At 35.8% G+C, this 144,179-nt stretch overlaps 2 long non-coding RNA genes across 4 annotated transcripts in view; both read left to right on the forward strand.

The window, feature by feature from the left end:
* LOC137855281 (uncharacterized) overlaps window positions 1–2,740 on the forward strand; it is a 10,505-nt gene extending 7,765 nt beyond the window's left edge. Inside the window, exon 3 of one of the 2 annotated variants that reach the window (XR_011095668.1) lies at window positions 2,640–2,740. This is a non-coding gene — a long non-coding RNA (uncharacterized lncRNA). Of the gene's footprint in view, window positions 1–962; window positions 1,107–2,639 lie in introns of those variants that run through there. The other variant, XR_011095669.1, reaches the window with a different exon arrangement.
* Window positions 2,741–49,738: 46,998 nt separating this feature from the next.
* Window positions 49,739–96,842, forward strand: LOC137855211 (uncharacterized). 2 transcript variants are annotated; one of them, XR_011095599.1, is made up of 3 exons: window positions 49,739–49,989; window positions 94,541–94,705; window positions 95,098–96,842. It is a non-coding gene; the product is annotated as an uncharacterized lncRNA (long non-coding RNA). The 2 variants fall into 2 exon arrangements; XR_011095598.1 differs by lacking the exon at window positions 49,739–49,989 and adding an exon at window positions 73,675–74,577.
* The last annotated feature ends 47,337 nt before the right edge of the window (window positions 96,843–144,179 follow it).

The following is a 144,179-nucleotide window of genomic DNA, read 5'->3' on the forward strand; positions in this document are numbered from 1 at the left end:
TTCTACGATATTCATTGAAAATGTCCCTCAGTTTGCAATGACAGTTTTGAGAAGGATGGGTTGAGTGGGAGTTTACAGTAAGAAATGACTGGTGTACATATGAAGCAATGAAATCAAGTATAGTAGGATGACTTGCTGTCTGATCTCTGTACCTGGTTTTGCTCTCAGTGTACAGGTTAGCTCTCTCATGCCAATCTAATGTCCTAACAACAGTAGCAGTATTTAGAACTGCTGCAATTAGTCCTTCTTGTGTGTTCACAGTCCAAAACCTGACCAGCTGCAGGTAGAAATACTAATGCCAGTTACCGCTCAGGGGTATAATTATCTAGATTTAAGCCTGGATGCAATTTTTCAGCAAGGGCACAGGTTTTTATACTTGTCATTTTCTGAATTAGAATATGTTCTGACAAAGTTAGTATAATCTGTGAAATATCAAGCTGGGAAGTGACAAATTGTGGACAAAACCCATGCAACTTGCTTTAAAACAAGGTATAATACTATATAACCAACTGACTGAGCTTAATGATTGCTTTTCTGTCTGTCAGCACTGAGAAAGTTCTTTACAGCTTTAGGTAAAAAAGGAATGCTGTACTCCTTTCTGGAGTTTTAAACCTTTGTTTTCATGTATTTTACCTTTTACCCAGCAATTAATAGACTAGAATAGTCCAATTTTAAGATGACATCTGGCCAATGTTTCTCTCTGATTACATGTTCCAGAAAGGAAATTTGAAATTGCAGGTAACAAATTGCATCAAAACAGCTGGAGTAAGCATGGCTGACATAGGCAATACAATACCCAATGTCTTGGTTTAAAACTGGGAGGACTGTGCTGTTTTGCACTGCATAAGACAAAAACCATAAGGAGTTCCAGCTGGGCATTCTCATAGAGGGACATGAAAGGATCTGGCGGTCAGAAACAGTGTGAAAGCGCAGTGAAAATCTTTGTGTTTCTGTTTATCTAGAGGCAAGTACTTTTGAAGAAACCTGTGAGTATCTGAGTGGCTCTGAAGTCTATCAGCAACTGCACTGCTAACTATACAGATATAGCATACACAAAAATCCAGATTCCATTGATCTAAAACTCCCATTGATCTAAATGGCATGAATTCACCAGCAATGGAAAAGGCACTAAGGGGCAGACCCTCTGCCAAGGTATTTAGACACTATGTAAAGTAACACAAGACAAGAAGCCATCTTTCCCCCTTGAGAAGTAGTCAATCCTGGTGAAGCAGGTTGGATTCCTGGATCTCATGCTGGAGCTGACTGGGGATGTTGGTTGGGAAGATCCTCCTCAGAGAAGTGGGTGCAGGTGTGCTAATGGTGTGGTTTGTGGGGTCCCCTGGTGCATGCCCTTTCTGCAGTGAGAGGAAGATCCCAGTCACACATGCTCTGTACGTACAGACAGACATACCTCTGCAGACACCCTCAGGGGCAATGGGTGTTGTCAGGATCGCTCTGCCTCTGGTCCCCGTCTGCACCCTTTTAACTCATTTTCAGTTTTGTAACCCCCAAATTCTGTCATATGTTCCATTGATACCCCCCAGACTTTTTTGTTTTCCCTCTCTTTCTGTTTCTTGTAGCCCTTTCCTTTTCAGTAGGGCTGACTGGGCTAGTGCCCTCAAAGGGAAAAGGAGAGAAGAAGTGCAATTTCATTTAAATCTTATGAATATAGGCATCTGAGACCCAGATCAAAGCTGTTTTTCTTTATTTTTTCTTCAGACATAATACCGAAGAGAGAGAGGCAGATTATACCAATAAGTACCAATTTTACATGCAAAATTTATTTTCAGAATTACAGTATTCTTTTAAAAATACGCCTGAAATTTGTAGCAATGTCCATGAGATCACAAACAACTAAATCTGAGCATTCTACATTAAAACAGAGACCTCCATTCCTTTTTATTTTAAATGTTGGAATACAGCTTTTTATTAACTTGAAGGTACTTTGATAACTCAGAGGAAGAGTAAGGCTCAAGAAACAGCAGTCTTATTTGAGATTCCCAAACAGCAAAGAACATGCCTGTGGAAATATACAGCTGCTTGCATGAAACACAAGAAGGAAGCCCCAAGTGTAGAAGCCCTGCCTACCAGTGCCTGCTGTGCGGCTGGCAGCAGGAAGCAATGAGGCCAGGTTTTCAATCACTTCATGGTAGACAGAGTTAGGTACAGGAACTAGGGCTTCACTAGTCAAGGAAATGCAGATATTCTCTGCAGGGAAGGTCACAACATAGCTAGGAGAGTAAGAAAATAATAGAGACAACATAACAGAAAGCAAAGCGATCATTCCAACATACAGAAATAAAATAAGCTTGAGAAAGATGGTCATTTTGAGCAAGTTCCTCAGAACTTGCCTTGTCTAAGTTTCACAGAAAATCAGTGTTATATAACCAATTAAGATTTGTTTCTGTTCCTACATCGACTGTAATAAATCCTGTGTAAATATTAGGTTTCTGTATTATTGACAAGAACTGTCAAGGATTCTGAGAAAGGAGATCAGCAGTAAATATGACTTCAAAATAATAATTTGAAGTGATTACATCTGAGATACTTCTCATATAGCAGAATGCATAAGCAAACATTGCCAAGTTAGTCATTATATCTCCTCTCTGTGTCAAAATATTTTCTCTCCTTTCTTTCAGGATAATTCCTTTCAGAAATATTTATTTCCTGGAGATTGGAGGTGAAACCCTGGCCCCACTGACACTAGTGACAAAGTAATTGATGGCTTCAAAGGGTCCAAAATATTTTAAGTATCATCCTGATCAACATCAAGATTTCAAAAATTAAAACCATTTAATACTGACATTTGACTGAATGGTTTTTATTCTATTATTACAAGCCCAAACTGCTATTTTGTCTGACATAGATGTAGTATAGCCAGTGGCACTGTTTAATTTCAGCATTCCCATATAGCCTAGACTTTGTCGCTCTCGCACTCCGCACAAGTAAAGGGGACTGTGTGGAACAGATGGCACCGCCTGGACCACAGTTCAGAGTATGTCCTGATTTGTGATAGAGTTAAAATTCTGAAGGTTATTCCTGAGTAGTTAAAATCCTTACTGAGAGGAAAATCACCTGATGTTCTCCAAGCCTTAGAGTTGTCTCTGGAAAGAGTGATGGTCTGCAATCAACTGTAATAAAAGAGTGGAGGAACACTGAGTCAAAATCTATTGATTAATGTAACTCATTGTTTTTCAAAAACAAATGATCCAGCTGTATAACCTGCTAGAAAATAGATAATGTAATTTAGAGCTTTTTCTTCCTACTAGAACAACTTTTTAGGAGATCATAAATGAAATTACATGCTTTCAGAGGCACTAAAAATCATGTTTTGTCTTTTACAAGAGGTTGGGACTCTAACATTGGCTGTGCAGTTAATTTATGGGATGGATTTTCATGAAAACATCCCTGTTGTGTAAAACCTTTGAACTTACAGGACATAATTTGATAAAACATTTTTGATTCTAACACCGATACTTTATACTTTCTTATTTCTTTTTTTTTTTTTCAGATTGTTCTTCTCTATATACATCTCTACTTTAATAATACACGTCTGCTTTCATTTCCTACAGGACTTTATAGGCAACAGAATATAAAAACTGCCATATTGGGTCAAACTGAAGATCAGTGTCTTTCACTGATTAGACGAGTGGTCTTTCATTGACAGTGACCATTATTGGATACTTAGAGTTTAAAAAGCCAAAGGATAAAATGTCTTTCCTAGGTTTTCTCTCATTGTCTGTCAAACAAATAGAACTTCTGCAGCCCATACTGGACCAAAAGCATTATGTTTACTAGCTGTTGATGGCCCTGGAATTTCTCCAGTCCTTTCTGGAAATCACTAACTTTCAGCTTTCACAGCATTGTGTGGTGCAGTCCCACAGTTTAATAATGCTGTAATAATTGTAGAAAGTGCCTATAATTAATTGTTATAGTGTATTGTTACATTGTTATAATTATATACATTGTTAATTGTTATTACTAAGTGTTATATTTAATATCCTATAAACTGTCATAATAATTTCCTATTCGCCCTCTGTGTACGATTAATGACTCAAAGACTGGAGTAATATGTATTGCTGTTGTAACTATTTCTTCCTTATAAAACAGTTTTCCAAGGCATCATAAGTCTTCCTTTCTTCAGAAAATCTTTTTCCAAGCTGAAAAATCTTAGTTTGCTTAGTCTTTTCTCATATAGAAAGCCTCCAATCCCCTGGAAGTTTTTTTGCCATTCGTTTCTGCTATGGGATAACTAAAACCTTATATATTGTTCAAGGAATGAATAGACTCTGTATTTACATGGTGCTATAGTTTTGTTTTCTTTGTTTACTTTTTTTTTTTTTTTTTTTTGACTACTGCTAACTATAGTGGTTACAAACTGTAGTTCAGAAAGCCATCCACAGTGACTCCAGGATATCTTTCTTGAGTTGTAGCTTATTCAGAGACCATTCTGTTACAGGCACACTTAGGATTTTCTCCCCATGAACAATTCTTTTCACTTATCGTCAAGTCATTTGATTTGCCATGATCTGTCTATTCATTCAAAATCTTCAGATCTGATTCTTTGCAGTTTTAAATTTAACTGTAATGAGTAATTTTATGTCTAACATCTATGTTACCTTATTACTCATCCTTTTTTTTTTCCCCATACTGTTTATTTCATATTCATATCCATATTGAACAGCTGTGGTGGTGTACTCTCCTGGGCCACCCCTGACCTGGGCCACCCCTGATGTAACCCTTCACCCATAGCCCTGCATGGATGATAACCATCAGGCAAACATGAAGAATACGTCTGGTCATGATAATTGAACCAGGCTCCAAGTTGATTTGGGGGAGATAGATCCAAGGGCTATAGAAACATGTACCAACCATATATATATATATATATATATGACTGGAATGTAAATATGACTAATAGTCAATCATCTTACCCCATAAACAGGGAACATCCCACAGCCCATTGAGCTCTCCTGTACTGCAGGCTGTGTGCCAGTGTGCCAGGATCTTCTTGAAGAGAGAGATGACTCAAGGTTACTCCTTGAGGTTGAGAGATTCCTTACCTCTGACAGATACTGGGTAAGTGACTAATAGCTAGCTTGTTGAAACTTTGCAAGTGATTTGCTAAGCATGCTGAAGCTTTGTAGTCTTAGCTGAGTGATAGAAAGGATTGATTGTGCATATAATCCTTTAGGCATAAATCATTAAATCTGGGATTGGGATAGGATCCAGTTGTATCTTGACTCTTTGGAGTTTGGATGACAAAAGAGACTTCATTTTGAACCTTGTAACTCAATGTGAGGGTCTCTCTGATGCTTTTAGTCTGACCCTGTCCCCTATACAGTATATAATCAAGTGACCTTGACATCACGGATCTTGTTAATGTCACGTTTACCATTAGAGCTTTGTTAAATCATCATCTTATTCATGATTAAGCTTTGCTAAATCACTGTTTTCATCAATAAATATATTGCTGCTTCTCTTTTCTGAGTGAAGTTCATAATTCTTTCAGCGACAGCAATGTGCAACCCCAGCATAGATCTCTGTGCACTCTGTTGGTAACATCAATCAAAAATGTAGTAAATTCTGGTTATTGAGAAGCTGGAATGAACACAGGTCACCCACAACATCAAATCAATAGGCTTCTGGGAAAAAGTGGGATATGATCTTCCTCAGTTTGGTGAACACAATCTTTTCTCATTTGCTATTTTTACAAATAGAAGAAAAGAAAACACCTGTAGTGGGTTTATGTGGCAAGGTTTTGGTGGTGGGAGGCTGCATGGGGTAGTCTCTGCAAGAAAAACCTAGAAGCTACCCCATGTTAGATAAGGGATAGTTTCATCTGGTTGCAAAGGGACCTGCCACTACCCAGAGCCAAGCCAGTGAGCAATGTTGTTTGTGCCTCTGTGAGAGCAGATTTAAGAAAGGGAAAATACTGCTGTGCAACAGCAGCTGGGAGAGAGGAGTGAGAACCAGCCCTGCAGCCCCCAAGGTCAGTGCAGAAGGAGGGCAGGAGGTGCTCCAGGCACGCAGCAGCAGTTCCCCTGTGGCCTGTGGAGAGGCCCCTGGTGGAGCAGGCTGTCCCCCTGCAGCCCATGGGTCACACATGGAGCAGATCTCCACGCTGCAGCCCCTGGAGAGGAGCCCATGCAGGAGCAGGAGGTCTGGGGGGAGCTGCTGCCCACCCGTGGGGGACCTGTGCTGGAGCAGTTTGCTCCTGGGGGATGGACCCTGTGGTATGGACCCTGTGGGAGCAATTCTTGAAGAGCTACTGCCCATGGGAAACCCACACAGGCTCAGTTTGGGAAAGATGGCATCCCGTGGGAGGGACTGTATGTGGAGAAGGGGTAGAGAGTGACCGTGAAGCAGTGACAGAGATGAAGTGCCAGGGACTGATTGCAGCCCCCATTCCCTTGTGCTGCTTGGGGAGAGGAGGTGGAAAAGGGTGGATAGAGGGAGGGAGGAGGGGGAAGGTGTTTTCAGTTATTTTATTTGTTTCTCACTTCTCTACCTAGTTAGTAATAGGTAATAAATTTCTCTAATCTCCCTGTGCTGAGTTTGCTTTGCCCATGATAGTGACTGGTGAGTGATCTCCCTGTCCTTACCTCAGCCCTTGAGACCTTTTCACTGTATTTTCTCCCCCTTTCCCTTTGTGAATTAAGTTATCCATATGGTTTTCTTTGTTTTCCTTTGCCAAACCCAGGAAGCTGTTTATCACCTAGCTGTAATTTTAAAACCTATTTTGAGGATTTTTTTTTTTTTAACTGGAACTTCCTGGCAGAAATATTCCAGGCATTTTACAGTTATATCTCTATCAGTGATAGATGAGAAGACAATTACTGCCATAAAAATATCTCTCTGCCTGTCCTTAATATCAGACATGGGAGTCAGGGAAGAGCTAGTCAGAAAAAAAAAATAATTGGATCACCAATTCTCCAATATTCTTTCTGAGATAACTGTGGCTTGGATAATCAGGAAACAGCTGCTTCTTGACTCAAAATGCTTGGTACTTTGGGCCTGTGAGCTCAGAGGAAAAAATAAAGATGCTGTGATTTCTAGGACTTTTGCTACAGTTAGTCTGGAAATATAACACTGAAAGGAAAATAGAATTTCATGATGAAGCTTCATATATTGGCAAACTATATGCAATAAAGCATTCATTTTTTTAAACTTTGCCTTGTCCATAAATTGTCATGTTAGTATTTATTTAGAGGAACAGATGTTACTGTTTTAGGAAGAATGTGAATTATTCTTTCCTGGAGCACTTCAGTGAAGATCTGATAGTATTCTGTGGGTTTGAAAAATGTATCCACAAACCTTTTCCACAACTAGTGCTCAGCTTTAGAAAAGTCTGGAAAAGCTGTATGTGTAATTTTATTAATTCTAGTTTTGTTTTTGCTTTCTGCATGGAATAAGCACAAACCCTACTCATTTATTTAAAAATCAATATCATATAGAGAACAAATTGCTTTTATGTCTTACTTTACGGTGTTATGGCTCACACTGTATTATTGCAGTAAATGCAGAAATGTTAGCACTGTTTAAATCAAAAGTGAGCATTATAAGTTGTTTACAGACAGCAAGCTCAGCAAACAAAAGTAGCATTATGGAAAAGAAAAACACATTAATAAAGTACTTTGTCATTTAATCATTCTCTGCAGTTTGTTCAAAATTAGATTTAAAGCTGTTGGCTAATAGGTGGACAATGCTTTTTTTCCATACACGATTTTAAATAATGTGTATTCTGCTTTTCTTATTTAAAAGCTGTTATCTGTCAATACATCTAGAAACACTGATTATGGCTAGTTCTCATTAAAAATAATAATACCCATCTATTCAAGATTGTTCCTTACACTTATTATGGTTTACATAATTGTTTTTTAGTTTTTCCAAGTCAGTGACCACAGAAAGTTTTCCAGGCTTTGCAAGAGTAATGGCTAGCACAGTCTAGCTCTGTAAATGTGACATACTAATAAGCAAACGTATTTATATTACATCCCACCAACAAATCATAAGGAATTAGATTACATTGCAAGTAAAGGGTAGCCTGTAGATTTAACGCTCCAACACCATGCAGGATTTAGTGGACAGAGGCCATCGCTGATTCTCACTTGCTGTGAGAGGGGTGGAAGCTATTGAAGGAAGGTGACCTTTTTCTGTGTATTGACTGCACCTGTCTTATGCTGTGATGTGTGGATTCAACCCCCTCAAGGGCTGCTTTCTTTGGCATGCTGAGATCTGCCTGAAAAAGATGCAAAGATTTTCCTTTCACTTCAACATCCACCTAGAACATATGCTTTAGGCGTTGATTATCAAGGAGAAAAGCTCACATTCTCTTCAGCTGACTGATGTCTTTCCTTCCCCATTAGCACTGCTGAGCACAACCAACGCACAGTAGGCTCCAAGGCTCCCCTCCTCTGTCTGTAGCCCAGCTGGATCCAGTCCTGGCCCAGGGCTTGCCGTATGAGTAAAATGACTGCTGCAATTACAACTCAGTTGCAGAGCAGGGCAACTGATTAACTGTAACTTTTACAACCACAGTCCAGCTGAAGTGGGGGCAGCACTGGTCCAGCTGCACTTGTGATGCAATCTTATGTGGGTATGGTTATAACAGCTTCAGAACTCCACACAAGCATTACAACTTGTGAACTGCACATGCTCCCATAAAGTTAAACCCTTAAAGTTAAACCCATAAAGTTAAACCCTTCTGGAGAATTTACCAGAAGCACTTCCAGTCATCAGACTTTTATAAAACCTGTTATTTATCATGTTTAACACAACTTGTAAAAATAAAGTCTTACTGCAGTTTTGAGGATTAGTGAAAAAGTTTGGGATTCACGAAGCATCGTAATAGAGTTAAGTGTTCAGCTATCACAGACTCATACAGTTATCTTAAAAAAAACACTTGTGATTGTTTAATATTCTTTTATGTTCATTTATTTTATAATATCTAAACAAATAATGAAAGACATTTGATTCAACTATATTATCACCATGCCTCAATGTACTTAAGCAGATGCATAATCTTAGCATGAGACTAGTTCCTTTCACTTTAAAGGGACCACATGTGTGCTTAGATTTAAGGACATTTAAGCATTTTGTTGTGCAGGGGTGTAATATTTCAAGAAAATCATCAGCTTCTGTATATCAAATAAATGTTACGATACCATATAACTAAATGAAGGATGAATCACATAAAAAAAAAATTTGATGAATTGAACAATTTCTGTCTTAATAAAAGCAGAGGTAATATATATTGAACCTTCTTTGATGGCTTCCAAATCATCTTAGAGAAGAGCTAGCTTCACCCTCATTTCCTAGATGGAGAAGCTGAGGTCTAATGGAAAGCTGTGGTCTGCATGTAGCTGCCCAGAAGCCAGTGACCAAGTCTGGAACTCACCGAGCCTCATTTTATGACGTTCTACCCTTGAGTAACCACTGGTCCGCATGCGGTTTAGCATAAAACCATCTGTCTAATAGCATTTCTTATTTTACAGAATTTTCCATTGGTTCTTCTTGCTCAGGTTTGCTTTTTTGATAATGGACTGGAGTAAATTTGATGCCTCATGTGGTTCTGTTCCCTTCCATATGTTATGTTTCCTGATAACAAGACTGTTATTCTTCTGCCAGTTGGCATGAGTAAATAATTATAGTGGCTTATAATGGGAAGCACACAAAGATATTTTGCCTTAATTTAGGCAAAAAAAAATCAGTATAAAAAAAAAAAAGTGTATCACTGGATTATGGATTTCTTGTTACAAGACATTTTAAAAAATATGTTCAGTTATCTGGAGGTGTCATTTCATGCTCCCAGGTAAAACTTTGTCTAGGGGATCTTTATGGACATTGACAAAATTATTTACAATTTGGCTTAGATATTTCTGCAATGACACTGACAACTTGTAGTTGAAGTAAAACACCTATGAGTGTATAACAGGAAGCCCAGTTATTCCCTTAGGAGGTAATTTTTCTTGTTATGGCTAAGGTAGAATTAGAATGCTGTAAGATTTAAATGTTGTGTATTAGACTGTGCAAAAAATGATACAAACACCATTGGACAAAAAAGAAAGTGACACCTCATGAGAAAAAGAAGGGAACCAAGATCAGAGAAGAGGGAGAGAGTGACAATGAGGGAGAAAAAATGTGTAACAGAGCATAAATTTTGTAGCCCATCAGTGACAGTATGCGGCTTGAAGTAGAACTTAGCTGAATTAGATCTTAAAGATCATGTTATCTTTAGTGAGATGCCATTTTGAATATTTCATTAAGTAATTGATATTGACATTTTGGTAAGTAATTAATGCTGACTTTCATATAGAATGGTTTAAGTATTAGGATTTTATTCTGACAGATTGGATGACATATTTATGAAATGTTAAATCTGCTTTTAATTCCTCTCAATTGGTCTATCAGAAAAAATATGCATTTCACAGAAACTGGGAGCAGGCATGCACTCTATTTTATATTTCTTAATCTCATACAATTCAGTTATAGATTGATAAAAGAATTGTCAGAGAAGTGACTGTACTGGGAAGGTATCTTGTTGAAGGCAATTGTACCGCATGTGTTTAAGCTGCGTTGTAGTGGACTGCTTCTTGCTGAAAAATAAGAACAGACAGAAACAATTTTTAATGGTGCAGAATAGTTTTAAAAAGAGTGTGAACTGATAATTTCCTCCTATTCAGAATTGTAACCTAGCTCTTCAAGGCAATGTTCCTTACTGAAGAAATACTTCTGACTGCATGAGTAGAAGCATGAGAGGGGTACAGCATCACTTGTAGTAAGTCATGAGAAATTAAGAGGGAGAAATGACTGTTTTCCAAGGTCCCAATCCAGCAAAATATGGACATAAATAATCAGCACTAAGCAATTCCTTTTATTGTATTTGTAGCTAGTGCAGCCCTTCAGACTTTGCACGAGGCTGTGATGCGAATGAAATATAAGCATGCATTCAGAATAATTTATTAAGCTCTAAATATTTAGTATTGCTAATTCCAGATTAAAAAAAAAGAAAGTATTCAGACTATAAATATGACTTTTGTCACTCAAGATCTCCTCGCCTCATAAAGACAAATATATATATATATATATATATATAAATAAATAAAAATTCAAGTTTGTCTCATTTGCATTTACCCTTACAGCCTTGAACATCTTTTCTCACAGCCCCTCTCAAGCTTTATTCCCAAAGATGCTATTGGACTGGAAACACTAAAGCAGCTCCTAGTGTCAAAGAGCTGCATGCAGTGTTTTCTAAAGTGGCACATCTGTTTTCAGAGATATGGATGCAGGGGCAAAAGGCAGTCAAAACTTGCTGACCTCATGGCTGGCTCCTTACATCTATTTTTAAGTTGAGCCTGAGGTTGCTGTATACTCACAGCAGATTTTAGAAAGCCAATTGTTTTGTGTCAATCTATAGAGTAATTATATAGGTTGCTAGTTTAAGCAAGAAATAAAGTTTGTAGGTTATACTTTTCTTTCCTGTTGAGGCCTAAAAATCATTTCCAACTTTGATAATCCTATTCTTTGCAGCACTTGTTCTAGCATTTAATTGAACTGTGGACTTTTTAAACCTCAGGCACCTCCTTCCTGAACTTTGTAAATTGCTGTTATTAGCCCAGATACCTTTCCTTATTTCCTGCAATATAATTGCCAGAACAGCCTTATCTTGCTCTTATGTGATCATTTCAAAATCATCCGATGTGCCTTGAGTCAAAGAGAATGTGAGATTTTACTTCAGTGAAACAGGTCATTCGGTCTATTTGCAAGACTGGCAGGCTCCCAAGACTTCCTATTTTTTCACTTGGGAAGTACTACCTCCAAGAAAGATGTAACCTGGTGACATAGCATTCCAGAGTAAGATAGCATTGCTGTTGGGAAGAAAAAGTAATTCTCCTTGAAATGAGGTCAGTAGTCCCTTCCCCTGTATCTCCACTATATCTCCATATATTTTTTTTTTTTTTTGTATCATTTAAGCTCCTGTTTAAATCAGAGGAGACGAGGGAGATAAGGTAAAGGGGTTAAATTCAATGATATTCTATATACTCCCTCTCCATGGCACTACACATGCTAAGGCCTCCTGTGAGTAGAGAAGGCTTGATGTCCCTTCGGTATGCCTGGTCTGCAGGGTAAAAATCTCCAGTGAGACCCTTTCTGGAGCAGCCCCACTAACACGTCTGTTCTTTATTACTGGTAGAACATGGACATCAGGTGACTTAATATGACATTATGTGGAAGAAAAGATGTGCATTCTTTCCTCTCTATGTCAGTGGTTGAAATCTGTGATTATCGTAAATTTAATCTCCCACCTGTAAAATGTGGATAAAGCCCCTCAAGATAATGACCCTAACCCAGTATTGAGAAGATGAATTTGTGATATATAAAGTGGCTGCCACAGAATCACAGACTGGCTGGGGCTGGAAGGGACCTCTTGAGATCATCTGATCCAAAACCACTGCTGAAGCAGGGTCAGAAGATGCAAGAGATTTTGTTAGTGATGAGACAATCCTGTAAAAATCTCCAAGATTAAAAGTGTATATTCTCTGTCATATTAAAAGTAAATAACTAACTCTTTTGTATCATAATTTTATTTTTATATTTTAAGATGACGCTTCTAAAGAGAACCCCTTTTTACCTAGGTCAGTAAAAATAATGACAACCTTCTGAAAGAATTCAGCAGTGTAGTAGGAATTTCCATCTTTTATCTTTTATCCTTTGCTACCTATTCCTTTGTAGATATCAAAAGAGATATCTTTGCTTGCTTTATTTTTTTATTTTTTTAATTTTTTTTTAATTTTTGGTCAGACTGTTTTTCTTATGATTTTCACCAAAGTTGTAATAAGTAATACTTTTCAGTCCTTTAAATTTCTGTCTCATCATGAAAATAACATTGTGAGTAGCAAGTAAACTACCTGTATTACAATATTCAATATAGCAATTTTCAGACTTATTTAATTACATTTCATCAAGTGAATCTTTATCTACTGAGCAAAAAATATTGTTTGCCTCTTCTGGTATTTATTGAATTCAACCTGTGTCTCGTGGTTTATGCTTATTCTGTTTTCTGTGTGGAAAAGGGAGGGTTCATGCCTGCACATTGTTATAATGTAAATAATAACTCATATGAAAGCTTCAGGTATTTCTCTTATGAAAAGGCCAGAAAGTTTTCTCAAAACAACAGCAACAACAAAAAACAAGAGCGGAGAGAAATAATTACATTATTTTTTATTATTTGTACACCTTTAAAAAACAGTTTATTTCAAAATCTGAATGTTGTTAAATAATAAGTGCTACTACATGCCATGTTAGGGATTTCAGGAGCTCCTGAAAATGCTTTCAAAATTTCTTGAGTAAGAGGCAAAAATATTAACAAAATATCTGGGCTGAGAATAGCATTCAAACTGTTGCTGTACCAGTAGCATTTGCTACAACAGACCTAACTGGGTTATTCTTAAGCTTCCACCATGAAAGCACGCTTAGCATTTTTAAAATACTTCTCCTTGGTTGGTGAGGCAGTTTTGTAAGAAAGTGCTGTGGAAATCTAAGGCAGAGAAGAATCTTTTAAATCATCAGAGCTTGAACATAAGTAATGCAAGGAGGCTTTAAACTGTCTCACAGACAAATGATACTTCCTGCTGAGCTGACCCATTCTATGACACAATTTAAACGGATTTTTTTTCCTGTTTGTGATCTCTTATTTGTTCTATTACACTTCAAAGCTGTGTTCTATAATTTCAGACAGCACCAGCAACTTTCATCTTCAAGACCTTCCATGCTTTACTTAATTAAGTGATGTACAGGTTTTAAGATCTGGAGTTTGGACATAAAGGATTGTATTAACTGACATAGAGCTGATCTGATCCAAGGTGCCATGTGATGTTATTCTTATTTTGATCTCAAACAACAATCTGCCCTCTAACAACCAAATAAAGATGACTTTTTCCTAATTCTAATCACATACATGTATTCTAATTCTAATCCTAATCACACACAAGTAATTTCTTGTTATGAAGCAGTTATTTTATAGTAATTTTCTTGTATATAGTTTGAATATCCAAAAAATGTACTCTGAACACACAATACATTATCTATTTGTTATCAGAGCCTATATAGAATATGTATACTATAGATAGAGCCTATAGATACTATGTATATAAGGAAGAATACTACCATCATGAAGACATTTATATATATATATATATATAAAATATTTTAGACATTTGTCAACTTTCAAACAAAAACAGGAACATGCTTGTTTGAAGAACAGACATTGTAAATGCCAACATCTGCTTTAAATGTGTGTTTGTTTTTTTTAAATCCATTTCAGAAGCCAAGACCATCCAGATGCCCCCTTTAAGAGCTTCCTTCCCATCACCTTTCAAAGAGTATTCTTCACAGAAAGTTATATGTAGGCAGGAGATAATGTGATGTAGTATATTTAGTCCAAAATGACTTAAAAATAGTGTATGATACATATATAAACCTCTTGTAGAGAATTTTTATCTTTGTGCATCTGTTTATTGCATATCCACTATTGACAGTCTTTTTAAGAAGGTAAGAAGAGTAGCATTTCATCTTAGCAATAACTTTCAGAAACTATCTGCCTGAATCTGTTGATTTGACACACAGCAAATGTTAACAGCAAAGGGAGAGAAAAGCTAATATCTACCACAGTCTGTATGCCAGCAGAAAGTTGTGTAGTCTCAATTTGTGTGTCACCACTGAAAGGATTCCTCTGGTACTTGGCTCTGAAATGTTAACCTTGAGGGTAACATGTTAGACAAGCTTGTGAGCGTATTCAAAAGATGGTTTTCAAAATCTGTCTTCATGGTTCAGAAGATCATTTTAAAGCAATAGTGCTAATGCTACTCAAAAATAGAAGTTCTTATTCAGTGGGATATTAAAAATCTCTTCACACTAATTTTTTTGTCATGCGTATGGCTGAAATGTAAGGAAAATGCTGAATTCAGAAAAACAGTGATTAAAAAATGTTAAAATACATCTATGCATTTAGCTGCAACCCACAAATGAAGACTATTTATATTCCACTGTTAAGGAGATTTATTTTCACTTGTCAAAAATCATCGGAACAATATATTCAGCAGTCTTTGATGTGAAACTGAATCTCTTCGTGTTGTCTCATAGGAGTTGTGGATCAAGTGGCTCACTGTGTGGGCCAGCTTTCTCAGCTGGTCTGCCTGTAAGTCTTCACTGAATAAAATCTGCTCACCCTGGGTATAAAATGCAGCAGAAAGCATTGACATAAACTTGCTTCCCTCAATGTGACCTCTTGTATAACCTGAGCAGAGGGATGCCTCATTTCTGGATTCTGATTGTGCTTAGGTATGGAAAATTTACTTAATTTCTCATTCTTATCTAGACCAGGTTATTAATTAATTAATTTATTCATTTAGAAGCACAGCTGCTAAAATTTGGGGCACTTTGAAATTTCAGGGTATGCATCTAGTTCTGTCTGCATATGATCCTGAGATTCTCGTATGGGCCACCAAGTAATTACTTGCCTAACCCTGCAAGGTTAGCCATTTTCAGAAGAAAGACTTCAGAATCTTGAGTCATGGAAGTAATTTGGAGGCATCATTAATTCTCTTTATTTCTTCATTATTTCATCCTTCACATTGGTCAGGAATGACTGACAGTGGCAGAGGATTATTGGAAAGATTGGTTAATATTCATACAATGTTTGGAATGTATAATAAATAGATTTGCTAGGCTTTGTTTAGGCAGCAGATGGAATGATCAGGTACATTCATTTAAGCTGCTCGTCTAGAGATTACTAAGTGTAATATTTTATATGCTGACATTTATGTAGGGATAGAAACATATATGGAAGAAATAGAGCTGCCTATTCTGATGGAAACCTATTTATTCACCTCTTGTAAAAAAAAAAAATAATAGAAGACAGAAGGATGCTAGTGCTGAGGAAACAATTGTCAGACAGTTCTGGAAGTCTAATGGAAGCTAAAATCAATCAGCTAAAAAATATTCATTATAAGTTACATTCAATCCAGCATCTGTGCCTGTAGAAACTGGTGTAGGCTTTGGGAGAAGTTGTTGGGCTGTCACTAGCAACTCTTGTGACCCTAATCTTACTGGAAGACTAATCTCCAGAGGGTAGAGCAGCTTGCTCAAGAGGTAGAAAGGAATTCAGTTTTTAAACAGGGTGTTAAAAGTCAAGTTCAACAGGATTTTTTATGTGTATATGCATGCATGTATATAGGATAGGAAAGGAAAAATTTCTTTCAGTATATAGTGAAAGGAAAATGATTAATGATTTAGGATTCTTTTCATACTGCAGTAAAAATTAATTAAAGATGCGCTGCCTTTAGGCAATTTTATGCTTACAGTGATAAATGTGGAAATGCGCTGCATTTTGCAGAATAAAAACCATTGTCTTTACAACACACAGAAATGAATTGTATCCACATCAAGTTTTATGTAAACACTCTGAAATTCAATTGGTAAGGGTTCAGCTGAATGTCTGTCTATGATTAAAGAACAGCAGTACTGGTGGTGGCATCTTCAATAGCAATTACATTTTCTCACTTAAGAAAGAAGTGGAAAAAAAAGATTTTTGTCAACTGTGGACATAAGGGCAAGTGAGAGGGAGAAGAAGGATCAACAAATACTTTCAGTAGCTAAATGTATTACAATTATGATGAATGTATGGCAAGGTATTTTTTTGTTTATTAAACTTAATGTCTTAGATGTGAGTTCTGAATCTATTACCACAAATAGGCACCCAATTCATTCCCCTTTCAGGTCTTATAAAATGAAGCTACCAAAGTAATCTTCCTTTTTATTGACACAGAGACATAATTCCTTTTCTGCAAATCCCTCCAGTGGCTGTCTCTCTATTATTGCATTAAATAAAACCTCTAGTTACCAGTTTCAAGCTCCAACATAACTTTGAATATAACTGTAGCTTTCCTTTTCTCCATTGCTTTCTCCTTCTTCCCTTCCTGTAGTTGCATCTCAGGGGTGCCAGGAGAATTTCTGGTCATTCCTGCTGGTCACCCACCTCCTGCACAGCAGCTGCAGGAAGTTGTCCTAGGACCTGCCTGGGACAGCTCTTATCTTCCCCACCTCTGACTATCCTCTCAGATCAAACTTTGTGATGCTTCCAGAAGTAACTTGTTCAAAAAGTGCCTTTCATCTCCTTCCTGCTTGCTCACTTGTCCTTCAGGCTCGCAAAGTGTGTTTATAAGCCCGCATTCGGGCTTATAATGATGGTAAAGTAAACAAACAAACAAGTACAGAAAAACATTTTTATTAGGACTCCGAGTATGCTCAGATGTTGAAAAAGTCTTTAATACTGCTACCGATGTACTGTTGAGTGAATGTGTGTGTACCTCTGCATATGACACATTCACCTGGGAATTAATTGGCTAAATGAGAACAGAAATATTCTCAGGAATATTTCTTGCTCCCTTAGGAGCCTGAGGATAAAGAGAAGAAAAAGGAGAGGGAAATGTAGGGGAGAACTAAGAATGTAGCTGCCTGCCAGAGAGAAAACAGGTTTGTCTGAGGATGCTGCAGTACCAGCAGCAGGTGGGGACCTGCCTCTGTGCCCTGCTGCATCTGTGCCTTCTTGTTCTGAGTGACCTATGCTCGTGTTCCTGTTGTGTTGACCAGTCAGTCAAAAGAGACTTGCACAAGAGTACAAAGGCAGTGTAACTACTCTGCATCAGCACAGTCATCTGCTGATGGAGTGGTCCAATTTGGCCACTTAGGAAAAGACACAGTTAAGATGTAGAGAGAAAGCTTTACTGGGTTTATACAAATACAGCAAAACATAGATATCATTTTTGGTGTGAAAGAAAATTTTCATGCAATATGGGTAAAAATGATATGGAACTAAAAATTCTAGAAAACTGACAGATGACTCTTTAGCACCTCCGAGGATGAATGTTTTGATGTAGGCGTAATGTGCTAATGAATTAGCCTTTCAAATTCAAATGGAGCAAATCTGCCTCATTCTAGTCCTAGAGCATGGAAAGTATTTGTTCAGACCTAAAAACCCATAATATTCTTTAGCAAATATATGGAATGAATGGAAATTTCCACTTGGCCAATATAAAACTTTAATAGCAAGTAGATTGTTGGTACAAGTTTCAGAAGTGTTTGTAAGAAAAATAGGTGAAGTTTGGATAGTTTAGGGTCACGTTTTTACTACGCTTTAATCAGTGTTGCTGATACTTGGACAGAAAAGTAAAACCATCTAAAAAGAGATGAGAACATGAGCTAAATTTGCTTGTGTGCACAGAAGTAGGTTATAGGAGGCCTACGACCAAAACCAGGTGCTAAAGGATGTGTCCTTGTGACTCATTCATGACTGCCTGGCAGATTTTCCCTCTCCCCTCAGAGTGAAGCCAGATCAGCCCCTAAAAATCCTGTTACAAGTCTCATGGACCAGGTACTGTGTGATGGACAAGGACACCAAATCTGTTTAATTCTGAAAACAGAAATATTGAAATCACAATTAGGAAAGATTTTCTGACCACACACACAAAAAAAAAAAAAAAGTGCTGGAAAAATACATAGGGTTGTCAGGGAACCCTTTCTGGTAGAGCATGCTGGGGATGCCTGGTCCAGCATTGTACTGGGAGCTAGAGTAGCTGGTGGACTATAGTTTAACAGGAAGATTTTCTATGCCTGCTTTGCTGTTTGCAGCTTGTTCAGTTCTGTCTCTGCAACGTAAACCAGATCACTGTAATAATGTAGGTTAAAAAAGACACCCCTCTTAAACAGGCAGGAGAAATAAGAGGTGTTATTGGATATAAGTGTTTACGCTGGCGAGGGAACTGTGAATTGTCTTAAATGGCCAGCAGCAGCTCAGCCTCTCAGAAGCAGGGGGAATGAGCGAGTGTTTGCACTTGCAGGCAGTAATTACAGCTGCTGCTTATTTTCCACTCTAGAGAAATTAAGCTGCTCCTGATTTAAACTGCAGTTTCATGGTACAAAGTGTTAGGTCCTGATGCTGGTTGACTTTATTTCCCCTCCTGTTCTTCCCTCCTTGCAGCACCTCCCCTCCTCACCCTGCATCTTTGTGCTGTGTCAGCACAAGTCTGTGTTCATCTGTGAGATGATTTGGGAATTAGGGAACTAATCTAATTTTAAAACAAACAAACAAAAATAAAAACCAGCCCCCCCCCCCCCCAAAAAAAAAAAAAAAAAAAAAGCAACAACCCACTGATTACTCTCATGACTGAATGTACAGGATGAAATTAGCATAGCATCCCTTTGACTAGTGGTACACTTGGACTTATTATGTGTGCCTAACAGACAGCCTTATTCTGTGCTCTGCAGAGATAATGGAGTCACAGAACAAGTAGTGTAGAAAAGCATGACTATCCATCACTTCCATCCTCTCTGCTATGCATACTGTCTGTCACTAAACATTAATAAAATCTTATTGTTACTCAGCTTTAAACCTCCAATATCTGCAGTGCTATGTCATTACAAAGTACAAATCTTATTAGGAAAAAAACATTACCTTTTGTATTTTCCCTTAAAAAAAAAAGAAATATTTCACTGTTGCATTGATTGCTAAGAAAAGCACTATTATTTCAGTAAACTGTTTATAAACATTAAAAGAAATGGAGTGAGGTTTATGGGATTTAAACACACATTTCATTATTTGTTAACAGGATTTGGCTCCTGCATGCTACTTCAAATATCCCTCTTGAATATACTTTCCTTCAGTTTTGTGTCTTGAAAGAAGTCTGAAAAAAATGTGTCTTACCTGAGCTTTTTGCAAAAATTCAACAAGAAGACCTGATGGCAATTACAGGATTAAGCAGCTGTACAAACATTGTACTATATGCTAAAAAGCATCTTCAGTGAGTGCTTTCTAGTTACGCTATTATTAGTCATGAATATTTCAGTTATAAATTTAAAAAAATTGACTTTAATTAAGATACATGCTAAGACAAAAGTGCTTATAACTTGATTTCTCCTTGACTGGCCTCATCATCACGCATTCAGCAGCAAATTATTTCTTTTCTTGACATCAATGCTATATTTGCTGTTGTCAGGAAGTACATAGCTTATGAGCAGAAAGGTTAACATATTATATACATTGTGCCTTTGTGGAGATGAGCAAAATTTACAACTTCCATTTTTATATCTACAATAAAATATTTATGTTTTTCATAGACAGGAAGACCCGCAAACATTTATTGATTTTATTGATGGATTAACTATTTTGTTTTGAAAAGCGAGATCGTTATACTCTAACTCATATTTTTCACTTTATTGCACAGCTTTAATATTTAGTCTTGATGGAGATGGAGTAAGAGAAGTCAATAATAATTTGATTGAATAAATGTCATGCAAGAAGCTTCATAAAATAACAGTTTTGCAAAGAAATCCACCTAGCTGGGGTTTAGTGTGTTGTGTCCTCTGAGAACTGTTTGGTAGTCTCTTTAGGATGCACAGGAGCATCTCTGTAGAAGGAAAGATGACAAATTCCCTGACCTCAGTATAAATTCTCTAAAGATGAAGGCTTGAAAATCATGATAAAAAGGAGTGTTTGCTGGTAAAGAACAGGAAGGAATAGAAAGTTTCACTTATCTGGGAAGATGAAATTCAGTGGCTGATAAGATCTGAACATTATGAAGACTGTAAAATCACTAGGGATATAGGGGTATGAAGTATATTTTAGTAGCTGAAAAAGCTGTGGTATAGCTAGATCAGTGTATAAACTAAATTGAAACAAAGCCACAGCAATACCTTGTCAAGATTTCACCATCAAGCAAAAATGCAGCAGCAAATGAGGTAAAAGTGAAGCAGATTAGAAGCTTTCAACTGTTTCTGAGCCAGCTGGTGGTAGTTACCAGCATGGAAGTTTGCACAGTGCCTCGCCAGCCGTTTGTATAATCCATTGCTTTGTACAAATTATTCTTACTTTTTTTGCTCATATTATAACTTCACAGAGAGGGCCACACTTTCAGCCAATGAGCAGAGAATGTATCAATAGAAAATTAATAGAAGGCTGCTGCATGGTTCAGCAAGATGATTACAAACTGGATTTCTTGTCTGTAATTTTTCAAGTGCTGAAAAAAATAACTCGGGTAGAATGATTACAGTCAAGAGAAACCAATTAAACAGATTTGTGTCCCATGGAATGTCTCAAGTGTATTAATCTCTATGTAAATGCTATTTTCAAGTAGTCAGAAAAAGGCCCTTCACAGCCATTCCTCCTAGAAAAATTGTAAATAAAATGTGGAGGCTATTGCTGAATTCAGTTGTTTGAGGTATTTTTCAGCTTTTGAACACAATCAAGCACTTTAACAAAAAGAAGGTAGTTTCTGTGAAAATGTAAAATTAAGTGATATCCCAACTTTTGCTGCTGCTGGTGGTTCCTTCTGTGTAATATATTTGCTGTGGCTGTGGTGTTCTTAAAAGAAAACAAGCAAATTACCCATTCAAAACTTGCAGGATTAAGGTTGCAAAGTCAAGTACTCAGAAGTTTAGGTTCCCATTTGAATCTAATTGTGTCTCTATACAGCAGTTTATATTCAATTTTCCTATTGATAACTTGTACAAATTCTGTTTTTCTAACTTTATTTTGCCATATTTTCTCTTTTTTTTTTCTTTTTTTTTTTTTCTTTTTTTTCTTTCCTTTCATTTCCTTTTCTCTGAGGCTACACTTCCACACCGTTTAAAAGTCTGTATTTCAATAAAATTATTCCTGATGTGTTGGCAGTCTGTTTGTAAAACAGAAGCATGTGCAGGGGTCACATTCATGACTGTATCAGGTCTTCCTCTCCCTGAGCAAGCTACAGCTGCAGGTCTGTCTGCACAGGTGCAGTCTCTTCCCAGCTATCTGACCCTCATCCTTCATTTGTTTCATACCAATTGCTCATGCTTGTTCTGTCCATATTGTATAATCTCTAAGCAAAATGAAACCTTTCTATGATGCAGGGTCCTTTCAAGCTGCTTTCATGTAGTGGTGAAGGTGACGTGAGGAAGAGGTGCAGTTTAGGGTTTGTGTGTGTGGTGGGAATGGTGCTGACTGCCTCATTGTGCCCTACAGAGCGCAGAGACATGCCAGCAGAAAGGAGCAGGGTTGGGGGTGTGAGAGAAATTTGAGTGTTTTAATTTCTGCACGTGTGGCAGGACTGCAGGTCTGGCCAGACTGGATGGTCACTAGGCTGGAGCTTTGGGTTCTATGGGTCTCCAAATTATGATGGGTAGGCAATATGTTTTACTGCTAGGCTGCCACTCTGCCTATAACTTTACTTTCTAGTGTTCTTGTTATGCTGCAGTCTGTCGGAAATATATAGTTCTTCTCCACTTAATATTTTCTCTAAAAGCAAAATATTCAGTTCATGCCCTTTTAAGTTGTTGTATCATGCTGTTATAAACTCAAGAGTAATAATCTAGTGTTGAACAAAGGCACATGAGCAGGTAATTACCAACTTTTAACTGAGCTGTTGTGATTTAACCCAGCAGGAAGCTGAGCACCACACAGCTGCTCCTCACTCTCCCCACGTGGGATGAGGGAGAAAATCAGAAAGGTAAAAGTGCAAGACCTCATGGGTTGAGATAAAGACAGTTTACTAAGTAAAGCAAAAGCTGTGTGCACAACCAAGGCAAAACCAGGAATTCATTTGCTACTTCCCATCGGCAGCCAGGTGTTCAGTCACTTCCAGCAAAGCAAGGCTCATCACGCATAACGTTTCTTGGGAAGATAAATGCCCTCGCTCCGAAAGTCCCCCCTTCCTCCCTTTCCCCAGCTGTTATTTCTGAGCATGATGCCATATGGTAAGGAACGTCCCTTGGGCCCCTTTGGGTCAGCTGTCCTGGCTGTGCCCCCTCCTGGCTCCTGGTGCAGCCAGGCAGGGCAGCACAAGAAGCAGAAAAAGTCCTCGGCTCTGTGTAAGCACTGCTCTGCAACAGCTGAAAACATCGGGGTGTTATCATCATTATTTTCATCAAAAATACAAACCATGCCATTGTGTGAGCTTCTATGAAAAAGAATTAACTCTGTCCCAGCCAAACCTATGACAGCTTTCAAGATGAATTAACGATACTTGTAGGCTGTTTCTTGCTCAGTATTTCTGACCACAGACCAGAGAAGACTGGGGTTCTTGACCCTAACTGATAGAGAAAGCACAGGGTAACCTTAAGGTTAACCCACTAGTTAACACTGTACATGTAGATGTACCCTATGTGCTCAAAAAGGTGGATAATCCTCTCTGTTGCTTCCTTTACTGTATTACACTGAACCAAGATGTCAAAATCTGAATGTGAGCAAATTTCAATGGAAACAAAAGACAGAAAAGCATCACATCACTACAGAATTGTTAGTTTGTGCTCAGTAATCTGCAAGGCTTTGTAAAGTATCCAGGGTAAAAGAACACCTGAAAGCACTTGGAGACAGTGTAAGACAAGGAAATATCCCACTTAGGAAACAGGATACAGTGAAATATGTGTTTTCTCAAAAGTGCAGTGTGTCTGGTTAACCTGTTTTCTTTGTTTGGATAATAGGCACATTTCAAGAAGGAAGTCTATACTACAATATTACTCAGACAATTAGTAGTTAAACTAGTGAAGACAGAGATTTGCACAAGTATTATGAGGAAACGAGGAACCAGCTAAATCAGAGGTGATAATGGATTTTGTTAAAGGGGGAATATTATTAATGAAATTCCTCCTGGATCAGTCTTGCAGCTGATCTCATGTAAAATTTTCATTAATAATCTTGGCACAAAATTGAACTTGAACACGGGGAAAGTTCTCAAAGTACTCTTCTTTGAGGCATGGGTGGGACTTTCTCTGGGATAGTCCCAAGTGCCTAAACCAGGAGGTTAGTGAAGATGGTGGAGAGAAAAAATCATCTCCAGACGGCAGCTCACAGCACTTAGGTGAGCTTCATGTCTTGCTGCCGCCCTCTTTTAACTACAGAGAGGGAGTCAGGTGGGGGCACGATGGCTCGATTCCTGCTGTAGGGAATAATGGCACTGTTTATTATAGATGGTTGAAAACCCTACGTACAGACTTGCTCTTGTTCTTGTTGACAATGTTGAAACAGGGCTTGAGCACTGGCTGTGAAACCTGCCAGCCCCCTCCAGAGACTCTACTTGAGTCCATAGATAATTTAAATGTACATGAAAGGAGTAGCCTAGAGCCAATATATTTCAACTGCTCTACTTCTCTAGTCTTTATAGGCGGCTTTTGCAGTTAAGTTTCCTTTTGTTCCTGCAAAACACATTTGTAGGACAATATCTAATTCTCAGTCTTGCTGGTACTCACCTGCCACTTCACAGAGTGCCATATACTTGCTTAAGTACTAACCCTTCCCCTCATGAGTCAACTTAATTCAATTACAGGAAGAGAAATTGCTCTCAGCTTCACACTTACCTTCAAGTTTAATGTTACTGTTTCAGAACTTGCCTTGTATAAAAAAAAATCAGAAAACAATTAATTCCCCTTACCCTAGATAATTGTTAAGAATCCAGCTGAAAATCAATTGTAACATACTTGCAGCAATGCAAAAGGCATTGAGGATTAACAAAAAATAGTCAATATTATTGTCAGTTATATATATATAACTGACATAATTTATATATAATATATATAATATATATAACTGACTTAATATATACATAAAGGTGTACCTTTCCATCTCCTGGCTACTCGTTGCTATTCCCTATATCATAATTTGTTTCCTTCAGTCATCCCCTTCTCCACCCCCACTTTATCTATTTATTTATTTATTCCTCTAGGGTGCGGAGGACTGGATTTTTTTTTTTTCTCTGCCTGGGTCATTTCTGTGACTTGGTTTACACTTTAGGCCCACATGGGACAGTATGATGGGAAGGTTACAAGTAACACCTCTATTCAGGAGACAGGATACTGCAGGTTTTCTAAACTTTCTAAAGTTTAACTCATGGTGTAACGGTGACATTAGTGTTCCCTTATGTGTTGGGTCTATCTGAGCTGGAGTCACCTTTTCCCTGCAGCAGCCCACACAGTGCTGTACTTTGCACTCGTAGCTGGAACAGCACTGATATCACTCCAGTGTTGTGTCTATTGTTGCGTAGTGCTGGCACAGCATCAGGACTCCTTCCAAGCCCCCAAGAGCCAGCAGGCTGGGGGTGGGCAAGTGATGAGGAGGGGACATTGCCGGGGCAGCTGACCTAAACCAACCAAAGGGATATTCCATAACACCTGATGTCACACTCAGCAATAAAAGGGGGGGGGCTCTCATGGGGGAGGGGGCTGTTCCTCCTGAAAAACCACTACGCATTTGAGGCCCTGCTTCCCAGGACGTGGCTGAACACTGCTCGTTGATAGGAAGTAGAGAATAATTTTTCTCTCTCTCTGTGCTTCCACGCGGACTGATTGTTTCTTTTGTTTCTTTTTTCCTCCCCATTCCCTTTCCCTTTAATTAAACTTTTCTCATCTCAAACCTTGAGTTCTCTGTGTTGTATTTTCTCCCCCTTCCTCTTTGAGGAGAGGGGGAGTGAGAGAGTGGTTGTGGTGGAGCTCGGCTGCCCACCTGAGTAAAACCACCACACCTTAATGCTGCCAGACCTGACAATACAATCAGATGTTACTCATTCATTAGGTATGATTGATCTCACTGATCGTGTACAGAACTTTTGTAAGATATCCAGATTTCAGTCTCTGAAAGGAGTTGACTTCATCTACTAGTGCAGGTTTGGGCACAAAATACCGGTATGGCCGATCTATTAAGCACCCTATACTGGGTTTGTATAACAAGCACCATTGTGTATAGATCACATGTTTTCTGAAAGGATTTGGAGAAGGGAAGAGAAGGATATAAAAATCAATAGAAAATACTTACTTCTTTACAGTGTGAGACTAAAATAGGTTTCTTTAGACTATAGAGCAAGGGCTAAGAGCTAGTGCATGTTCCTTGTAAACACTCCATGTTTTTAACAACAAAGAATTATAGAAGCTACTTAGCTTTTTTTTTTTAATAAAAAAGAAAAAAAATGCTTTAAGGAGAAAGAGATACATGCTGTAAGGTAGTGAAGTGTGGAGGAGACTTCCAATCAAAGTAGTGGAGGTAAGAAACTTAATGAATTCTGATCCAAAGATTGATAGATGAAAAGCATGATTTTGTTGCTATTGTGATATATGTAGTTTTATTGCCTATATTATGATGCATTCTAACTCACTGTCTCCGATGTATGCCAAATTTGGTTTCCTAAATTATCATTGTTTAGTCTGAACAAAAACATCTACTGTTTAAGCTGATCTGTTGTGAACCGGTTACAAAAGAACTTGCACCTGCATTTGACTGCTTTATTTTGAACTTTGAGCCTGATCCTGCAGGAATTATATGAACTTAATTTAAAGCAATGTATGTACCTATAATGATTTCAATAGCACAAACTCAGCATATTGTGAAGTGCATATGGGTTACAAGAAAATGAGCTATCACCACCTATATTCAAATAAGATCTCAGAAGACTGTGTGCTGTTAGCTGATAGAATATTTTTCGGCTATTCAGTTTACAGAATAGCATATCCAGCAGCTGTCACCGAATTAGGGTCTTGAGCTAGTCTCAGTCTGAGCAGTATAGCAATTTGGCAGGAATCGCAAATGAGCAGCAGTCATTGATTCGCTGTGTAGAATATGAATGGCAGAGTACTTTGAGGGTTAACCCTGAAATGCAGCCGATTATTTAAGAAAGATTTTTAGAAAATATTTGAACAAGAGGCTTCTTCAAAACAATAGGTACTGAAATAGGAAATGCATAGATAAATTATGCATTCAACCTGAAAGGTCTCACATCATATAGGAACGTTTTGTCTCTTAGAACATCATACAGAAAGGGAGATGTCAGAAAATGGAGCAGTCAGAACAATCCATATCTTCACATCTAGTTTGGTTTCACTACAGTCTTGCCCTAATTATTATTTAAAACCAGCCTAGAAGGAGAGTATCTGTCAGTCTCCCTATTTACACCACCTTTAAGTTTTCTGAAGAGACTATGAACAAAGTTGCCATGGTCTTCTGTAACTTAGATTCTTGTTTTAAGAGTAGGTATAATCACCAAATTAATTTTGAAGAAAGCTATTGTAAATTCAGCCACAAAAACACCTGAGAAGTCTGGAAAAGACTTATTCTTAATGTTCATAATCCATTATCGTGCTACTGCCAGTAAGCTACCGTTAGCACATTCTTAGGCATATGCCTTTCTGAATTTGCAAATGTCACTGATGTTTCAGAGGTTTAGGGGAGTAGAATGCATAAATGACAGTTATCACTGTGGTCATTAACTTCTGGGTTTGGAAAGTCTTTTGCATTATGATTGAGAACTTTCTTCCAGATGACAGCCAGAGGCAGTAAAAGAAAGATGGAATCTTTAGGGAGATAGGACCCAGACATAATTCTATGACAAATTATAATGACAAGGTTGGGCTTGGGATTTGTAATGTCATGTACTGAAATAAAATCCATCTCCAGATAGTGCATACAGGCCGACTGCTGTTTGAAATAACCATCTTCGTAAAGCACAATATACTTTCTCTGGATCAAGAAACACATTCTTTTCCTGCACCTTAGTGTTTACATATTTTATTCTCATAACCTAGTATGATTCTGAGATATAAATATAGTTTGCTGGGGAATTCATATGGGTCTCTATGCAGCTTAAACAGACAATAGGAATTGTATACTTGCCATACTTGTGGAAAAGTACTAACTTCAGAATTTCTCTTACATGAAGATATTTTAAAATATATTATTTTGCATCATTGTATTTTTGAGACAAATGCTACATTTGAAATAAATTCATTGCAATTCTGTCAAAAAAGGGTAAATGGAAAAAATAAAGAAAAAGAATAACTCATTCAAAAATCACCCTTTATGAAAGATACTGGTTACCCTTGCAGATAGCAAGGAGAAGTTAATCTTAGAATAGCTAGCAGGAAGTACAGGGTATGCTTCTTAGTAATTGTGATCCTCATTCTTATAAATAGCAAATTACTCTCTCTTTTGCAAGTGCTAAAATGTTTGTAGGTGAAATATCCTACATTTCCAGGGCCCAGTGAATGGCAGAATCTACCAGTCTGTAATGGGTAAATCATAGCTGCTTTTATAACCATTTTGATTTTCACCAGTCACCAGCCTGGGCTGCCAATTGAGGAAACACATTGCTAACTACGGGTACGCTTTTGCTTCACCCTATAGATGCAGACTAAAGCAGATAGAAGAGGGAGTCCTCTCGATGAAACCAATTGCTATTCTTCCTGTGAGATGCTAAAGCACAAATGCACCATGTTACCCCATGCATTACTAAAGGACTCATTACATTTACGTAACATCTACTACTAATAAGCAATTCTACAGCTGAATAAGATTTGTCAGGTTTCATTAACTGTTGCAGAGGAGTCTAGATCCTTGTATTATTTCTAGAGAGTCTTTTAATCAAATTTATTATTATTGATGCTTCTGTGTCTACATATTCTTTTTTCTGTTTGGCCTGCATTGAAACTTTTTGTTAAATTTGTACAGATCTCTGACAAGTCTAACACACAGTGTTGAACCTTATTTTTCAAATCTTGAAGTTTTGTCTGTCGCATCACCTGCTTCTTCTTCCTTTGTGCCTGCATATGCTTTTAAATTGCCTAAGTCTAATCAATATAGTTATAAGATTAGAACACCCCTGAATTACATTCTTTGTTGTAACATCAGTTTTTCTATGCAGCTTCTTCTCTACCTAGGTTATCCTGGCACCCACACTTGCTCTGAAATGAGCTTTACATAGAGACTGACCTCAGCCTTCTGGAAATGTTTGAATCTCTTTTGTGAATGGACTTGTGGCTGTGGCCTTCCCCCTGCCTGGATTGCCCTGGAAGAAAAGAGAATATCACACCTTTGCCTGTGTAACAGAGGATAACTATGTCTGATTATGATATGAGAGAAGATACTTGGCAGATTTCAAGTGGGCTGAAAAAACAAAATGTGTTTCTTATTGAAGAACTACACCTTAACTAGTAAGGTCAAAATCAGAGCTTGCCAATATAAATCACTTCCCTGATGTATTCTAATATGCAAAGAAAAACATGAGTAGTGTAGCATAAGTAGATACCTTCCTAGATGTGTAGGTTTTGAAATAATTAGTTAGTGAAAAGGCAGTATGAAGTGAAGGGTTTCCAAAGCAGATCTGGAAAAAACTGGCCTGAATATAGCTGCTCTGTGTGGACTGATTATAACAGGAAATTGATAGCTGGTAATTATATCCCATCCTTATCCTTCCAGAAACAGAACTTCTGATACATGTTAGACCCTTTTCTTTCCAGAACATAGAATTGGATCATACCTCTGTGCTGTTTACTTTTCCCATATAATGGAAGAACATGATGTAGACTTTTAAGTTTTATAATAGGAAGATGAACTATTGTTCTATAGTAACATTTAGAAAAAAGCAAACAAGCAAACAAAATCCCTTTATTAAGCCTGGAACTTGATTAGAAACAATGCTGAAGAATTTGGATGGGTGTGTTGATTGTGAATGTGTATCTTTTCCACAAAAAGGAAAGATATTACAGAATTCTGGCCCAAACAAAACAAAACAAACAAACAAACAAACAAACAAACAAAAACACAAAAAAACAGTTATTGTGTTAAAAATCTATAAAGTACTTAGTGTAGTACATTTGCAGTGATGAACACAGACAAGTTCCTCATTTTGTGTCATTAGGAAGATAAAAGCAATGATGGATATACTATTTCTATCTAAAATTTTGGTTAGATCTCACCTTGAATGTAGTGTGAAATACCTGTACAGAGCAACTGTAAAAATTGCCTTTGAGAACACAGAGTAATATAAAAAACAAGCTCAGATTGTAAGGATCTATACAGAAGAAAAGTTTAAATCAGACTTCATTCTTGCTGAAAAATGAGAAAATTCAATGAAGATTCATATTTATGATAGTAATGAATATAAAACTTAGTGGCATTGCAGAAATACAATTATACAAAAATACCTCTATATAATTTGCTAAATTAGTGAAAACAAACAAGAAGTAATGAAATAAATTCAGGTAGATGACCATCATGTTATACAAAGGGTAGCTGCTGAATGAACTGAAACTGGTGGAATACAAGGGCACAGTCTCTGGTAGTAAAGACAGTGTAAGAGGACCTTGCTTCTGAATTACCTCTTACCAGGGAACAATGACATATTGTGAAGTTGGTCTTTAAAATAAAATGGTTTGAGTTAAAAAAATCTTTATTTTTCCCTAGAACCTTCTTTCAGTGATCTGATGGAGGTAGAGATTTGTAAACAGAGAAGGGCAACGGGTGCTATTGAATAGGGCAGTTGAGCAGTGTGGTAAAGCCAGTCTGAAAGTTTCAGAAAGAAGCAGATAGGGAGACTGAAAAGACAAAGAGGGCTAAAGGCAAAATGGAAGTGAAAGGAAAAGATGATAACTGTTGCGAGCATTGGAAAATATTTGTCTTTTCTAATACTTTTAGAAGTATAAAATGATAAAGAGTAAATATTTTTTCAAGTATTTATTTGGATTTAAATAACAGTTTAAAATGAATTCCCTGAAAACATTGATTTTAGGTGGCTCCTACCATCATAACAACTGAGCATCTTAAAAACCATAAATTCACTTATCTTCATAACTTGACGTTGTAGTGAATGCCATCCACATAAGGGAGGACAATATTGCTTACAGTAACATAGGAAGTCTGAGACAGAACAGGAAATGGAAAGCAGCCTAATCATCTCACTAATGAGCAGCCTTTCCAGTTTGCTCAGAGTTAATCTCTCTCTACAATAAATTTTTGTCTTTTTATTTGCTTATTTGTTTGTTTTAGTTATTTGAGTTTTAAACTTCATGCATCTGAAAACAGGTCTTAATGAGGGAAGCGGAAAATACACTCACAGATACAGGGCTTACGGAAATAATGTTTCCATTGTGGAACCAGGGAATTTAATAGGTTTTACTGGGAAGCCAGTCACTTTTAACTCCAGAATAATAGAGAAAAACAGAGTGTGTAAGGGAGCTTATAAAGGAGAAGAAATTTGTTACTCATATGAGAGGAAAGAGGCTCAGATTGCATAACAATTTGCTTGATTCTGTTTGAATCATGGACCCAGAGTGGATGATATGCTCCATGTATGACACCTAAAACTCTCCCAGGAGTCTTGTACTTTTCCATGTTTCCTGCTTACAGTGCTCACAGAATCACAGAATCATCTAGGTTGAAAGAGACCTCCAAGATCACCTAGTCCAACCTCTGACCTAACACTAACAAGTCCCCCACTAAACTATATCACTAAGCTCTATGTCTTAACATCTTTTAAAAACCTCCAGGGATGGTGACTCAACTGGGCAGCCCATTCCAGTGCCTCACAACCCTCTCAGTAAAGAAGTTCTTCCTAATATCCAACCTAAAACTCCCCTGGTGCAACTTTAGCCCATTCCCCCTCGTCCTGTCACCAGGCATGTGGAAGAACAGACCAACCTCCACCTTTCCACAGCCTCCTTTAAGGTACCTGTAGAGTGCAATAAGGTTGACCCTGAGTCTCCTTTTCTCCAGGCTGAACAAGCCCAGCTCCCTCAGCCACTCCTTGTAAGACTTGTTCTCCAGACCTCTCACCAGCTTCATTGCCCTCCTCTGGACTTGCTCGAGCACCTCATTGTCCTTCTAGTCATCACCCTAAGCTGTCTGCATGTTGCAGAAAAACAGAAGATATAAAATGTTTGTGTGTAGCAGATGAGGCACAGCTAGAATAGAGGTGGTAAAGTCTGGACTTGTGGCTGAAAGTCACAATAAAACTTCACTTGAATGTGACTGAACAGAAGATAGAAAAAGAAAGCCTACAACTGCCACTTTGGCTGTAAGTGAGAAGACTGAATTTCATACACATGCTTATGAATGCATTTATGAATAAGAGTCATGAACATCAGGAAGCTGGACAGTAATTAACTACAATGTCAGAAGAGATTTCAACTGCATATATAAATTGAGCTTTATTAATTTCATTTTCTTATGAATATTGCAATTTTTCCCACAAAGACTACAGATCTATAATCCTGAGGACTCCTGAGTAGAAGCAAAAATCACAGAAGACTAAAGCTGTAAAATGTTTAACTCCTAAACAGTAAACTGGCAGTAAATAAGATTTTAAAAGGGGAATTGAGGTGGTCAATGTGTTTACAGCCATGGGATTACAGGATTCTGAATACAGATATTTTGGATAAAAAGGTAGCAATTTTTTTTTTTTTTTTTTTAATGTATATATTTTTTAATTTCTTTTTGTGTATATATATAGCTATAGGTAGGCTATAAAGAGAAAATGCTACCAAATACTCATTGTCTAGGTTTACTAATATACAAACAGTTTAAATAAAGCTATATCTTTGTTTTAATATATGGTAAGAAAGCAGTTCCTACACTTAGCTTTCTTAAGACTTTTCCTTAAAGGAATGCTTCTGACTTCTAGCTGGAGTAAATTATTATTATTATTATTATTTTTACAATCTTTTTGATTTTTGTTTATTCTCCAACCTCACCAGATTTCCAGGGGGAACAAGTTGGGAGAAAATGAGGCTCCAATCTACAATCCAAGCACCACAAAAAAAAAAAAAAAAAAAATACTTTTTTGAGGTGAGGAATATTTCTCTCTGAAATGATAAAAATTTTCAGCTGAAGATTGACCTATGAGAGAAAAATTAATCACATATATATCCTGAAGCTGATAGTAGTATGTTTTTTTTTTTTTTTTCTGGACAAAACTCAATATTTTTTAAAATTCTAAAAATGTCTGGAAGGTTTAAAATTGACATATATACAAACACTAAGAGATACAAAAAAGTCAGAAGCAGCTTCAGCAATGATGAAGCTAGAAATTGGCAAAGAACTGCAATTCAGTTCCTTGCACAAATCAATACACCCATACTTCTGACTGCATAATTACAAAATGCATTATGTTCTAAAGTGAACATTTACCAAAATTGATGAGAGAATTACCAATGTAGTTGTGCTCTCTTAAGATGCGTTGGTGATGATCGTTTCAGGGATTTTGCTGGCAGGCATTCCTTATTACCAGAGCTGTAAGGGCTACATTTTCTAGAAAGTCATCAAAAAAGACTATTCCATTAAAATAAATTTTATATCTTGAGCTTAGAAAGAGAATATGTATACAGTGCTATGCTAGTAGCAGAGCTATGTGAAAAAAAATGCGATGCCAAATTAAGCTCTGCAGAGTTTGCAAAGTTTCAGGTAACTAAAATATTCCATACCACACTTTTGATAAAAAACCTTTACTGGAAATTTTTGTTAAAGTTAGGTACATCATTTTTAGTATGTTTTCTTAACAGACTGGTAGTTTTAACAGGCAAAAACTTGACACAGTTAACTTCAAAGACCTCCTTCACAGCTGAACTGTGTCTCGGTCTTTTTCTTATTTTAAGGGTTGCCTGAGCCTACTGCCTTTAACAAATATGTTCTGAATAAGCCATTTTGGCTTCTTTTTACCAAAGCAATCAAGTACAGAACTATGTGTTTTCTTCCAGAGAGCATTTTAGAATGAAATCAGTGGGCAGTTTTTTCCTAAATTATGTTGTTGTTAAACCCAGTGAAGTAAAAGGTTCCCAGCTCATGCAGATGAGAACACAGGCACAGCTTGTTGCATTCATCCGGGGATCTGAGCTCAAGATTAATGAGATACACTCCAGACATTTCTCCTACCCACTGAAAACTAGGCGAAGGTTTTCTGTCACACTTTATATGGTGCAGGAGGGAAAAATACTCTTTTCAGTCCTCTAGAAGAAGAGCATCCATCTAGAGGTTTCTAAATAGATGCAAAAGATGGAAGGTGCCCAACTTTCTATGAAACAGTCAAGAAGAGAAGTTTCCCCACCAGGCCTTACATTTATTTATTTTTATTTTTCTTCCCATAAAGAGAATCCAAGATGGAGATAAAGAAGCTGAAGAAGGAGATATATAAATGGAGTTTGAATGTGCCTGGGCTAGGCATGGAAAGGGGAGGATTCTATAAATGGCCCCAGTAAATTCTGGGAAGTGTTAGACCTATGAGTATTACTCCAAAAAAAAGTGAGTTTTCTTGCCTTTGTGCGTCTATATCTTAGTTTTAACTAACATTTAATTAAAGATGCTCTTAGTTTTTTTTGTTTTTTTTTAAGCCATATTTATAATGCTGAAGTTGGAGTGTGTGTACTTCCTTCGAGTCCATTTGAAGCTGAGAGAATACTCGTGAAGATCATTAGCACAATAAAGACATGATTTCTGAGGTTTAGTAATTACAGCCATGCATATGAAGATTGTTGAACTAGAAGTTAAAATGGCCACATTTCATACAGTTCCATATATCTAAATTTATCCGTATTTGATCCTTTTTCCCATTTAAAAATCTTATCTGGATAGAATTTGAAAACTGTAAGCTTTTGTTTTGGGATATCTGAACAGCCTGAAGTCATTCACGCAACCTTTATCTATGCCTGAGGTTATATGGACAGATCAATGGAAAAGGAGTATGTGCAGTGACTCAGATGCATTTTGGATAAATCAAACTTGTTAAATGTATGCTGCATGTCTTAGGCACATTTCCACCTATGAAATCCTGGAAAGAAGTATGTGAGGCTGATTTTCCACTCTGCAAAGGGGTACTGAAATGGAAAATGAAATCCTGAATTTATTTTACTTTTAGTTTTTGACTCAATATTCTGAACTTATTCCTTTTCCTCCATCAATTGGGAAGAAATATGACAAGGAAAAGGAAAGAAGCAGCACAAAAAAGACTGGGGAGACAGGCTTTTATTCTTAGTCCAGCTATAGATTGGATAGAAGTGCCTCTTATTCTAAAGCATTTTCAGGTCCTAGGGCTAAAAATGATTCTGTAACGAGTCTTCAGTATCATTATTGTTTTTCATATTTAAACTTTGTGGTTTGTTTTACGGTTCTAATTAAGAGAAAAGAAAGAAAAAAGATGTACTGGGGCGACAGAATTTTTATACAGCAGACAGGTATGTCCCTTCTTTACATTGAATTACAAATTATTTACTCTCAGAAAATGCAATCAAGGATCTAACTTTAGAAAATCAAATTCAGTGAAGCATATGAACAATTCTTTATTTTAATTGTAACACACAACTTACTTTTTATTGTAAAAAAATCTCTTTTTCTTACTCTGTGGAGGTGCAATGCAGGTCAGAACATAAGTTTTCAGTCTCTTACAAAATATATTTAGAGGCTTGTCGTACTCTTCAGAAATGCAATTGGTAATTGAATTTTTTTTTCCTTAATAGACTGTGAGCTGAAAAGGACACTCCATGTTACTTAAATAGTCTATCTGACAAATTATGCTCTTTAATTCTACTTAGGAAACTGTCTTTTACATTAACTAAACATCACTCCCCCTCCCCACACCTGCTTGACATTTAAAGCTTAAGCAACTACAAGCTACTTCTAACAAGTTCTTCTTCAAGGTAAATTAATATAAAGTGGCACTGAACAAAATGATCCAGTATCAAACAGTGCATTCCTCAAAGTTGTTTTTTTTTTTTTTTTTTTTTAAATACTGTTCATGTACAAATAGAGGAATTCAATTAAAACACACACACACACAAGGTACTATGCAAACTCACAACATTAGCAGAATGCAATGTAACTCGTCAGAGAGCTCACCTCATTGTAATATTGTTGTACACACACATATGCACATATGCATACATAGGTCTATAATGTTCCAAATCAAAAAACCTCTTCTGGTCTTGTGATTTATATGAATATATCTCATTTTAGTTGGCTCAGTTAGCCTTACTACTGTGGGCTTCTTCAATTTTCATTTGGAAATTTGGAATTTGGAATTTTCATTTCTGTAGGGTGTAGTTAAGCCATTTAACAACTTTGTTTGGCTTTCTTATATGCACATTTAAATAATAAGCAGGAAGGTTGCTTCTCATAGTAGCTTCATATTGTCAAGAAAATGGTATTAATTAAGCTCAAGTGTATCTCCCCAAACTCCGTTGTACTCTACCTGGACAGGACAAATTGTAACGGTGATATTGGGTGCTTGAAACCACCACTGTATGAATTCTGCAGATTCTCTGTAACTTGCAGAAGTTGCTCAAAATGAAGTCTGATGTCATCTGAGACCCTTGTATTGTCCTTTAGTATCTTCTTCAGGAGAATAGGAATAGATAAGACTGACATCCCCCCAAGATGTGAAGAGAAAATGGATTCATCTTCTAAGAACACTGGGACATATGATCTTCAGGTTCACTTGTAACCATCTCTGTGCAGTTTCAGGGAGGTCATGTATGGCAAAGCTTCCTTTTTAAAATTTACAGCTCTATGCCAAACCTGCATGAGCCATTTCTGAGCTCTGCTCTTTGCTTTATTTCAAATTCAATGAGAATATATGTCATATGTTTAAATTAGATTGGTAATATTAATAATAATAAAAATTGTGTGCTTATGTAACACACCAGAACTATTCAGTTGGGCATTGAGCATGTACTTGCAGAGGCAGCACATGACTGCCTCTTTCCGTCATTTCTTGTTATTTTTAATGTTATTGACAGCTCTTCCTTTGGGTTAAGTATTTATTCGTATTCATGAGTATTTTTATTTGATGGTCAAAACTGCAGATTTCTGGAAATTGGGTAAAAGTTGTATTGATGTATTTTTTTAAGCAGAGAATATTTATGCAAAAAAAAAAATTAATATAATTTTAAGCATAGCCTACTTTATAATTGTCTACAAATAGGAATATAATTGTCAACAAATAGGAAACTTGAGTATGAAGTTTCTCTTAAGTGGTTTAAACATAAAGCCAAGAAGGCATATCAGTTGGTCTGAGGTACAAAAGATCAAGAAAAACTCCTGCAATATTTTGGGCCACAAGATTAAAAATATTTCTAAGGGACTAGAAAGAAATGGAACATTAAAAATGAATTTCAGACATTGCTATTCTGTAAAATTCATCCTGAAAACACTATAAAACAAATAAACAACATCACCATCATCATCAACAACAAAAACTAGACCTGCCAAAGAAAATAAACTGTTAATGTAATAATTTTATTTTGTCTTTTTACTTCTGTAGTAATATGAATATGCTATTTGAAAAGATGCTTTCCGATGTGAGTCAGACATGAAGTCTTAGAATTATATTAGAGAAATACCTAGGTTGTTTACTAATATGGCATACATGGTTTGTCAGTTTTTAGGACTTATTCAGGGAAGTACTTAAACATGTGCTTAATTTTAAACACAGCTTAAATCTCTGCAGGTTTAATGGAACTTAATTACATATGCAAGCACCCTCAAAAAATAAGATAATTACCTTAAATCAAATTTTAAAAAAAGTTTTTTTTTTGTCTTTTCTTTTTTTTTTTTTTAATGGAAAAGTCTTTGTGAATATCCAGCTACAGTACTAGGTCTGCCTGCCTGGTAAATGAACTGTTGTAAAAGTAATTTTAGCTGACTTGCTTACTTGCTTTAGTAGTAGCAAAAGTAGTGTGTATTAATCTTTTCCTTTTTTTTTTTTTTTTTTTTTTAATGCAGATTAATGAAATAAAATAGTAAATGTGAAGGATTGCTGGCCACTTTTATCCTTGGTGTGACTCCATTGGCTTCTGTGGAGTGTTGCTAGGGGTGAATTTGGTCCACTGTTAGCAGCATACTTGTTCTGACTGCATGTGACAGCACAATTTAGTAAAAGCATATTAAATATACCATTTAGGCACCACACTTTAGCATTTTTAAGATCCATAGGTAAGACGTTGAAGCACACATGTTAAATTGCTCTCTGGAATTAATGGTCTGGTTTGAATGTTGTCTACATGATTAAAAATAAAATTAAGTTTTTGAATCAGAAATTTCTGAGGAAAACTGTGAGAGTTGATAAGCACACTTAATATACTATCTAGATAGACCATTGGTTTGAGCTGGCATGTCAGTTCCTATGTTCCTGCAAATAGGTTTTCAGTACACAAATGCAAAGGGAATTTGGCCCAAAGCATAGGTTAGAACAAGTTGATTTTATTTTAAATTCTCAAGGTTTGAGAATATTAAAAAATAGAATGATCAATTTTAGGAGAATGAATATCTCTTAATACATAAGTCCAATACATTTAGGTATTAAATAACTCCACAAATAACTTCAGCTTCCTAGTTTTCTGGGGTCATGGGAATTTAGCTGATCCCAGAGTCTGACCAACAGTTGCTGATGATTTAGAAAACAAATGTAGAGTCTGGGTTTATTTGAAATTGAGCTTATTTTATTAATGGAACTTCCCTGTCAAAGTGCATGGAAGTCGTGTTTTCAAAAGTGACCATTTGTGATCCAAGGGGCAACTACTGAACCATCCAAGAGTGTAGTTTGTGGACACTAAAAGATCCATGAAATGCCCAGTTTTCAATATTGGGAATATAGTGCATATTGAAAACTATTCTTAAACAGGAGGAAAGTACCAGATGGATGATCTTTTATGGTTTATTTGAGTACTTAACTGATGTGTTCCTTGCATACAAGTTTGTTTTAGATGCATTGCAGATTTTGTACAGCTGAAGAAAATTGAGTTAAATGTAAATTGGCTCTACACCAATATTAACCTCACCAATATTCCATATTATTATGGAAATCAACATCTATGATAGGGTCTAAAAATCAGCCAAATAAAGAACAGTTTGATATTGGCACTATGATTGATATCTGAATGAAGTCTATATCTCTGTAAAACTATATTTCTGTATCATTTGTTTCTTACATATAAGCTTAACTTCTTTGAAAGTTAAGATGGGGAAGACTACTTTTTTCCAGGTTAGTGTCAGCTGCTCACAAAAATTTAATTTGGGCCAGGTAATAGGGTAATGCCAGAAGACTTTCCCCATGAAGTTAGTTTGTAACAAAATCACAAGGTCTCAGACTTGCTGCAATGACAAGCTGTGATTTCTGTCATTATGTCCGCAGGTAACTGAGCTACTATTTCCCCCCCTCCCCCTCATGGTGAATTCCAGGTATGCCTTTGAATGGCTGTGACCACCTGTTCTCCCACACCTGCTTCAATTTATAAACCATATGTTGCAGTCACTTACTAGAACCACTGTAGACATGATGTGCTTTCTTGTAAATATTTCATCTAGTCTCTTCACTTCAAAATAATTTGAAAGCATTGATTTTGCTGAAATCAGGACTGAGACTGGATGCTTTCTCAATATTACCTCTGGTCCTTAGGCACAGAGTTATAAAAGTTGCTGAATCTTAAAATCTCTTGTGGAACTATCAGCATTTTGTTATGAGATATTAGCACTGTCATTTGAAAATGAATCCTACTGCGATCACTGGTAAGAAAATAAAAAGTATGATAACTCTTTCTGTAACACAAATGTACTCAAACACACTGCAAATAATAATTTGCAGAATGATACTTTCTAGGCCAAATTGTTTAGAACAGTTTTGCAGTCAGATGTTAATACAGAAAATTTCCTAAAAATAACTAGTATTAAACAGATGTTTGGATAGTTGGCTAAGTCCTCTAGCTCGTGTATGCTAAAACTCTTTTAATTCTTTCATCAAAGATGTATAAGTTTGTGCATTTGTATTGGGTTTACGTCACAAGGTTTTGGTAGCAGGGGCCCTGCTGGGGTGGCCTCTGTGAGAAGAATCCAGAAGGTGCCCTAAATTAGGTAAGGGCCAGTTTCAGCTGGCTCCAAAGGGATCTCCTTCTGCCCAGAGCCGAGCCAGTGAGGGATGTTTGTGCCTCTGTGAGAGCAGATTTAAGAAAGGGAAAATACTGCTGTGCAACAGCAGCTGGGAGAGAGGAGTGAGAACCAGCCCTGCAGCCCCCAAGGTCAGTGCAGAAGGAGGGCAGGAGATACTCCAGGCACACAGCAGCAGTTCCCCTGTGACCTGTGGAGAGGCCCCTGGTGGAGCAGGCTGTCCCCCTGCAGCCCATGGGTCACACATAGAGCAGATCTCCATGCTGCAGCCCCTGGAGAGGAGCCCCCGGTGGAGCAGGCCCCAGGCCGGAGCTGCAGCCTATGGGGAGAGGAGCCCACACAGGAGCAGGAGGTCTGGGGGAAGCTGCCGCCCATCCATGGGGGACCTGTGCAGGAGTAGTTTGCTCCTGGGGGATGGACCCCGTGGTGCAGAGCCATGTGGGAGCAGTTCTTGAAGAGCTGCTGGCTGTGGTAAGCCCCTGCAAGCTCAGTTTGGGAAGGAGGGCATCTCATGGGAGGGACCCCATGTGGAGGAGGGGCAGGGAGTGACCTTGAAGGAGTGGCAGAGAAGAAGTATTGGGGGCTGACCGCAGCCCCATTCCCTGTTCCCTTATGCCATTCGAGGGGAGCAGGGGCAGAAGAGGGTGGATGGGCGGAAGGCGTTTTTATGTTTTGTTTGTTGTTTCTTATCCCTCTAGCTTGTTAGTAATAGGTAATAACTTATATTAATATCCGTATGATGAATCTGTTTTGCCCATGATGATAACTAGCGAGTGATCTCCCTGTCCTTACCTCAGCCCTTGAGCCTTTTTTATTTTTATTTTTTATTCATTGTATTTTCTCCCACTTTCCTTTGAGGAGAGGGAGTAAGAGAGTGGTTGTGGTGGAGCTCATCTGCCCAGCTGGGTAAAACTACCAGAACATTAAGTATACAAATAGATCATAAGTGATCTATCCCCTGATATGGACATCTGGAAATTCATAAACATTCAAAAACATGATGGGTTTGGGCATTCAGATATAATATGCCTTTCATTCTGTTGGTAATGCAGTAGGAAAATGCAGAAACTATTCGGCTTTATACTAGGTCAGTTCTCTGGACTTTGAATCACTTCCTGTACTGAAGTTTGGATTCCATTGCATCCCATAGTCATATTTCTTCACTAGCTTGTGCTGAATTGGCTTGGAAATGAAAAGAAACTCTTGTGCATAGGCATGCTTTCTGAAGCCATTTGCCTGTAGTAGGGAGTGGGATGGCCTTATGAAAGCCCTTTATGCTTCACTGACTTTCATCTACTCTAAAGCATTTGGATAAAATGGAATTGCTTGCAAAATGATTTATTATGGCAAGGACTCTATGTTTCACTTTTACCCTTCATAATGAACTAGGAATGTATATTTATTACACTGTGCAAGGGTAGTGAATCATCATGGGTGATGCAGAACTGAATGTTTAATTAATGTGATGGATAAACCAGAGCAATATCATGCTCTTTGCCTACTATTGTCAAAAGAGGAGCAGCTGCCAGTGTAAAAAAGTCAATTACATTTGTAATAGCTTGTACTGGTGAAAAATCAAGGCTGTTGGAGGAGGTATGCATTCCTTCCTTGCCTGTCGTCTCTTTCTTCATTCCTCTTTTGCTTATCTTTCACTTCCCCTTTTTCCTCTATTGCATACTCAGTTCACATATTATTTATTCAGAGGAAAAGTTGTAGTATCAGAAATAAAACAAGAAGTAAAACATTGCTTTCTTGCTTCTTCTCCCCATTTATTTTTTGGTCTCATATCCCATCCATCTTCATATCCTTTAGCAGCTGTATAGGTTTAAATGAAGTCAATAGAAATGGCACCATGGGGAACTGAGATAAACAGAAAAAGATAGAGCTTCTAGCTAGGACTATTGTAATTTAAAATAAATGGCAAAACAATGTTTCTAAACACAAAGCTTAGGGAATCTACAAAAAAAATAAAAAATTACAAATTCTTAGTCTCAAAGTCTGAAAACTTAATTATGTTTTAACCTATTACAAACTTTTTTTTTTTACTTGTCCAGTAGTTTTTATGAAGTGTGATACTCATGCAGAAGAAAGAGAAATCTTCATCCTGATTTAGTGCATGATTTTTTTTCTTTTTAATATCTCACTCAATAGTGATTTCAACCTTATTTCAGGCCAAGAAAGTCTTTGTAATATTTATCTGTTGGAAGCTCCAGGATCTAAAATGGAAACTCTTTTTTTAAGTATTGTTCTCACCTTGCCCTACATTAAAGTCCTAGATAGATGGATTCAAGTTTCCTGATGGTGTCTCTAGCAGTTGGGATCTGATGTTAGCTGAGACTTCCTTATTATCTAGACCTATTTTCTGAAAGACCTTTGGATGTCTAGGTCATCTGAATGCAAAAACGGAACTGTTTGTAGTGACTGGTGCCAGTGGTGGAGGTGTTGATTAAGGTGCTTTCTGCTCCTTTCTGCCCTTTTCTTTAACATTTCTTCCTATAGTGCCTGGTTGACATATGACAGGGTCCAAAGATGTTAGGCTGGGACCAATGGTCTGGTTATGGAATTTATATAGACAAGAAATCAGCATCACAATGTTAAGCTGCCTTGTTGCTGTGATGCACCAGGCTGGATCTATCCTTTAAATGAATAAGAAAATTTAACCTAGTTGGGAAATGAAGGTGTTTGATGTGAGTGAGAATGTGATGGAGACAGTGACTAAAAACCTTGGCTTCCTAGGGCTGAGCTTGACCTTCTAAGCAATTACTCTGGAGACATGTGCAAAGATGTGCTTCTATATGGTCATGCTATGCTTCAGACATGAAGACTTTATATATTTGACCAAACTATGCTACTTAGATACCATCTGTGTTTTGTTTTAACAGTACCATAGAAAAAAAAGACAACAATAGCACTCATATTTGAACACTTGTCTTCTGAAGGGCTTGACTATAGTGCTTTTGCCTTTATATCTATGTTTGCTTGTGAAGGGTTCTAAGGCAAACTTTATACAGTATGCTGCAGATAACTGAGCATTAAAACATCAAGATGAAACTGGAATGGTCCAATGTGACAAAAAATGCAAGCATGCCTAAATATTTTACTCTCCAGTAGTACTGAAAGAGTCTTACACCAAGGTCTTCAAAGGTATTTGTACAATTTTCTACTATTGATGAAGCAAGAGGAAGATTTAAAGCTTTTTTTTTTTTTTTTAACCTTTTCTTTTTCCTCTTCATATCTGTTAAATTATTTTATTTACTTGTTTATTTATTTTTTATTTTTTTTTGTGTGTGACTTCACTCTATCATCACAATAGCTACTGATTTAAGAAAAAATAAAATATAGTATCGGTAGGTAGGAACAGTTCACTCTGGATGGTTTGTTTTCCCAGCTCCTGAAAGCAAAATGTAATTATAAGATTTCTACTGCCAGGAGGGTCACCCAGAATAACCCTCCTTGCATTTGAGTGAGAGAAAATGTATCTGTTGTTTTTTCTTTTTCATCTTTTTTTCTTTTTTTTTTGTATTTCTATACATCCAAAGTTGACAGGGATGTTTTTCCAATCAGAGTAAAGCATACATATATTTTGCTACTGAAATAAAATTACATTCTAGTAAACATTCTAGTGATAAAGAAAATAGGCTACTTTCCCCCTAGGCCCAGGGTCTGGGGCATTGTAGGTTAAACAGTCCTCCTTCTGTTAAACAGCTTAAGGAGCAGCAGCAACGTCCTAGAGATGGGATCAAGGCATTATAGGGGCATAATATTTTTCTTTCATTAGGTTAAACTTGATGCCAGTGCAAGTTATTCAGTGGGAAGGTTGAAGAGAGTTCCTCAGAGTTATAACATTGATTCTGGTTAGTGATATAATGATTAATTATATGTCACTGAATACAGTGATGTGCCAATAACAGCTTGCTGGGCCCCAGTAACAGGTATCATTAGGTAAAATATTAGTGTGATCTCTAAACCATCCTACTGTTACCATCTTTCACAGTAAAGCTTAGAAGTCTGTAACAATAGCAGAGCTACTTGGCTTTCGTTCAGATTCAAACACATAACACAGATCATTCACAGTTACCAGTTCAAAGCCATCTAGAAGAGGCAGAAAAAGGGTAGGAAGAGAAAGAGAGACAGAGAATTGATGTAGCTAAGGTAATAAATAGGGCTGTCCTGGGAAGTTTGGGAGTAGGCTAACCTGAGTGTTTCCCCTTCGATCTGACTGTAGTGGAGGCTTGGAGATCCTAGAGAACTTCTGCTACAGCTGTGTCTCACCTCCCTTCTGTCTTGCCTCCTTCTGCTAAAAAAATTTAAGAAGCCGTAGCAACGTCCTAGAGTTGGGATCAAGGTATTGTAGTGGCATAAAATGTTTGTTTGAGTTTGTCTGGGAATGACTTTTGGCTGCTCTCAAAATTCAGTAAGATCAGTTTTGGACACAGAAACAATTCTCTGATTCCCTGTAAGTACTTCAGGCACTTGTATGTTAATATACCTCAAGATTTTTTTTTTTTTTTTTTTTTTTTTTACAGTTCCTTTAAAAACATGTTTTCATGTCCAGTGAAAAGGAGGACAGGTACAATTAATCTGTAACTGCTAGGATTTCTTAACTTCTGTTTGATTTGGGCTAGTATTTAGAAACTTAAGACACTTTGATTTCTCTAAGGTTTAAAATCCTCACTACATCTGAGAATCTGGATCCTGATAGGTTTTCACTTTTCAGATGTCATGGGAAAATTAGTTTCACTTCAGATAAAGAGTGGGTTTTCTCTTGACATAATTAGCCTCGTGTTTAGAATTCCAGTGCAAATGGGAGCAGTTGGCACAGACCATGTAAACTCCTGAACCTGGAAACTTAAGTCTGCAGAATCCAGAAATATCCTTTGTGCTAAACATCTGGTCTGATATGACTGAATACTTTTCCCACAGTGGGAGCTCTGCTTGTTCTTGGGAGTTTAGCAGTTGCTGCTAATTTGTTTTGAATGATAAAACTCAATCAAATATAAAATCTGAATGAGAACACTTACAATTTTAAACCTCTCTGCGTAACAATATCTTTAAAGATATATGGAAAAGTGACTGCTTATATTTCTGCATTTAAATGCATTTATCTGACATTGTAAAATGATTCCAATAAAAGGTAAATGAATTATAGATCTCAGCCAAATCCACAAAATCAGTCCAGTTCATTGTCTATCTTGTCACACATTGCTTTGAATCATAATTTATTTGCTATACTATAGAAACTGAAGCTGAGATATTTATTTTTCCTTGTTCTTTATTCTGAGACAAGAAATATTATTCCAGAAGGACAGATTTTTGAGGAGCTAAAAGAATCAAGAGTGTGATTAAAAGTTGGACTTCGTGGTTACCTATGGTATATGCTTACCTAGGGGTTGTCCCACACTGCTATAATACTTGGAGAAAATTATTTCCTGAATAACCTTGAAACTTAATGGCTATTCAGGAAATAAAGTGAAGCTGTGCAATAACTAGTATTTTCTTGTTATGAGACTATGTTAGTTTTTGTTCCATCTTACAGTGCTCTCATAAAAACAAACCAGAACAACAACAACAAAAAACCAAACCAATATGTTTTTGTGGGAGTTCTTTGTTTTTCTTGCCCATGAGATCCTGTAGTACCTCTACAGCAGTGATCTCAAATAAAATGTCTGACATACAGGGTGATATTACAATTTCAAAAGCTCTACAAGTCAGATATACTCTTATTTTGCAGTATTGATCTGTTTATTCCACTTACTAGATGATGCAAGAACAAGGAGTAGCTCATTCAAAGTGTATCTATTGAGACTATAAGCACATTCTTTTTTATACCACATTTCTGCATTAAATTAATTTTGTTGGCCTTTTTTTTTCACCAAGTATATGTATCAGAGTTTTATTATTTCATAAATTCTGCAGTTCATATCCACATATTCTCCTAATCACTACTCTTTGTAGTCCCTTTATCTGTGATATAATAACACGTGGAATACACATGACAAATTATGTCCACATATAGCAACAGTACTAGAAAATGCACTAACATCTTCAGAACATTGGTACCTCTCTCTCTCTCTCTTTCTCTCTCTCTCTCTCCTCACAAAGACAAGCCACAGAGTTTACTGTTGCTCTCTAAAAGTTAAATAATTGCTAAAAGATGAGTTTGAGAAATTGAAACTAGTCATATTCAGCTACATAATTAGTTTCCTAGGAACACATTCAAGAAAAAGAAAAAAAAAGGGTTTTTTTTCTTTCTTTTTTTTTTTCTTTGAAAAAACTTATGACAAAAATAGGAAACTGTGCTGAATCTTAAATCTGAAATCCTTTATTGTGGCAATTTAGAAATGTTAACCTCATGTTCATACCCAAGTAGCATATCTGAGATTTGGATAATTTATTGTAACTCTGCCAGATCTACCTGAACTGTACAGTTCAGACCACTTTTGATTTCAATAGCAGAGAGTGTGATATCTTCAAAGAGTAAGAAAAAAGATGTTAAAAATATCCAGAATGTTAACAGTTACATGTGTTACAAAGAGAGCAGTATGAAGAACAACCAGGAACTTTTATTTGGTTTTCTTTCTTCTTGATTCTTAAATTTGCATTAAAATTGTTAAGTATTATTTTTCTGTATATTACACCATCATCTTGTGTGACTTACAGTTGTCAGGTTTCATGGGGAGAAAATATTGGGTACTAACGGCTCCTTTATCAGAGAAAATTACAACAAGAACCAACGGCTGGATGTTAAAATCAAACAAATTCAAGTTAGAAATAAAACATATACCTTTACTGTTGTTGGTGTTAACCATTGGAATTACTTAGAGAGGGATATGGATCATTCTTTGCCTCTTAATATTTCAAAATCAGTCCTGGATGTTTTTGTGAAAGGCATGGTTCAGTCAGAGATATTCATTACTGAGCTGACTCCAGGAGTAATTGGGTATATTGTTTAGCTTGAGACATATGCGAAGACAGACTAAACGACTCAGTAATTCCTCTTGATCTTGAAATATTTTATTAGACAAGTCTGTTCAAGTGGAATATAAATATTTTAAGAGTTGAAGTTTTAGAGAAAACTATGTGATTTTTATTTTTGAAAGTATCAGATTCTCCACTGAAGAAAGATTTTGCCATAAAAATATTGTAGCTGTACCTGTTGAAAACAGTTTGTGGTTTTACTTTTTCACTTTTTAATAGGCCTCTACTAGCCCTACAATAAAACAGAAAGCTTGATTAAATTGTACTCATCTGTAATGTTCCTGCTTAAGATATCTATACTATGTTTTTCATGATTGTTCTGCATTTTGAGCCACATGAATCTGAAGCAGCTCTGAACCACAGGCCTGCAGCGGTATGGGAGGACTCAAATCTAACACGGTTTGTTGGGAACACTGCTGTAATAATGCAGCACCGCAGGGACATGGTTCACAACAAAGGTGGAGAAAGTCCATGTGCCAAGGCCATACAGAACACAGAGCTCCTTCAGAAGTGGCATTTATCCCCTAAGACATTTCACTTAACATTTTCATTTACCGCATATTTTTTAAGAAATTTGGAAGAGAGGAGCAGATTCTTTCTGTCAGAGGATCACAGAATTTCTGAGGCTGGAAAGGACCCCTGGAGACCTGCTGGTCTATCCCGTGCTCAAAGCAGGGTAAGCTAAAGCAGGTTGCTCAGGCCTGTATCTGGTCGAGTTTTGAATATCTCCAGAGGCAGAGACTCTGTGGAGTCATAATTCAACTTTCTAAGCTCAAAAAACTATCTGGTGGCTTCCTGAAATACCTCTCTGAAAAATAATGGTAGTAACATAGTTGTTTCCAGTTTTCTGAATTCTTCTGCAGGAATTGCTAGGGCAGCCAAATGTGGTAGAGTGGGAGCCCTCCTATCTCAGCTCTGGGCATGTGAAGCTGCTGCATATCCCAGTCCCCAGAAGAAAGGTACTCCCAGGAGGTGCACACAAAGCTATTATGGCTGTGATCACCCACAAAAAAAAAGTGTGCAAAGACCTCACATAAACATGAAACTCAGAAACAGCCCGAACCTGTTCCCCCATGATTCCCCTGTGATCTTTCCTAATCACAGGTCTTTCTGACCTGCTGACCTGCTCACTTGCAGTGGTTTTTATCATCTTTCATCTCTATTTTCCCATGTGCATTTTTTTGAAGTCCACCTTGGTCACTCTCCTTTCCTATCTTCAGTTTTCTCTTAAGCATCCCATAACAAGTTTTAAACATCCCTACAATTCACTTGAAATATCCCATAACAGCATTTACACAGTCCACAAATTCTCTTCTCTGCTGCATCCCATAATAAGAGCTATTCCCTTGTCAGCAATAACCCCCTTTTAGTCTGAAGGCCTTTGAGAGAGCCACTTTCTGCTGTTGTCTCATCTCAGTGGTTTTCACACCAGGGACAAGCATTTTCCCTTGGTAGTCTTAGGAGCAGCTGATTCAGTGTGCTCTAATTTTCACTGATTAGGCTTTCACTGATTATATTACTACAGTTACTCCACCGATCACCGTTCCTCAAATCCTTGCTGGGCCTTTCTGTTTCATTTGCTTAGCCTTTCCTCAGAGAATCTAACAGGAAATTTGCTTTTAAAGGAAGCAAACGTAGAACTGAAAAAGAACTGAAAATAAAAATACAAACCCCAAATGTTCAGGTTTTCCTTTTGCCAACCTACTCTCTATCTATTTAAGCAAGACATTACTCAGTTTGGGAACTGAAATAATAATGTACTTCTGGCTTTTTATTCAGACCAGCAGAAGGTAGGTAGTTAAGCTTCTTTCAGGTTTTCTGTAATCGGTACCAGAGAAGGAACATCTGCTATTAAATTCATGCCTCTGTGTTCTGTATTGCTGGATTTGTGTACACAATTCCCTGACAGTCCGAAATTTATCAGATATAACAAAGTCGCATTTCTGTTCACAAAGTTGGCATGATACAGTTTTATGCAGACTCTCTGCAAGCACTGAAATAGGTAATATGTGACCTGGAATAATGTCTGGAGGGGAAAAAAGTTACTTCTTCAAACTTTGGGGATCCTTTTGAACTGACAAAGTGAATTTTTCAAAGCTTTGTCTCGTGCAACTGAATTTTTACTTCAGTCTTGGGTACCTTTTTACTTAATACCGGATTTACTGTTTCATGTAGCCATAGTATAAGCTACAGGTCTGGTAATTGAAGTTGGGTGGGAGGAATGTGTACGAGAAATAGCTACTTTTAGGGTGTGGGAGAAACTATCTTAAAAAAAAAAAAAAAAGGACCATTAAAAGCAGTTTATCTATATTTAAAGAGCAAATAAGCATATTTCATCCACATTACCTGAATTCTCAGAAAATGTCTTCCACTGTATGTTGCTCAATGTTTGTGCTATATTTTGCAGATAAATTAATCACTCCACTTCAAATAGGATGTTAAACAGGGCTTAGAAAGGCAGTTTATGTTCAACTTTAACAATTCAGTTGCCACTTACGTTTTTGATTAAACACTTGTCTATAAATTTATTAAAGGTCAATCATTGACTGATGACATTAATTTGTGATGCTCTCCTGAAGCACGCATGGCTCCTGAAATTTGGTTTGTTTGTTCATTATTGGTAGTGGCTTTTGAAATGTCCCCTATTTGACCTTTTTGTTTGACACTGATAAAAAATGATGTAAGTTTGCTACTTATCCTGGACTTGAAGCCTCCTGCTTGGGAGATAAAGGTCACCTGAGGATATTGCCATATGTTTGTATGGAAAACGTTCATAAGTAAATTTCAGTGGGTAAGTGGCTGAAATTAATGTCATTTTTTTAAAGTCAGAAGATGCTGATTAAAGGATTGCAGGGTGACTCATTTCTTGCTCTTTTGAAATTCATCTAATTTCCCTGACTTCAGATCCTTTGTAATTGCTCATGGGTAGTGTAATGTTTCATGAAGCTAGCAATTAGATCACAGGATTGAAACACAGATAGGGAACTTCATCTTCTATAAAACCATTGTGTCATCATTATTGTTGTTAGACAGACAGAAGGAATAACATATTACTGCGATACTAATATGTCTTGTTTACCAGTTTTATAGAGTTTAAGGTATGGAAAAATTACTTCATTTCACTTCTATCATATACTACAGAGATGTCTACCACTAGTCTATGGTAAAAATGAATTGATTTTTTCCAGTGTTTTAAATTCTCTGCTATTTCATAACAAAGGCTAGGCTAACAATCCCTTGTTGAAGAAATGGAAACTGAAGAGCCATACTCAGCAAATGCTTTGGAAGTTTTTATTCTGGTAAGTTAGTATATGATAAGTTTTTTAGAGTTATCTAATTATCAGACAAAAACTTAAGGTGGTACAGAGACAATTCCTCAGAAAATTCAAACCAAAACTTAAGATATCAGTTTGTACCAAAGACTTAGGTGGGACTTATAAACATGGCTCCAGTTACAGAATCATTCTCCAGTATTATATAGATAAACATTTAAATGAAATAGCATGATATTAAAGGAAAATGTATTTCTGAATTTGTTTATATTAAAATGAAAAAAGCATGCAATTCTTTTTGAGTGCAATACATAGCTATTAGTAAACAATTACTTTAAAATGGTTATCACGTAAGTTTTCTGCAGTTTTTATTTCTCTGATGAAACTGAATCTGAATACTGAAATGTTAAGTTAGTTGTCACTGAGGGAAAAGTAATTTTCAAAGAAAGTTTAATGTTCTTTTACAGGAAGTATGAGCATTTCTAATTGTCTCTGTTACTATAACACAACATTGTGAATTTTATGTGTGTAGAATTGATAAACAGATTTTTCATTTAAAATGTCTCTTTATTGAAATGATGCATTACCAAAGAAAAGTTTCAGTTAAACAAGTAGTGTAGTTATAAAATGATTCATAATTATATTACTGTGATTATCTATAATTATAGTATCTTAAGAAAGTAGGTACTTATTCACTATCACTTCTTTTTAAAATGACAGTTATTAAAATTTTCTGACTTTTTAAAATAACTTACAGCAAAATACTTATTACAGTTTTAGCAATAGTGGAAGCAAAACTAAACTGTCCACATTCAAATGGCTAGTGACTTCATTTTTCACTGATACATAAATACCTAAATATTCATCACTAAAATGTAATTTGAGTGTGTAAATATTAAAGATGAGTGAGTGCAAATATTCAAATTTTCAGTTTAGGATAGTGCTGCCTACAAGGCAAGTAGTAAACGCTGGTCTTGGGGGTCTTCCTCTGATAGCTGACCAATATCTCTCGTATAAGTCTATATTGTAAAGTTGTCTTATTTCTTTCCAGTTGGACTCTTCTCGATATGAACATTGCTGAAATTGTAGCTACAAGTCATTCTGGTAAAGCCATGGCTCCAGTGATCCCTGCTGCTCAGCTGGCTATGAGCAGTGGTAGCACCCTGTTATCTGACATCTGCATGTATCAGTGGTGAGAAGGATAGTGTTACTGTGTGCTGGCATAGGAACAGAAGAAACACAGTAAATTCCTTTACACTATTTTATGCAGCGCCATAAAGCCTTTAGTGAGCTGTTTTCAGTCACTATGGAGGACAGCTACTGAATTTGGAAGAGAGATTATGTTACTGCTTCTTCCTGCTATTTGAGGACAATGGGGACTTGACTTGTAGCTACCAGCTCTCAGCTAGCTCCTTTCTGAGCAAGTGTTTCACTGATGTATTCTTTTTCTTCCTATTTAGTTTTTGTATGTATATAGACAAACAAATGGTCTTATGGTTCAGCTGGGGTTGCCTGGTCCCATTTCAGATTTTCAAATTTTACCACAAGGATATCCTTAAATAGAATGGCATAAGCATGCGGATCTGTGAATCAAGCTCCCTTTCTGAAATGATGCATTTTGACAAAATATACTACAGGAAAGAATGTTTCCAGAGAAGACTTGCTGATAAGAGTAGTGGTAGTGCTGATACTGGCCATGTTTGTCATAGCATGACAGACCTTCATAGGCTCTGTTTTATTAACAGTCCAGTCATAGAAAAAAAAGGATGAAAAGAAATAAAATAGCTGATCAGCCTATTTTTATATTTATAGTCTTCACCAATTACATTAAATGGTAAAAATTATTTTATACCAAAAACTGTAAGAGAATGCATTATCTAGGAAACAGTTTGGATACCTGACCACTTTAATTTCTGTGTCAGGAACTTAAGTCCAAGCTATGACATGAAAAAAATCCTTTTGGTTTCCATGTAACACGTAAACTATGGATTTCAAAGCTTACCACTGTGGTAAGGATGTGAAAGATGAAAATTTACACTGGGAGTAAAAAATATTCTGTGACCATATCAGGAGCATAGAAATTGATCTCTTTGCAAGCCAAGAGTTTTAGCAGTCCAAGATGCTTGGCAGACATCTGTTTCCAACTAAGGCCCTGTGGTACTTAAGTGACAGGCCAATGGAGACCCCAAACCAAGATGTGTTCAGAGCATGGTGAAAACATGAAAATGAGATCCTTGCAGATCCATGTTATGATAGATCTTTTTTTCTGGTGTCAGATACCCTTTTGTAAGCTTTAAGTATGAAAGCAGACTGTCCTAGATGCTCATTGATCTGGCTGCAAATGGATACTGAGTCCTTTAGGCTGCATACTCAAAGTGGCAAAATGTGGCACTAGCTGTGCTGTTCTCAGTATTTCAAAGATTATAGGAAATAGTGTATTTCAGCTCCATACCTGAAGGTCCCCCTGTTCTTGGTTAAGACTTTGATCTTGACCTGTGTCCGGCAAAGTAATGTGTGAGATTCATGCACAGTTAACTTACTGAATTGGCAGATTCATACTTTTTAAAGAGATATTACTGTCTTTTGGTTTCCTGTAGAAGTGACTCTGTATAAATAAGTTAAAACAAAAACAAAACCAACCAACCAAACAAAAAACAAACAAACAAAAAACCAACAACCTTTCATTGCCTTAGTAGTAAAAGAAAAAACTAAAATCTCCAAATTCTGGTCAACTACTTTGGTCAACAGTGTAGCACCAGTATTCACAGTAATACTTAAAATTTCACTGTTCATCACTTTAGTTCAAAATTCCAATTTAATCAGCAACAAGTACATCCGGTTATGAGTGGTCAACTTGACTGCAAATAACTGATCACAACTGTTGGCTTAAATAATGAAACCAAATGCAGTTATCTTGCCAGACTCAGTGCAGTAACCCTGATCCACAAACTTGTTTAAAAATACCAAGATTGGTCTAAACATGTGGAATACCTGTGGCATGACAAGGTGGGCTAATTTTCAGTCTCCATTATTTTTGCCAAATAATTAGCTGGGGAATAGAGTTTTAACCTAAATTAATATTACTCCTGCTTTGGAGAGAAAATACAAGCAAACTAGAGTTACTGGAATCTCTTTGAATCTTAAAAATAATAAGATATCACATATTTGTCTTCTCTTCATCTTGTCCTAATTCACACACCTTGTTATTTACTGTTTACTGTAGCTTAATCTTAGAAAACTTCTGTCTGAAAAAAAAAAGTTAATTTTGAAATCCTTTGTGTCTACAGACATGTTAATTGGTAGCTGCAGATGCTTTTTTTTTTTCCTTTTTTTTTTTTTTCTCCTTTTCTTTGATTCAGTACTGTTTAACTTGTCTTCCTTTCTAGAGTGAAAGTTAATCCTTTGTGTGAAATAACAATAGCAAATAGAAAGACAGGTAATTATTTCCAAAAGCATGAACTGATTTGTTTGAAACTGAACATCTATGGACTAAGCTATATCAAATTTTAAAACTGCTTCTGAAAATTATGAATGTGTAGTAAATGAGTGCCCCAAGGGCATATGAAGTTTGGCAGACCAAAAGCAATGTCCCATTTTAACCATAACAATCTGCTATCAATGGTTTTGTAAGATACAGCAGTATTTTGGAACGTGGGAAGAATAGGTTGACATACCTTATGTGCAGTGCAGAATTCTTTATCAATTGCTTTAATAGGAAAGAAGGTAATCCTTTGTGAAAAGACTCATTTGTAAAGTGAAATGCTTAAAATGTTACAAAGTGGATGATTATTCTTAATTTTTGGATTACTCTAATTTGGCAGCTCTGTTATCAAGCAAATCCATATGCAAAAGACAACTGACCAGAATATTAAATATAACCTCCAGCTGGATAAGAGGAGCCCTCAGCTCTATAGATCTTTCTTTTCCTTTATAACTGCTAGAGCCAAAATAGTTCTCAATTAGTGAGGAAAAAGCTTTCTCAGGGTTTTTCAGATGCTGAATTGTAACAGAATGTGAATTTAGTGAGGATTAAGACCAAGTTTTGTAAGTGGGTTTAGAAGTAGGACCAACATATCTTTAAATCTCTCTTTCCTGGATTTAGCAATTGGTGTGAAGCTGGAATTTGCAACTTCAAACAGGATATAGGTACATTGATTGTTCTTCTGGTTGCCCAGAAACTATTGACATTTTTTTGCATTTAAAGTGTGGTTAAAAGCAGCAGGCTGTGCTCTGTGTTATGGAAAGATGGGCTGGAGAGGGCAGAAATGGTATGCACCTAGTTTGCAGCAGGTCTTTGTCTAAAGGAGGAATCCACAGTTGTGTCTGCTGCCTCCTTACAACATGGGATGAACTAGCAGAAGTAAAGCTACAGTGAGGTCAGATGGGGAACACACTTTACCCTGGAGTATTTGTGCATTAGTCGCTAGATAGAGTAGAGAAGCAGCATCTGCAGCAAAACTTTAGGCTTAAACTTTAACTTTCCTTTTAAAACTGGAGACACACTCAATGGTTATTGTACCTTGACAGACAGAAGAGAAAATAAATCTGTAGCTATTGATTAAAGTGTCTACAGATGCAAAAGAGAATTATAAAAGTTAGTAAATATATATATATATAAATTTATAAATTCACTGTCCTGTTAAATTACAGGAATCTACATTCAGATAGCACAGTGTGATTTATGCTTATGGTGACAAGAAAACTTGAGGCAGAAACCAGTTTTCTGCATACACTGAACTTGCATTCATGTGAAAAAATCTGATAAGTGTAATAGATCTACTTATAGAAGTAAAATTTACCACATAGTATGATATGTCCAAGAAGGTTTATCATATGATATATAACATTAGGCATATATAGGCTGCAACACTTTTCTTCTCTTATTAGGTTAATTCAGACATGCATTAGCATCATTTGAATGTAGTTTTAAAAATTGTTTTCTTTCCTTTTTAGTTAAAAAGAAAGGACTTTGACTTTATATATATATATTCTATTTATTTATTTATTTTTTCCAAAGGAGCTCTAGCTATCTGGAGCTATCTGTCATACTTTGCATGAAGTTACTTAGGCAGTGCTTACGTGATCATTCCCAATTGCTCTGCTGTGATGGCAATAATCTTCAGAAGGATTAAGAAGGTATTTATTGCTGTTTCCAATGCATGTACATCTTAAAGCAGCCAGTTTATTGATTTCATCAGCCTTGAATATTAATATTGACTGTAAGCCAAATCCTGTCTGTTTGACATGCATACAGTAGTTCCACTGTTATATAGAGCTTTATGGAAGTAACAGGATTTGGCCCTTTCAGGTTTTAAAACACAGGGGCTTTTTAACACTATACATTTATTTATTTATCTTTGGTATATTTCAGATATGTGTGAATGTATTCAGTTGACTATAAGAGCTGCAGTGCAATAGTTATACAAATTGCATGGGGGTAACCGTATGAAAAGACTTCTCATTTGTAAGTTACGCATTTTTGCTTTAGACATACATGAACTTCTGAAATGATACTTTGAAAATGCCACAAAATTGAATATGGAGCTGGTATAATATTTACTATATATATATATTTACTCTATATAATTATGTTTATTTACACATTTGTATACATATATACAAAATCAGAGCATATGTAGAAAACAGTTTTGTTGGGTATATTCCCTGTACAGCTGTTGAAGCTTGACTTCATTAGTGGCTGCTGAATGCAGTAGCCTGACAGAAGTAAGGTTGCTACAGCTCCTTTTCTCCATGTTCAGCCAGCAATGAGGCTGAGCATGTATTTCTGAGAGACATTCATACTCACAAAATGCGTATATACGTTTAGATGTGTCCAGCCTTACAAATCAACACAAACAGAAACATTCAGTAGTCATGAAACACAAACACCATGTAGGCCTCATCCTGTTAACCCTCTCCGGCTGATCAGGATGCAGGTGCACTAATGGGAATATGTATATACACATGTACAAGTTGGATCCCTCCAGGAACTGGGCTGCGACATTCAGTCTCCCTTAGTTTGCTGCTAGATCTGAGTCTCTGCAGTTCCTGACACCTGGGCATGCAATCTCCAAGGCCATGGCCACAGTCCAGCTGCTGGCACAGATCCCCTGGTCCCCTTGTGCATGTGCAGACACAGAGATATACACACAGGTCTCACCTGGCCCCCAGACTCCACAGACTCTCCAGCAATAGGCCTGTACCTCCAGGCTCCTCCTGTAGCTGAATTCTCCCTTGTCTCACACACAGAGATGCACACACATACCCACAACAGAATTATGGCCACTTCCATGCCTGGCTCCCAAGCAATGTATCCTACTCCCTGGCTAGTCCAGGTTGATATTTGCTAGTTGATTATTAGCATCACTAGTTGATCGCTTGTAGTCACTCATTGACACACACACATGCACAGTATGCACACAGAGACACCTCTCCAGTTGCTGGCTCTACAGCTGCACAGTCTCTCTGGTCTGTGGTCTGACTCCAGTTCTGCTTAGGCTCCCCTTAGACCTCCTCCCTCACAAGTATACACTTGAGTCTCTCATTCGTGGAAAGAAATAGAAATAAGATTTAATAAGAAGACAGGAACACCTGTCTTTGACACCGTTTCCCACAGCATTCTCCTCAAGAAACTGTCTGCTCGTGGGTTGGACTGGCGTACGCTTCATTGGGTTAGAAACTGGCTGGATAGCCAGGCCCAAAGAGTTGTGGTGAACGGAGTCAAATCCAGATGGAGGCTGGTCACTAGTGGCGTTCACCAGGGCTCGGTACTGGGGCTGGTCCTCTTTAATATCTTCATCAATGATCTGGATGAGGGCATTGAGTGCACCCTCAGTAAGTTCACAGATGACACCACGTTAGGCACGTGTGTCGATCTGCTCGAGGGTAGGAAGGCTCTGCAGGGGTCTGCAGGAGGATCTGGATAGTCTGGACTGATGGGCTGAGGTCAACTGTATGAAGTTCAACAAGGCCAAATACTGGGTCCTGCACCTGGGGCACAACAACCCCAAGCAGAGCTACAGGCTGGGAGATGAGTGGTTGGAAAGCTGCCAGGTGGAGAAGGACCTGGGAGTATTGGTGGATAGTCAGCTGAATATGAGCCAGCAGTGTGTTCAGGTGGCCAAGAAGGCCAACAGCATCCTGGCTTGTATAAGAAGCAGTGTGGCCAGCAAATCTAGGGAAGTGATTGTCCCCCTGTACTCGGCTCTGGTGAGGCCGCACCTTGAGTACTGTGTTCAGTTTTGGGCACCTCACTACAAGAAGGACATCGAGGTGCTCGAAAGAATCCAGAGAATGGTGACAAAGCTGGTGAGGGGTCTGGAGAACAAGTCTTACAAGGAGCATCTGAGGGAGCTGGGCTTGTTCAGCCTGGAGAAAAGGAGGCTCAGGGGCGACCTTATCACTCTCTACAGGTACCTTAAAGGACGCTGTAGCGAGGTGGGGGCTGGTCTGTTCTCCCACGTGCCTGGTGACAGGATGAGGGGGAATGGGCTAAAGTTGCACCAGGGGAGTTTTAGGTTAGATGTTAGGAAGAACTTTTTTACCAAAAGGTTTGTTAGGCATTGGAACGGGCTGCCCAGGGAAGTAGTTGAGTCACCATCCCTAGAAGTCTTCAAAAGACGTTTAGATGTAGAGCTTAGTGATATGGTTTAGTGGGGGACTTGTTAGCGTTAGGTCAGAGGTTGGACTCAATGATCTTGAGGCCTCTTCCAACCTAGAAATTCTGTGATTCTGTGAAAGACAACGGTGATGGGCCACAGGTCATGGCCAGCTGTGGATATGGACCAGCTGGAATTTGGATATGAAAATAGCACTATTTATTTGTGACTGGCCCCTTTTATCCCCTTATTTGCCTATTTCCCTACCCGTGTTCCTCCCCAGAACACTTTGATCACTCCCTTTGAGGGAGAAAGGCTTCCTCCCATAATTATTTCATAATAACTGCTATGCAGCCTCAGGAAGATCCTTCCCTGTATCCCATCATGATTCTGGGCAGGGACCCCATCAATTAGTAAGGAGATCTGAAAGGCTGCTCCCCTTTACTCATCTGATGGGTGTCACCTCCACCCACAGGGCATGACCAAACTGATACATAGAGGTGAACGTTCATCTTTTTCTCCATACTTAGGTTTTGAATGTGACAACAGCTTATTTCAAATAGAAGAACAGCAAAAAGACAAAACAAACAAACAAAGCAAAACAAAACAAAAAGCCAGAGTAGAATCTATATACTAAATTTTCCAGCAACAACACATTTCAGTGCCTGAGCTTTAACACCACCCTCTTCTCAGAACTAAGAGCTCTCCTGGTGCAATTGACAGACCTATGACCTAGGTATGCTGTGATTCACTGGTAGTGTTCATGGATATAATCTGCTATGATACTATACTAACTGGTATGTATTCCCTGCTCAGGAAAATTTCATTTGCATCGTTTCCAGTGCAGTAATTCCATCATGTTTATTTCTGAAGATAATTTGAAAAGTAGAAGTCATCTTTTTATACATTAAAAACTATATTTCTGTAGGAAGATGAAAATAAATTTGAAGCACAAATGGAGGAATGAGTTACAAAGTATCTTAAAAAAATGTATTTCTGTTGTCACTGTACTTTCTTAAAAACACCTATGTTGAAACTGAAGCAGTTATTTGAAAAAAAAAAAAAAAGGCAAACATATTTTACGTTGTGAAGCTGCTCAGCATTACACCTGGAACCCCTCAGTACCAACAAATAGATAAACTTGGAACTTTGTTATCTACATAATTAAAAGAGCTTTGGATTTAAAATTTATCAGCTAAGAGGATAGAAACGTTATATAGGTTGCATTTTTTTATTTATTTTGTGCATCCCCTTTGGAAAAGTTTTCAGACAGGTTTTGGTGTAAATCAGGTTAGAGGATTTATGAGAAAGAACAAATAAAAATGAATACTGTTCAGACCTTTAAATATGGTGATGACATTTTTCTGAAGAGTGACAATAAATGCATGATGACATATGGAATGAAAAAAAAAGCAGAAATACCTAGTGTTTTTAAGACTAGGTCTTTTGGCACAAAAACACTTTTGTGGAAGAGACAAAGACAATGGTGACTGGCTAAAAAAAGAAGCAGCTATAAGCTATTTGTTGTGAATTCTCATTCGTCTGGTGAGTATTCGTCTGGTGAGCCATTCTGTCAATGAAATTGTAGGCCATCTTGTTTATTTGAAAATAGTCATATACTCCTGGATTTTCAAGAGGTAAAATTGATTTATGATACTTTTATACTTTTATTGTAAGTAGCTAATGGAAAGGCAATACCACAGTACCTTCGCAATGGAAATGTATTAAACACTCCCAAATCACCTCTTTCAAAGCTTCATGATTTACTGTATCCAGGGTAGTTAGAAAATTTAGATGCTTCACTGAGTGTAGAATACACCTGGCTTCTGGTTTAATCAAGAGGACTTATACTAGAGATTTCATCCTTTAAGGGTGCAATCTAAAGCTTCTGAATTTAGGAGCTAACTCCTTAAATGACAGCTGCTAAATTCAAGTTGAGGCATCTATATTGATTCTTCCTGGATGTAATGGCTTGAGAAGAGAATCTAGAAGAAAGAGAAATTCAAATATATATTGCGTATTAATGGAATTTATGCATTCTGTGGTCTGACAATACCTGACAGCTTTAAAGGTTAGAATAAAAAATATTTTTGACTAGATTTTTTTTTTTTTAATTTTATTTAAGTAATCCTGAATCATAGGGTTGTGTCACATTTTAGTGGGTTGGATAATAAATGTAGGAGTAGTTCCCTCTTTGTGACTACCTCTCTCCAAACATAGAATCATAGAATCACTAAGGTTGGAAAACACCTTCAAGGGTATCTGGTCCAACCATCCCTCTCCTACCAATGTCACCCACTAAACCATGTCCCTAAGCACCAGGTCCAACCTTTTCTTGAACACCCCCAGGGATGGGGACTCCACCACCTCCCTGGGCAACCCATTCCAATGCCTGACTACTCTTTCTGAGAAGAAATGTCTCCTAATTTCTTAACTAAAACTCCCTTGGCACAACTTGAGGCCATTTTCTCTAGACCTGTTAGTAGTTATCTGCGAGGAGAGGCCAACCCCCAGTTCCCTACAACTTCTTTTCAGGTAGGTGTAGAGAGTAATAAGGTCTCTTGGACATTGTTGAGTCTGTCTGACATTCCATAAAGCATAGCAAATTATTAAATAACATAGAACTCTTTCAAAAAGTTACATACCTCTCTGCTTTAGAAGCATTTGGTCTTTTGATCTTTTCGCTTGAAGCAGTAGCTCAGTTATGAAGTTAATCCTTCAATCAAGTGCACTTATTGCACATCGTTTTGGTTCAAAGGGATGTTTTGGTATGTACAAACCAGTTTTCTCTTAGAGAAAGTAAAACTGGAATTTGCACGCCATTTGTGTAGTTCATCATAAAAGTTTAAAGTAATGATTGATTTATAACATATATGTGGTGATGACATTTGATCCACAGGACATGATTAAAGTTAGTCCAAAGTAAAATCACAGATCATATAAGGTGTTACTGCTTGGTCTCATCACCAGACATTTTGATCTGTTGGTCTTCCTCCATTGTGCTAAATTACTTGTTACTGTAAGATAGGTCAATAAATACCTTTAGAAATATAGAATGGAATAAGCAGAAACATTGTATTTGTCTTAAAAATAAATATTTCTTTTATAATATTACTTTTAAAAAATATTACTTTTATACATAGAAGCTGTGTAAAAAACTATTTGGAAAGGTTTTTGTCCCAGTGTATTAACATGGAGATAAAGAAACCGAGAGCAAAACTTTGTCTTTGATCTGTCCTGACCTAATCTATAGCTCCTTTGCCAGTTATGGAGATGATAGACAATCTTTGATGAATTTGTTGCTGTCTCACTGAGATAGAAAGTCAATCCAATTCTCCATTTCTCAGCTCTGTGTGATAACAATTAATGCCAATGTCTTGTCAACAGTGCTTTCGTGCAGGTCTTTTATATGGCAATCAGTATATATTGAATGGAAAATATATACAACAAGATGGTAGATAAAACCTGTGTCAATATTTTAGGGTCAGGTGCATCAGAATTCAGTGTCAAACAAAGCCAAAAAATGAATATTAAGTGGTTTTTATTTATTTATTTTTCCCTTAATAATATAGAAGTATATTTGAAAGTTATATGAAAGTCATTCCGATCTAGGAACATTTTAAATGACCATCATAAAATTATTCTTGGACATTAAAATGTAGGGTAAAGTATATGTTTTGAAGTTATAGTACTGGGTACATATGGCATATGGTTAGCCTACTAACCACTGTCTACAAGCATATTCCTGTAGAAGACGCTACAGAAAGCAAGCTCTTTAATTTAGCTGCAAAGTATAATGATATCCAGTGATATCTTCAGTGATACTTCAAGGTGAAGATAGATAAATTCAAGGTTGAAAAGTAAAGTACATATTTTGAAAGTAAAAGTAATTAATTTTTATCAAATCTTATCTCGGGAAGTAGTGGATTTTCACTGACTGAAAACTTTAAATAAACCCTATATCTTACAAAAAGAGTCACTGTAGCTAAAACTGGAGGTACGGGCTTATATGGACTTAATTTTTGCGGAAATTTCTGTAAACAGACTGGATGATTATCATGGTTCCTAAGACTCAAAGACTTGAAGTTTGCCTGTTTATAACTTAATCAAGGCTTTTGTTCAAAAAAGGAGGAGAAAAAAGTTTTTATCACTTTTTGTGTTAGAAGACAATGTTTAAACTGATAGTTTAGTGTTTAAATGTTTGCAGTTTCAACTCAGGGTGTTTTAATAGGCAAATATTCTAAATTAACAGTTAACAAAGTTGAGGTAAGAAAAAGTGACAAATTGCTACAACGCTTTGAATTCACAAACAAATTATCACTCAATATTTTTTCCCTGATGTGGATAAGAGTATCAGGTTTTGATAATACTTGGAATGAATCATCAGAATACCACTGATAATTTGGTGCATTCTTCTGAGAAATGCAATGTCTTTAACAAATGTCAGAAGTCTTGTTATAATAACAGGCGCTAATGAGTAACTTTTGCAGTAAAATAACTACTATTACTATGAGTTTATATTACAGTGTTATTATTTATTCATCCATTCTGCAGTAATACTGCTTTTAAAACATGTTAATTAGATTAGGTTCTTATTGTGCTGAAAAGGAAAAAGTATTTATGAGCTATTTATGTTACCATTTCTATTTCGATTTTAAAAACAGACAACATACAAGGGGAGAACAACAGAATAGGAGTGTGGTTGGGGAAATATGAGAAAGTATTTTTCTTTTAGAAACAGTGGGCTGTTAAAGTATACAATTTCAGAAATTTCCCATTTATCTTTTTAAAAAGAAGGATAAAAGAGTCCTTAACGTTTCTCTGACAAGTTTTTTAGACATTCAAAATTCATGAGACGAACTAGCACCAAACAAATTTCTGAGTGCAACTGAAAAAAAAAAAAAAAAAAAACAGAGCAAAAAACATTCCCTCAGGATTTCTTAGTAAAGGATAGTTTATAGAACGGTCAACAGATTTGAATACTTCAAAGTATTGTGAAGTAATTAAAAGCCAGTGAGAAGAGGAGAATCTAGACAGAGTCTTCTACCTTTGAGTTGCAAGAAATGGAGAACAAAATATTTCAGATTATGTAAATTGTGAAAAACTTTTTTGAATTATCATGACTATTATTTTCAAGGTTGCTAACAATAACAAAACATTCTGTAACAAATACACAGGTATTTGCTGTTTAGATAGAGTTTTTCTTCTAGCTTTCAACTTTCAGAGGCTAAGAGTAGATTTGAGACTGTGATTGAATATCTTTGTCAAAGACCGTGTATGATATAGGCATACATTGTTTATCAGAACACCAGATATTATATCTGGTTGAGGTCAATATTATACAGGCATATTTTGCAATTTAAGCATAGTTAAGTGATTTAAAACATCAAATGTATGTCTCATTGGGTTTTAGGCTTTTTCGTACATAATAAAAATGTATAAATTATTCTGGGCTTTATAATTTTTACAGATGTATTTGGTTACTTCAAGGAGATGTGATTACTGGCAAACTCAGAGCAAATTTTGTCAATGTCACCAAAGGCAAGATCTTGGAAAGAATTTAAGTACCTGAAGTGGAAGAGCAGCACATTTGAAGTCTAAGTCTAAACCTGTGTGGTCGAGATCCCGCAGAGCTCTTTCTTATATTTGACAGGTCTGTAATCTGTAAGCACTTCAATTCTTGACCTTAAAGTTGCCCAGATGCTTAAATCACTGCTACTGCAGTTGTCAGAAGTATCTCAATCCTGGTAGTTCAGCAATTCAACTCTAACTCAAGGATCCAGAAACTAGGCACCTACTGCCTTCCGTCTTTGAGAGGTATGGTCTGCTAAGCTTCCTAAGACATACTGATAACTGAGCATGCAGTGATAGCTGCTGCTTTCTTTCAAAGCACAACTAGAGGATAAACCTCCCTTTTCACTTAGAGATTTGGTTATTTTAATATGACAGTGTGAACCCAGGTTCAGTTCTTCCTTTCCTGAAAATGTAAATAAATCTTATGCTTCTTATCTCTTTAGACTCACTAACTTGGTTTAGACTACTAATTTCAGTGCGTTTTTGAGCACAAATATTTTCTATCCCAAACACTATAGCTATATGATTAATTCCTGAATCCAAAGGAACTGGAGGAATGAAAAGCAAGTTGACACAAAATACATACAGCTCTCTCTGGAGAGGTTTTTTTGTACATTTTATTTGATGATGACATGATGTCAGACAAAGGTGGGTAAGTCACTAGGACCATACCCCATTTGGACATGAGTTCTGAAGGAATTCAGTTGTGAAACTACTGAACTTCTGGCAAAATACCCACTACAAGCAGCCACTCTGACATAGGACTGACAGGTTGCCAGTGCAATTCATGTTGATAAAAGGGACTTTAAGAGAAATCCTGTGAACTACAGCATCTGATGTATGAGTCTGACTTGCATTCCTTGCAAAATCACAATCTACAGTGGAACACAGATGTTATTTCGGTGTTTAGGTAACAGTCAGCATGGAGGTCTGTGACACTGTGAATGAGAAGTTAGGTAAAGGGAAGGCAGAGAACATAACACATGCAGACTTGGAAAGTAAAAACTTTGAGCAGTTCCTACAACAAACACCATTAAAACAAACAAGTGGTTTTGGGTATAGAGGAAAGGTACTTTCATAGCTTTACAAGATAAGAAGACAAAATGGATAGAGTACAGTTTGCTTTTCAGTAGCTTACTTTTTAGATTAGTTTACAGAAGGGAGAAGAGTATGAGTCCCCAAGGATCAGCAATGGGTTCATTTTTATTCAGCATTTTCACTGATGACCTGGAACAGGGACTGTGTAATCAGATGTTCAAGTTTGCAGATGATGCTGAGGTCTTTCAGGCAGTTAAATGTGACACTGATGGTAAGAAACCTCATGAGTATTTCACAGAACAGAAATATTGAGAAATGGCGGATGGTGCATAATGTCAGTAAATGGGAAGTAATGCAACCTAAATTGTGCTTACAGGATGGTGAATTTGGAAGTGGAAGTTAAAATTCAGGAAGTAGATCTTGGAATCCTTACTGACAGTTTTATGAAATCATCAGCTCAGTGCACAACATTGGTTGAGAACATATAAAATATTGGGCATCAGCAGAAAAAAAATATTGAGACTGAACAGAAACCAATATTTTTTCTGTATAAAATGTTGATGGACTGGTATCTTAGTTACTAGATACAATGCTTATCCTTGCATCACTAAAAAAAGATATAATGAAGTTAAAAATGGTGCAGAGAAGACAACTAAAATGATTATGGAGATGAAACACTGCTTTACAATAAACGATTAAAATGCTTGAGCCCTTTAGTTTGGGGAAGAAAAGCCTTGAGGGAGATAGAATAAATATTGACAGAGTCATGAAGATAGTAGGTGAATATGCTGCTATTATTCATCAAATCCCGCAGCTGAAGCTAACAGGATGAGAAAGTACTGTCTTACAAAGTAGTTAGTGAATTTTTGGCATGTGTTGCCACAGAAGATTATGGAGATAAGTATGCAGGTTCTAAAAGGGATTAATCAAGTTCATTGTTGATAAACAGGCACTAAAATCAGGGGTGAACTCCCTACTATTGCTATAGTGAATGTTGGAGGCAGATGAGAAGAATGGACTGCAGACAATGGCAAGGTTTCTGTGCTCTCCTTAAGTAATGTGCCCTGCTTCTGAAGTGAAAACAGTGACTTGTTTCTTACACTTCCCTAGAATGCCTGTTTAAATGGGTAAGCAAGTGGCTCACTGAGGAGGTTCCTGGGGAACAGTAATGTAGGATCACTGGAGCTTGAAACACATTATTCTTCATGATGAATTGAGAATAATGGAGTGGAAGAATAGTTTGAGGTAACTTTATATCAAACTTGAGAGATTTTTATGACAACAGTAAGCACATAAACTAAATTTAAGACCTAAAGAGAGATGCATTCCAGCTCATCTGTACTCCAGACTTCACGTGTTAAGAGAAAATCACTTGAAGTAAATGGTTTAATTAATACTATGTTTTTGTCATGTATTTAATCAGAGGGGGAAAAATTGTTCTTGATGAAACTTCCTTTTATTTCTAGGTTTTTTTTTTTTTTTTTGCATTGAGGATAGATTTCAATTAATTCTTAGAAAAAGACTCAGATTTAGAAGGATAACTCCAGCTGCCTTATAAAGTCACAACTATTTTAATGTAAGTAACTTAGTCATCTCTGTAAAGTTTCCACTTTTTCTTCCTAACTATCTCCATATGAAACTCAAGTATCTCATTTATTTCATTCTTGCTTTATCCGTTCTCATATGACTTACAAAATTTTAAAGCATTAAATTCAAAGTATATATATGAATGTATATATATAAAATTTATCTATGTAAATTTCTTCCTATAGATTTCAAAATAAATGAATTGAAGATAACAGTTTAGGTGCTAAAAAGTACAACTGGAAAGGAGAAATGGAGGAATCACTACATTTTTTTTGACAGAGCAGTATAAAACAAATCCATTTTTATGTCAAAAATATAATATGCCTATGATTATTTGCTATCTAGCTGCAGTCTGTTCTCAAAATGACTTGACTTTATCTGGTCATACTTAATGAATAAGGTAAAGTTTTGAGTGCAGTCAGCCATGCCAAAAAAGCTCAAGAAATGTCATTTAACATGGCATCTTTGTTTCAGCAAACTTACTGACTTGACTTCATCTCTGTGCCCACAGAATGATCAGGGATTTAAAATAAGCAGCCTTAAAGAGATTATTTTTGAGAAGTCTGTTTGATAATATTATAATATTAGACATTTTTTTTTAAAGTACAAAAATGCTGTAAATGACTACTATAACAGTAGCATATCCTTTTTCCCTCTAAAGTATGACGGCTGTGTTGGGATACAATCATAGGTTAAGTTGCTTGTTTTCACTACAGGGGAAATATTCTCAGAGTAAACATCACATATGAGAAATAATGAAGTGGGAACATTTAAAGAGAACATACACACACAAACACAGACTTCTGTAAGTACTTAAGTAGCAAAATGAAGACCAGGGAAAATGTGGGCCTGATGCTGAATAGGCCATGACACAGAACATGGAAAAGGTTGAGTCACTAAATTCCTTTTTTTGCCTCACACTTCCCTAGAAAAAAAAACACCTTCAGAAATTTAAGCACTCTGATGATGCTGAAAGGCTGGTCCGAGGAAAATGTACCCTTGGTAGAAGAGGATCAGGTCAGAAAATACGTACGGAAATTGGATGTTCACTCATGGGTCATGATGGGATGCACCCACAAATGCTGAGATGGTCTTGACAGGCTGCAAGAATGACCTAATAGGAACCTCATGAAGTCCAACAAGGGAAACACAAAGTGCTGGAGAGGAACAAGTCCATACAGCAGAACATGCTGGGGGCTGAAAAGTACTTTTGCAGAGAACCTGAGGGTCCTGGTGATCATCAGAATATGAAACAGCAATGTGGCCTTGCAGCAAAGAAGGTATCCTAGGCTGCATTAGGCAAGGTACTGCCAGTGGATCAAGGGAGGTGATCCTTCCCCTCTGTGGGCACTGGTGAGGCTACACCTGGAGTGCTGTGTTCAGTACTGGGCTTGGCAATATAAAAGATCTGGACATACTGGAGAGAATCCACTGAAGTGACACAGAGGTGATGAAGGAACTGGAGCATCTGTCACATGAGGTAAGGCTGAGAGAGCTGAGACTGCTTAGTCTGAAGAATACAAGGTGCAGGTAGGATCTCATCAATCTATGTAAATACCTAAAGGAGGGTGCAAAGAAGATGGAGCCAGGCTCTTTTCAGTGGTGCCTAATGCCAGGACAAGAGGCATGAGGCTCTAACTGAAACACATGATATTCTGTTTGAACATGATATTTTTTTATTTTTTTATTTTTTTATTTTTTCACTGCATGGGTGACTGAGCGCTGGTACAGGCTGTCCAGAGAGGTTGTGGAGTTTCCTATTTGGAGATATTCAAAAGCTGCCTGAGATGGTCCTGGTTGACCATAGAAATGTCCCTGCTTGAGCTGGGGAGTTGGACTGGAGTATCTTCAGAGGTCTCTCCCAGCCTTAACCATTCTGTGACTATAAATATAAATATACATTTGCATCTGAATTTTCTGCAGAGATATATCTAATTTATCTAAATCAGAAATGGCACTGAATCAATTATATGAACATTAGTTTCCTTTGACTTGGAACACAAAACGAGGATATCCAATGTTTTGAAGAGTTTCTTGTTCATTCTTTTATGTATAGCGTCCTGGTTTAGTGCAATCAGAAGTTACTTCTACATCCATGAGTTGTTTTGCAGTTCCTGCTAATGGGGGAGGGGTGACAAAGATGACCTCAAATTATTTTAATAAAATCTCAGATATATGCTGTCATCCAATTTGGGGAGATGAATGAGGAAAAGCACTGTCATTTCTTTTACTTTTTGAGTTTTATAGTTTCAGGCTCTGAATATTTGTTCTTTTTCTTTCATGTATGTATTCACTGGTGTTATGTCCCTATAATGTGCTTCACCAGGATTAATAGATATATTGGAAAGTTTTTTTTGTTTGTTTGTTTTTTGTGTTTTTTTTTTTTTTTTTTTTTTTGTTATTTATTCCTTATTTCATGCACTCTGAAGGCATATTGCATAAAGAAGGTCCTGTATCAGTATCGATCCATATTTTGCAATGATATCCAGCCTATTAGGAAATGAAATAAAACAGATTTTGTGAAATGGGGTTCATCAGAGAAGGAGGAGTTCAGAAAGGAAATCCTAATGAAGCATTAATACAAAAATACATTGTGTGAATTATTAACAAAATTCATTTTTTTTTACGTGTATAAAAGATAATCAAAAATACATTGTATATCCCTCCAGTTTAGAAAGAAATTTCCTGTTTTGATCATGTATTAAACCGGTACAAAAGGCATAGTTAAATGTTCAGAAAGGTTGCTTGTAACTTCCACAGTTAAACCCACTATCTAGGAAGTATTTTGTGCTTGAAAATGAAGGGAAGTCCAGTGATAAAAGAATTAATATTATCCTTACAATATCTAAGTTTAATTCATGTCTGTGTCACAGACTTTTTGAGCAATTTGGAGAAATGCAATTGTTCTGTGCTACAATACCTCATCTCTAATATTCAGAAGAAAGAACATGTCTGCCTTGTCTGTAAAGGCTTTGAAGCAGAGACTGTATTTTCTAGTGTAAAGTACAATGGAACTTCTGATTTGTGTTAAGGCCTTTCAGTGTTACTGTGATATGAATAAATAATAATTAGTAATAGATGTTTTGTCTGCTTTCTTTATAAAGTATAAGTCCATGAAAGGAAGCTAACTTTTCCCTGTAAGATGAAAAGAGCTTCAAAGGTCAAATTTTAGCTATTATTCTAATGAAAAGTGGGATGCTTCTAAAGCTGTTGGTAAAGAATGTAGTTTCATAAACTTCTTTCCCTTCTTAGCTACATTGGAGTTCTTACTGTGATTTTAACATTTGAGCACACCAAAATATTAAAAGCCCACACAGCATGCATTTTTCCCCTTTAGTTGTACTGTGAAGATAGCATCAAAACCTGCCCCAGAGCCTCCAATCACTCTTAATTTATTGTAATAAATAAAAAGGAGGAAGATTTATGAAAAAGTCATTGAGAAACTTATGCAGTGGGAAATATTACCTGTATCTACTGAACATCTTTTGCAAGCAACTTTGTTTTGCACTCTACAGAAAGTCAGCCAAATTAAGGCATATTGCATACTTTTTCGTTGTTGTTGTTGGTAATGCTCTCATAATTAGAACTTTTTTTTTTTTTTTTTTTTTTTTTTTTAAGCAAGATGCAAACTTAATTGGAATCAATTCCAACAGTCCCACCATGTCTGCAGATGGAACCAAGAATAGAAAAAAAAAATAAAATTATTAGGATAGTCTTTTATTTACAGCTCAGTGAATTGAAGGAAGCAAATTTCTGTCTCCAGTGATATCACCTCTTGCCTTATCAAGTTTTGATTTTCTTTTGAAATTCTCAGTTCATGAACAGAAAGAAAAGGTAAAGGATAAAAAAATATGCATGTACTTTCTAAACTGCTTTATTATAGATAAGTTTTAGAGTTAGAAATAAAATGTAATGTATCTGACAATGAAATAGGAATGTATCTCGAGAGAAGGATTTTGGAATAATTCATAAAGTAATTCTGATGTTTTGCGGTACACATACAGTTGAGAATTGTCAGTGAACTGCTTTAACATTTAATTGATTTTTATTTCCTCATTGGCTATACTGCATAGTGCTTCACATCAATAGTAATTTTGGAAATGAATGACAGGAGGGACTTACAATACCCTTCCCTGGGCTAGGAAGAATACAAGAAAGAATAAATTGTGCCCTTTGAATGTACACAGCAGTAAAATGCATACTGAGGTACAATTATTCTCTCAATTTCTCCTGCAGTTCTGTGATATCCCAGGGTTCTTAATGGGAGAAGTAAGGAATTTGGCTATTTCTTTGGATGTTAAAGGCAGGTCAAATTAGAGATTAAAAAACAGCAACAGCTTATATATCAGATGTTTCTGACCCCCTCCTTCTTATCATTAAAGTCTTTTATTATCTTTGGCTCCTTGATTTCAGCATTCTGGTTGCTCCTCTGCTTGTACCTTGTTATCTAAAATCTTTATTATTTTTGCTAAATTGGTGAGTGTAGGATATCTCGGTATCACATCTTTCCATATGCACACACTTTCCCCAACACTCTTTTTTGTTTTCCTACCATTTTCATTAATGGTAATTGCTAGTTCACTTTCTCTTCCTTTTCCCTAAACCTGAATGCTTGCTGTGAGAAACCTGCTGTAAATGTCAGCACATTTCCTTGTCTCAGCCTCATTTTCTTATGCTGTTTGCCAGCTCTGCTTATATGAGAGCTATTGTATCTAATGCTCTAAAGCTCTCTTAGGCAGATCCTCATCAAATGTAAATTTACTTAACATCATTGAAAGCATTGGAGCTGAAAAGCTGTCTTTCTGTATTCTTTCAAATTGCAATAGCTGCATAAAATGTAGAATCAGAGAGTTAATGAGGTTCTGGAGATCTGGTCCAACCCCCCTGTTCCACGCTGGGTCAAGTACAGCAGATTGATCAATGTCATGTTCAGACAATTGTTGTATATCTCCAGGGGCAGAGACTGGCCAACCTCTCCAGGCAACCTATTCTAATGTTCAGTCATACTTACAGTAAACTTTTTTTTTCCCCCTTACATGAAATTTTCTGTGTTTTATTTTTTGCCTTTTGCTGCTTGTCTTTTCTGTGGGTATTCCTCTTTCCAGGCTGGCTCTGTCCTCTTTCCTCAAATATTGATAAACATTTGTAAGATTCCCTGTGCATTTCTTCTCCAGGCTGAATTCCTAACTCTCATCTTTTCCTTATATGACAGATGCTCTGATCCCTTCATTATCTTTATGGCCTCTCACTGCACTCTGGTAGCTCTATGGTCTCTTGCACTGGGAAGCCTAGAACTGGACATAATAACTTCAGATGTCTCTAATCATTGCTGATGAGAGTGGGAGGATCATCTGCTTCAAACTGTTGGCAATGCACATAAACAGGGTATTACTGTTTTTTGCTATGAGGGCACATTGCTGGCTCATGATCAGCTTGCTGGCCACCAGGGGCCTGCAGGCCCCCTGCAAGGCTGCCTTCCATCTGGTTGGCCTCTGTACTGGATGGAAGAAGTGGTGGTGGTGGTTCTTCAGCTTCCAAGGGTTCAAGGTGAGGCTGAACACCTTGTAGTTCTCCTAATCTTCCTCCGTGTCATTTTTCAAAATAAGAGTGGTCACCCTTTCTCCATTCCTAAGGTGATGCATGAAAAGTAACTCCTGGAATCTATATTTAAACTTATAGGTATTCATCTTTTATACCATTGCTGCCGATTGATGCATGTACATGAGTCTGTTCCTATCAGTCTATAGAGGGCCTCATCTGCTTGGTCTTTTTGGTCAGGTGGCCTGTAGCAGACCCTCACTATAATATCACCTGTCCCAGCCTTCCCTTTAGTTCTTACTAAGCTTTCTGTCAGCTCCTCATCCATCCCCAGGCAGAGCACCATGAACTACAGCTGGTCATTAACATAGAGGGCAATGCTCCCTCATTGTCTTCCTTGCCTGTCCTTCCTAAAGAGCCTGTATCCTTCCCTGAGAACACCATAGTCATGGGAGTCATCCCACCACATCTGACAGCCCTGCAAGAATATGCCTGTCTCTAACTCATCTTTTTGCTCACAATGTGTGTTTTACTGTACAGGCTCTTAGGAGGGACACCCCAACATGTTCTGTTCCTAGAAAGTGTTTGGAGGATTTCTCCACAATGGTGTGTTGTAGGCATTTCCTTGCTAACCTGTAAGTGCTTCAAAAGTCCCCCATTTCTTTTGATTTTATGATCCCTTCCTATCACCCCATCATCAGCCCATGCTCCTTGTTCAGCAGCCCTGTGTGTCACTCCTTCAACAGGGCTGCTGGGAAGGAGTCTCACTGCCTCAAATTTCTTCTCTGTAGAATAATTGAAAGCAGTATTTACTATTTATTTTTCCATGCCATAAGGAGGCACTGAATGAGATGAGACTGAAGATATGTTTATACTATGCCCAGTACAACACGTGAAAAGAGATCTTAAAGTCTAGTTCTTACAAAATTTACAATCTAAACCAGCATGACAGTCAGAAGTCAGGAGAGCAAGAATAGGTAAACCACCCTGTCTGCTCTCATGCAACTTGAGAGCAGCTTAAATTTGGGTTAAAATTCAACTTTCCAGATTGCCAAGTCATTTCCATATGCAGTAAATCATGTTTGCCCTATGAAGTATTTTCTGTGCTAATACTTTTCCTGATGAGTTCAAAATGCCACAAGTGTCAATATTTATAGTTTCTATTATTTACTACATTTTACTGCTTAGTAGAGCTCACTACCAACAATTTATTTAGATATTCTCTTTTTACATTCTTTAACTGATTCCATAGTAATTCATTCTATCTTCTTTGATCATTCAAAATAGTTCCTCTACATCTTTTTCTACATCATATTCTAGTTGGTGCCTTCACTGCTCAGACAAGTGAAACATCATTAATATTTTAAAAATTATTTCTGTGCTTGGTGTGGTCTACATATACCATGAATTGTGGGACAGTCTTTCTTTCAGGTGAGAAGTATTTTCAATTTAGGATTTATATGATGTTAACAACATTTGACTTGGCTTTAATAGACATCTCCCTCATTAACTGATATATTCTTAAAGTGTCCACATTTTTTCTTCAAAAGTTTAAGGCTTCTTCATACTGTCCTCTGAGCTGCCAAAGTGTCTGAAAGAAGTCCATTATATATAATACAATGACAGTTCAAGAACCTATGTTACTGTAAACTCATAAACATTGAAAGATAGCCCCTGCTTCATAAAGCTCCTTGTTTGATATTTATTCTCAAAGGCAGTGGTACTAGCAATAAAGCCCATTGTCCCTCCTTATTACATTTTCTTTCTTGTTGTTCTCATTAGAGTTTACTCATGTTTTTTACCTTGCAGAGTATCTCACTGTTTTCTGGCATAAAAATTGTAAATCCTAAATCTTGATTTCTGCATGATACATGCTAAAATGTGTTTCCTAAGCTTATTTGCTAGTTTTGCTAATATCAGAGTACCTTTTTACTTCACTTCATTATCCCCATCTTTTTCCTCAACAGAATTGATAAACAATATGTGGCTTCAAATTTGACTGTAAGGACTAGCAGTGCTTATCTTCATATGACAGCAGTACCATTTACTAATTACTTACTACTGCATTTTGTTAGTACTTAGAAATATGGTTTTGTGGATCTGTAATCTCATGTAATGCAATTATAAGCATATGACAAAATAATTTGATCCTAAGGACCTCTGTTCAGTAACAACAGTACCAAGTTTGCCATTTCATGTTTTTCCTAGTGATTCAAGTCACTTTTCAAAATGGAAAAAAAAAAATGTTAGTTATATTTTATTTTTGATAGAAATCACACCCAAAGCTGACCTATTTCTCATTGTTATACACTCCTTCTTTTGAGGAGTTTTTTGAGGTAGTAGGTATGAACATAACAAAATAGTATTATTCTGACATACTGACCGTGCCATAAAAATAAATAATGTATTTTGAGTAGATTGTTATATTCACAGATATATTAGAGAGATCGTACACATAACTGGGGGAGAGGGAAGGATAAATAAAGTTTTGATGCATCTTTTATTGACTCACTATGAAATAGTGCATTCCTAGATGAGTACAATATAATTTACAAAGCTGAAAGAAAGTATATCTTTATGTTATTGATTTAGATGTTTAAGTTCTAATGTTATTAGTAGGACAGACTAAATTTTTCAAGTGGTAATGAGAATTGGCTGTGTACCATAGTTACAGTTATTACCTTAGTAATGCATTGCTACTGGGCTACTCAGATGTTAACTATTTTTTCCATGAAGATAGACATATTTGAAAATTTTGCCTTCAGTAATAAGAGAAAAATATATATTAAAAAACCCTATGATGCCTTATTTTTAATAATAATTTACTTTTTGCCAATAATAGTGTATTACACAGTTTCTGATAGTTCTGTGATTCTGTGAAACCCATCAGAAAGTTATAATACATTTTCTGGTGAAACTACTGGAAATGTTGTGTCAGGAACTGGTGGTAAAAGCTGTAACATGCTTATAAGTAGATTACCTTAAAGGTAAAAATGTTAAAAAAAAATAATAAAAAAGAGTAAAGGAATCTCTCCGGCTTTCAGTCCAGCTTTGTTTAAAAGTGAAGCTTAACTTTAAAGTTACCATTGCCCTTTGACCAAGCTATAGCAGTTAGAGTTCAGAGTGAAAATGCTTTCTGATTAGAGTCTAATAATTGTCTTTTTACAGCAGTGAAGAAAATGCTGAAGAAAAAAACTAAGTATTAATCCACAAACTGCATCTGGGCACTGGTTCAAGACCTGACAGTCTAAGTTCTACTCTTGCCTCTAACCTGTGCTTAGTAAGTCATATGTCCATTTTAATTAGCAGCTATTGTCTATTTTATTTACTTACAATGAAAAATAATTGTATTGGGGTGGTTTTATGATGCGTTTGTTCAATACCTTTGAAATAGTATTCTAATTTTAGTTGAGGTCTCATTTTCTTACTCCAGAACAAATAATAATGACAACTAAGAACTTGTGTATTTCATGGATGAAAACTAGAGTGTTCATATCTTTAATTAGATACTAAAACAATTTATGTATCATTCCAAATGCTGAAAAAAAATAATTTTAAGTACTTTCTTATAGACTTTCTTTTTCTTCTTCTTCTTTCAACAGTTACACAAAACAAAACCTACATTTTGTTATTGATGAGTGAGAGTGTTCAGCTTGAGGGCAGGAAGGCTCTGCAGGGGGATCTGGATAGGTTAGATGCAGCCCATCCATGAGATTTCATGCCATTCAACAAGTCTAAGTGTTTTGTGCTGCACTTGGGTTATATCAACCCCATACAGTGTATAGCCTTGGGGAGGAGTAGCTGGAAAGTTGACTGGAAGAACAGGAGCTGGGGGTTGCTGGTCAGCAGCTAACTGAAAAAGAGCTCTCAGCATGCCCAGATGGTCAAGAAGGCCAATGGTATCCTGGCCTGCACCAGAAGTAGAGTGGCCAGCAGGATTGGGGAAATGATTGTCCCTCTGAGCTGGTGAGACTGTACTGTGTTCAGTTTTGGGCCCCTCATCACTAAAAGGTTATTGAGTTGCTTAAGTGTGTCCAGAGAAGAGCAACAGTGCTTGTGAAGAGACTAGAAAAAAAGACACATGAGGAGCAACTGAATATGGGGCTGGTTACTCTTGAGAAAAGGAGGCTGAGAGGAGATCTCATCACTCTCTACAACTGCCTGAAAGGAGGTTGCAGCAAAGAGGGTGTCAGTCTCTTTTCTCAGGTAATAAAATGCAAACACAAGTAATAAAAAACATCTCAAGTTGTGCCTGGGGAGATTTAGATTGGATATCAGGAAGAACTTCTTCACATGGAAAGGAGGAGCTATCGGAACAGGTTGCCCAGGGAGGTGGTGGAGTCACCATCCCTGAAAGTGTTTAAGAGATGTGTGGGTGGAGTTCTTAGGGGACATGGTTTAACTGTGGACTTGTAGTGTTAGGTGGATAGTTGGATTTAATGATCTTGAAGGTCTCTTCTAACCAAAAAAATTCTATGATTAATTGATTGAGGTACCTTGGTGACATGGGTGACCAACAGTAACAGGTAACCCACACGTCCCTTCCTGTCTCCTATAAGAGATGAATATAGAAATATAACTCAGTCTAGTGAAATATTTAATTTCTGAGGAAAATAAAAATCATATAATCCTTATTTCCTTATACATGAAGTGAAGATTCTAACAAACACAATTATTGAAGATGTAATTGTAAAATGAAAGCATGTGCACTTTAGATATTTTCTAGTTTGATTGGCTATTTTTTCAACTTTTTTCTCTGTTTGTACTTGCTGAATTGGTTAAAAAAGAATGCTCAGCAAACATAACTGAACAAATTGCACTTCCCTCAGCTGAACTGTATGAAAGACCCCAGAGACAAACCAAACAAGCCTAGCATGGTCCCACAGGAAACTAGAAATTCAGTTGGCCTTTTTAAGACTGACTTCTCTGGGGAAAAAAATCTCTGCAGCTGCTTTTAAATGTTGAGGGTTAAAAGCATTTTTTGTTGCTGAGAATGCACATTGGAGCATATGTAATGCTTTAATGTGCATTTTAAAGTAAAAATACAATACATCTTTTCAGAACATTTGGAAATAATCACAGACTTGCTTCTGAGATTGAATGAATTCAGAAAGGTACTTTTAGGCAGAGCTGACTGACACTCAGAATTTCCCTTCTGGAAGGAATTTTGATATTGCAGGAAAGGTTTCATTTTGAATGAGAAGAAATATAAGAACTTCTATTTTCCCTTCACTGGAACGGTAACTGTGGAAATTGGAAACACTTTGCTCCTTTTTTTTTTTTTTTTTTTTTTTTTCCATAAGGAAATTTGTAAATGTCTACATTTAAAAGATTGTTCCTTGGGCTTTTGGTAGGTGTTAGAAGAACTCAAGGAATTTTCATAACCCAGGAGAATCCAAAAGACTCTAAAAATGAAGAATTAGATACGGATAATGATGATTAGATTTTACATGAAGTTAAAAAAAATCACATTATCAGCGTGTTTTATTATATTAAACCTTTTGGAAAAGGGATTATGGAGTTCTGGGAGACTATAGAGAGCAGGTAAGCTATGTCTCTTCAATGACTAATTTTCCCCACTCTGCAATTGATCTTACCTCATTGGGTGCATAAAGGAATTCTTCTATTGATTTCACTTTTAAGGGAAGATTTTGGTAGAATGTACTGCTGGAAAATCTGTGACTGCCTTTTTATTACCCATCCTGAAATTTGCATCCATGAACACCTTATATGAAACAAATTGTCTCCCTTAACCACTCCTCTCTTGGAGACCACAGTCTCTGCAGTGAATCTGCATGCAAATAACCTATTTTTAGCTTTGGTATTTTGCTGTGGAAATTAAAGAAAGCTGCTGGCTGAGGTGGTGGAGAAGGGCAAGAGGAGCTCTTTTCACACCTTCTCTGTCACACTGTGACAGCACAGCTCTAGCATGCCATAGACCTGGGATGGAGAAATGGGAAGGATGAAGTTAGAGTCTTAGGAAGCTTGGGCCACGTGGGTAGGGCCATTGCAGATACAGTGATATCAAAATAGAATTAGTACTGAAGAATCTTAGCATCGATTACACACAAATCTGTGATATGTAAAACGGTGATACTACTATGATACTGATAAGTTGCCCATCATTATTTGGCATAGATATTTCCCATTCTTTCCTGTACTATAGTTCATCTTCAGCAAGTAAGCAATACCTGTGATGAACAATTTTTGGGAGCATCTTAATTTTGAAAATAGTCTTCCGGGAAAGGGGACCTGCACTCAAGAGAAACTAGGCATCCTATTTCTTGGCATGTGCTTTAATCAGTGAATGGTGGTGACAAATTGAGGTTGTTTATCCTCCTTTGCCTGATGAGTATTTTAACAAAGGGTTTTTATTTTTTCAATCCTATATAGATCATCTGTGTGTTGAGGAAAGTGCCCATCAAAATATTTTAACCTTAAGTTTCTTATTTATTTTCTCTAGACAACATCACTATGCATAAGAAAGTGATGAATTATCCCAGAAAGGCACTAATATCTCTTTTGTGAGGTTGCTGAAGAGGCCTTCATTTAGGTTCTCTCATATATCCTTCTGAATAACACACGTCTTAGCATAGCTTATTTTTATTGCACGTGCTCTGAAACATTTTGTCTAATTTCTATTTCTGTAACAGCTGTCCTGAATATAGATCAACAACCTGAAACACTCCATTCAGTTCTGTAAACTAGCAGTATTCTAGGAAAATTTTAAATAACATATTTTTGAACATACAAATACTTTGAATTCTAACAGGGAAGAGGGAATTTTCTCATTTTAAGTCTAATTTGAAGCAGTAATACTTGTTAATGATGCAAATCATAACTCATCTTCAGAAAAAATGTTTGGGGAAATCCTAGTAGGTATAATGTATCTCTCCTTAGAGAGTAAAGTCATGCTGAATCTTGAATCTGTAATGGAAGTCATAATGAATCTTCCAATACTGAAGTTGTCTCTTCACTTTGCTGTACTCTCTGTGTCTCAGACATATCACATTTACCTTATATATCAGATAGGATTTTGATGGTCATTGACCACCATAGCCTAACTTTAGGAGTCAAAAAAATTGGCATAAAGTCTAAGCAACTAATTATGCTCTCTGCATAGTTGATTGCTAAAGATAGCTATTTTCAAAACATATAGACTCTTCTCCCAGGTCTCTGAAGTAGCTGTACTGAACTCAGCTTTAGCCTTTGGTGGGTCTGCTGCAGAGCTTTCTGGAAACAGCTGTGTCCAGCACAAGGCATCCCCTGTCCTCTTCTCACAGAAGCCACCCCTGCAGCACACCTGCTACGAAAACCTTCCCATCTACACCTGATACAAAGGGCATAAATCAGTTGACTGAAAATAGAAACCTGGTGTCATCTGACGTGCCATACGTGGCACGCCTGATTGTCCATATGGAGACAGGAAATATGACAGAGACCCTACAGAAGAACCTCTGAAGTGACAGCTAAGTCAAATCACTAGAAGCCTACGTGTTGACAACTGAATTGCACTCCTGAATTTCTTGGCGAGATCATTTACATATCTTATTACTAATTTGAAGAAATGAGGTGTTCCAACAAATCTTTTCTGAATGTCTATAAATTTCTGGAATTTCTAGCCTAGAAAGATGCAGTGTAGTACAAATGTTTTACACTGTAACATCTTGGCTAAAGAGAATAGAAAAATACATAATGGTGAAAGCGAAACCATTGGGCCGTAAGTAAGTTACTGGTGGAGATACTCAACGCTGGGTTCAGAATTCATGTTATTTAATGTATTCTTTATGATCCTGACACAAAAAACAAAAATGTAATGAAATTTGCTGATGACATAAAAGTGAGAGGAACCATAAATGCAAAGAAGCACTTGAATATTAATTGCATATAATTGGCTTGAACAAGACATGACAAACACCAGCTGAGGTGACACTCTTGTTTCTTGAGCAGTAGCCTGTTTCACTGCAGTAGCCAGTGGCAGCCTGCAGCCATCAGCCAGTAGCAGCAATCTTATCCTCCATCACATGGTATAGGTTGAATCCAAGTATGGTGGGTTATATTAGCCTTGAGAAAACAACAATGAAGTTCTATGTGATTTTAAAATTTATCAGACATACATTAACAAATCTTCCTTCATTGTTATGCCCACTGTTTATGTATACTTTTTAGGTTTTGTAGTAGTTTAAAGCTGTTAGTACAATTATCAGTCCTTGACTGGTTCTACCTATAAGCCAAGCTAGTGTGCCTTTACAAGAAGTTGGCTGGAGTGTTGTACTGGTATAGGTGTAGGCACAAGTTACTGCTTTTCAAGCCAATGAATGTTTGGGTAGCACAACTTCTGTAGATGTTCATTAAAATATTTAATTTTAGACATCTAAAACATTATAACTAATAATTTTGAAGATCCATATTTTCCTTCCAGAAATGCTATGCCTGTGGATACTCCCATTTATCCCTAAACTTTTCAGATTCACTCAGCCTAATTTACTAGATATTTCCAGACGATGGTTTCATTACAGTAACAGTATTAAACATATGAAACATGCTAGTTTGAACATTAACTGAGAAGGGAACAATCAAAATATAGACTGAAAATAGTCCCAAGAAGGTGTAAATCAGTCCCTTAGCTGGGACTAGAACTAGAGCTTGGAAGGGTTTTTCTGATTTACACTTGCCAAAGATCTGACCCATACTTATTATCAAAACACTCTGCTGTAATCTGCAAAAATATATGAGAGAGAACATTTATCTGGCTGACAAAAGCTTATTTCTTTAGAAAAGATGTTTAGCTCATAAGTTCAGGTAGCTTTGCATGTTTCTGGTAACCTATGGATGACATTTGAAAATTAAGTCTGACCTGAAAGTTGAGGGAGAAGTGCACTTAAAATAGATTAGATTTATTGCAGAGGTGGGAAATGAACAGTGCAGCCAACTAAGAGAAATATCTGTTTGACTCTGTCTAGTGTTAAGATGTTACCTTGAACTTGCAATTGAGGCGAAATAATAATGTGCCTTGGAAATACACTATTTTGATGAATGCTGTCTACTGGAAAAGAGCCAGTTGTATTTGCTTCCGTTCTGTTTGTTGTCATCATCTCAACACTCAACATGAACTCTACCATGGCAAACTGTCAGAATAAGTTATTTCTAGTCTGTAATGAAGGCTTCTATCACATGTTATTATTGAAAATAACAGGTCTTGAATGTGTGTAGTATACAATTCATTTTCTTTTTCACAAAAGTATGGATTTTTTTAAGGTTAGAATGAGTGTGAAAGCCTCTCTAACAGTACTTTAACCAAAAAAGACTGAAAATAAAATTCTCTCTTACATCTAGACAGATTCTGTGTATATGTGTGCACATCTTTTGCAATAGATATCTTGAAGTGAGAAAATTCCAGTAAATAAGATGGATGAATACATGTATTACATAGATTAAATTATCTGAAAATTTAGTTGATTAAAATGAAAATTTTGTCAAGAAAATAAAAAGGGAAATATGTAGACAATATTGAAAACTCACCCAACTGAATATTTAAAGATATATTGCAATATTTAATGAGAATGAAAAACATATGTAAAACTTAGATCTATATTTAGCATAAGAAAAGTTTGAACTATAGGTGAGGTCAGCCTCACCTCAATCTCTGGGAAGCAGCTAAGCCTGGAAATGGTTTCCAGGCACCTGAAAGAGAAGAAAATCACCAAGAGTAGTCAGCAAGGATTTGCCAAAGGAAAGTCATGCTTGACTAACTCAATAAAATACTGTGATGAAATGTCTGATCTGGTAGGTGAGGGGAGAGCAGTGGATATTGTCTACTGGGACTTCAGTAAGGCCTATGACGCTTTCTCCCATAAGTTCTTTGTAGAGAAGCAGCTGAAATATGGTCTGGGTGAGCAAACAGTGAAGTGGATTAAAAACTGTCTGAATGGCCAGGCCCAGAGGATTGTGATCAGTGGCACAAAGTCATGTTGGAGGCCAGCAATAAGCAGAGTACCCCAGAGGTCACTACTCAGTCCAGTCCTATTTAGCATCTTCATTAATGATCTGGATGACAGGGCAGAATGTATGTTCCCTTAGTGAGTTTGCCAATGACACAAAACTGGGAGGAGTGGCTGATATGCCAGACGGATGTGCCACCACCCGGAGAGATCTTGACAGGCTGCAAGAATGAGCTGATAGGAACCTCATGAAGTCCAACAAGGGAAACACAAAGTGCTGGGGAGGAACAAGTCCATACAGCAGAACATTCTGGGGGCTGAAAAGTACCTTTGCAGAGAAAGACCCGAGGGTCCTGGTGATTACCAAGTAGAATGTGAGACAGCAATGTTGGTCTTGCAGCAAAGGTTAATGGTATCCTAGGCTGCATTAGGCAAAGACTGAAGGAGGTTATCCTTCCTCTCTCTTGGGCACTGGTGAGGCTACACCTGGAGTACTGTGTTCAGTTCTGGGCTTGCCAATATAAAAGATCTGGACATACTTGTGGGTGTCCACTGAAGTGGCACAAAGGTGATGAAGGAACTGGAGCATCTGTCACATGACATAAGGCTGAGAGAGCTGAGACTGCTTAGTCTGAAGAAGAGAAGACATAAAAGGGATTTAATGATAAATGAAGATCTATTTGGATATTTGTATCCTGAATTTGACTGTCTAAGAATTAGATATATATATTTCTTTGATTGAGTTTCTATAGTTTAAAAGAGAAATGACTCTCTGTCCCTCTCTGGCTGTTGTTTTACAGTGGAACGAATTTCCTTCTGAATGAGTCTGTTTCTCTACATGAAGTGGTACTACGTAGTGGTGTTAGGTTCTCTTCTGTGATAGTGTTTTCTTGAACATAAATAAGACAGCATTTTATAAGCATTTTATCTGTTGATGACAAAATCATGCTGTCAGCTCATGGCAACAATGAAAAATGTGGGCAACCACTCCTGATCTCGTGCACTATCTTCCCCAAATAAACTTTTTTACTAGTATTAGAGAGCTTCTGGTTGAAAAAGGGCAAGGTAGAGGCATCAACAAATGATGTATAATGCGGATGTGTGGTCTTCAGCACCAGTTTTCCTGCTCTCCTAATCTATTCCTATCTCGCTGAATTACTTGCAAGCACAACCTGAGATAATCATATAATTCCACATCTAGAGCCCCACAGCTTTGATCTGCTGGTTTATGAAACTGCCATAACTCCTACACAAACTAATCCTCAGATACATTTAGCTTTTAATTTGTATTGATAATGAAACAGATGTTTCTGTCATTTATTTAAAAAAATAACCCAAAGGAATGAAAATGTGGATGCCATTTACTAGGGTCTTAAAATGCACGTGTTGAAGAAACAAAGCACTGTACATGATGAACGTTTAAACCAAGTGTGTACATGATCTCTAATCATTCACAAGGCAATAGACACAAGTTGGAGAAAAAAAAAAGAAAAAGAAAAAAAAGTAAGTGTACTGTATAACTCATTTTGCAGTGGAATATTGAAAAAAGTATGGAGAAGTGGGGTGGGGGCGAGTAAACATTTGACAATACATAATGTAGAGCAGTTTAACCAGCAATGTGTAAACATTCTGAAGTATATATTTTTAGTCAATACTATACCTCACATCCAACCACATTCTCTCTTCAGTTTGCCCCACTGTTGAGGGATTTCTTGAAACAGCAAAAATCCCATGGCTTGCTGTAGCTGAGCAAACCAAGCTACCAGGGCAACTATGAGAAGTTCCCATGACAGTGTTCCCACATGGCCCAATTGAGGAATTCAGAAAAATATTGTTACCAGTAGCTGGCTCCAAGGACAAGGTCTATGTGACTGCTAATCACAAGGGGTTGGTTTCTTGCAGGTGGGGTAGTTTTCTTATAGTTGTTTGTCCGAGTGCTTTTGACCAATAATCTTGTGTGAAACACTGTCCACCCCTGTTAAGTTCTCTATAAAAGTTAGGCTATTCAGGCAATAAAATGGAGCATGATCTGACTCTGCTGGTGTCTGTCGTGCTTTCGGCCGTGCTTCCAGCAACACCCCACACATGAAAATCACCACAAAATTCCTCTGTGGAAATTTTAGAGATTGTTAAAGAACTTCTTCAGTCCTGGCATCACAGAAATAGAAATATTCACCAATACTAACTCCTTTTCCTTCTCCATAACAAATGATTGGAGATCAGAGTAGGTATAGACTAGAATGTTGAAAATCCCACTGTGACTAGCAGTGATGGCTAAAGACTGATGAAAACCAACTTTTGATGCTGGAACACCATGGTGGATAGTTTCTTTGATGAGCCTGAAAACTGGCTCTTGCTTTCAAAGTTGTGACATCAGAAAATAAATCCAGTTCAGGGAATACTGGAAATGGGATGGAATGTTTTGTCTCTCTCCAATCATATGCCTGAAGATCTTTCTAGGTTTTGAGGGCTACTCTTTCTTCCCACAAATCTTCAGAAGTCAGCAGTGAGTGAAGAGAGACCAATCCTTCCCATTTGGAGCCACCCTATCACATCTTTTGTTGTTATACCATGCCATCCTTCTAAATTGAATTCTCTGACTCACAGTTATTTGACTGTGGTATGAAATCACAGAAAAAAAGAAGTATCCATGAGGGATTAAAGAGAACCATGAGGTGCAGTGTAATAAGACTTGAGAAGAAATGTCTCCTCTGAACTTTACTCCTTTGTTCTGTACTATTCCTCTCCACTATTATCCTTCACCTTCAAGAGAAGTATGTACCATCTGATCTTTTTTTTTAAGTCACTATCACAGCCTAATAATTTCTTGACTTACTGCACGATTCACCACATTTTCTCACTTTGGATCCTATATAGAACCATTAGAAAAAGAGGATTCTTAAAGTACATGTAACTTTGGAGGTTATCTAGACAGCTATATTGCTATCTTTAGGAAAGTCTTTTAAAGCTTTGAAAGAGACTCATGTTAATAGTAGTTTTGGGAAGAATTTTCAGAGATTCACCCACTCTCCAGGAACCAGGAATATATACACATCATAGGAATTTTTCTACAGTTTGAACATGTTATACACGAGTATATAGCATGCAGTTTCTATATACTGACATCATACATTTGATTTCATTTCTGAAGTAGATGAGCTACTGAGCTAAGCAGTTTAAGTCCTCACTTAAAATAAAAAGAAAGCATTAGCTCAGTAATATGCTACCTACTATGTTTCTTTATTTTTGTTATGTCAACATCATGATTTTGTTCTTTTATTTTTCAGTGCTATACTAATATTTAAGAACTAAATACAATCTACAGACAAACCAACATTAATAGAGCTAATGGAGCTAATCCACAGTAGAACTGGCTTATAATACAGGTTGTATCCCAAATTAGAAGCTTTGGAAACATTATATTTGTTTGTACTTCATATGCACTGCAGGTTATTTATTTGGCTTGGGGAATCCATCTCCTAATACAATTTGCAAGACATGCAGTTTCCTAATCACAGGGGAGGCTTCAGGCAACTACTTGCTTAATTCCAAATGTGAACACAAGATTGGGTATTTTCAAAGTAATTTTTTCTCCATCATGTGCCACTACTTCTACCTGCCAACATTTTATCAACTTGCTTTCAATAGAAAATTCATTTAATACTTTCTGCTGGAATTTATTCTAGCAGCTGAATAGCCCGAACATCTTCAACATGATAGGTCAGAAGGTGCCACTGTGTAGAGCTGTGATAAGGAAAAAAAAGAAAACCTCGAAGAAAGTCAGTTTTGACTTGTTTCTTCTGATATGTAAAAGCCAGCATTTTTTCCTGTCACTGTTTTCAAAGTGTTAGAATTGGAAATGTAATGTTTAGCTCTATGAGGATCTTCTTACTTCAGAGATTCGTATTAATTTTTAAGACTATATGACTAATGTATTTAATTGGAGAAATATGAATAGTTGGATTTTTTTTTGCAAGGAAGTGAATTATTACGAATTAAAAAATATTCTGGATTTTACAACCTGTTAAGAACAATGCCTATACAGAACACATGCTTGTTAAGCATAATCATATAATTTGGATATAAAATCAAAGAGCTAATCCTGCAGTCTTGATTTAGTCAGAAGTCTTATTGGAATCAATAGAAGTATTTCCTAAGGAAATAATGTATTCCTTCCTTTGCATATTACAAAAACAAACAAACAAACAAACAAAAAAACTGTCACCTTAATTTAGAAATATTTAGAATTAGTCCACTCTTATTACTGTGATTAAACCAGTGAAAAGCTAAACAGATGATAATGCAAGGCAAAGGTATGTTTTAATAGGACATCAAGTCATATTATTCATTATACAACATTATATTCCTAAGAATATTTTGGAGAAACTCTTCCATTTTTTGTCATTGTCTTCAGAACATTCAGATTTGAATAGGATAAAATACTTGAGCAGTGAATTTTCCAAATTCTTATATGATTTATCGAATCTTCCTAGACCAGCAGTTATGATATTGTACTGTTCACTTCAGTATTTACTTTAACAAGTGTCCATTTGTCCAAAATCACATTTCATTTAGTTAACAAGAGTATGCTCACTAAAATAACTATTTTAGCCTTTAGGATAAACCTAATGAATACAATACTGAGGTTTTATTATCATTGTCAGTCAAAAAGGAAATAACAGTCCCACATTTGGTGAGTAATAATGGAAACAGTTCACTTAGTTGGGCAAAAGTCTTTGGTTTATATTAAAAATTTCCACTGAATGAATTGAAATTGTTCAGTTATAATCAACGTTACTTCCAATATGAAGAGCTTGATAGACAGAAGCAAATGCTGACAACTTTTAAAACTTAAAAATAACAATAATAATACCTTCAAAATTTGAACATATTTTTCAATGATGAGTTCTTCTTTAGAGATTTGCATTTTGGTGAAACAGCCATTTTACAACATCAACATACACAACCATTCTATTTCTTTTTGTATTCTGATGTCACAAGTCCATGAGATAAGGAAAAACAAAACAAAACAAAAAATACGTTTAAGTTTTTCTTGTTTGGGTCTTGGTTTGATTCAAATTTTGAAATTATTATTATTATTATTATTATTATTATTATTATTATTATTATTATTATTATTATTATTATTATTTGTAAACCGGGAGTTCTAGTTTTGGACAACTCTGTTCTACAGGGAGTTGTTTTTGGTCTCATACTGGAGAAAAATTATCTGTGATCTGCCATGGAGGACTTTTTCTGCCCCACTATGTTTTATACGTAGACAGATCCGGTAAATATAAAATTTTTCTAGGTGAAGTAATTAATGTACAGCTTCAGGATTTGGTGGAAAGTACATAGTTAAGGGCGCAGCTATCTCAAGATATAGGTGTTGCTGAATATAACCAGGGAACGGCAATCTCTCAAAAATGACAGAGCAAAACAATAAATAATGCTCAGTCCTGGCTTTAAATAATAACTGGATTTATAAAATAAGCTGGTTATGACCACAACTTAAATTCAAATGTGAACGCATTCCAGTTTAAAATATTCAGGAAATGAGTAACAAGAATCCCCATTAAGACTTCAGGAAAAAGGCTTCTGAGAGCAAGCTTATTGCTGTGGGTCTCTCCATTCTCAAAGCCTGTAGCTGAGGGGCAAGTTTGCATGAGAACATTGACTTCTCCAGCTAGCTTAAAAACAGAGGTAAAATGTCCCTAAGGCAAGCTGTTTTAGGAAGAAAGGCATCAGCTAATTAAACTTAATTGGGTTAGCCAGGGTAGTCTGATTAGCATAATTAATTTAGGCCTCTTAGTAGGCCTGAGGGGTGTGTGTTTCTGTTAGGGATCCTGTGAGGGAGGTGTTTGAGACTCAAAGTAGGAAGAATAGTTAATTCTCCAGGTCAAGGAAGAGGTACTGTAGACAAGTGGGAAAGAAAACATATAGAAGTACAGAAGATTTAGTACAGCTGAAGGCCATGTATTCTTTTGAAACTGGTAATGGCTATGTAGAAACAGATATGTTGGTTAGAAGATTTAAGTCCACTTAGAGATGAGAAAGCAGTCTAGCCAGTCCATTACACTTGTGTTTGAAAATGCTGTGACATAAATGAAAATATGGAGTTCAGTACATAGGATTGAAAACTGACTGTGTAATAAAATGGTAGAATCCTTCACTTTGGGACAGTTTAAATAATTCAGGTTAAATTTCTCTAAATGAGAATTCTTATGTAATAAAAGTGTGCATATGCTAACGAGTTCTCTCAAATGACAGAAAAAATTATGATCGCTTAATGACACTCCTAGTTTCACAGAATACATGGACTTGCAAACATGCACATCATACCTTTGATTGTAGTAGTGCTTCAATGGAGTAAATTATGCAATTGCTCTTTCCTATATTGTATTATTATGTCATAGTTTTATTGGGCCCAAAGGGGGGCTTGTTTGAATTGTCGTCAGACTTCAAGCCTCAGTTTAATAATTTCATGAATGCATTTACATTTTGCTAAGCATTTCATTTTCAACATTGCTCTGAATGTATTGGTCAAATGAGCCTTTGTCATCCTCTGTTTTTATCCAGCAAAAATTGTGAGTGCTAGGAAGATGCCTTACTTTCTCAGCCAAATAGGAAGAGGTTATCTCAGTTGTTAAGCTTACCCCACAACTGATTGTTAAGAAATATAGTTAGGAATCCCCAAGGGGAAAAAAAATCGTTATGCAGTGCATTACACTTTGCCTACATACTTCCATGGCTTCCTTTTATTACTCCCCGATCTACACTTTAAATCACTGCAATTTCAACTCCAAGGTAAAGGTAAAAATAGGAATTCTACCCTGAAAAATCTTCTAGAAAGTCTGTACACACATTGGCAGCTATAGACTACTGTTAATAGAGATGCGAGGATTTTTTCATTATGTATTTGATTTGCCACTAGTATATGAGGCTAATGAAGGATATTTGGCATATCTGTGAGCAAAGATTTTTCTGGGATGTTACGATTTTTGACTGAATGTGATAAGGTGTTTTCTGCAATAAGGAAATACAGAATAATTAAATGTTCAGGGGTATGTAATTTATCTAAGTAAATTGAAATATGTTTGTAAAATAAAGTTTGAATAGTTTTTTACTTAACTTTGTTTAGAATTTTTTTACATGGCTTATCGTATCCATCCAAATTATTCCTCAAACTGAAGTTTCCTGTCTTAAATAATGATGGATGTTTTAGTTGATGGTTTAGAGGAGAATCTCAAAATCTGTAAAGCCTGTATAAATTAGGCTGATTATATTGGAAGATACTGTTATGTAAAAGACTTTGGGAAACTTCTTGGTTTCATTCTCACTTGAAATATTATGTAAACAATTTTAAAATGCATTATTTTTTTCTAGGGCTAGCTGAACCTGGATGACAAAAAAAGACATGAAAATTAAAATCAAAATAAAGCTATAAATCTGATGAACCAAAACATAAATATTTATTTATTTATTAATCTTCAGAAAGATCTATATTTAGATCAATTCTTGCCCAGTTCTGCTTCAGAGCCATTCAGATGAAATTTTACAAAAGGCAGGAATGAGAAACATTGCTAAATTGCTTTGAGAAAGGTTAGGCACTCAACATGAATAAACTATGGATTGCTGCACCACAGATATATATATGACTTGTTGAAAAATGTTTTAATGAAGTAGCGAAGGTCTGCTAGAGAGTGAGTTAAAACGAAACATGTAGCAGTGCAGTACACTTGGAAAAGACAGATGGATTCTTTTCTTCTTTTATATTTAAAGAAGAATTCAAACTATAGTGTTTCATGTCTTTGTTTTAAGATCTGTGGCAACTCTGTATTGTTCAAAATACATAGTCCAAATTTCAGGTTTGGCATCTGCATTATGTGAGGTATAATTGCATTTACTGTACATAATTAGAATCAAAATTTGTGCTGTTGAAGCAGGATAGCAGTGTTGTTTTTTTTTTTTTTTTCCTCCTTGGGAGGCAGTGTTACGCAGTCTGTTTTGTGCTTGGAAAATTTACCATGACAGTGCTTCATAATAGAACCAATTATCAGGAATGCTGTTACACATAGCCTTCCAGACCCCAATTTAAACAGAAGCGTGTGACAATTCCTTCTGTGAAACTGTCTCCACAAATCAGCTATTTGTGAAGACTTACATAGTTATTGAGGATAAAAAGAGAAATATGAACTTCTGATAAACAAATATGTGTTTTGAAGGTGTCCTGATTAACTTTCAAGCTAAAGGGAAGCAGCAGATATTAACAGCACCTTCCCAGATCACTTCCTTGTATCTTTGACAGGTATCAGAAGTACTTAATTCTTTCACATATAATTTTTTAAAAAGTAAAAAGGCCACCTCCAAATACTTAGAACTGATGTTGTCTACTTTTATCACGGTAGGGGAGACTAAAATCGATACTATATGTTTATCGTTTCTGTTTTCTATAGAATGGCACACATAGCTCTATCTTAATCTTCAGTTTTAAGGGACACCCTCAATAGAAATGAACAAATCTGAATGACTAAAACCTCTTTTTTGAAATAGAATTAATCTACCTTTTCTTTCGAGACTTTGCTGTATTAAAATGACCCAAAATAAATAAATAAATAAATAATCACACCCCAATACACTTTCAGGTGTACTGCTAAGAAGAGCCCATTAGTTATGAAGTGTTTAAAAAAACAATGTCATTTAGCATTAAACTGTCCAGTTCTGAAAACAAAAATATAATCATATAGTGTTTTTACACTGTATTACAATTACATTCTACTTTAAGTTTTTCTAAGAAGTCAATCTAGGTATTTAAGAACTGAAAAAAAATAGAAGAAATCATAAAGGAAAGAAATGTGGGGAAAAAAAACAATCTAAATGTTTCACACATTTTTTTCCTGCATAAAATTTCAAAATACAGTAAATTTATACTTACATAAATATATAATTTTTATTTTAAATAGAAGCCTTTAGAAAATGAGGAAAAATGTCTTCACAGAATCATAGAAAAGTTTGGGTTAGAAGGGAACCTTAAATCTAATGCCATGGGGAAAGACACCTTCAACTAGACCAGGTTGCTCAAAGGCCAACCCGGCCTTAAACTCCTCCAGGATGAGGCATCCACAACTTCCCTGGGCAACCTGTTCCTGTCCCTAACCACCCTCACAGTGAAGAATTTCTTCCAAATATCTAATCTAAATCTACCCTTTTGTAGTTTAGAGACATTACTCCTTTTCCTATCACTACACTCCCTGAAAAAGAGTCCCTCTCCTGCTTTCTTGTAGGCCTCCTGGAAGTACTGGAAGGCTGCATTGAAGTCTTCCTGGAGCGTTCTCTTCTCCAGGCTGAACAACTCCAACTCCCTCAGCCTGTCTTCACAGGAGAGGTGTTCCAGCCCTTTGATCATTCTCATGGCCCTCCTCGGGACTCACTGTATTACCTTGTTTAGAAACTTTTTCTAAATTTTCTTGTCCAAAAAACCACAACCACTGTCATTAAAATAGTATTTTCCTAAAGAAGGAATACATTCTTAATTAAACTATAAATACTAATGAAAATTTTGAAATTATCATTATTATTATTATTTAAATTCTCTCTACCTTGGACCAGCGATTAGGTCCAAGTTACATTCAAAGTTCCATGGAAAAGCAAGTTGGCTGGACCAGATGACCTCGAGAGGTCCATTTCAACCTCAACCATTCTGTGACTCCGTGATTCTGGAAGTGTCCTGAGTGATAGCCTTAGACATTGTATTGCTTTCTTCCAGTTAAAGTCATCAAATTTTTCTCTTAAATTACATTTGGCACTGTAATTTCTATCAACTATCTTGGTGTCTTTTTTTTTCCAGCCTTGGTCTTTGTATCTTCATGGAAGAAGAGACAATCTTTGATGTTAAGATTGATGAGGGAAAGAGAAAAAAAATAATCATCAATTCAAAAGCTATTTTGGAAATAATGTAATAAATGTATCATGAGTAAAAAATGGTCACGAGTTTCAAACTCAGAAATGATAGAAGTTTGCATTCTGTCTTGGAAATTATGACAAATTCAGATGTCAGAAAGTGCCAGGCTTTCTTACTGATTGCCAAATAAATAAACAAACGGTATTTTGTTTCCCTGCAATCCCTCATGATAATGATTATTCTCTTCTTCCTTTCCCACACATCTGACTTTTTGCATTTATTACTTTTAAACTAATTTTACTGTCAAACCAAACATTACATTTCCTATTAGTAAACCATTAGAATATTGTTGTATAATATGTTAACATAGTTTGGCAACAGGTAAAGCATTCAGCATTTTTCAGGTTTCTTCAAAAAATCTAATTGTGTAGAAGCTAATCTGAAAGGATGTGCTTTTCTTGTTCTTTCCCAGAACATATTCCACATGGGTCAGGAAAAGCATGTTGTACACTGAGTTCCTTCAATGCCTTTCCTTAGTGAGAACATTCCTTTTCAAGTTGGACTTTTTTTTTTTTTTTTTCCCCAGCTGTGTTACCAGTTCGTTTATCCATACCTGCTTGTAACATCTTTGTTGTCCTATCTGGCCTTTAATTGGCTCCTCACTTCTTTTTTATTACTACTCAAACCATTGTTTCTCTTTCTACACCTTCAAAATTTTCTGCTAAGGACAAGGACTGTATTCAATGTGGCAGAAAACGTTTGTCTTTACTGTCATAAGGAGGAACAAGTAACAACTAGGTATTTCATTTGTCAGCCTTTAAATAGTAGTCAAAAAGAAATAGACAAAGATGCCTTAGCTAGAGACTGGAAGGATATTTGGACAAAAGTGTTTGCCCCTGATCTTATGCTTCCTTGTGCCTCTGTTCCTGGCTACCACTGAGACACTGGGTCAGACAGTCCTTGGTCTCAACCAGTAAGCCATTTCTGCATGTTTACATGAGCTATCTTTAAACTGGATCAGTGAATTCCACAGAAATGAGAGGGGTATGGAGCATGAACCTACACTCCACTAATTCTATCAGAACTCTTTTAGTGGTGATTTCAGTCTTCTTTGGAGGAATTTTCTGCTTTCTCTCACCCTGTTACTGGCAATTCTCCAAAATATTTGACTAGAGGTTATGTCTTTAGTCAGTGCTTAACAGAATGACATACTACTTTGCAGGGTGGTTTTTGTATCCTCCCATCATCAAATTGCATTGTATGTTGTTCTTTTGATTGGGGGTACTTAAACTGGCAAGTAGTTTGCATGCAGGTTTGCAGGATTTTACTCTTTTATATTATTTTCACTTCACAATTCTAATGATAATTTTAAGTCATCTGCATTTGAAGATAATCATATAGCAATCATATGCATTTACAGTAGGGATATAAACTGTTGATTACACCTTTCCATTATATTTCTACTTGCTTGTTTTTTTGTTAGGCAATTGGTTGCTGCATACAGGGATGCTTTTGTTCAAAGCTTTTTTGTCTGTTAAGTGGAAGAAGCATCCAATAACTTGAAAATTCAGTTTTCTTTTCCCCACAGTTTTTCTGCCTACACAACAAAACCAAATCCTGTAGCTAACGGGGCGTTGTGCTGAGGAGACCATGACAACTTCTTTTGTATTTACACCAGCACCTTTGATCAAATCAAAACACACTGAGTTATTAGACATGTTTGAGCAGCCCCACATTGCATTTTCTAGGCAAGTTTCCCTCAAAAACTCATAAAAATAGAAATTCATAAAAGAAAGAACATTACACTAGTGATGCTGAACGGGAAAGAATCGCTTGGCCAGCAGTCCAAACACTAGAATGGGTATTTTTACAATATCTTATATGAAACTCATCAATTTACATGGAGTGTGGCTGGAAAACTGCAACTACAGCAAAGACAAGAAAGGCAACACATTACAATATTGCCTTTCAGAGCTCACTGTCAGTTTCCCAGCTAGACCTTACAAATTTGTGTATGGATTATCTATGTTGAAATATTGGCTCTACTTAATAATTATTAGTGAAGTGAAATTTGTGAAAAAATTTGCAAAAAGCATTCATCTACAGGTGTGATTTTTCTCATGGAAGCAACAGCATACTCTATTTCACAACTAATATGGCAAATTACAGTCATTTTTTAGCACCGTTTTTAGAAAGAGAATATGTGATATGGAGTAATTCAGAGTGCTGTATATTTCAATATAGACAATTTCTTAGATTATTATACAAATATATATTTTGTATCACAGTACTGCAATAGTATAATTACTTATGTTGAAATGGCAGGAGCATGTCCTATTCATTAAGCATGTAGACCTCTAATTTTAACAGTTCAAAATCACATTGGAAAAAATGTCATTTTATTATTTGTATTATAGTAACACATTTTCCTTGCTCTAAAGACTAGACAGAAATATTAAAGATGAACGTAGCCAATAAAATTAGGGAAATATTGTTAAACAGAAATGATTTTTGAGATCAATGTCAACATACAGTGCCAATATTGGGGTCTGTATTGACAAGTGACGGTTAAAGTGTGAAAAAACAAAAATCTACAGAAAAAAGCAAGAATGTTTTATGTTTTCAGAAATTTATTTTGAAGTTATAAACTCAATATATTTGACTGTCAAATAGAGTGACTGACCTAATAATGATTTGAAAATTGTAAAAAAAAATAAATAAAAGCTATTCCTGTATGTAAAGGAATGATAAATATAGACCTAAAATCTTTCATTAAAAAAAAAAAAAAAAAGATTTGTGAATTTAGTAAATGGTCAGTCATTTGAGTTACTTAAATCAGGTGGGGAAGACTTTTTGGAATACCTGTGTTCACTGACATTGCCAGCTGGATTTAACAGAAGGGGAATCAGCTGGAGAATATGCATGGATGTTGTCCATCAGAACTTTGGTGGACATGGAGACGATTAGGAATAGCTTAAAGCATGCAAAAATCTTTACCAGGAGCTTGTGGAGTTTCAAACATTCATGTCATTAACAGGTAAATGTCTAGAGAGTGTCCAGCGTTCCTTTGTTGATCTGGCCCTGTGAGTGGAGGGGGCTGCTAATGGAAATATGGATACCAAGGACGTTTTATTGTAAACAAACTGTAGGGACAGTGGGGTTTGAAGGTACACGTCCTTGCAAGACAAATATAAGAAGATACTAGATAGAGCTAGTTCAAATATTAGAATCATCTAGAGTGCTTTATACATGCATCTCATTAGCTTGCTAAGTCAGAAATCAACTGAGAAATTATCTTTTAATTAGAATGCTAGACTAAGAGATGTCTGTTCATTTCCTAGAACTACTCTCTGTAGTGGTTTTGCCTGAGTAATTGCATTTTCTCTGTTTTTCTTTTCTAGGTGTGAAATGTGAGCAATAATTACTTCCTGCACTGCAAAGTTATTGAGAAGTTTCAAGGCATACAGTTCTGGGTGATGAGAAGCAAAACTGAATGAGTAGAAGAAATGTGATCAGAAAAACAATGAGAGCATGCCTTGATCTGTTTGCAGAGAAAAGGAAGAGAGGTACATAGATTTGGAAGCTTTTTTTTTTTTTTTTTTTTTTTTTTTTTTTTTTTTTAAATACTTAAAATAATTTATATTTGCATCTGCATTGTTTCTAGTCTACATTTTTCAGGTAATGTTGAGAGAAAAAAGTTGGTACTGATCTGTATTTATATTTAAAAAGATGAAACCTTTCACTTTTGAAGTATACTGTAATTCACATTCTCTCTTCTTGGATAAATATGCCTGCTAAAGATAAATGGACCCGTTATAGGAATCAGAGTGGAAAACTAAGGTTATGCTATCTTAATGCATGCTAATGTACATATGTGCTGTTATGTGAACTTCCTTGAGAAACAGAATTCATAGAATTTATCTTCTTTCTGATTGTTCTTCTGTCTCTTTTTTATCAGCAGTTCAGAGAAGAGTATGACTTGATGAGTCAGATGAAGTTAGGACCTAACAAGATGGTGCACTGAAAGGCTTATTTAGGAGCTATAAGAAGCTGGACTTAATCTTACAGGATTCCAAGTATCCTTGCTGAGCTTCTGAGTATTCCTAATTTATAGGAATATATATCAAAGGAAAGAGCATATTAACAGCATAAGCTAAACGATATGCAGATTTGTAAGACTTTCAGGGAACAAGCAGCTCATGCTGTAAAGTTCTTAGATCTTATATTGAAGACAGATATTTAAAAGCATTGATTAATGAGAGAATAATAATTGCTCTAGATGAAAACATGAAATATTTAACAACATCCAGGCAGATCACACTCAATGTATTTCTTGTAAACAAAACAATCAAATTTTAAAAGTAAATAGAAACATTCTTTTAGGCAAAGCTGTAGAAATAACTGAATAAATACAGCATAAGAAATAAGCAATTGATGTTTCAAACTGTATTTTGTAACATTTTAGACCCATCTTCCATTAGGAGAATGATAAACATTCTTTGAAGTTACTACTATACGTTCATTACAGTTGTAATGTATTACATTTAATAAAATACAGTATCTTTTTACCCTTTGATTTTAGTCCACAAAGAGTTTCATAGAATATATAGAGATAGAAAATGACTCAACTACTTATCTTTGTATGATTCTAATTTTGCCTAGAACTGGATAGAATATAGTATTTTATTTCTTGTGTAATTTTGGCATTTAAAAGTGTGCTTTTCTTCCAATACTCAAAAAAAAAAATTTTTTTTTTTTTTTTGCAGTGTGAAATTCCAGAATACTTCTATGTAGATATATTGAAGTTAACTTTTAGAAAACATTAGCATATTTATTTTTGGGGTAGTAAATATAAATTATGTAAACCATTTTATTTGGGTATTGAACAGAGTTTTCATGTTGCTCATTTTTTTGTCCCCCCCCTTTTTTTTGTCCTTCAAGATAAATATAGCAAAGTTTAAAGCCAGGTATTCTACTGCTATTTAGTTGCATAAAAATACAACTTATGTTTTATAACAAATCTTTTGCTTTTCTAGGAAACTGAAAATACCAAAAGAAGCCTTGTCCAGTCATTATGATGTGAGATTCCAGTAGACTTATTGATGGTGTCTACTGAGAAACATGTATTTATTCTTCTAAAGCTTCTGTCAAGAGACGGAAGAAAATATATTTTAGATTTTCAAATCATGGATATATTTGTTTAGCAAATTCACAACTTTACTTCAGAAGTGATGCACACATATTCAGTATAAGCATTGAGCTTTCAAAAGACTTCAAATGAATTTCCAAATCCAATGAAAATTTTGTCTGATATTCACCATGCTTAAAAATTTTGAAGGTTTAAAAAAAAGATAGGAACGAATTGAAAACTTTTATCAAAAAGCTGTTTTAGAAGAGAACCTTGGCAGTCTAAAGATGGTATTAGTAAATTCACACATCAGCATTCTGCTGATTTAAGCAGAGGAAAAATAAAGATAAAATTATATCCAATGTGAGTGTAAAGTAGCAACCAGATTGTGAGCTGACATTGCAGAGATATATAAAAAAAGGCCTAAACATTCTGAATTTAATTCCAGCTATCGCAAATTAGGCTATGCCAGAGTTGTACCAAGAGAGAGAAAAATATGTTTTCTACAACCTGCCTTTTATTTTGAAGATTCTGCAATCTAAGTCCCAGATAAGCAATATAATAAACCTGAATTTTCAGTCCTCAAGTTGTGTTCACTTTTTAAAAAAATTATTTTATTTTTATTTTTTTATTTTATTTTATCTGTATTATAAACATGGTGACTTGCTGTGCTTGATGGAAGAAATGTATAATAAAGTGTTGAATGAAGACTAAGAAAAAAATTGCATGAATAGCAGAAGGAGAAAAGATGTTGAGATGACAGGTAGCTGTTCCATATGCACTAGGATTAGGTATAGTCAATTCTACTTGTGTCCACTCATTAATGGAATTAAAACGAGAGGCAGTGGAAGAGAGTGTTGGGCACAACTTGAAACAAACTTTTATATCTGTACTATCTTTATTTTCTGGTAAGGACTGGAAAAACAAGATATGGCCATAAACCACACCTGACTCATTACAGAATATATATTCAAAAATATAGATTTAATATATATATTCAAAGTGTGCAGGAACTAAAAATACTTTATAGTGACACCAGAACATGTCACAGTGCATGAAAGAGACAAATGTAGACCTAGCCTCCTGAATAGAAACTAATCATATGGAGAGCAGATAAAAGAAATAAGATCTATAACTAATTTCAACATGAGGAATGATCTTTCTAGTTCAGTTATCTGGATGCACAAGAATGCATACCTACTTATTGACAGCTGTGATGCAGTGTGTTTCTTGTGTTTTTGACGATTGTGGAGGATTTTTAAATGTGATCTATATATGCTTTTCTGAAAATATATAGGTATGTCTATACACGTTTTCTCAAAGACTCTGTATCAACTGTAATAGTATTTTGCATACATTTAGAGGAAATAACATTCTCATGCTGTAATTAATGTTATTGGACAAAGCAGATGGCTCTAATAACAGCAAAAAAGGCATGTGTGATGAGATCCTCTCTTAAGAGATAATCATTGCAGAGTTTAAAAGCTATTGTAATACATTGTATTACAATGTAGTACATTGTAATTAAACCTGCAAGTGGAGATGCTTTTCTAACTAAAGACAGTTAATTAAAACAATTATATGATAATATCTCTTTAAACCTCTGACAGGTTCCAAAAGGTGTGAGAAAGAATCAATACGAGACAAAAATGTTCTCATAGTATTTACAATAGGTGGTAGCATTACCAGGGAGCAGAGACCATCACTTCCTTTCTGCTTCCCCTCCTCAGGAAGCTGTAGAGAGCAATGAGGTCACCTCTCAGCCTTTTCTCCAGACTAGACAATCCAAGTGTCCTCAGCCTCTCCACATAGGACATGCCTTCCAGATATGTGGAATAACTGTTAAGGGTAGAACATTTAGGCAATAGTAAAAAATAATTTTTTAAGTGTTGTTTAAAATTCACTTCGGCAGAAACATTTAACCTTTTAAAAATGATAGTGTTCCAAAACAGCTGTGAGGAAGTCCTGACTGAAAATTTCAAGATAAAAAACTATTTCTTTTCTGAGATTGACATTTTTCCTTTGGAAAATTGGCATCTAATCTTGTGTATGTGGTTGTGTGTGAGAATGCTCATGTGTGCATATACACCCTTACTTTTTAAAATATGAAATAAGAAGAAATGAGAAAAGACCTTTAAGCAACAAAACACAGAAATACAAAACAAATTAAGTAATCCAGACATTTTCTGAAAAATGCTTTCTAACATGTAGTATTCTGAAATCTAGATATTGATCCCAGTTATTCCCAGAAGTACTTCTAGATTAATTTCACTAACACTGGAGCTCTTCTGTCTTTATACTAATGAGAATGAGATCAAATTTTGTCTCTAAAATTCTGTTTCTCCAAAGTTAGTCATTTCTAGAACTAAAGATGTGTGACATTTAACATTACTCAGAAATTACCGTGAGGTGGTTACTGAGCATTTTCATCATTATTCATTGGTATTTGTCTTTTGCATTTTCTTGCATTCAGCATGTTTTATGTTTCTAGTTTCCTTACTACTTGTGAAATTTTAATTGAATATATTATCCAGTATTCATCAATTTGTTAATCCCATGTCCTGTTGTTATTGGAAATGAGCAATCTCTAATGCCACCTTTTTGCATATTCATATAGGTCAGATTTGTAATCGAGGTCAGAATTTACACAAACAGCTACTGTCAGGAAGTAAATTTTTAAATTCTAATGAATGTAATATAGTCTGAATACTGATACACTGGAACAAAATTGAATGCCTTCACTTCTGTAGTTTCCCTTCATTTCTCTGATATTAATATCATTATATTCCTGCCAGCTTGTTTTACTATGGAATTGAAGTTGAAAAAATAAAACACAAAACACAACAACACCAAAACAGTGTATTAGCTAACTTTACTGCCTGGACACATGGTAAATCATAGGATCATTAGGAATAACACATTAACCTCAATGATGTTTTCTGAAGACTCATATGGATTTCATCTCTTGTTCCATGTTAAAAATACACATATTTTTTCCTGTCACGTTACGGACTACACTGAGTCTACATGTAACCCATTTACCAAAGTTTTATTCATCTTGAAACCTATATGGAGCAGCTGCACACCATAAGCAGCTCATTTCTGTCAAAATGTTCTTGATTTGTCCATAAGCACGTCTCCTTCCATTCGCAAAGGCTGTTCATCCACTCTAGAACCAGGGAGTCTGACTGTGCTCATACCTATCTATAAGGTGTCTCCATAATGAGTTTTGTATGAATAGATATTCATAGGGAATATTAGGTTACCAGATAGCAGTCATTCCAAAGAAACAATGTCAGGATTGAGTAGTTTAATAGTATTCTCTACCCTATCCATTAGATTAGGCAGCAACTTTGCTGTTTGTCTGACTGACTGGTATTGCCATTGAGTTAACTGAGCTCCCTGCAGCAGTTTGGACATGGCAGCACAGGCTAGATGAACTCTGTAAAATTTTGTGTTACTGAAGTTTTTTTTATGGATAGTTCAGATACTTTTCTGCTACACTGATGTCTGTAATGCCAATACATCCTAGGTATAACAGTTCGAAACCCTAAAAATGGGTTCTAATATCTAAGGAGGAAATATGTGAAGTAGTTAAACATGAATGCAATTTATATAAAGAACCAATGTGGGAAAGAGAAAAAAAATGGAGACTGGGGACAGGTAAGAAAGAGCCAGGGAGGGACAGTTCCCACCATAGAGCATTATTCCCTGGGACTAATCCATAAATTTATTCCTGTATTGTCTTCAGTTGTCCATTTATGTTTATTAGCAACAAGGTATATATGTGCATATTTCTTTCTGACAACGACAGTGTGAGATGTTATCAGTTTTAGCTATTCTTTCTTACATTTCCCTCCCTGGCTTTGAGTTGCTACACAGTATTTTTTATATACATACACTTATATATGTGTATGTATATACATATATGTGTGTTTGTATATACTGTGCTATGTAACATGGCAGGCAGCAATACTTCGAGAACAGATCTGGTGGCAAACTGATGCAGGGTGGTGTGGGAGTTGGGCGGTTGACTGATTTGCATCATGGACTTCTTAAAACAGCTTCACTACCATGAAAAAACAGATGGAACTGCAGTTCAATTCTGAGTATCTCATCATGAGCTGGTCAACAGAGCTAACTTAGTAACACAGTCGTGGCAGATAAGGCCAGATGAACAGAAGACAGGTAAGATGGAAAACAGAAAAAAAAAACCACAACAAAACAAATCAAAACTATTGTTTATAACTAATTAAATTGATTAATATCTGTCATTAGGTTTAAACTTACAATAAATATGTAATTCTGCCGATGCATTTATGAATTTGAAACTGCAATTTCAGTAAATGCAATACTTTCCTTAGTAGTTTTTAGCATTTCTTCCATAGAAACATGAAACTTGTGCTTATACTCATGGGGTATGAACTAGAGAGTGATATGAAGTACAAACTCTTCTGGATTATGAAACATTTCAGATTGTTTCCCTGAGATATTTTCTTCATGAGTTACTTACCAAAAGCTGAGAGATGATACCAGGTATTCTCCCTGATAGCTGACATCCCATTTGAAAAGACTTTTCAAAAAAAAAATTCCCTAATTGTTTTTTAGTGTATGTTGAAAATTAGTATGCTGAAGTTCGGTTAATAGAATATTAGTAAAATAACAAAACATTTAGATTTTAAGTTGAGCATGTAATTTAACTGTTTTTCTCCCACTTTGAATTCACTAGACAGGCTAATATCTGTGTATAAAGAGTAGTATCAATTAGATCTAAAGAACTACATAAGTGGATGTTGACTGTGAAGATCAAAATACTTATTAGGCAGGACAACACTCTTCAGTGATTCATTGCACTTCTGAAATCTGTGGACAGCTTTCTATTAACTTTAATGGAACTTGAATCGTGCCCTTGTAATGTTAACTAAAAAGCCTATTATTCACTATTTTGAAATCCCAAGAAACCTATGTTCTTCACCAGCTGTTTCACTGATCACTTGACTGCACAGAGGTGTTATCACACTGCTTGTGTATTGAAGAATTGCACAAATATTTGAGGTGGCCATTTAAGAAAGTAAAGAATAATAGCACAATGTCATGTAACAATTTCAGTCCATCCACAGAAATATAGATTGTAATGTTTATTTGAAATTACCTACATCTTATATAATAACTTTGTGATTAGAGTGTTAATTTAGGAAGCAGAACCTGGGTTCTTAATCAGTCCTTTGTCCTGCAAGGTTTTGATTCATCATTCAACAGGACTGAGGGCCACAGTGTTTATATGTGTGTATGAGAAGGAGAGTATTTTTTCCAGCTGAACTGGAGATTTGCACCCTACCAGTAGACATGCAGAGACTGCTGAATTGTGCAGTACAAAATGAATACCATTTTTAGTAGATCATTTCCCTGAACAAGTGTAGGAGCAATTCCCATGCAAATTACCTATTAATTTCCCTCTTTGACTTTATGGGAAGCCTGCGCATGTACTTCAGGCAGCCCAGTTTGATGTTCTGGTGCTAGATGCCTGACCTCTAGGTGCTGTCATGACTAAATAAGATTTTTAGTCTTGCTTTAGTTCATTTTAAGATACTTCTCATTTTAGGAGCTATCAAATTTTACTTCTCCCAAACGTAGATATGAGTATTGGATTAACCTCTTTTAACATGTTTCTATATCAATAATTCTGAATAAAAATACACAGTCTGACATAGGGTTCCATTCTGCCATTTGTTTTTCATTTACATTATCAAACACTGGTTGTAACCATCTTAGTTGAGGCATGCTTACATCTATTTAACATCTATATAATGACAAATCAATATGTAGGCCATTGTAAACAGTTTCTTATTTCTCACTTAAATTTAGATTGCATAATGAACAAAACCTTGGAGATTATGTCACATTCGTTTGATCCACTTTTTTTTTTTTTTTTTAAGGCCTGGCTCTAGGTTCAAAGTTCATAGTGTAAAAAGAAATTGCCCTGGAGAAAGTTGCTTCCAGTTTGTGAGATTATAGTTTTTCAGTAATTATTATAACTCGTTAACCTGTTTTTAAAACATTTGGTCTCCTATTGTTCACTTGGTGTAAGTAGCTATACAGTCTTTTTCCAATAACAATATTTTGAACTAATAATTTTCATGGGTTCAGTAGAGGATCATGTCAAAGCTTTCATAACAATTAATATTACATCCCAAGCTTATGCGTATACATGTATTGGGATTTTGGCATTGCTAATGGCTGCATTTCTTTCATGACAGTTGTAATTAATGGGTACAAACTGAATTTGTGAGAGAATGGAAGTTGAAACTTCAGCTAAATGAGTTCTAATAGGCCTAAGCAGAACAACATGAAAATATTCTACAATGTAATTAAGAATTACAGTTGCTTGGCTGGTTCGAGGTGATTGTTTTTTCCCCAGGCAGGAGTATGCAAAGCTTTCTTATTTTCAAAGAAAATTATATTTGAGAACTCCTTTTCTCATTACTGTTTAACTTTTTGTTTCAAGATGTTGGCCTTTTCTTCCCAAATATCTACTACCTATAAGATTAACATTTTGTGAGGTTTCCTAGTGTTTTTTGTTTTTTTTTTTTTTTTTTTTTTTTTTTTTTTTTTTTTTTTTTTTCCCAAAAAATGTTGCTGAATGGTTCTGAAATACTTTGTAAAAGATGAGAGGACATATAGTATTCATACTTGAAAACTTGAAATGCAGTAAGATTCCTAACAAGATTCAGTAAATGCTTTATTGGAGTTCCTTAAAAACAAAACATTTTATTTATTTATTTATTTTTTTTCTGGGTTGAAGAGCATATGAAATAGACTCTGTGGCACTTGTTTTATTTGTTCAAATAGATTTCTCTTTTATGATACAAGAAATGTTCTTTATCGTTGCTTGAGTAGAATGATTGTAGAATATAACATAAATGAGAAAAGAATATATAATATACATGTATATTCATCAGATGTGTTCAGAATGCGCATGACTGGGTTTGAGTCTTTCCAACTAATGAAACTTGATGTGCACTACAAGTACATTACTCTCTGAAGATCTTTATTTCATTGTCTAAAAGTCAGAAGAGTTAATTCCAAATGCCCAGTGAATAAAAGTAAACAGAAGTTATCTGCTTAAATGGTCACTGAAGTTAATTCTTGTCATTACCGATTGGCCATGAACCCAGTAATGAAATTTCAGTCTTAATACCCAGTAGCATTGTCAGTGACCTGGAGCTTGTGAACTTATTTATGACCATGTTTACCAGTAATTATTTAGATCTACACTGCAAACATGTAAGTAACCATTTTGCAAAAATGTGGTAAAGACAGCTTCCCCTGCAATTTTAGCATGTCCACAAGACTGAGTTTCATCTGGTTACATGGTACTTCTAACGGTCTATTTAATAACGGCTTTTAAAACCTTGAAAATTTTGAAACAGTAAAATAATATGAACCAGACAAGTGTCAGTAGATCAGGCTTGCAGGAGGCATTCATACTGTGATTGCTTTTCTGGTGCAAAGCTTGTTGGGCCTGAAGGTTTCTGGGATTAATTTATAATTTTATCAGGATATTCTTTGAAGCTTTTCACCACCTTACACTACCTGTAGTTTGAAAAATGGACAATTAAAATAGAACCATTTAGTTGGAAGAGACCTTCAAAGATCATCTTTTCCAACTGCCTGACCACTTCAGGGCCAACCAAAAGTTAAAGCATATTAACAAGGGTGTTATCCAAATGCCTCTTGAATATTGACAGTCATAGGGCATCAACCACCTCTGTAGAAATCAGTGTTTACCTCTCTAACAGTAAAGATTTTTTTTTCTAATATCTAGTCTGAAATTGCTCTGGTACAGCTTTTGGCCATTCTTGCGTCCTGTCATTGGTTACCAGGGAGAAGAGATTGGTATTTTCCTCTCCATTTCCCCTCCTCAGTAAGTTGTGAAGAGCAATGAGATCACCTCTCAGCCTTCTTTTCTCCAGACCAGACCAGACAACCCAAGTATCCTCAGCCTCTCCTCATTAGACATGACATCACGCCCTATTACCAGATTTGTTGCCTTCCTCCGGATGCTTTCAAGGACCTTAACATCCCTTCTGTGTTGTGGAGAGCAGGAACGCATGCAATATTCAAGGTGTAGCCACACCAATGTTGAATATGGCAGGAGAATCACCTCTTTTACCTGCCTGGATTTGCTGGTTTAATGCTTCTTAAAATACAGATTGACCTCTTGGCTGCTGTACACTGCTTATTCATGTTGAGCCTGTTGTCAACCAGCACCCTCAGATCCCTTTCTGTTACTCTCTAGCTGATTGTCTGTACCTGTGTCCAGCATTATTCCATCCCAGGTACAGAACCTGGCATTTTTCTTTGTTCTCTTAATTGCCCAGTGCTCAAATCTACCTAGATACTTCTGCAAGCCTCTTGTCCATCTAGGGAGTCAACAGCACCTCCCAGTTTAGTATCATCAGCAAACTTTCTGAGGATACCCTCTACTCCTGCATCCAGATCATTGGTGAAAATGTCAAGCAGGAGTGGACCTAGTACTGAGGTCTGTGGAACACCACTAGTGACTGTCAGGCAAATCATGTCTGACCAATCTATTTGCCAGTGAAGAGCAACTGATGTCATCTACCTTGACTTCTGTAAGGTCTTTGACATAGTCCTACACAATGTTCTTGTCTCTAAATTGGAGAGCAATGGATTTGATAGATGGATTATTTAGTGGATAAAGAATTGTCTGGATGGCCTAATCCAGGGAGTTGTAGTCAATGGCACTATGTCTAGGTGGAGTTCAATGATGAGTGGTGTCCTTCAGGGGTATTGGGACCAGTACTGTTTTTAATATATAAATATATAATATTATATATATATATATATGCTATCTTTATTAATGACATAGATAGTGGGATTGAGGGTACTCTCAGCAAGTCTGTGGATGATACCAAGCTGAGTGGTGCATCTGATATCACAGAAGGAAGGGATGCTATCCAGAGGGACAGAGACCTGGACAGGCTTGAGAAGTGGGCCCATGCAAACCTCATGAAGTTCAACAAGGCCAAACGCAAGGTGCTATATCTGGGTTGTGGCAATACCAAACACCAGTACACACTAGGGGATTGAGAGTGGTAATGTGGAGAAGGGCTTGGGGGTACAGTGAATGAAAAATTGGATATGAGCCAGCAGTGCACACTTGCATGCCAGAAAGCTAATTATATCCTGGGCTGAAACAAAAGAAGTGTAAACAGCGAGTTGAGGGAGGTGAAATATCTACCCTTTTGAGACCCTACCTTGCGTACTGCTCACATGTTCCTGCCCATGGTGGGGGGTTTGAATGAAATTGTCTGTAAGGTCCCTTCCAACACAAACTAATATATGACTCTGTGACTGACTGGATGGTATCATATTCCTTCCTACTCTATAATGTAGTCATATATGTGCTTTGTACTGTACAAACAGCAGAGACCACTTCCATTACACAGTTTAAAGATAAACTTGTTCATCATGTTCTCTACAAATATTCAGATTCCTTTGAAAGTTGACAATGAGGATTTTTTTATTTTATTTATTTTATTTTTATTTTTAAATTTAAGGATATTTGACCCCAAAGTGTCCATTGCTAAGATGCACCTTTCTGAAATACCTTTTTATTTTTTCATACATAGACAGTTACACAAGTGTGTGGAGTTGAAATCATAAATCCTATTTTGTTCCATATATTTCAGGTGATCAACATTTTTCCCTCAGGGGTAAGGCACTTACCAGTATTCTGGGGGACAATGGTGTTTGTGTAAGGGATTCTTGTAGTTGGGCCTTAACTGGTAAACAATTTAGATTAACCTGCATGGGCAAGTTAGTTTTCTCCTGTATCAAACTGAGAAGACAGCTCAAGGAGTCAAGTATTAGCTAATGACTATGACCTATCTTTAGCCAATGGCAAATTAAATTCTGCTCTTGGAAGAAGATGAGAAAAAGCAGAGAAAATACATCTCCCATGAATATATATATATATATATATATATATATTATATATATACATGTATACACTAATATATATATATACTTATTTATATATAGTTATATATATATATGTTAAGTTTGGAAAGATGTAATTTGAATACAGCATGAAATGTTTAAACTGTTTTCAGAATGAATATGAAAATAACCATGCTTGCAGGAAAAAAAATAAAAAAGAGCATTTGTGAGAACAATGTAGGAACAGGTATTTACAACTATGATTAGAAAATGTTGTGGTTTATAACAATTATGGAAAGAAGGGAAAGGGTATGAAAGGGGAAGGAATTAAGTTCTGAGGAGAGACTATAAGACTTGTAATGAAAGGGGGTAGGATCCAGAATTATTCACGTATATTTCTGTCCCCTGTGTTATTCTGCATCGAGTTCTACAGTTGCCTGTGTTTTATTGTCTCTCTCTAATTTTTTGTACCTTCTGTGTTGAGATACTGTAGTGTGTTCTTGTGTGATTCCCACTCTTTGGGAATCACATTCATCTCTGCCCCTGCATTCTCCCCTAGAGGTTCTGCTGCCTCAGCATAGCTGGGTCTTGGAAGAATTTTTCATTATGTTGAAATAAAAGTGATTTCTTCTTCTTTTTTTTTTTTTTTTTTTTTTTTTTTTTAAGTGAATTTGTTGCATTATTGTCTTTCTATATGTATATGGCTCAGCCTTTCTATTGCAATTCCATTGCTGCTTAAACCATCCAGAACTAGTGCTGTCATGGTATCATCCTCCTTCTGTCTCCCTGCCATTTATTCTTACCTTTTGTCTTCGAGATCCCATAAGCTAGGACTGATTAATGAGCTTGTTCAGTGAGTAACCTGCCTAAATATAAATGCCACAGAAATCTGATTAGTACCTGGCAAACTCCATGCAATGTTTTTACATGATTACTTGGCCACCACTAGTTAGGTCATTGGTTTAAGTTTGAGTCAACATGTCATTTAGTTTGTTGTAAAAGATGTTGGTAGCTTTGCTTAACATAGGCTTCTGATACAAGAATGATTTATTTTTGCCAATATAAATCTAGACATCAGAAAAGAGCTTCAGATGATAAGGAAAAACCTGATGTGCCAGTAGTCCCAGAATACTGATGAACTGATGGAGAAAAGGAGATGAATTCAGGATAGCTGGGGTGTGTTTCATGTTGTGAAGCATGCCTGGCAGTAGTAAAAAGGAAGAAGAAAAGGCATGCCTTTGCTTTACTTTATGGACATCTATACAAATTCATGGCCCCAGAAGCATTCCAGCACAGTGATTCTGTGAAAAGCAAGGCATATTTTATTAGCATTAACTTTATATAATTGCAGGAACATCTCAACAGTAGACTTTTGTGTTGTTTATGCATTGCTTTTGTGAGGACATACCCTACAAGAAGCCATTATCTTTCCTTAAACAATCAACTTAAACAAACAAACAAACAAACAAACAAGAACAGTGATCTGAATATCAATGTGCAGCTAGGCTCATCTGATTATAACTGGCCTCATGTCAAAACATGAAGTTCACAGAAATTCGGACTTATGAAAATCAGTAAATGATGTACTGAGAGGCTTCATGTCAGTGATCAATTAATAAAAAGATGCCCTTTTAATTAGTACTAAATTACTATATAGATCTAACATATAGAAAATATTACAAGATAGGTAATGATTTGTATAGATTCAGACTGGGGTAAAAGGGATTGTATTTGGCTCGGACTAGTGCATGTCAGTCATTTCTGTCTGCGGAGAAAGCTTAGATGAACTTGGCAGGACTTAAAGTTTCTACTGACAGGTGATAAAAGCTCATGATAAAAAGATACAAAAAAAGACAGGAAATAAAGGACACAGAGTCTGGAAATTATCTCAGGAATTTATCACACCCAAGATTAATGCAAGACCTTGCTTATCACAGTTAGTTTGGTAATAAGCTTCCAAATTTTCAGCGCAATTTAAAGTGTCTCACTGATAGGTTTCTTTAACTGTTATCCTTTCTTCAAGAGCATTTGTAAAAAGATGCTTAGAAGAGTGTACCTTCATCCTATTTGTCCAGTTTCCAGTTTTCAACACAGGGTACCTTGAGATTTTTTTTTATTTCTCAGTGATTTTTTCCCATGAATTTTCCTGCAGACTTCATTCAGACATCCAGCACACATAACCTTTGGCAACAAGTCTCCCAGTCTTCCTCTCTTTACTTTCTTCCATGAATTACTAATTATTATTAATATTTTTATTCTTATTTTTATTTGTATCTGATTCCTTCATTCTATTCTTCAAAGTTTTGGCATTGTAAAAAGCACATTTGTAAACACATTGTAAAGCACAGAGAAAAATTAATACCTACACAGTCAGTACATGGAGCTCAGATACTCTACTCTGTACTCTATTCATTCTATACAATAATTAATCTCTTTTCCAAACTGAAAAGTTCCAGTCCACTTAGTTATTTGTTATAATGAAGCTGAACTACATCATTGAGCTTTCTTATCTGAACTTTTTACATATCTGCTGTCACACAGAATGTCTTTGTCAGTCACGTCAGAGGTATTTTAATCCATGCACTAATTCTGACAAACTTTTAATGAAAGCCACATTGTTTTTTTTTGCTCAAGCTGTGTTGACCTACTGATATTCAGAAATACTGAAGAATTCTCTCTTCAAGAAACCACAAAGCATCATTTGGGGAAGTTAAAGTTCTTCTCTAAATTAATCAGAGACTCTACCTGAATTAATATAATCATATACCAAAAATTTGTTAATATTTAAAAGGAAAATGTTTTCTTCAGCTCCAGATTTTTCCAACCACCATTTGTAGTCCTGATTAAAACATTATCCTACAGTGATTTAAATTAGGTGCAACCCATTGACTTCAATGTATTGTAGTAGGCCCACCGATTTCAAATTATACAGAGATCTGGACTTTTATTCAAAATACATGCCAAAAATCTGATATTTTAAAAGACAAAATACTTAAAATACACATCAGGAACTAGTGTTGTTATGTTTAGTAAACACTAAATATAAATATGTTTATGTTTAGTGTTTCAAATGTGTAAATCAACCAATGCTTGAGTAAGTGTTGCAACACTTCATTATGAGGTTCTTTTTTCCCTTTATTTTTCCTTATTAATTAATTAATCAATTAACATTTTATTTATTTATTTATTTATTTATTTATTGTGGGCATGTTTGTTCTGACGATATGGCCAGTTCATGGAAACTTCTGGTTTGTAATGGTAATTTCATGTATGTGTTATACTAAAAATATCCAATGCAGATGAATTAACAGATATTAACAATGTAACCAATTTTTAAAAGGGAAAACGTTATCTTTTATAAAGAATCATTTTTAACACAGCAAAATACAAAGTGTGGAAAGGATAACTTAACACTGGAGGATAGGAAAAAGTTTTATTAAAGTCATTAAAGTTCCATCTCCTCTTACTGCAGTAGAAAGAATCAAAACCTCCTTTTGTCTAGGAAAAAAAAAAAAAAAAGTGAAGACTGAAAACCATGCTTGGATCTATGGAACAGAGGGTTGATGGACAGGTAAAAGAGGAGCTGGAAAGCTAAAAGAAAAGAATATATTAGTACTGAGAGACTTCAGGGGAGAGTGTGAAGGACATACTGAGAAGGAAATGTTCCTGTGTCAATACTTTGTGACTGTAACAAAAATAAATATCTGACTTTTAATAAAGAAAAACTCAACAAAATTAGTTTGTTTGAAAGATGCAATTATATATTTCTATTTCCTGAATTTTTGTAGATTTGTCTGCCTGCCTGCGAAGAAAGTAACCATTGTATAAGCCAGAATGGCACATAATGAGTAATATAACCTTAGAAATACGTAATCTTCAAATCCCTAAAAGAAATTATGGAAAATGCCTGAGATTTCCAAAGGAGAAGGAAGGAACATGCTCAATTTACAATCGTGGATTTTTTTTTTTTCACCTTGATCTCTCTGGAAGGTTGCTTTTCCGTAGTATCCTGCATGCTGAACAGCTCATATATTTTCACTAATTAACAACTTTTTTTTTTTTTTTAAACCTATGATTTACATAACACATTTTCTTACAAGCAAAACAGTTTTAAATGATTTAACATCTACAAAATAAAAAAGCACTTGTATGTACATTTTGTGAGCAGCACAGACAAGCTGACTGTTTGACAGGCTCATCTGATGTACCACTGTAACCTGTGCTAGGTTTCATTCTGGAATAAAGTGAACTAAAATGGAAATGTCAAGATACGTTTATATGAGTAAAAAGGAGATCACTTCTTCATAACATATTTTTCCTTAATTTCATCACAATAATTATTTTCGTTAGTGTGAGTTCACTTTGCACTATATAATAGAGTATGTGACAGGTCCTATTCAAACACATCCGGAAGCTTATTTATTTATTTATTTATTTAATTTATTTATTTATCTATTTATTTATTTATTTTTGCCCAAGCTTGATTCTGGATTCAGAATAGTCACTACAGCCAGTGGTATCATGCCAGAATAAATGTGAAGAAATTGGAGTGAGATTTAGTTTGTGATTTTGTAAGGGAGTGAATCCAGTACTCTCAGAGAGTACCCAAAATTTACGTTTGAAAGGAGGGAAGAAAGGAAGGAGATGAAGTAGGAAGTTATACAGCTAAAATTGGCTAATGATAGCAGATAGCAAATCTCCAGCCTTTATCAAATGGGTTAAACCTCTTTCCTAATGGTATTTAGGGCTTTAAAGTGATCCTTCTGTCTTACGAGCAAAATTTTGAATGCACTGAGTGGGAGGAGTGTGTTTAAAGTCAAGGAGCTAGTTGGCAACCCGATGAGATTCTGCCGTCTTTTATTATTGAGTCCTGACCATAGATGAAAGAGAAGTATTGTTGCCTTTTCAGGAATGGATTTGGAGGATTTAGTTTATACTGCATTAAAAACATTTTTAACCCCTGTTCTTTCCCTTCTGCCTCTCCACCCTGACATGTAAAAGCAAGAAAAATCAAAGATATATTTTCACCTTAAGCATTTTCAAAGCTTCTATAATTATAGAGTTCAACCAATTGAACTCTATAATTGAAATCCAGTGGTTGATTTCTTTTGAAAAAGAAGTCACAATTCCAGAAGCTTTTTCAAAAATGACAAACTAAGCTTATTATTATTATTATTATTATTGTAGGTCATACTGGAACAATAAGTGGAATAAAAAAGAAAATCCCAAGAATGCCAGATGTAAGGGATAAACAAAATATGGAAACATATTTATTGTGGTAAAGACTGTTGTTATGTCAGTTTGCAGTAGATGGTGCTGATGCACTGGAAGGCATAAATTAATGCTTTAGGGCCATATTCTAATGAGGCTGCTTTATGGAAGTGTATATATAAATAAGGCTTTATTTGGTGCAAATATAAATATATTTCATTTACTGTTCACACATTATCATTAATATATTTGGTATTTGGATTTTAGCTAGTTCAGCTGGTATTAAAGCGGATGTCATACTACTCATTCTATCCTGAAAGATACGGAAAGAACATAGGGGAAGATATCAGTGGGAAAATTATTAATATTATGTACAATAACAAATGGAAATGGGAAAAGAGTCTTTTATACATGGAAGAAGCATGCTGTAGATTTGATGAGAAAACTGAAAAGCATGTTGACAGTAGCATTAGATGTGTTGGTGCTGTGTGTATACTTATTGCTGTTCTTTGGAGCATGCAGTTGATTTGGTCTGATAGAAAAAGATCTCTTCCATGTTTGCTATGCCATAAAAAGGCTGAAAAAAATACTGCTGAGGTAGCTAGTTAGCAATAGCATTAGTGGGTATCTGCTACAGTACCATCAGATTAATTACATCTTCTTTCCTCAGAAGATAAGAGGGAAAAAAATATTTTCAAAATCTAGATCATTTGGCTGGAGCCGTATATTTACAGCTCAGTGAAACTACATCCAATCTAAAAGCAGAAATAGCTTCCTGAAACATGAAAAAAAAAAAAGAAAAAAAGAAAAAAAGAAAAAAAAAAAGAAATCTATTAGTAAAATGAGCCTTAGCAACTATGAATACATATATAGTATTTGTTCTGGTAGATAATTAATATATGTTGCTGCATAAGTAAGAAAATTACAACATCAGATTTCAAACATTAATTCAAACACATTTTAATCTTAATATTCTAGGATGGGGATTTCATCTGTGCCACTTTTTGTACTTTAGGTAAGGTATTTATTCTACTACTTTGTGTGAACTCTGGCAAGCAATCTCCCAGGCTTTACTTAGATGGGAACTGAAATATACAAATAATTACTTTTTCCCACTGCTCATTGGTCAGATTTTGACCAAAATGTGAATAAGGTTTTATTTCAAGTGACTTAGTGTGTTACTTCAGACTTTGTTTTTTTTTTTGTTTTCCTTGAAGAAAGCAATGTCCAAATATGCAGACTGTACCAGGGCTCTGGAGATCTGCCCCTCACCTGCTAGGATATTTCTCTAAATCCCCAATCTCTCTGCTCTTTACCTTTGCTAACTGTTCTAATGTTGATGACAGCCATTCTGTTGTTTTGTAAGGAGTTTAAAATCTATGCATGAAAAGCACTAAATACATCTGTGATAACAGTAAAGATCCATTGTTAAATTCACTTACTGTCTTACTAAGATACCCATATGCCATATGTGCATATGTATATGCATATTTGCCAAACAGTACCTTAACTATTAAGGACTATAAAGCTGAATGTCTCCTGTACATTATATGAAGTAATACTTCATCAACACTTCCCTTTGGAGAGTGATAACAGCTATTAACTTTGTGTGTAAATGTCATTTAAATTTTGCATTCCTTTCTCTCCTCCCAGTGATCAGCAGTAAATTAAAGTACTTCTCAGCTTGTTTTTACAGATGAAGGGAGAATTAAAAATGGTTCATGAGGGAGCTTTTATTCCTTAAGACCCCGTATAAGACAATTTAGGTGGAATGAACTTTCTAAAAGAAAAGTAACAGAACATTTAAAATTTATTCCTTCACAACTCTCTTATAGTTTTTAAGCTGTTTTTAGAAGGATGTTATTACTTTTGTACACTTATGAGAATAATTGGTTCAAAAGTACTTAGATTTTGCTTTTCCCTCTACTCAGTTAGCTGTATTATATTTTAATTAAATGCAGTGGCAGCCACTGAGCCTGTGTGTGATACTGAGTCTTTGTCAGCAGTTTACTTATGGCTTTTCTGTTTAATTAAGTGGGAAGCAATGAGTGGCTGATGCACTGTTATGTATGGTATGTAGGACAAACTACACCTGCCACTCTGAATAAAATCTTCTTAAAGCTCATGATGAAAGTGTACATGCATAAAGCATATGTGTATATGCATAGATATTGTGAAGAGTTAATTCCTTGCCAAGGTATTTGTAGCTCTTCTTACTTTTTGAACACTCTAACTCCTTATCTTGCATTTTCTTCAGTTTATTTACAGAATTTTTAGTCTGCTTGCTCTGGTTTAAGAATCTCCTGAGCAAGCAAACTGAAAATTCAGTAAACAAGCTGAAGAAAACTTGAGATAAGGAGCTGAAATATCCAGGAGAAACAAGAGCCTTAGAGCTCAGAAGGCAGAACTAAACTTTAAACATCATGGATTTTACGCAGTGTGCAAAACATTTCTCCTTATACTGTAAACAAGTTATACCACTCAGCTGTCATTTTCTTAACCTGGATATTAACAAAATAACAATACTAAAATGTTGGTGTCCACAAAGTGTTGACCTCCTCACTGACAACGCTCATTGTCTGATGTGTATACATTTTCACTTTACATATCATATTTTCTGCCATTAAGTTTACTATTGTAAGCTACAGCATTTTGCTATTTCTATTGCATCTCAGGGCACACAGCTCACTTTACTTTTGTCCAAAGAAAAGTGATAGCATAATGCATTAGTATTTTGTGGTTCAGTGTCCAATTTCAGATTTCTATTATCGCCTCTTCCTAAAGAGAAGCAAAAGTGTTTTTTCTCCTTGTTTTCCCAACATGCCCCCCCCCCCCAAAAAAATAAAAAAAATAAAAAGGCTGAAGCTCTTCTGTAAAAGTAAGCAACTAACAACAAAATGGTTGTCCAGCATTGGCCAAGGTCTGAAATGGTTTCTGAATAATGCATTTATCTCTCAGGGAACACCATTTTACTTTTAGATCAGAAGAAGCAATGTGAACTTATCACACTGCCCCTTCTTTCACATTCATTTTGCTGCTTGACATGTCCCCAGGCAGATTGTGTGAGACAGACCTTTCCTCTGTAAGATCCTGCCATTTTCGGCAGCCTTCTGACATACTGTCTCTTCATTGCCTGAACTTAATGCTGGATCTCAGCTAAACCCTGAATTTTGTTATTACCTTCCTCATCCTGTTCTCACCCAGTTCTGTAATGTTACCTTGTGTAATAAAATATTCTTAGTTGTGAAAAAGGATGGTGAGTAGAAATAGATTTTCCTTTAAATCTTTTTATAACTCACTTGCATAAGAGCTTGGAGGAAGGAAGAGGTGCAAACACATGCCCTGTGGGCGATATTCAAGCCTTCAGGCTGGAGTAATGACATGGACATTTAGACAGCCTGCTTGACAGACTGGTTCAACAAGTCTGCTTGAAGGTGAGTAAAGCTTTTGAATCAACCTACATTTTTTTTTTCCTCATTGCCCTCAGTATTTAAATATTTAATGTTGACCACTCTGTCCTACATTCTTTCCCCAGGTTTTGTCTGAGCACTCTGTCCTTGTGTCCTTCGGCACTGAAAATGAATGTGTTCAGAAGGCTTTGCCTTGACCTTCTTGATAATTCTTACACTTCTAAACAAACAAACAATAAAACAAAACCCAACTTTGTATTTAACATATTATACACATTTCTGCAAAACTTTTAGCCCTAGTGATAAATGGCAGGGGGGTTGAAACAGGCTGTTCATAGGTGCAGACATATATTTGGGGCTATAAAGGCCACATAAATGGATACACTGTGCATATAAAAATAGACTTGTTTTCCCATTACTCATTATAAACCAGTGCTGTCTAATGGGAATAAACCAGGTTAGCAAACTGCTTTTTCAGCATTTACCTTCACAGCTGAATCCAGCTGTAACAATAAGATAAATCATACACAAACATGTTCAGATAGCAAAATTACAGGCAAATTAGTTTTTTTTTGTTGTTGTTGTTGTTTTTTTTTTTTTTTCTAATTTAAAATTGTATATCACATTTGTAAAACCTTTCATCTACTTCGTAATGTTCTGTTGTGACTCCTTTTGTTATAAATTATTGCAACCTAAGTGGCTTGCTAGCAAAAATTACACATAGAGAACATTTCTCCTCTGGAAAACGAATTAGCAATTGGACCTACTTTTATTTGTCTCTTTTTTATAACAAGTTTTCAGTATGGTCACCTAACTAAACCTAGGGATCATGACCTACATGATTACTTGTATTTTCAAAACAGTAGCAGAAAAATTCAAACCCAATTTATTATTTGTATAATGCCTATAAAAATGGAGTTTTAAAATGTGCTTACAAGGATAACAGAAAAAAAAAATCTTAAAATATTTTGAAAATGAGGTAATGGTTCATGAAAACTTTCTATTTATGAAAAGTATACTACAGTGTATAAAAGTCATGCAATTCTTACCGAAGACCTTTGATTAATTTTAATTAATTATTGAGTATATACATTTGAGATAAAACCCTCAGGTTGAGACACAGATGCTTATATACCTGAAGAATAATTTACAGGCAAATTAGAAGACTAGAGGCATCACCACTATTTCCACTACCTTGTTTATCCACTTAGACATGGAAAGCGATGAAACAGATACCTTACCCTTCAACAGATTCCCTACCCTTAAAACTCATGTGGCTTGTGTTACAATTATTGCAATAAATGTCCCACTTGTTCTCTAAATAGGGTCACCATCATAATGGGAAAATCTTCCCATGGTAGGAGCAGTCTGTACTATTCCCTGAACCACACTTTGGATTTTTTTTTTTTTTTTTTTTAAGATTGCCATTTTTGTCCATATGAGCAGCAGGAACAGCCTGTCCTATGGCTTGTGTCTGACACCCAATCAATTTTTTAATGGAGCAGCAGTCTAAAAAGACACTCTAGCTCTTTGGCCATAAAATATAGTTGTGAAATTAGAAACCTTCTACTCTGAGTGTTTGGCATTCCTGGAAAACAAAGACTCCTGGATGACTTGTGCATTTTGTCTACTGATTCTTAATGCAAAGGATAAATAAATAAGCTATCCCCAAACTGCAAAAAAACCTTCCCTCTTGCTGTCTGAGAATAACTTAAAGCCTGGCAACATCCAATTTTCTATTGTACACTCATCGACTGCTTAGACTGTAATTTATGCATTCTTTTTAAATGCTGACCCAGTCTCAGATGTACAGACTGAGAAAGATCCTTTCCCCTCTGCCACATGAATTACCTGATACTCAACAAAAACCATAATCTTGCAGGACAGGATGACTTTCTTGACCTGACATTTTGAAACTGAAAAGGCCCAGAATACATGTTATTTACAGCATGGGGAGCATCTAAAAGTAAAAGAAATTAATTGCACAATATATGTTCTGGCCACTACCAGGATGGGCTTCTAAATAATGACAATAATTCTGGACTGTGAACTTAACTAAGTCCAGTGTCAGGGTATCGGTCATCCCTTTTCTTTCTGTATATACTGAGACAGTTTAGTTGTCCTCCCAGACACTGAACCAGCTTTTAGATGTTGTATTTAAGCATGGACAATTCTTCCCATTCAAGTGATTTAGGGATTTAGATGGTCATTTAGATCACCAAAACCTTTATTCCTGAAAGCTGCTACATAGCATTATCCATGCGAACATTTAGACCTTCTGCTAAATATTAAATATTTACTCATATTTCAATATTTCAAATATTTTTAAGATGGTTCACAATACTAAAATCTAGTCTTCTACTTAATTATCTCAGTCCTGAGTCATTCTTATATACAGAGCTACTGCACACTGGAAACAGCCACTGTCAGCAAAAACAATATATCTGAAATTTTACAAAGCTTCACAAGTCTTAACAGCTTAACAGACTACTACAGAACAGAGGTTTGAAGTTTACTGAAGTTCAATTGATTAGAGTCACATGCCAATCTTAGCTGAAAAGCAAAGGAAAGGGACATTTATAAATGTTTGGAAAAGTCTTTCAAGCAGAGTTGGTGAGCACAGCTCCCTTGAAGATATCCCTGTCTTTGTCATATTGGGACACATCTGTAAGTAATTTAATATAGCACAGATCCATCTTTTTCAAAAGTACATCTGAGCTTGCAGAAGCTAAGACTCTCACTCTGTAAATTTCAGAGCACAGCAGGGGCTCATTTCGTATCTATAAAATACTGTGGAGTTAAAGTTATTGCTTAACAATCATACATTTTTTTTTTTTGACTAGAGTGGTATGAATCTTTTGGCTTGAGGTAGCAAATTTGTCTGGAATATATTTAGCAAAACCTCAGGGAAAACTGACCAGTTGGGAAAGATATCTTGATTTAAGTAGAGCAATAGACCTTTCTGGAACTATGAAATATTACAAGTCCAGATAAAATTCATAGCAGCCAGGGACAAGTGTACAGGATAGAGGCATTTCTCAAAACTCCCAAGTAAGTAGGAAAGTTCTCTGGGTCAAATGCAAGAATTTTACTACTTCCAACCACTATTAAATCACAAGTTGTATTTATACATTTACACAAAACAGCTGGCTCAAGTATTCTTTCCTTTGTGGATGGAGAGGTGCAAACCAACAGAGGAAAAACTTTCATAGTGACATGCTGGTTTTTATCCAGCTCAGGATATCTAGCTGACTGTGAGGGCTGCAGCAGGAAAAAAAAGAGCAAATGAGTCTTTGCTTTAAAATTATTAAAAAATATTACTTCACTACTGGGAGATTTTAGATATGGGAATATAGGTCATGGAAAGCCTAACAGGTATTTTATAGCAATTTACAATACTGCCACTGACCAATAAACTGCAAATGTAAGGGGAAAGCTTGTTCCCTCTGAACTTTATAAAATTTTCCCTGTAATAGACAGATTCCTTGGAAACTTGTAAAGAATTTGCCTGAGGAAGGCCCCAGATGATTTTTATTTTTATTTTTTAACCTATTGTGTAACCAGTTTTTAAAAGATTTCAAAATATTACCCTTACAAGACTGGATATTTAAATAATGAATGAACATAACATTGAATCATAGAATGTTTTAGATTGGAAGGGAACTTAAACATCATCTAGTTCCAAACCACTGCTGTGTGCAGGGATACCTTCCACCAGGTCAGGTTTCTCAAAGCCCCATCCAACCGAGCCTTAAACTTCTCCAGGGATGGGACATTCACAGATTCTCTGGTCAACCAGCTCCAGTGCTGCACCACCTTCGTAGTAAAGAATTTCTTCCTTTTATAGATATAATCTAAATTTATGCTTTTTTAGTTTAGAGACATTACTCCTTGTCCTATCACTACACTCCTTGACAAAAGGGAGGAAAAAAGAGTCCCTCTCCTGCTTTCTTGTAGGCCCTCTTTAGGTACTGGAAGGCTGCAAAGTAGTCTTCCCAGAGCCTTCTCTTCTCCAGACTGAACAACTCCAACTCCCTCAGCCTGTCTTCCCCGGGGAGTTGCTCCAGCCCTTTGATAATCTTTGCACAAGTTCATGTAGATATCAGTTGCTCTTCCCTTATCTACCACTGCTGTAACCCTGTTGTAGAAAACCTTGGGTAGAATTTAAAGATTGTGAAACGAAAGTATAAAACCGTGACTACATGATTTCATTTGTTACACTGGGCATCCTTCATGGAGGTTGAAATAGGAATCAGAACTTTGTTAGTGACTGCTTAGGTCTTGCACAAAAAGAATGTGTTGGCTGCTCAGAACTTGAGGGCTTTAAGAGACTACCTCAGAGGATTCTGCTGCAAATGGTAGCTAGTGCAAACACTATTCAGCTGTTTTTATTTTTTTCCAAGAGTTCCTGTTTTTTCTGTGTCTTTTGAAGGATTTAAAAGGTGTTGAAAATACTATTGCTTAGTGTTAGATTAACCTGTGATTAATACTGTTCATGCTAGGAAAATGTATTTTTTTTTTTTTCCTGAGGGTGCATCTTTAAACACTTGTGTTATTTTATGCAGTTCAAACTGACAAAAATAGTGCGAGTCATAGGGAAGTAAAAACAAAACACACATAAAACAACAAAACAAAAACTTGAGTTTATTCTGTAAAGTGTTTTATCCTCCTCTTCTTTAATAATGTTGAAAACATAAATGTATATTGTTTAATTTTGCTTTTAAAAATATAGTTGGGGAGAGAACTGAACTAATTTTGGAAATAGAAGAAATGAGAAAATTGAGATGGTCAGGTGATGGAATTGTGCAGTATGTCCCTCTGTTGGAAGATAAATAAGTTCAAATAATCCAGATTTAGTGAATAGAGACAAGTGTTATACAGATTTCAGCTGAGGTTGCAAAGGGAATTTGCTGCATTAAGCTACAGCTATAAAACTAGCCATCAACCATCCTGTCAAAATTTAATGATAGCATCTTAAATTCTTGAATATGGAGTCAAAAACTCTTACATATTTGTTTTAGTACTGTGTCTAGTATTCTTGTCTATACATTATTTTCCTGTTTTCCTGACTATACAATAATAATAATAATTTTTTAAGGCAGCAACTGGAATTAGGAGCAATAGGTAGTTCCCTCAGGCAGAAATATTATATCTTCCAGTTCCTGGCAGCCTGAACTTACTATCAAAGGATAATCGCTTTGCTATCCTTCCATCAATGTGCTTTTTAAAAATAAAAGTTATTATGAATAGTGAGCTTTGCGTTGAATACCATCCCATCACTAAGAAAGAGGTAAGGGTATTTTGTACGATGCTGGTCACCCCAGATAATGATTCAGAATCAAGGGACATCCCTCTGGTGATTTTGGGCATCGGCTAAAGCATATCATGGGAACTCACAAGCTCAACAAGGCAACACCTGGTAAGGCTTTGGTGTCTCTATTCAAACAATGTTGCAAAGGCTTTCTGGGTCATTTTCTTGGATATCTGCAATCTGTGAGATTCCCACGGAGAGAGAATGGGGATGGTCTGGATCCTGCCATAGTATTATTAGCAAACAAATGATTCTGAAAGAATGAGATACATGGAGTGAGAGCTACCTTGTTTGTCTAAAATTTAAAAATCTATGATTTGAACAAATTGTCATTTTATCTTCCAACGAACACATTACCTCTGCTGTGTGAAATACCCATATGATCTGCACTGTCAGATTTTATTATTATTGTGACAGATATGGTAGCATATAAATTTTAAACTAATGAAAAAAATGTCATCTATCTTTTAGAGCTAAGTGTTCAAAATGCATCAGCTATTCAATTTGATAGATCATTCTTCAGAGAGTTTGAGAAGAATTGCATATTAAAAATACAGTGAATGAAAACCTCGCTTTTATCCCACTCCACATTTTATAAACTGATTCCAAAGAACTCATGAGAGATCTACTTCCAAAAATATTTCCTTATGGAAAGTAGCTGGGAAAAAATGTAAATAAAATATTTCTCTATTAAGATAAATTTGATTGAATGGAGAATAAAATAAGGTATTAAAACTCACCAGTGCTGATTTTCTTCTTATTATGGTCTCCTGAAAGTAGGAAAATGGGAAGGAATAGTTGCGGTTTATTGCTTTCATATTGTTCTGTAGGTATATAGTAGCAACTTTTATGATTCTCTAATAAAAGAATGCACAGTTGGGTTTTATGGAATAAAACAGTAGATAATACTCCATCAAAATGTTTTAATGGAGATAACTTTTGGAAAAAAAAAAAAAAAAAAAAGATAAGCTTTGTAGATCCCAAATACAATGATTTTTTTAAATGATTTTAAATGATTTTTTAAGTTTAAAAAGTTTAAAAAAACGACAAAAGTTTAAAAAAACAACAAAAATCTCCTTCAAGGAAAAAAAAACAACAACAACAAAAACAACAACAACAAAAACAAACAAACAAAAAAGCATTTAGAAAGCTAAAACCCAAGGTAATTTCAGTTATAAAAGACATATAAGCACAAACACAAATTTATACATGAATTTTCCTAGACTGCTTCTTTAGCATGTTCATTAGCACGATTTTTTTATATGTTACAGATGTTTAATTTAAACACTCTAATCATTTAAAATGTCAACTGATGTCTATTATTGCTGAAGGTAAAACTATCACATTTCTCTTTCCTTTTTTTTTTGTGACTTTTTTTTATCCTGCTTGATACGTATTTCTGGAAACTTGTTGGCAAAATGTGTTTATAAAGGCGTTTAAAAGTTTATAGAAAGGATGTAAATGATTATTAAAGTTGATGATGATCAAACTGAAATTGACTAAGGTATAACTGGAATGAAAGCTAAATATGGTGTTGTTATGATCTATTTTTAAGGACTCTGGAATACATTGGATTTATATGACTGGGTTTATATGATTGGACAAGCGTGTTCCTCATGTTTTGAGAGCCAAAATTTGAGAAATCCACAGTTACATTCAGCTTCATTTAGCTGACGTTTTCTATTTAAAGAAAATGATTGCTTTTTGGGAAGAGGAAGGGAAACAGAAACTCGCTAATAAAAAAAATCCACTCCACTCATAGTAATTTGTAAGGCTCATCCTGTTAATGGAAGGACTTATTCAGGCAATGCAGGTGGGGAAAGAAAATTTGTTACATAAATTCTCAATTTCCTTCTAAGCAAGGTCCAATACTACTTTGGGAACTAGTACTGAATAAATCAACTTCATAGAAGGGAAGTTACATGAAAGCAAAATACAAGATTTTTCACTGTAATAGATAATAAGTTCTAGTGTGAAAGAACCTGTCAATCTGTAAAATCGATGATATTTTAAAAATCATCCTTTTTTTCTAATTAAATATGGAAATGATCTTCAGAAAAATTGAACACAGTTCTGAGCTTATGCTCTTTATTTCTTACAGATTCAAACTTTTCTAGGAGATATAACTAAGTCAAATGTGACTTAACATGTGTCTTTAACATAAAACATAGAACAAATGATAATTAAGGAAAAAAGTCAGTGAAGTTTATTTCATGTTTCCTACACTTCTATCTTCTGTTATTTAAAATAAATTGTATTATTTTTGTGCTACGATAACTTCTTGTTCTGGGGTGACAAAAAATAACAGCTGAGATTTTATTTACTTTGTGTCGTGGTTTAACCCGGCCGGCAGCTAAACACCACGCAGCCGTTTGCTCACCCTCCCCCCTCCCTCTTTGGGACGGGGGAGAGAAATGGAAAGTGAAGCCCGTGAGTTGAGATAAAGACAGTTTAATAAGACAGGAAAATAATAATAACAAAAAAAAAATAACAATAATAATAATAATAATACAATGGTGATAATAGGAAAGTAATAATAATATGTACAAACAAGTGATGCACAATGCAATTGCTCACCACCCACTGACCGATGCCCAGCCTAACCCCGAGCAGTCCGGCCCCCTCCCCCCGGCTAGCCACCCCTATATATTGTTTAGCATGACGTCAGATGGTATGGAATACCCCTTTGGCTAGTTTGGGTCACCTGTCCTGGGTCTGTCCCCTCCCAGCTCTTACTGCACCCCCAGCCTGCCCGTTGGCAGGACAGAGCAAAAGGCTGAGATGTCCTTGGCTTAGTATAAGCACTGCTCTACAACAATTAAAGCATCGGGGTGTTATCAGCACTCTTCTCATCCTAAGCCAAAACGCAGCATTCCACCAGCTACTAGGAAGAAAATTAATTCTGTTCTAACTGAAACCAGGACACTTTGATTCCATAATAGTTTAGTTCAATTTTTTACATTAAAAAGTCTCACAGGAATACAGTGGTAACTTTACCAAGTGTAACATTTACAGGAAAGTGAACAGTATTCCAAATGACCAAAACAAATTTTTTGAAGATTTCAGAGATCCTTCTCAAAACTTTACTCCTTCAAAGTCAAGTATGAATGTACTAAATAAACTTGACTTCTGGGTGGACTTCATCCAGAATCAAGCTGGACTGGCTCCAGCCTTCAGCTGAAAGCTCTATTTGTACATGTGCTTTTTTTTTTTTTGTACATTACTTTTTTTTTTTTTTTTTTTTTTTTTTGTCAGAACAAGAAAGCAGATATTTCTGTTTTAAAGCACTAGCATCCCAAAATACTTTTTTTTTTTTTTTTTCTTAATCAGAACATCACACTTTAGAGAGCAATGTATTCTTTATGTCTGAGCAAAGCAAATATACAAAAAATTACAGATGATACTATCTTAATGTGTATGAACAGCCTAGAATCATTATTATTATGTGTGTACTTAAAGATGAGCCTTACTATTTATCTTTGCAGGATGGAGAGACCAACATAGTGCCTAGCTTTAATGATGTTAAAATAACAGTTAAACAAATTATTAAGAATTACAGAAGCAACTTAAATTCTCTAACCAGAGAAGGGGATACAGTAGCACTGATATTTTCTCTGGCTTTAGAAACAATGAATCAGTGTAATAAGGAAAACAGCTCTTTCTGTACTCTTCAAGTTTATAACACAAGGGTTTGCTCTGAAGTTTTTTCAAGAAACCTCCACAACTCTGAAGGGTTTTCCATGGATTTAAAAATGTAATTTATTTGAAGTTATGAAAAAGATATTTCATGTTATTTTCTGCTTTTTGCTAATTCTATAATTTGAGATTAACTTTAAATTAAATTATGTTTCTTTTTTCCTTCTGAACATTTTTATTTTACTTTGAAATATGCTACAATTTGACATGGATATAATACATTAGACAATGATAAATACAGAGGCTTATGGAAAAGTTTTTTTGTAGTAACTATTTAAAGCACTGTATTCTATTGTATTCTAACAAATGAGCAATAGGTTCTCAATATACATCACTATAAGTACTACAGCTACTTTAAAGAAAAGTAAAGCTTAACAAAGAATTCTTTTGGTACAATATCCAATTTGACAAGTGCATGAAATGCACTAGCTGGTGTTTTTACATTTTAACTAATCTTATACACAAAAATAACAGTGAAATTGCTGAAGGTTCATTTTTGTTCATTGTTTTAAGAAAGAAGGTAACTCGGAAAAGAGACAAGACCCCTTGTATGGTAAGAGAAACACAACTTGAAAGGGTGACTTTGCTGTGCTAGCAGATCTTACATCATTGTTTTCCTGACCTGAACAGCCTCATTCAAATATTCAGTGGAGGCAGGATGCACTACTGGGGAAATTTTGGTAGACTGGGTTCTTCCTAATAATTTTTATTTTGAGTATACACTTGGAATATTTCTGCACTCATTTTTATTTTATCCTACATCACTATCTTGTTTGAATTACTTTTCTCCAAATTTTTATATTAACTGATCCATTATTGTTCATAGTAGAGATTAATGTTAGTGTTTTTTACTATATGTGAAATATAGAACCCGCAGATTGCAGGCTCTGGACAATTTACTATAAATCCAGTACTTCAAAAATGGCTGAAAAAACCTTTTTGTTGTTGATTGGTTAGTTGTTTTTTGTTTCTTGTTTCTTTGTGTAGTGGAAAATCTGTCACAAAAAGGAAGCCAGGATGAACCTTCGCATAATTCATTTAATTATTTCTGAGAATTTTCAATTCTGTATGAGCAATGAGAAGAAATATTTTATTGACTGAAATCATTCATTGTCTAAACGCATTACTTCAAATACTAATAAAATACTGTATTATAGCAGATGCCAAAAATGTAAGCTGGAAACTTCTTATCAGTTAAAATATTTACAATGAGAGAAAAAATAAGTTGTAAACATATATTTGGTAAACAGTTAGGAAGGAAAAAGAAGAAAGGATGCATGCAGTCATCAAACCAAATAGCTGCAGTTTACCACCTAAGGATCCATTATGAATTAATTGTAGTGTGGGATGGTTGAGTTATGAAGGTCCTGGCTTCACGTGTTTTATTGGTCTTTGAATATATGTCTCAGCAGGTAGCTACTTACACATACACTGTATGCAGTGGGGTATTAAGGATCATAGGAGGCAAAATTCAAGCAGATTCATTACACTGTCTTATTATTAATCTAAAACTAATCCATTAGCAAATCACAAATGAACTCTTCCTGCAATCCCAGTTAAATGATGGTAAACTCAATGTAATAAATAATTCACCTATTCATGTTTTATATTTTACAAGTAATTTCAAGATGCTTTGCAAAACATTTTTCTTAGAAAACAACTCAACAAACTTTTAGTTTTTTTCTGCCTCTCCAGCTGCAATGATAATTTTTTTTTCTTTTCTTTTTTTCTTTTTTTTTTTTTTTTCTCAGCAGTGTGAAAAAGAAAACTGTATTTACTGTATCTCTCAGATAGTTTACTTCATCAGATAATGAAAAGCAAAGTGCACAGCTATGATGCTGAATCCTTTAAAGGCTCAATTCTCAACAATATTTCTGCAGAACTAAGATAGATGCATGTCATTAAGCATTTAACATAAGGTTCTGATATGTAACGTATATATTACAAATAGGCACTTTATTTGTAATTGTCACTTTTTTAAATAGGAGATTTTAGAGTAACTATGAGCTAAATAGATCCATTACATTCACATGGCTTTGTGTTCCCCATGAAAACAAATAGTGTTAATGGAAGGTAGAGCATTAATTTCAAATTCAAGGTCTTTTGCTTGTTTGTGTCATAACCATAATATTATTTAAACCCAGGAAGGTTATACTTAATGATAGATATGGCAATATTTTTGACAGTTCACTCTCTTTAATGGATTATCTTTCCTAATTTAAATATAAGCAGTAGGAATAATAATAACAAAAATGAATCTACAAATTTAACAAGCTTCTTTTTATATACTTAATAACTATCTTTGAAGAAGAATACACACTATGTTGTGCTTTAAAAAATTGACAATATTTATTAAACCACAAAAGAGCTTATGTAGCTTTGTGATTATGGGCAGGAAAGAACATTAAAAAAGGCAAAGTTAGCGGAAAAAAAAAGCTTTAAAGTAAGCAGAAATTACATGTCAGTCATAGACATTAAAGCTGGCTGTTTTTAAACTCCAACTGCTAAGCCCTGGGCATGAAACAAAAAAATGATGAGGTAGGCTGAAAGAAATGCACACAAATGCTAATGTTTAGAACTTTACCTAAAGTTGAAATACAAATGCTTGCTTTAAGGAAAAGGTTTCAAAGAAAATAAAAGAATCTCTCATATGAGTTTGTATGAATAGAAATATACTGAAATCAACACATGCAGAATTTGTTAAAAGCAGACTTTTCCCTTCCGTTGAGAAATATCCCTGCTGTAATATTCCTACTGAAATATTCCTATTCCTAGAGAAGACTAATATTTCATGTTTTCTGTTACCGAAGTACAAAAATAATCATTCCGCCTTTTTTATTGGATAAAATTGGATAAAAACATATGATTTGCTTGGGGAAGAAAAGAACTTGACAGTGAAGTAATATTGTCACCATGGAATACAATAGACCCAGTATCAATGGAAAAATTTTCTGTTTTTTTGAATGCTTGCTATGAAAATACACAGCATTTTCTGAACAATTCTTCAGTAGTACATGAATTAAGAAAGCATACCAGAATAGTTATCAGAGATTGCATAATTAACTATTTTAGTTAGGAAAATGCATCTTAATTTCCTTTTCTATGGATTTATATATATTTACAGGTACCTATTATAAATGCACACTTAACATGAGTGTGTATGTAACAACACAGTATTAGGTTGTATTAACTCTGAAAAAAAAAAGAAGTGCATTAATTTCTACTGTGTTTATCTGCAAGATAGACAAACTTTTGTAAAAATTAGAGAAAATATGTATGTGTTAAAAAGCAGAAATTCACCTTTAAAACTTATAAACTTAAATATTGTTTTCTGGCCCACTGTCCCATTGCATACTTTCTTAGATTTAAGGAAACAGAACCACAGAGAAAGCTGTGAAGGGGCAAGAGTCCCCAAAACTCACCCTGTATTCCTAATTTAAAACGTGAATTAACAGATCACATATTCTTGAATGCATACGTATTCTCTTCTAAGACTCCTCTACCCTTCTTGCACCTTTACTAAACCTTGGTTGGTGTAGCTGGGTTGTAACCAATGGTCTTTGATTCTTCCAAAGGGAGGATTTGGAGTCCGTTACTTAAACCAACTCTGTCATAAAGGCATGGTGAAATTTTGATGAAATTGATGGTGAATTTTTCTAATTTGAACAATATTAAGAGAAATTTGGACCTTTGAATGATTCCTTCACAAACAGTATAGTTTTTGTAACATGCAGTTCCATTTTCAATTTGCAACCATACATGTTGAAATTACATATGTATTCAAATTGAAAACCTTGGCAATCAAAATCATATTTCTTTTGAGGCACAACTGAGAGACTCACTTCTGATAGAACAGTTCATTATTCAAAACTTTTTTGAACATATTTGTCCTAGCTGTATGCAGGCATGCATATGGGCATATGCATATGCAAATTTGTCTTCAGAAAGAAAACAAGAATATGGAAGCAATCAAGGATAGGCCCCTGTCCAGAATGTTTTACCCACAATATCAAAAGAAAAATCTTTTTAACAGTAACAGATGGCCAAATCTGTCTCTTTGGTCTATTTTTTTTTCCCCTTAGGAAATTTAAATAAAGACAACTGTATTTGACCTAATAATATGACAATAAACTGTGTGACTATTTCAGATAAAATGAAGCAGAATATAAAGCCCTGATGCAATAGCAACTTCTCCTCTCACCTCTCATACCTTTGAAGTCAGTAGGAGCAGAGCTAGGTGTTTGACTGAAATGTTGCAGGCAAATGTGAACTACAAATAGAGCAGTTCCAAGAAAGTTGGAATAACAGAATAAGCTTTGTTCTTCTATAACCTGAAAAAAAATACCATTATAAGTCAATCAATATCTTTTTGATAAAGGAGACAAAAAGAGAACAAATAAAGACCCTAATATTGTTTTCTATGTCAAAAAGAAGCACTTTTACCTTCATGAAAGAAGCAGAAAAACAAAAGTGAACATTCAAAGTTCCAACATTCATGTCCTTTCATGATCCAGCACAAACAATGTAATTCAATGGCCATCAGCAGGAAAAAGTCTAAGCACATTCTACAGTGCTTCTGTATTTGCTATCAGACCCAGCAAAATGGTGTGTCCATTGTGTTTTTCATTTTGTGCTCCTGCAACATTAAACAGTTTTTGCCACTTTCATAAGAAACAGAGCATCAGCACACTTGTAAAAATAATTATATACCTTTTTAAGAATCTCTGTGCCTTAAAATAACATATATATATATATTATATCCTATATATTTGATAGGCATTACCACGTAACATCACCTGGTGGATTTCAGATTTGTTAAAGAAGCACAGAAAACTACAAATAACTGTTTTTAAAATGACACATACAGTATCCATGCACTTGGCTTGTTCTGTGCTCCAAGCATTTGTTTCCAGTAGGAAAAAAAACTGTGCAGAGGTATGATGTAATAGCTTCATGGAAGGTACACATCTCACTATACATGTCCTGCATCCCTGGAAAAGGGCTGGGCATACTGGTAGAACTCTGTAAATTTGAATACACATGAAAAGATTCATTCAATGGGTCATTTTTTTCCAGATTTTCTGAAGGCCACATCACCAGGTATTTTCATCATCAATATATTTCACTTTGTATGGGTTTAACTGATTTTAATTTAACTAATGTTAAATTATCATAGAATCATAGAATCATAGAATATCCTGAGTTGGAAGGGACCCTTAAGGATCATCAAGTCCAACTCTTGACACCGCACAGGTCTACCCAAAAGTTCAGACCATGTGACTAAGTGCACAGTCCAATCTCTTCTCAAATTCAGACAGGCTCGGTGCAGTGACCACTTCCCTGGGGAGCCTGTTCCAGTGTGCAACCACTCTCTCTGTGAAGAACCCCCTCCTGATGTCAAGCCTAAACTTCCCCTGCCTCAGCTTAACCCCGTTCCCGCGGGTCCTGTCACTGGTGTTAATGGAGAAAAGGTCTCCTGCCTCTCGACACCCCTTTACAAGGAAGTAGTAGACTGTGATGAGGTCTCCCCTCAGCCTCCTCTTCTCCAGGCTGAACAGGCCCAGTGCCCTCAGCCGTTCCTCGTACGTCTTCCCCTCCAGGCCTTTCACCATCTTCCTCTGGACACTCTCCAACAGTTTCATGTCCTTTTTATACTGTGGTGCCCAGAACTGCACACAGTACTCGAGGTGAGGCCGCACCAGCGCAGAGTAGAGCGGGACAATCACCTCCCTCGACCTACTAGCGATGCCATGCTTGATGCACCCCAGGACACGGTTGGCCCTCCTGGCTGCCAGGGCACACTGCTGGCTCATATTCAACTTGCTGTCTACCACGACCCCCAGATCCCTCTCTTCTAGGCTGCTCTCCAGCGTCTCATCGCCCAGTCTGTATGTGCAGCCAGGGTTTCCCCGTCCCAGGTGCAGGACCTGGCACTTGCTCTTATTGAACTTCATGCGGTTGGCGATTGCCCAGCTCTCCAACCTATCCAGATCCCTCTGCAAGGCCTTTCCACCCTCAACAGAGTCCACAACTCCTCCAAGTTTGGTGTCATCAGCAAACTTGCTCAAAATACCTTCTATTCCTACATCCAGATCGTTTATAAAAATATTGAAAAGTACCGGCCCTAAAATGGAGCCTTGAGGGACCCCACTGGTGACCGCCCGCCAGCCTGACGCAGCCCCATTCACCATAACCCTTTGGGCCCTGCCCGTTAGCCAATTGCTCACCCATCGTATGATGTTTTTATTTAGCTGTATGGTGGACATTTTGTCCAGTAGGATCCTATGGGAAACCATATCAAAAGCCTTGCTGAAGTCCAAAAAAATCACATCTTTAAATATATGCAGTGAATGTTCTTATGTTAAATTTGTAAATATTTATCTTCTAAAAGAATGGAAATAAAGCTATGTATTTTATTGGGTCAATCACAATTAAAGGCCAAATTCAAACACCAAATACGTAGCCCTAAATTACTAGTGAAGATGTTTATGCGAATAAAACAGGAACTTTAACAGAAAAAAAAATAAATAAAAAAAGGAAAAAAATCATACCAAAATTATAAAGTCTCTCTACAGAGGTAACAGAGAAAATTATTGCCTGGACATACATGTAAACACAAAGGCTACTTTTACACTAATAAACTAAAAGGTGCTAGAGGCTGTTTTTTGACCACAGTACCAAAAGACTGTCCTTGCCACATCCTTTTTACTAAGAGTTCTTATCCATCAAAGCCCTGTGCCCCCACTTCATACCCAGTGGATTTTTTTTCAGCAAGTAGTAGGTGGCAAGAACAAAACTGCCACTGACTCTTCTAACATTATTATAGAATATCGTGCATGTGTTCATTCCTTAGCAATATTTATTTTGTTGTTATAGAATTAGTTTTAAAGGCTAAATACATTGGAAGTTATTGCAAATGTTGCTTATACAGTGGTATACTTTATTTTAACCTTCAATTCAAACCCATTTTATTTTCAGAAGTGATTAATCCCTATTTTCAGAAATGACCTAAGGCACTGGGGAGCTTAAGTCTGACTAACTGTGGGGTGCCTATATCTTTCCTTCCTTCCTTCCTTCCTTCCTTCCTTCCTTCCTTCCTTCCTTCCTTCCTTCCTTCCTTCCTTCCTTCCTTCCTTCCTTCCTTCCTTCCTTCCTTCCTTCCTTCCTTCCTTCCTTCCTTCCTTCCTTCCTTCCTTCCTTCCTTCCTTCCTTCCTTCCTTCCTTCCTTCCTTCCTTCCTTCCTTCCTTCCTTCCTTCCTTCCTTCCTTCCTTCCTTCCTTCCTTCCTTCCTTCCTTCCTTCCTTCCTTCCTTCCTTCCTTCCTTCCTTCCTTCCTTCCTTCCTTCCTTCCTTCCTTCCTTCCTTCCTTCCTTCCTTCCTTCCTTCCTTCCTTCCTTCCTTCCTTCCTTCCTTCCTTCCTTCCTTCCTTCCTTCCTTCCTTCCTTCCTTCCTTCCTTCCTTCCTTCCTTCCTTCCTTCCTTCCTTCCTTCCTTCCTTCCTTCCTTCCTTCCTTCCTTCCTTCCTTCCTTCCTTCCTTCCTTCCTTCCTTCCTTCCTTCCTTCCTTCCTTCCTTCCTTCCTTCCTTCCTTCCTTCCTTCCTTCCTTCCTTCCTTCCTTCCTTCCTTCCTTCCTTCCTTCCTTCCTTCCTTCCTTCCTTCCTTCCTTCCTTCCTTCCTTCCTTCCTTCCTTCCTTCCTTCCTTCCTTCCTTCCTTCCTTCCTTCCTTCCTTCCTTCCTTCCTTCCTTCCTTCCTTCCTTCCTTCCTTCCTTCCTTCCTTCCTTCCTTCCTTCTTCTGTTCAGAAATTGTTTTTCTTGATTTTTTTAATTGTATTTTGAAACTCAACTTGCTGGGTCTCACACTGTGTGACAAGCTTTATATAGAGATCACAATCCCAAACCCAGTCACTTACAATATAAAAAATAAATGATATAATAGAAAGCTTAAGTAAACAGTGGAAAATGGAAAAGGAAAACAAACAACTGTTCTGGACACTGTATGGTGGAAAAAGAGACTGTGTGAGAGCTAGATGACTGAATCTGAGCAAAACACAGAGCTTATAGACAAACTAGTGGTCCATGTCTTCAAGACAAAAAAAAATTCTATGTGTTCTATAAAACAAATCCCTCTTAACTAACTCACAGAAAGCTATAATTAACTGCTAGAATTCATGGAATAGGAACAAGAAATTAATAAGTGGAGAGGAATCCTCTTTCTAAAATAAACATCTTTACTTTTCTCCTTTACTGTTTCTTTTATAGGCTTGTCCAGAGAGAACATACTCTCTGAGTATGAAAAAATACTACTTTTTTTTTTTTTTGAACACATTCACTTGAGTGGCAGCAACCAGACACAGTGAAACAAAATTATCTGATTGTCTGCTTTTATATCTAACATGAAGAATAAAAAACATCTTGAAGAAGGAAAGGGGAGGATATTTTATCAATTTAATAATACCCTCTGTTATTGTGATAGTTGCTAGTTGCTTGCTTTATGTAATTTTTGGATTATCTTCCACTTTAATAAGTATATTATGACTTTTTTTTTTTTTTAAAGATGTCCCTTTTTTAAAGATGTCTCTTTTCAGATAATTTTCAGTCACCAGTGTTAGTCTATTTTATTTCCTCCTTCTTACCACCATCTACCCTTTTCATTCATATTGGCTGGAAATTTCAAGTGCATAGACTTTTCCTTTCAGTAATTGTTTTAAAAATTATTTTATATTAAAAGTTAATAATAATTCTTCTTTAGAAAAAGAGGAATAGATCACAAAACCTTTTTTTTTTATTTATTTTTATTTTTTTTAATATAAGTATTCTTTTATTCCAAATTTGGGTAATGACTTATTGAGATCCACATGATGCTTTTTTTATTATTATTATTTATTTATATTTATTTATTATTATTATTATTATTATTTAGTATTTATTACTCTTTTAAAATCTGTTGTATACTTTCCTTTTGTTTTAGGAAACAAGGATTGTTTTACAGATTTAAAGTGTAAATAACTCACATGACAACTTAAAAAAAATGCATTTTTTACTAGTTTAACTTGACCAGGATCATCACACAAAATTGTTGTATTGCAATACTGTCATAGGGAGTCATCTGCCATGTAGGTGAGTGATTTTAACAGTTAACAGAATGGATCAGAATATTTCTTCCAGGATGAACAATGATGAAACTCATTTGGTTCAGGCAATCCCAAAATGTAATGCAGGTTCTTCTTAAAATCCACAAGGACTTGAGATGTTGGATACATAAAATCTGCTTGTCAGTGGTTCCCCAATTTCATTTTTACAATCATTTTCAAAATAAGTTCACAGCTACCTTGGTTAAAAAGAATTTTTCTTATATTCCTTCAGTCTCATGCCTGTAAGACACCTTAAATTAGGAGCTATGCTCCTAATTTTTTTTGCAACTCAACATAATATATAGAATGGGGGTGGTATCTTATTAAAAGAGTAGGTTTATCAAAATAATTAGGTGTATGGCACAAGAGAGTAAATTGTGATGTATAGGGTTTTAACAATATCTCAAGGGTGATATGATTAATTTTTCTATCAAGTGAAGCTGAATTTTGAAGGAATATAGGATATTCCTTTCACAGTAACAATTCCTTCTCCTTTGTCCTCAAATGAACAGTTTCACTAAAGAAAGTAAGAAGTAGGTAAGTCATACGAGGAAATGTATTCTCTTAGTGGTAACGAAAATGTGCAGACTGAGAATCAGTTCAGACTGTAAGTTAACATAGCCTCCTCAGTCTGTCAGAAGAATTGTAAATCCTATACAGAAGATTTGTGACCAAATGAAATGGATTTTGGCTATGTTCCTGCTCTAGATGGGTACTGTGAAGATATCCATGAACTTCCTTTTATTCAATAGAAAATATACAGAAAGATGGAGTCAGCACCCTGCAAACTCTGTGGCATTTCAATGCCCCACTTTTGCTGCAGGGAAAATAGTTATTTTGTACTGATTTTTGTCAAAGTGTCAGTCAATTTTTGTACAATGATAGTAATATACCATGGTCTCCAGTTCTGTCTGTGGAAATACAGACAATTTGAAAACATCTTATATATCTACATCCTTGGTTTGTCAAGTGATGATTTTGAGAGAGATTGAGTGAGCATGGTATTAAAAAATGCCATTTTGCTATCATAACAAAATTGGTAAATGGTAGGAACCTGAGTGGCTCGTATTGGCTAGGAATGTCATAAAAATCTCTTATGGCTTAAATTACATCATTTCACAAAAAAAATGAGGAAGCTCCAGGATTCAGTTTATAGGTACTATTTTCTACCCTTTCTTTAGCTTTTAAGAAAATCACCAACTTCATCAAATGAGTCTTTTTCATACCATGCTTCTAGTCACAAATGTTTCCATTTAGATTAAACCTCAGTTAGGAGACCTCTTTGGTCCATATGGAATTGGCTTAATTAAGAGAGACTAGTATTTTGTACCAAGCTAATTAGTAGCTTAGCAATTGATTCATCTTTAAGGTTGTAATAGTGTCATTAAAATACTGTATTTGAAAGGGAAACAGCTGTTCACCAATATCTAACACATTCAACCTGAAAAGGAACCAGTCTAGTTCCAGCTCAGACTCGCCACTGCAGGAATTGGAAGTTTTCTTGTCACCCAAGTATTCCCAGTGCTTCTTCCTCTTCCTATTTTCCAGATCCAAAAAGAAAGTTACAGAAGTGCATGCATGCAATCAGTAGGAAAGGGCCAGGAGCAGACAAAGCTCTTTTCAGAAGCAAAGCATTGTCCTGCTGCCTCCTGTGGGGTTACTGTGCTGGTACCCGCCTCCAGGAATAGTAGTGCTGAGTTGGATTCTGTTACCTCCAGGACAGAGTGAAATATGAAAGAGGTAGCAAATAATATAAATAGGACTTCCATTACCTACCTTCTTTTATTGCTTTTCAGGTTGGGCTACCCGGTTGGTCTCCTTACTGTTACTTGATTCTTGATTCTCATATTTCCCTTGATTTCGGTTTTATCACCTTTTTACTACACTGCATGTATTATCAGTGGAACATGATCTGACATTTATATTATACTTATGCACTTCTGAATGAACAAGAGGACCCCTTGAACAGCATGTAGGTTTACAAAAACCATTGAGCCTTGAATTTGTTTGCTTTAGTCAGCCATTGTAGTATACTAGCTGACTTAGGTATGTAGTCCTCTAGCTTGTGACTTTTGAAATTGTTCTGAAATATGATTTAAAATTGTTCTGAAATCACTCTTTACAACAAAAGAGTTGCAGCTTCTCATCATCTCAATGCTCTTTCCTCTACTGGGGAAAACTTCCTTCTGTCTAGTGGAAGCAAAAGGTCAAATCCTTGGTGGATAGAGTCCTTAACCAGTAGTGGTATAAATTGCCTGTAATTGTTGCCTACATATATATTTTTACCTCTATAGATGGTACTTAGAAACAAATAAATCAATCCTCAAAACTCACTACAGCTTGTGAATACTTCAGTATGAATAACTCTGATCTCAATGACATGTGAACGCATTAGAGTATCCATATCACATTAATAGCTCTTTTGAGGTTCATGAATTATTCTAACAATGACCGTTTGTATTAATATACATAACACTTGTTAATATCTTAGCATTATGATTAATATAGAGATGGCATTGCTAATACAATACAGGACTCATTTCTTTCCCTTTTCTGTCATGTTATTTGTAATTTCCTCTGGATTATGCAGCACAAAATTTGCAAATTATTTTTTTCTTCACTGTAGTATATTATTGTGGAGGTACATTTCATTTTTACTCCAGGCTTCTTAATACAAACAAAGTTTCTGAAAATGTTATTTTTATAAATTATTAAGGAAATTATTACCTTAATCTTATGTAGTTTCTTTGGTGAAGTCAAGAGTGAAGAAAAACTTTAAAGGAACTGACAGGTTTTATATTTTGTATGTTTCCTCAGTCAGAGCTCCTGCTGCTGCATAACTCAGAACATTTTGCTTGAAAAATATTTGTGTTATTTTTCTTAGTATGTTATTTCACTTCAAATAAATCATACATCTGCTTTCAGATTTACCAAGATTAAAAGTACATCTAAATTAATGTCAACTTTAGATACCTATTATAATGCCAGTAGCCTGCAATGTATTATATTAATGTCAAATATATCTAGTAAAGTAGAAAGGCGAGTCTAGGAACAGGGACATTTTAGTGATCTGTTTCCTTTGCTGTAACTTCCTGCATGACAATAAACAAACTTCTGCTGCTCTGCATTGTCTAAAATGTGTAAGTGTCAAATTCCATTGAAATCAGCTAGTTATATATAGATAACAGATTTAAATGACATGACTCAGTTTCCTAACAGTAAGATGGGTTATTCGGAGAGGAGGTATCTTTACATATAGTCTTAACCAAACAGAAAAAGAGCTCAGACCCTACTAGATGTACAACCATAATGATTTCAATATGATTTTAAAGAAAATATGTACCTCTGTGGTAAGGAGAGCACTTTTTGAGAAAGATGGCTTTGGTCTCTTAAAATGTACAGTAAATGTATCTAAAAATAATCAGCAAGTACCCTTGAAAATACCGACTCTAAGCAACAAAATCTGTGAACGCAATGGAAGGAATCATTTGATGCAGTAATTGTAGTGTAAGATAGCACACAGCATCTCAGAAAGTGGATTGCCTTCTAAGAATTAGATCTTGAGGAAGAGAGCTTGGTTCACAGAAAAAAATGCTGAGTCGTGAACAAAAGAAGAGTGTAATGGGAAAGAGATGAAAATTGCTCTAAAGCAATAGAAGATTAAGCTTCTATATGTTAACACAGAGAAATACTGTTTAAAGAAAAACATTGGGAAAACCTACCAAAAACTGCAGTGTCTTTCAACGCTTTCCTGAAGTGAAAAATCACTTGGCTCTGAGAGTAGATGCTGACAAGAACTGTTTGAAATGAACAAAGTAGATCCTGGATTGAGTAAGGGAGACAGGTTTATTCAGCAGAAGATATGATTAACAAATCCTGGTAGACACCAATGTTGCAGGAAGAATGGCCAAAAGCATGACAGACACCAGTATAGTCAGATCATGCTCCATTTTATTACCTGAATAGCCTGACTTTTATAGTGAACTTAACAGGGGCAGATAGTGTCTCACACAAGATTATTGGTCAAAAGCACTCAGACAAACAACTACAAGAAAACAACACCACCTGCAAGAAAACAACCCCCTTGTGATTAGCAGTCACGTAGACCTTGTCCTTGAAGCCAACAACTGGCAACAATATTTTTCTAAATTCCTCATTTGGGTGATGTGGGAACAGTGTCATGGGAACTTGGTTTGCTCAGCTGCAGCAAGCCGTGGGATCTTTGCTGTTTCAAAAATTCCTCAACACACCACGTGGAACATCAGCCAGTAATATATCCTTGGAACAGAGAAGGCCAACAGCCTCCTGGGCTGAACAGGAAGGAGTGTTGTCAGCTGGTCAAGAGAAACAGCCCTTCTCCTTTATGAAGGGTTCTGTGATTTGTGATTCCATGGCTAAACTCTTCCAGTGTTTGAATTCATTGAGAAGAAAGGGAAGTAAAGAACAATAAATTTTATATTACAAGCGTAATTAATTTAAAAGAAAAGATACACATTTCTTTGAGTATACTATTGAACTACTCAACTTGATCTGATACCTGGAAAAGATTGCAAGACTTTGACAGACCCTAATGATTTTTATTTATAAAAAAAATCTGGGGATATCTTTTTGCTCATTCTCATTCAGTCTGTTCTCAGAAAATGTTGCCATGCATCATTCTGAAGAGGTTACATATACTTCAAAAACTTTCTCTCGAATTAATGAACTGAACTTAGATACAAAATAGAAAAAGTGGAACAAATAATTACTGGTGTATCTCTGAGAAATTGCTGGAGAATAATGTGAAGTTGGTCTAGGCATGTTACATTTTACTAAAATGTTAGTTTATGTATGGGTGATCACATCTGAATCTGCTAGAATTAGCAGATTATAAACAATCTTTGAACTCAGAGTGGTTTGATGTTCATGCAGAGGGAATAAATGATTGATTTAACTTGAGAACAGATTTTAGGTAAGATCGTGTATTATCATCAGCTCATTTTACCTATTATCTGGAGAAAAAATAAATAGCAAACAAAGAAAAAGTAAAAAAAACCAAACAACCAAAAAAAAAAAAAAACCAAAAAACAAAAAAAACAGATCATCTCCTCTCAAAATACAAGAGTTGCTGGTAGAAATTTTGAAAACAATGTTTTCATTGTTTTGAGATAAGAAGTCACACATCAAAGCATTGTTTATTATGTAGAGCAATGGTGTAATTTTAGAGGACTAAAAAAATAAGAAAAAAATAAAAAAAAAAAAAAGAGGGAATGGGATGGGAAGCAGTACACTTTGACTGAGAGGGAGTAAAAAGAATATTGACAGTTAAGACTACTGAAATGATAAAATTCTTGTTACATAAATATGAAGATAAATTGAAACATATTGATCCCTTAAAACTGAATTCTGTCTTTTTAAAGGATATTTAATAGGTATCTGAGAGCATATAATAGACCAGGAATTGCAATTGGCACTTATGGGAAGCTTAATCACATTTGTAAAAACAAAGGTTTTTAAAGCATCCCAGTCTTTGTTATATATACATAGGTCTGAGATCCATCTTAGTTCCACAACTGCTAAAGCTAAAAATGTAATCTTTTCTTTCATTCTGGGATCATTTCACTTGCTTTGTTTTCATCCCATAATGCCCTCATTTTTCATGGTTGTAAAGTGTGCGGTATGCAGAAGCTTGCTAGCATTGATCTCTTCTACTGGGCCCTTAACAGATCGGTTCTGTAGAAGAGCCAAAACTGCATAAGACAAAATACACACACACACAGATACTGCAGTTCTAGAGTATCTCGAGTAGGTGCTTTGTGAACAGCACCTACTGATCTGTTTCTTTTGCTGCTCCTCATTCACTACAGAACATAGCGAAAATTAGGAATAAGACCTTTTAACATAAAAATAGTCTGCTGTATCTAGCTTCTGTCTCTTCTCCACACTAAAATACACTTGCATTGCATAGGGGAGTGATAGGAAATAGGGTGATATTAACTAGTCCAAGACTGAACTGGTGACCAGTATTCAAGGCTACTTCAAGAGCTTGCTACTCTTTCTGTATCCTTCTCTTGTGCCCATGTGAGGTGTTCATCTTCATGCAAGGCTTTTTCTAACTTTGATACTTAGTGAGGTTATTACCCAATTTTGTGTTGCATAGTTGTTTGTTTGTTTGTTTGTTTTTTATTATTAATTTACATTATTTATGGGTTTAAAAAAAAAAAAAAAGACGAACAAAAAGGTAATCTCCACACACTCATCCTGAACAATGCTAATTCTTGATTGTTTAGTATTAGAAATTTCACTTTTAGCAATAAGAGAAGTCTGAAAGATTTTTGGGTTGGAGGAGAGGTAGATATTGTTCACTTTTTATACTGGGGAAAAACAAAAAACAGTCCTGTGATTTTTATTTATTTATTTATTTATTTATTTATTTTTTCTTTCTTGTAGAGAAAAGTATATTGCTTTGCCTGCAATATGCAATTCATATATTCTGCTTAGAATTTAGAATACTCCCACACTCTTGGCTGGGGAAAGATATAAACCTGCAGTGTGCCTTGCATTACAGCCATGAAAATCATGCCAAGCTAGACTGAATTAAAAATATAGGAGTACTGCAATTTGACTTTGTGTAGTTGCCTGGATGAAGGATACTGGAAGGCCACCAGTATCCTCACAGAATATGCTTCATTGAGCAGAAGCACTGAACTAAAGCTGCAGTGAACCTTTCTACCTCTAGAAACTGGAATAAATCACAAATTCTGAGCTTCGACATCTTTTTAATAGCACATTAACTGTATATAAAAAGGTACTAAATGAAGAGGTTAGATTGGGAGACAGTAGTATTTCATGTAGTTATCATATTCTTAGTTATTGCAATCAGTACTTCAGTTACTCTAGTCTGATTTTCTTCACTTTTGAATGCTTACATTTTGAATATGTGCTCTCCATTTCTAATCTAAAAAGGGAAAAACAAGATAACTTTCTACCTTTTAATTAAAATGTCAAAACAAAGGCACACAACACACAGATTGTCTCTATCACCCACCATTTATATATAAATTAAATCCCAAAGGAGAAATTTATGTAAAATTATAAATGACATGTCAGGAAAGATTTGTTATGGACACTCACATGGGCTCAAAACCATAAAAAAGAACTCAGGAACTCTAGGTATGACATGGTGATTGTCTTAATGAATGACTAAATGGCCTGCATTAAAGAAGACAAAAAAATTACATCAGTTTCTTAATGTTGTTATGTCATAAGTAGGAATTATGTAGCAAAGAGTAGCAAGATTAAACAGTGATGGGTTTAGTAGACTTAATCCATTAGAACTCATGCTGATGAAAATTCTGCTAGCATCAATTATGGTCCAGATTTTCACAGGTAGTAGTGAGATCCCTGTGTGAGATTTTTGAATGCTTCTGATATGTAATCTGTGGTGCCTCAGGTATTTCTGGAAATCCGTTCCCTTTCTGGAGAATGGATCACAGGGGGTTGATTTGCTTTGGCTTTTCTTACAGAATCATAATATAGGCCTAAATGCATCCTCTAAATAAGACCAGGAACAAAACAAGCTCTAGGTTTGATATTCTAGCTCACAGTGGCGATAGTTTAGCAGCAGCTTTGGTACAGTGAGCAAACACTGCATCCTGGCAGTTTTTAATTGTACTTCAATGAGAAGTGTATACACTCCTAGAAGATAGGAGTGCAACAAAGATATAATATTCTAGATTTTTTTATTTGAAAGTAGAGGGTTTTTTTTATTTTGTTCTTTTCTTAGTTAGTCTGTTTCTTCTAGATTTTGTTTATATTAATAAATTGTACCTGGCTCCTTTTTGCCCTACTTAGGCATAGTTGGTAACATTCCTTTGTTTTTAATGTTAGACATAGATATTTCTTTTCTCGTCTTATTACTTATCATTCATATTTAATGCTGCACACAGAATTATCTTTTAGACTCTTTTTACCTTTTGATTTCTTATATTTAATGACACACCCAATTGTTTGATATCCTTTTTTTCCCTAGGAATCTGTCACTGCTCTCTATTTAGCTGCTTTGAACTAGCTTTCATCTTCTAGCATTTAAATCATCTAAGTTCTCATGTATCTTACTGCATTGTTCCTCATTATTTACTCCTTTTGACTATAATGCCATTCTCTTCAAACTAGTGTTACTTTTTACTTTGTTTCCTGCTCTTTGTTTTTAATTTTCCAAGTCAAATTTACGCTTATTACATGACTCCCACACCTTAGGTATTGTCATTAACCTCAGATGTGAGATTTTATCAAAAGGGTTTTCAGAAGCTTGTCTGAAGTGTCTTACCCACAGTAGCTCGTTTGTCGACTGCAACTGAGGAGAGTTATTGAATGACAGAAGGCTTCTCTCCCTGGAAGCTAAGTGCCCAACCTTCTGAGTCCTTTGTTTGAATGTAGGTCTCCAACATGGCAGACTACAATAGGTGCACTTGACAAAAGGATTGATTTTACATCCAACACTGGAAGTATGCATATAATTTCCATGTATTACATGGTGTATATACTACATAAGTTGAAACATTTTTCTCTAACTACATTCAACAGCTTGTTTGAAGCCTCTGCTGTCTATATTGAATATGTTTTCTATTATAAAAAATGGCATTAGTTTTAAACTGCCAACACTGGCAGTCATTACTACCCATTTTTACCAGATATTATGGATTGATTGCCTGCCAACCAACATCCACATCATAAATGCAATGAAGTCTATGGAGAGAGCCTTACTGGAAATGGAGGAAATATTCTGTGGATGCTTCTATAGAGGACCTTGCTTAATCAGCAATTACATTTAAAAATACTTTCAGTGCTGATGACTCATAAGGAAAAGAGTCAGTGCATAAGGAAACAATACAATAACTTCAAGAAAGTCAGTGATGCATTTTAATCCTGACTATCGTGGGAAACTATTTCTTCATTGATGAATGGTGAAAGTAGGATGATGAAACCTCTACATTGGGAAGGAGGTAAATAATAGGTGATAGAATAAAAGCATAAACAAAAACCCATACATGAAAAAAATAATGTGGGTGAGAACATCTGTCTTATCCTTCAGAAATAGGAAATACCTGTTTAAATTGGAATACAGTACATTTAAACTAGACTTTAATATTCACTGTCATCATATCTCAGTGGCAAGAAAAATGCTAAAAAAAATCCCTACAACTCTTACCTCAGTGTTCATAGCTATATTGAACAACAGGGACCAAGTCAGGACTCTGGAAACAATGGTCTGAGGGCAGTTATTCTACCTCTGTCTTCAGCACTTTTCTCTAATGGTATCAGTCGCTTGCTATCACCTGAGACTGTGTCTATCACCAATAACTTTAATGACACATTCTGTTGCTCCTTGCTGCAAATTGTGTTAATAGAAAATAAATTAAATCCATTAAAACTACTGTCTTCACAGCTGACTTTAATTCAAAGATGCTTTGAATCAAGACATAATCAAACTTTTAGCCCTGAGGCTTCATAATCATTTTAAACTGATCAAAGGGGGAAGTTCTGTGTTATGTTTAATCTAATTTAATTGGGGATTGCTACTTACACAGGTGGTTCTGTTGTCCTCCCTGTCATCTCTACTCATATGATCCTATCCTTCTTATTTCTTTCTGTGTTTGGCTCATCTGTATGATCCAGCTCTTCAGCTGCTTACTTGTTACTACTGGTACTAAGCAGACATTGGAAATATACGCATGAGAATGGATTAGAAGATCGTGATGGTCGACCTTTGAATTGGATTATGCTTAATAAAAGATTCATACAGGTCAATTTTTCTTCTCATACACTTTTTTTTTTTTTTATTCAATTTTTTGACATGTAGTTTGGTCACATAATACAGCAAATTTATTACTTTGTTTTTAATGTGATTCATACCATAGCTCAAAATCCACAGAGCTGATACAAATGAATAGCTAGGGAACTCTGGTGAGTGGATGAGGATAATTACAGATATAATTACCTTTTCTAATGGCTGCCTGGTTTAGATGGAAACTGGCTTTGAAGTTATTGAAAAATTCCAAATTCAGGTTCCTCTAATGAGTATATTTCACACTACTTTTCAAAACTCAGAGAAATAGGTGGCATAGAAACCATAGTCTTGTACTGAAAAAATCTTTTTGTCCTAGAAAGTTCAATACTAGCTCTCTTTCTGATATCAGGGTCTTAGATGATTTGGAGATATATCCAGGATAAACAACATAGTGAATTGTACTCAGAAATGAAAATATAACTGCTGCAGGGCAGACAGCAAACATTGAATCTGTTCCTTGCAATGACTCAGCTGACTCCAAAGATGAATTACTACAGTTAGCACTAGATTAAGTTGACCTTGCCAGGTGTTTGTCTAACATAGCAGGATACACTAGTTGGGTATTATTTGGGATACTTGGGTGAGGGTCCCTGTTTTTAGTTTAATCTCAGAGAAGAATGCTCAAGCTATACATAGCTAGAAGAGTGGGAAGGTGAGTGAGAGAGAGAAAAATATGGCATTCTGAGTATAAATATGTCTTGCAGAGTTCTCTGACAGTGAAATGTATTGACAGAAGTCAGTTAAATTTATTCAGTAGAAAATACATCACCAACACAGTTGTGCAGACTATGTCTTTGCTCATCAGTATCATTTCTGTCCTATAGGTCCTGAATAGAAATCCATTTCCTGAAAATCCCATCTCTGTCTTGCTAAAGATTTCTTCTTTCTACACTTTTAGCCAAAACACCAAAATTACTTTGAATATCATTGAAACTACAAATTTTTATGGCACTGCATTTCTTAACTGGTTTAACTGTTTAAAAACAAAAAACATAGGAAATATGCAATAAAATTGCAAAAGGTTTTGTTAACAGAACTCTTGGACAGGCAGAGTAAAATGTGATGTTCTTTGTCTTCCTCCAAAATTAAAAGAGTAAATCTGCTAAGTAAAATCAGTGGAGAAATCACCAAAACTACAAGCAGTTTTAGCAATATTAATTGATGAAACAATCAACACATTTATTTGAATTTAGTCTTTATTCAACATCATCAGAAAAGTTCCAAATTGTGTTGTAACTGAACAGATATTAAATAAAGATGTCTATAAAGTATAAAGACTAGGAATTTGCTTAAATGAGACCTCACTGGCCCCCATAATTGATGTGAGTGCTTGTTTCAGGCATTTTTGTTGTTGTTGTT

The sequence above is a fragment of the Anas acuta genome, chromosome 4 (genome assembly GCF_963932015.1).
Source record: "Anas acuta chromosome 4, bAnaAcu1.1, whole genome shotgun sequence".
NCBI lineage: Eukaryota > Metazoa > Chordata > Aves > Anseriformes > Anatidae > Anas > Anas acuta.